The 144179-nt window shown below is 43.3% G+C and overlaps 3 protein-coding genes across 4 annotated transcripts; 1 reads left to right on the top strand and 2 right to left on the bottom strand.

Moving 5' to 3' along the window:
- The first annotated feature begins 6209 nt into the window (after positions 1–6209).
- Positions 6210–19083, top strand: STMP1 (short transmembrane mitochondrial protein 1). Its single transcript, XM_006114377.3, has 3 exons — positions 6210–6428; positions 13070–13123; positions 18653–19083. The coding sequence occupies exons 1-3, from the start codon at positions 6414–6416 to the stop codon at positions 18731–18733; spliced, it is 150 nt and encodes a 49-aa protein (XP_006114439.1). The 5' UTR covers positions 6210–6413; the 3' UTR covers positions 18734–19083.
- A 12509-nt stretch (positions 19084–31592) lies between these two features.
- SLC13A4 (solute carrier family 13 member 4) lies at positions 31593–77226 on the bottom strand. 2 transcript variants are annotated; one of them, XM_006114375.4, is made up of 16 exons: positions 76371–77226; positions 65522–65650; positions 58059–58195; positions 57269–57450; positions 53328–53382; positions 51630–51669; positions 50693–50770; positions 48708–48898; positions 45061–45180; positions 41483–41584; positions 40334–40435; positions 38477–38574; positions 36789–36919; positions 34931–35092; positions 32886–33023; positions 31593–31730 (listed from the first exon to the last, which is right to left on the bottom strand). In XM_006114375.4, exons 1-16 carry the CDS (start codon positions 76467–76469, stop codon positions 31593–31595), a joined length of 1902 nt encoding a protein of 633 aa, XP_006114437.2. In that variant the 5' UTR covers positions 76470–77226. The 2 variants fall into 2 exon arrangements, with proteins under 2 accessions (XP_006114437.2, XP_006114438.2); XM_006114376.4 differs by lacking the exon at positions 40334–40435.
- A 2265-nt stretch (positions 77227–79491) lies between these two features.
- On the bottom strand, positions 79492–117464 carry FAM180A (family with sequence similarity 180 member A). Its single transcript, XM_006114374.4, has 3 exons — positions 117227–117464; positions 86089–86189; positions 79492–83411 (listed from the first exon to the last, which is right to left on the bottom strand). Exons 1-3 carry the CDS (start codon positions 117300–117302, stop codon positions 83067–83069), a joined length of 522 nt encoding a protein of 173 aa, XP_006114436.1. The 5' UTR covers positions 117303–117464; the 3' UTR covers positions 79492–83066.
- Between the last annotated feature and the right edge of the window lie 26715 nt (positions 117465–144179).

Genomic DNA, 144179 nt, shown 5'->3' with positions numbered 1-144179 from the left:
AGTTGGGTCAATAGCATTGGGGTCTGTACATGGGGCTTAGCAGTATGGAGGTTTCAGTTCAGGGGTAGAGGTCCAGAAACCCCAAGTATGGGTGCAGGGGGACTCTAGGTGCTTGGGATTCACTGGGGTGGGGTGCAGTTATTCAGGGCTAGGAGGGTTCTGGATGTACCAGATGATGCTTGGAAGGGGTGTCTAGGAATGGGAGGTCCAGATGCACAGGGGTTAGGTGGATGGGAGAGCAGCTCCATGTACAGTGACACTTCTTCCACAGCTGAGGAGTGATGGGTGCAGTAAGTAAGAGAGGATGCTGAGCTTCAGGCAGCTGCAGGAGATTTCTGGGGATGAGTCTGATACAGCCCTAGCCACTTTTTTCAGGGGAAGAGAAAGTCCAGTCCTCTCCTGCCTCCAGCCAGCTGGGACTAGCAGCTGATCCCAGCTCAGGAGAGGAGTCACTGGCAGGGGTACTCCCAACGTTGCAGTGATTTACGCCCCTGCCAACTGCTCTGGTTGGCTGAAATGCTGTACCTACACTGCTAGGCCATGGTGTGTAACTGCTCTTGCAGCTTCCTTTGTTTCCTTGTCAAAAAGCCTTTTTTATTTGGGGAAACAAAGAAATCTGCAGGGGGATTAAGTTCTGTGCATGTGCAATGGTGCAGAATGGAGAGGGGTGGTGTCCCCCATGGGTCAGTCCTGGGAACAATCCTTTTTAACTTATTCATAAATGATCTGGAGAAAGGGGTAAGCAGTGAGGTAGTAAAGTTTGCAGATGATACCAAACTGTTTAGGATAGTCAAGACAGAAGCAGACTGTGAGGGACTCCAAGAAGATCTCACCAAACTGAGTGATTGGGCAACAAAATGGCAAATGAAATTTAATGTGGATAAGTGTAAAGTAATGCACATCGGGAAAAATAACCCCAACTATACGTACAGTATGAAGGGGGCTAATTTGGCTACGACAAATCAGGAAAGAGATCTTGGAATTATTGTGGACAGTTCTCTGAAAACTTCCACACACTGTGCAGCGGCGGTCAAAAAGGCAAATAGGATGCTAGGAATTATTAGGAAAGGGATAGAAAATAAGACACAGAATATCTTACTGCCCCTGTATAAAACTATGGTACGCCCACATCTTGAATACTGTGTACAGATGTGGTTTCCTCACCTCAAAAAAGATATTTTGGCCTTGGAAAGGGTTCAGAAAAGGGCAACTAAAATGATTAGGGGTTTGGAACAGGTCCCATATGAAGAGAGATTAAAGTGACTGGGACTTTTCAGTTTAGAAAAGAGGAGACTGAGGGGGGATATGATAGAGGTATATAAAATCATGAGTGGTGTGGAGAGGGCCGATAATGAAAAGTTATTTATTAATTCCCTAAATAGAAGAACTAGAGGACACCAAATGAAATTAATGGGAGGTAGGTTTAAAACTAACAAAAGAAAGTTCTTCTTTACACGGCGTGTAGTCAACCTGTGGAACTCCTTGCCAGAGGAGGCTGTGAAGGCTAGGACTATAACAGAGTTTAAAGAGAAGCAAGATAATTTCATGGAGGTTAGGTCCATAAAAGGCTATAGCCAGGGGATAAAATGGTGTCCTTGGCCTTTGTTTGTCAGAGGCTGGAGAGGGATGGCAGGAGACAAATCGCTTGATCATTGTCTTCGGTCCACCCTCTCTGGGGCACCTGGTACTGGCCATTATTGGCAGACAGGATACTGGGCTAGATGGACCTTTGGTCTGACCCAGCACAGCCGTTCTTATGTTCTTATGCAGAAATCCCCCAGGAGTAATTGACTAGAGCTGGAAAACTGGTTAAAGTAGATAGAACTCAATAAATACTTTGCACTTAAATATTTTAAAAATAATTCAGCCACTTCCCTGGTCATAATTTACCCACAAATAATTTAGAGCATGTTTTAGTCAACCCTACTCTCACTGCATAGCCCTTTACTTCTCAGGTATTCTAGTAAAAATCACAGGACTGTTCACACAGCAAGGTACTACTCACTGTGAGCAAGAGCAGCAGAATCTGACTACTGTGATTTATACATTAAAGCAAATTAGTGCATTTGATATTCAATATTTAACTTACATGGAGTTTTGATTGAATACATACAGGCTACGTCTACACTGGCTCCTTTTCCGAAAGGGGCATGCTAATTTTAAACTTCAGAATAGGGAAATCCGCGGGGGATTTAAATATCCCCCGCGGGATTTAAATAAAGACGTCCACCGCTTTTTTCCGGCTTGTAGATAAGCCGGAAAAAAGCGTCTAGACTGGCCCGATCCTCCGGAATAAAGCCCTATTTAAGTAGGAATAAGAGATCCTCCGGAATAGGGCTTTATTCCGGAGGATCGGGCCAGTCTAGACGCTTTTTTCCGGCTTATCTACAAGCCGGAAAAAAGCGGTGGACATCTTTATTTAAATCCCGCGGGGGATATTTAAATGCCCCGCGGATTTCCCTATTCTGAAGTTTAAAATTAGCATGCCCCTTTCGGAAAAGGGGCCAGTGTAGACGTAGCCATACAGTAATAGGTTACATATTTGTTTGTTCCCTAACTCTAAGGCTACATCTACATTGCACCTCCCTGCGCAAAAGCCTATGCAAATGAAGTGCAGATTAGAATATTGCGGCACTTCATTTGCATAATTAATTAGGGTCCATTTTTGCGCAAGAGGCTTTTGTGCAAAAAGGAGCTGTTTAGACGGCTCCTTTTTGCGCAAAAACCCCCTCTTGCACAAGAGCCGTTCTTCCTCAAGGAAGCCTCTAGCACAAAAATAGCCCCTAATTAATTATGCAAATGAAGCGCAGCAATATGCTAATTCATTTTAAGGAGAGATCACTCCCATGCAAACCTCCATTCCCTTCTTTTCAGAGACCTGCTACTCAACCCTTTTTTTCTTCCTAGCACTGCAGCCAGTCTCTATGGTAACAGCTGGCAGCTACAGAAGAGGAAACCAGCTGCCTTACAGGAAGAGAAAGTAGTATGTCTGGCAGTGAGAGGAATTACAACTTGTGCCACATAACCAGAGAAGAGAAACTGGGCTGTAGGGCCTGGTTTACACTAGATTGGGAAGGTCATCTTAAAGCATGCAACTCCAGCTATGTAAAACATGTACAGTAAACTTCCGATAATCCAGCACCTTTAGGACCCAGGGGGTGCCGGATTATCAGATATGCCGGACTATCAGAAGGGGGGGCAATGAGGGGTCTGGACTGGGATGGGAGGGGATGCCACCCCAGACATCTCATAGCCCCCCCTTATGATAGTCTCGCTCTGCCCCAGGCGTCCCTGATTCAGCCGCTGCTGGTCAGTTTCACCAGCAGCTGAATTGGGGATGCCTGCAATAGAGCAGCTGGGGTGCTGCCGGGTTGGTCCCATAGCGCTGCCCCTCGGGGCTGCGGGACCAACCCGGCAGCACCCCAGCTGCTCTTGGGGACGCCTGGGGCAGAGCAGCTGGAGTGCTGCAGGGTTGGTACTGCAGCGCCAAAGAACGGTGCTGCGGGACCAACCAGGCAGGACCCCAGCTTCTCTGCCCCAGAGGTCCCCGATTCAGCCGCTGCTGAAACAGATCAGCGGCTGATTCCAGGAAGCCTGGGGCAGAGCTTCCTGGAATCAGGCGCTGATCTGTTTCAGCAGCGGCTGACTTGGGGACTCCTGGGGCAGAGCAGCTGGGGTCCTGCCTGGTTGGTCCCGCAGCGCCGAGGGGCGGCGCTACGAGACCAACCCCGCAGCACCCCAGCTGCTCTGCCCCAGGCTTCTGGATTCAGCCTGATGGTGAAACTGACACTGCTGGTCAGTTTCAGCAGCAGCTGAATCCTGTGGCCTGGAGCAAAGCAGCTGGGGTGCTGCCGGGTTGGTCCCGTAGTGCCGCCCCTCGGTGCTGCGGGACCAACCTGGCAGCACCCCAGCTGCTCTGCCCGAGGGGTCCCCAAGTCAGCCGCTGCTGAAACAGATCAGCGGCTGACTCCAGGAAGCCCGGGGCAGAGCAGCTCTGCCCGGGGCTTCCTGGAATCAGCCACTGATCTGTTTCAGCAGCGGCTGAATCGGGGACCCCTCGGGCAGAGCAGCTGGGGTGCTGCCGGGTTGGTCCCGCAGCCCTGAGGGGCAGCGCTACGAGACCAACCCAGCAGCACCCCAGCTGCTCTGCTCCCGGCTTCCCTGATTCAGCTGCTGGTCAGTTTCAGCAGCAGCTGAATGGGGGAAGCCTGTCCGGCTGCCCCAGCACTTCCGGGTTCCTGATGGCGCCGGACCATCAGGAGTCCCGGAGCATTGGATGCCAGACTAATGGAGTTTTACTGTAGTTGGAGTTGGCTTACCTTAAGCTGAGCTATGGCTGTGTCCACACTGCAGGAGGCTGATGGGAGCACTTTCCTTACTCCTCCTTAAAGGAGAGGTATCAGATGCTAGCAGGAGCTGCTCTCTGTGTTCAATTTAGGAATCTATATTAGATCAGCTAAATCAAATGCCAGACAATTTACCTCCAGAGCATCGATCTTCCAGTAAGTATAAACATGCCCTCAGTGTAAATCAGGTAATGTAGCTGTTGCTACCTGGTATAATGGTCTTTCTACCTCCCTTTCTACTCTGAATGGGAGCTAGAGTAGCAGTTGTTGAATCTGAGGTGGGGTTGAAACTTCACTTTCTGATTCCTAGGCAGTTGTGGTGATAGAATAAGTGAACAGAGGGTAAGTTACAATCAGTGCTCCATGCAGCTTCCATGTAAGCCAGCCCCGTAGAATTCTACAACTTTAAGGAGTCATATAGTGGGAAGGACTTAAAGGGCCTGAAATTTTGCACTGAACATTTAGCTTTGTGGCAGCCTTCATAGCTGCCCAAGAGAGTGCACACTGCGACTTCCAAAATGCGCCGACTGTCACGCCTGCTCCCCAAGGAAAATAGCTAAGCAGATTCAGCATTGGTAAATGAAGTGAATATATAAAAGGAGGGAAAGTAATTTTTGGTTTTCCATTGTCACAATAACTTGAGTAGGAATATAATGCATGTAGGAACACATAGTGCAGCAGGCCCACCAATCGGGGGAGGGGGGGAAATGAGGCAACTGCCCAAGGGCCCAGGCTATTTAAAAAGACCCAGGGACCTCAGCCACTGATGGCAGTGCAGCACGGCTAAGGCAGGCTTTCTGTCTGTCCTTGCTCCATGTCATTCCTGGAAGCAGCTGACATGTCCCTGTGGCCCCTAGGTGTGTGTGTGGGGGGGAAATCACCGCAAAATATCCACATCCCAAATGCCAACTCTGCAACTCCCATTGGCAGGAAACGTGATCAATTGGAGCTGCAGGGACACTGCCTGTGGGCAGCAGCGACTGGAGACACCCTGGCCCTCCTGTGCTTAGGAGCCACTGCCAGAGGGGTGTGCCAGTCCCTTTTGGGAGCTGCTCAAGGTAAGCGCCAACCCACTGATTCACTCCTGCACCCCAACTTGCTGCCCCAGCCCAGAGCCCACCCCCTGCAGCCCATCCTGCATCCAAACTTCCTTCCAGAGCACACCCCCTGCATCCAACCCCCCTCCCAGCGCCTATCCCTTTCTCCTCCTCTCCCCTGTACCAAACCTCCTAGGAGCTGAGAAATGTCACCCCTTCCAGAGATCCACCTGAGCTGTGTCATCCAGAGACTGCACCCCAAACCACATCCCATGTTCCAACCCACTGTCCCGGGCCTGAGCCCCCTTCCACACCCAACTTCCTTCCCAGAGCCCACACCACCTCCCATGCCCCAAGCTCCTTTCCCAGCCCAGAGCCCCATCCTGAACTCCTAATTTCTGGCTTCACCTCAAAGCCCCCCCCCCCCAGCTACAGCTCTCACCCCCTTCCGCTCTCCAACCCCTACCTCTCCCCAGAGCCCTCTCCCACTCTCTCCTGCATCGTCAATGCCCCGACCCCTGCCCCACACCAGAGCCTGCACCCCCAGCCAGAGTCCTTACCCAGTGCCTGTGAAAACCAGCGAGAATGGATGGAGTGAATGGCGGGGGCGCTAGGGATGGGGCAAGGGTGTTTGGTTTTGTGCGGTTCGAAAGCCGGGAACCCTACAGAGATGTAAATAGATGGGGGGGGGGGGGGATGTTATGTGTAAACACACAGAGACAGAGAGAACCGGGCAGGTTTGGGGCATTGATAACAGCGGGGGCCAGGCTGGCTCGGCGGGGAGCAGCTCTCGCCCAAGGGAGGGCGTGTGGCTTGTCAGAGAGCAATTCACCCAGGCGGGCCGGGTCTGCGGCCGCCAGAGGCGGGGCAGGCGGGCAAGGCAAGGAAGGATAGGCCCGCTCGGAAACCCAGCGGCCCCAGCGCTAGGGAGACGGCCGCGGGGAGGCTGGGACCCGGAAGGGAAGCTGCTGCTGCTGCTGGCTCGGTGACTCAGTATTTCCCCTGCTGCAGGAGAGAACCCGCCCGCACGATGCTGCAGTTTCTGGTAAGTGCCTGCAAAGCCCCTCCACGTGGCGTGTCCGACCCGCGCCCCGGCTGTGCGGGAGGAGGGGATTATGCACCGTGTGGAGTGGTTGCTCAGAGCCGGGAGAGGCCTGGAAGAGCAGCTCCCTTTCTCCCAGCCCCCTGGCGAGGGAGAGGCTGTCGCTGAGTCTGGCAGGCGAGCAGCTGAGACACACGCTCTGGCCATCCAGCCATGGATACTTTGTGGCTGGCTTGGGGCCCTGGAGCTGGTTACATGCTTTCAGCTGAAAAGCACACGCCTGACTTGAGACGGAACCGTCAGTCCCCTTGCTGAGGGGATGGATCCTTGCCAAATTTCGTGCATTGATAGGCCTGGGACCTTGTTTGCAGCTGCGGCCCACTGACTACATTTATGGGTTCCTCTGGACTAGCATAAAAGCCTTTAAGGGTTATTTAGCACGTTTTAAAAACTTCAGTGCTGGCTGGGAAGATTGTATTTTGTTAACAGGCTAGCTAGGTGAGATGAAGCCTACTCTAAAATGGAGCCAGCCAACCTTAAAATACACATAGCCCTGAAATGCTCTAGGGTTATTGTAGGGCTTTTTCCTCTAAAATTGTTCATTAAGTAACCCTTTAAAAAAAAATTTAAGTACCCCCGGTACCTACAGTTTTCAGACAGTTTTTTTTCTACCGTTGCAACACATTTGTTTAAACAACTTAATCGTAGCCAGGCAGGCGATGAAATTTGAGTGTAAAAAATACAAAAATAATAAAGCGCTGTAAAACTTAAAACAAAAATTCATTTTTCTCCAAATTTCAGTTGTTGACCCACTCCCCTCCCCAGACTTCTCTTGAGTACTGTACTCCTAAGGGTACTTGTATCACTGGTTGAGAAACACTGCTCTAGAACTTCATCTGTATGGTTATGATTTGCGATATGTCCTCACTGTATAGTTAATTCAAGTTATCTGCACTCAGGTTATTCCTCTTGAGTGACAGTAGTCAAACTGCAGTGCGGGGTGCCCCCAATAGACATCTATTCCACACTAAAGTAACTGTCACTTGCAGGACCTAATGTGTGACAAGTCCTCCCATTCCCCACTCTTAAGTAGTGCAAAAAAAATTGTGCAAATGGAAGTCAGCTGCAGGGGGAAAAAACTTTCCACTTTAAGTTGTTTTGCAATAATTCCAAGTTTTTTGGAGTGAATACAGCCTGTATAACCCTTGGGTTGCTGTGTCCCCTCCGTACCAGTGCTGCATTCATTTGTCTATGATGCTAAGACATCCGGTGGCACATCCAAGGGTATTTAACCCCGCCTTAAGCTGAGCTGAGCCTGTCTAGTTTTCTGCCAGTTCATCTGTCTGACTCTCAGCAATCTGTCAGGTAGATTACCTCAGAAGAATTGGATATGCCAGTACTTCCAGGGTCCACAGCTCCATTCTTTGACATCTGTTAAATATTATTCACTGCACCAAAGGGTTTTTTTCTTTCAATAAAAATTATGCACACATGCAAAAAGAGATTATTTTAGGGACAGACTGTGATGCCTTTTCACCTCAAGAAGTGCCCTTCAAATCCATGAGTGTACGGTACTATTTAGTATGAAAAAATTATTACAGTCTAACAGTTAATCAGGTTGCTAATGATTTCCAACACATACAAGTGACTTAGCCTGAAATTCCCATGTGTAAAGTTGACTCACTGCATGTTTAATTACAGTGATACAGCTACAGTGCTCTAGTGTCATAATATAGACACTTCATATTTTTTCCATCCATGTAATGTTTAATACTGCTCTCCCAGAGGCAGTAGCTAGGTCAGTGGAAGGATTCTTCTGTCAACATATCTGCATATACAGTGGCATTTTGATCAGCCTACCTATGTTGTTCAGAGTGCGGACATTTTTCATGGCCCTGAGTTAATGCATCTATGTTGATCTGCTGGGGTATCTGACCTCTAGTCCCCAGTATTATGTTCATATAGTAAAAACAAAAGGAGCCCTACATTTTAGTAGAAATTCTCTTTTTGAAATTGGGTACATCTTCTTTATAACAGCTGTAGTCCTTGTAGGTGGGAGGGATGGGATCAGAGAAACTGGCACTTACTGGCACTGTAAATAAACAGTGTTTCACAAAAAAAGGGAAAAAAAGTAAATCCATTAAAGTAATGGAAAATTTTCTCAATTCTTCCACCTACAGTTTTAGTTATAACATGACGGTGAGGCTACATCGACACTGGCCAGTCTTGCGCAAGAACATATGCAACTGAGGTGCGGCAATATTGCCTTATTTACATACTTAATGAGCTGCCATTTTGGGGCAAGGGGCTTTTGCGCAAGAAGGAGCAGTCTGCACTCCTGTAGAAGTGTAGCAGTTTACACTTCCGGAAAAAGGCCTTTTTTTCTGATGCTGTATTGTAAGCTTACTTGCACAAGAACACGCGTGCAGTGTAGGTACCCGGCAAGTTTTTGTACAAGAACAGTCATTCTTGCACAAAAAGCCTGCAGTGTAGACATAGCCTCATTGAGTTGCTATTCTAGTAAAACACATCACTCTGATGGCAAAGGATTTATGTTAATTTGTATTTCATGACAATTTTGCTCCAAAAGAATCAGTAGTCTCAAAGCTGTTTTAAGCATATTTTTAATCTTACTGCTTCTCCAGTTTGCTATGTTCTCTCTCTTTTTTTTTCTCCTTCTCTCCCACCTCTTTGTTTTGACAACACATTACCTACTCTGTTGTAGTGACTGCAGTTACTTAGGTATTTGAGAGGCTTCTGGCTTATCCCAGCTCTACTCTGACCATCTGCAAATACTAAGCTGTTCCTGAGGTCAAAGTTAAACTCCTTGCCCAGGGTTACTTCCCCCCCTCATTCCCAGATCTAAAGTGTGTTTTAATTAATGAAGCTGTTTGTCTCATTGATAGCTGAACATTCTTTAAACTTTTGTTGTTTTTTCTTTCAGTGTGTGTCTGCAAACTCTGGCAGATATCTAAAGCCAGATGCTCAACTATATGATTTATTTACAATTCTAATTAAATCCTTAATTAATCCTAATACCTGGCACTTATTAAAAGTAAATAACAGAGACAACAACATAGCCCATGCTAGAAACCAAACTACACCAGCAGTTTCTCATTTTTCACTATAGGTGCTGCTAACCTAATTTGGGGATATTCTGGATTTTTTGCTATGTTCAGACATGGTGCTAGTATGTCCTGATAATGCATTGCATATTTATTAGAAAATCAAGACTCTGGTCTCTCTCTTTTAAATCTTTTTTAGTTAGCTGGCTATTTTCAGTTCTGGTGTGTGTTGATAATGCCATCAGAGGGCCACTTTTGAATCACTTTAGCTCTTGGGTGTTTATTAAAAAAAATAAGCTTCCATAGCCTACCCCTGCTCCAATACAAGATTAAAAAAGTAATCCAGTGAAAACAGTGGGTAATAGGACTAATACATTCAGCAGACTTTGGAATCATAATGTTTCTGAACTCAGCTGCCTCTTGAAGCCCCTGTATTGCAAACACCTGATAATAATCAGTTTTAATTAAGACTTTCTGATTAGTGTATGCAAGCTGGTGAAGGGGAAGGAGGAAGGGCACATTGATTCTGGGTTCCTTCCTCTTCTTTCCTGTGAATGGAAATAGTGTAGTGTCTGTCGCTTCTTCAGCCTAGCTAGAGCTGTAGCAGGGAGATAAAGGGATAATCTGACAAATTTTATATTTTTGCATTTTAGAGTCAAGTAATTGCTTGTTTTACATTTAACATGTATTTTAGCATATTGGGTGGTTGTTAGAAGCCCCTTTAACTCTAATTAGTTCTTTACTGTCCTTAACTGTCACATAACCTTTAATTGGCAGCATTTTTATTGTCAAAAGTGAAAGATTAAATTGTGCAACTGCCCCTCTTCATCTTCTTTAAACCTCAGTAATGGATGAAATAACACATCAAAGTCTGGACTGAACTTGCATGGTGTGTTTTGAGCTCTGACCTCAACTAATGGGATATGAGTTGTTTATGGTGTTGGGTTTGACATGGGTGTTAAGATAATTGCAATACAAAATAAGGCTCACTTCATGGTAAAGTATTGGTCTCAGCTTTGGATTCAGAATGTATTTTAGGCTAAGAGCAATAGAATTAAGGCATTAATCCTTTTTTAGGAGAAGAAATCGAGAGAACTTTCTTAGTAAAACTATTTTGTAAGGGATAGACTGAAAGGTTTCCCCAGTGACTAGCACTATAAGCCAGTCTTTGCAAAGAGTCTCTGAAATTCTCAACTGAGAGTCTCTGCTTGCCTTTTCGGTGAGTTCATGGACACTACCAAGATATAGGAAAGGCCCTTCTGCTGTATTGACTTTCAGCAGTAAGCAGGATTTAAGATTCTTTTTCTCTCAACGTAGCATGCATTAATAATATTGCATGTAAAAAGCTTCATTAATTTACAGTTGTTTGGTATAAAACTACTTTATTATTGCAAACACACACAAAGAACGCTAAATTTGTTGGGGGTGGGGGAGCCCTAAAGTTTAAAAATGGAGTAAACAGATAATTTAAATAAATGTTCTGTTTCCCTTACAGTTCAGACATTTAGTTAAAGATAGCATCACCATGTGAAAATGTGCAACCAGCTCTATAAATGGCCAAAGCTTCCTAACAAGAACACATTCAGATTTTGGTTTTGGTTGTCTGGTTTGTTTGTTTTTAACCAATGACAGATACTGTGTTTATGCTGCTGAACTAGATAGTTGCATTCGTAGCACAAAGCAGAACAGAATATAATTTCTAGTTAGGCTTTCATTGCAAAATCATTACTGTTGCTGATTTTAAAAAAAAGCAGCACATGGATTTTCAGAGATGAGTCTATACTTGCAATATTGGTAGTCAACAAAATCTTGTTAGGATTTGTACATCAAGCAAGCTTAATGTGAAATGTAATGATCATAAGGGCCAGAGTTTTACTTGGCACGGCTGTGTGCGAAGAATCTGGATGTATATTTCTGAGGAAACAAAGGATTTTGTTCTTCTTTTCTCCTCTGATTAAGACCTGAATTTCTCCTAAGTCTGCAAGTGACAGGAGCTATGCATTCTATTTCCTTTATTCTTTCTTCAAACCTCATGGACTGAAGTGACCTGTTTCCTTAGCACCCAGCAACTGCTATTCCAAACCTTAGACCTAAATTTATATTCTCTGCTAAGTATTATAACTAGGCCAACCCAGGAATCCATCAATGCATTGTTTCTGTACAAGCTCCTGAGCTTAGTAAAACTAAGCTAGGTGTTCATATTGTACCAGACAGTCCGGTATTTGCGCGCTCTGTCCGGTAAAAAAATCAGCCAATACCGGACGTGTGCAATGTCCGGTATTGTCTAATTTTTTTCGGCTGCGCACCGGACGGAAGCCTGGTTGGGGCGGGAGGAGTGGCTGGGAGTCCAAGCTGGGAGGCGGGGCCGCGATTGCCGCTAGGAGCCCTCAGTTGGTTGAGTGTGAGGAGGAGGGGAAGCCTCTTCCTCGCTCATGCGTTGCCGGGAGCCTGCGCGGTACAGGCAGCGCCTCGGGATCTGCAAGTGCCCGGGTCAGTCCCGCTCTGTGCCGGCCGATTTGCTCACCCTCCCCATCTCCCTTCCCGGCCAGCCGGTTCTCCTCCACTTCCCCTCCTGATCTTCCCTGGCCAGCCCCTCTGCACCGCCCCCCAGCTCTGCTTCCCGCTGACCGGTTCCTCTTCCTAATCTCCCCTGGCCAGCACTGCTGTATTCTCGCCCCCCCTTCCTCCCGGCCAGCCGGTCCCCCTCCTCTCCCCTCCCTCCCTGCCCACAATCAAGTGTGTCTGGGTTTTTTTTGGGGGGGGGGGGGGATCTACCTGCTAACCCTATCCTCAGCCCATCTGTTTTGTAGCTCATTTCATTTGCTTGTGACTTGTGACATCCCTCAACCCCCACCCAGTGCCTGTTGTTCTTAGTATGTGTGTTATGGTAGTTCCTGTGAGCCTCAATCATAGAGCAAGACACTTCTTGTGCTAGGAGCTGTATTAATATTGAACAAAAAGACTTTTCCTGTTCTATTATGTTCCCTTGGTTTTAATGGGCTTACTATTATTTTTAGAAAATAGTAGATAATCAAGAAACTTCATAGAACAAAAGACCAAGCTCTGCCCCGAAGATTTCTTGGAACTGTAAGAACAGTGATGAAGAAAAACCTCATATTCTGGTGTTGGTGGTCTTACAGAAAGAGTGGGGGTGTAGATGAGTACATAGTGGAAGGAAGAGAGAGCGCTTCAGGGAGCGAAGTATAAAAAACATCTATGGGTTGAGCTGGTAGAAGTTTTGTGCATGAAAAAAAACCTTGAATTTTAAATTTTTAAATTTTTTTGCAGTGTTTTTTAACCAATGTTTTTATCAACATCTTTTTGAAATATTTTTTTCCCACCAAAACCACCTGCATTCTCTTAATGAAAACAATAATTCAGAAAGTGACTTGGAAAAATATCTCCCTTCTGAAGCCTGGGAAATTAAAACAATTTTACAAGTTTTCATGATTTCCCTGCCACCAACACCATTTTTCAGTCTCTTTGACTGACCAATGTTTATACATTCTGAGCTAGTGAAGGATGAAATGTTAAACTCCTTGTCATTCATTTTCTTTCTTTTTTTCCTCCCCCCTCAAGCTTGGTTTTGCTTTCGGCAATGTGGTTGGGATGTATCTGGCTCAGAATTATGATGTAAGTATTATTATTTATGAAAGTAGTAATATTTTGTATAAATGGCCCTACCTGTCTTACCACCCAGGGTGGTAATATTTTCATTGTCCCTTTCCCAAGTAGTTGAGCTAACACAAAAAACTTGGCCAATCGGAGGAAAGAAAAATGCTGGCCAATAATTAGAGAAAAAATGACCAGCCAGTCAGAGTAAAGCCAAAAAAAATTCACATGGTCCAATGTATGGCACCGTATGTAATTGAGCAACCAGCTTGCCTGTGCATTGAACTGTCTCTCATTTATGTGTATTACAGTAATACTTAGAGATCCCAGCTGAGATCAGAACCCTGTTATGCAGCTGTTGTACAGACCTATATTACGATACAGTCTCTGTCTTGAAGAGCAGCTTGTAGTCTAAATAGATGAAACAGGAGCCCAGAAAAGTGAAGAGACTTGACCTGGAGTTAACTGGCTTACCTGCTCAAACTGTCTCTTGAGGGAATCAGTGAGGTGCAGTCTTCATTCCACAGAAAGTGGCCAGAGGAGGAGGAGATGGTTGTGATAAGTAAGTAATTCAGCAGTCATATATTAAGATTAATTAGCTGAGTGGAAGGGATTCAACAGGAGAGAAGGAGATATGCAGATGTGGGGCTATTCCATAAGCCAGTGGTTAGGGCACTCTTTTGAGAGGTGGGAAACCTCTGTTAAAATCCTTTCCAGAGAAGGAAAACAAACCTGGGTCTCTCACATCTCAGGTGAGAGCTACTACCACCACCTCCTCTTTCAACTGATTTTTGAATGACTCAAGCAGATAGACAACCTCTGAGCACTGTTAAGAGATCTGACTACTCTGGCAAGTTAGTTGTCTGAACTCCTATTGCATTTTGGTTTGCAAATCACTCTGGGGCTTAGGTATCTAAACTCAGAAGGACTCGCTAGTGAACTTGTTCAGAGGCAGAAATGTAAGCTCCTGAGTTTTTGCAGTAAAGTGTTCCTTAGGCAGAGTATGAGTTTAAGACTATAGACTTCAGAGGAAGTTTTGTGCATTGTAATAAAGCCAAAACTAGGACTTAGGTATCTGAGTCTGGGCTTTAAGAACCTACAAAACTTTGTGGATATTATACTTAGTCTTTTTAATTTTAAGGTAGCATTTGTGGCACACGTAAGAAATATTTAAAATATGATTATTAATTGTATAGTAGGTGTTTAATTTTAGATCTGCTAAATCCTGAAAACTACAAGCACGTGATTAGCCAAGGTCACACAGCTGGTCACTAATGGGTACGTCTACACTGCACTCTTTTTTCGAAATAAGCTATTTCAGAATAGTTATCCAAAATAGCACGTCTATACTGCAGGGAAGCCTCAAAATTAGTCCGAGGCAGGCTTCCCTAATGTAAACGTGCTAGCTTGATTTTAGAGCCCTAGGAGGCACTGGGGAGGAATATTTCGACATAACAGCGGTGGAGCGGCTATACACGCCTGATTTCAAAATTGTTATTTCGGAATAGGCATTAATCCTCGTAAAATGAGGTTTACAGATTTCAGAATGAACCATTTGTTATTTCAAAATAATTTTGAAATAACAGAATGGCTGAGAGACACTCACATTGTTATTTTGAAATAACGCTAGTTATCTTGAAATAATTGTGCAGTGTAGATGCACCCTGTCAGAGCAAGGCTTAGAACCAGTTCTCCTAACACCCTGTTCAGGGCCTTGCCCTGTAGGCCAGTGTTTCTCAACCAGTGCTACAAGTATCCTTAGGGGTACTCGAGGAGTCTGGAGGGTGAGTCAACTGAAATTTGGAGAAAAACCTGAATTTTTGTTTTAAGTTTTATAGCGCTTTATTATTTTTTGTACTTTTTACACCCAAAAATTTAATTGCCTGTCCAGCTATGATTGAGTTGTTTAAACAAATGTGTTGCAATGGTAGAAGAAAAAATGGTGTGTCTGAAAACTGTAGGTACTGAGGGTATATCTATATTAGAAATGTTACAGCAGTGAGTATATCTGAAGGGCACTGAGAATACATATTTACTACAGCAATGTAAGACCCCTCCTATTGCTGAGGTAAAAATTCATCTTTTCCAAGAGGTGGCTGCTAGGTTGACAGAAAAGTTCTTCCATGTAACTTGGGGTTATGTCAGCCTAACTGGGTCTCTCAGGCATGTTACACTTTCACATCCCTATTAGGGGTATGAAAAATTAACAAGGTACACAGTTAACCAATGGCTCATCGCTTAACTTTCACAGTTACACACAGGTTCCCAGTGTGTACTGCTGAAATTTTCAGTGGTTACATGTACCTCAGTTTAAGCAAGCGTCACTGATGTCAACAGAACTACTCAGAGGGTTGAAGGCATATGCATAAGCAGTTGTATGATTTTGGCCAACACGTGAAAAAGCGAAATGTTGAAGCTTTTGAATTTTATTAGAAAAAGATATAGTTATAGAATTTTAAGAGCCTGGTGGCTTTTAATACAATTAAAAAGCAGAGACGCAGCTTCTGGGACTGGGCTTTTAAATAGTCTCCTGCCAGCACTGGCTCCTGCTCCCCTTCTCCTCTACCTCTCTGATAGAGGCAGCAAGGAAGAGGGCAGGAAAGCAACTAGTAAAGTCACTACTTGAGTACCGGATAAACTTATTGGGTAGAATCAGAGCTTATTGGGTAGTCAACTAGTCATTTACATCCCTAGTGAATGGTGCATATAGGATTGCCAGGTGTTTGGCATTAATTGGACAGTCTGGTATTTTTGCTTTCTGTCTGGTTTAAATTTTTTTTTTTTTTCAGAAAATACTGGACGCCTAAAATGTCTGGTACTTTCTGATTTTTTTTTTTTTTTCCTGGCCAGGAGGCAAAAATCCCAGATTGTCCAACTCAATACGGAGGCAGCCTGGCAACCCTAGTGCTTACCAGGTTCTGCAGGGGAGCTGTCCAGCCCCGCACAGGAAGGCAAGATGGCGAGCAGCTGCCAGCAGCCTGTTAAGGCCAAAAAGCCTCATCAGGTGTTTCTTAAAGGGGTCACATAGGCACTTTTTTTTTTTGGTTCGGTATTTTTCTGAAACCATTTGGCAACCCTAGGTGCATATGTAATTAATGAAACCATGATATAATCATTTTCCAGCGGCACAACTGAAGTGTCACCAGAAGAGGGAAACTTCTGCTTTTAATTCATAGAAAGTTCTCCCTTGGTGATATAAAACTAATTTGTTAGCACAAACCAACTATTTGATATGGTATCTCAGATGATTTTCTACATGGTTGATCATAAGAGCCCTAATTATAGAAATGGGTGATAGAATTAAAATATAGGGTTTTCTTTTCTCTTCAAGAGTAAAATTTGAGACAAGAAGCTCTTTTAGGGATATGCTCAAGAGTAAATTAAACAAGGAGTTTAAGACGCACTATCATTCCTGCAGATGCTGCAAAACAGTATAAAGGTAATTCAGCATAGAACTCCTTATAACAAAATTCAGAAGCTTCAACATTCTGCTTTTTCACATGTTGGCCCCAATCGTACAACTGCTTATACATGTCCCTTCAAGCCTGTGAGTAGTTCTGTTGACATCAGTGATGCCTGCTTAAACTGAGATACATTATAAACAGGGCTCGACAAACTATGTAATCTACTCACCCGTGGCGAGTAGATTACAACCTGAAAGAGCTGGGTTCGGGCAATCTGTGCATGCACAGATCGCCGTACAGCGCAGCTGGTGAGCGGGGCTCGCCACGGCTTGGTGAGCCCTGATAAGTGTGTGCAGCTTTGGGCTCTTAGTTCCTATTTTTCAAGATTGGCCCAGTTCTCCCCCCAAACCTAGGGTTGTCAGATGGTTTCAACAAAAATACTGGACACACTTGACATTACATCACAATCTACATTACATCTTCTTTAGAAAATACCGGACATTTATATTTTCTCATTTATATTTTCTCAATTTGTTTCCCGAACAGGAAGCTCAAATATTGGTCTGTTCGGTTCAAAACTGGACACCTGGCAACCCTACCCAAACCCTGCTATACAGAAACACCACTACCTTACACACGAAAGCCCACCTGACATTTTTCATATGTCTAACCTGAGCACTCAAGTCATGATTTAAGTCCCCCAATCATTAAATTTGGCTTTAAAAATCATGACTAAAAAAAATGCATTTTGGGGATATTTTTTCTTTGCCTTTGGTGGTTTCCTCCACTTTCAGTCTCCACTTTCATTCTAGTTGTGTCTCATCTTCAAGCAGTTTTCTGCAAGCATGAGGGCTAGAAGCTGTGGCTTTGAAGGAAAGCTAATATATCTTGCTGGATTGCTATTACAATAAAGCATTGGCAGCCTGGCATCTCTCATTGGTTCATTTTCAGTCTTAAATGCTTCTATTTTTAAGGGGTGTTTTGCAAATCTGCTTGATCTTTAAAACAAATGCTTATTTTTTCCCCTTTAAAGTGTGAAATTTCAAAAAATTGCAGAGTTCAGTGCAAAAATTATAGACATTTTGGAGGCTACAAAACAGCAAAATAAATACTTTTGATATCGCTCAAAAATACTTTCCTCCTTTTGCACAACACTCTTTGTAAGTTAACTAAGACTAAAAGGAACCAATATGTTCATGTGCTCTGACTTTGTACATTTTACAGACCACAGAAATTCTCTTTATACTTTGACATTCCTGGAAGAATGTGTTAATATTATTGAGTTTGTTTTCTGTGGCCTTCTCTTAGGCCATTCATTTTTCTTCCATTGAGATAGAACATTTGGAGGACCAGCTTTCCTATTTCAGCTTTTTATAAACACTTCTTTGCCCCTACTCATGGTACTGAGCATGTCTCTTGATTATGGCAGTATTTCCCAAATAGTGCTCCGCGGAACCCTGGGGTTCCGTGAAGTAGGGTTGCCAGGTGTCTGGTTTTCACCTGGACAGTCTAGTATTTGTGGCCCCTGTCCAGTTTATTTAAAAAAAAAACCCACAGAAAATACTAGATATGTAAAACGTCCAGTGTTTTCTGTTTCTCGGACAGAAGGCTGGCGGGGACATTGTTCCCCTAGTGTGTGGGGGGAGGGGAGCGGGAAGCATGTGGATTTAAAGACACAGTGCCCCCCCCTTTTTTTTGCTCAACAACTTTGGTCCCCTGGTTTTCCCGGCTTCTCCCCCCCCAATCAATTTTTTTTTCCCCTGCCATGTTTGGGATTTTTTGTGAAAGTATCTGGCAACCTACCGCGAAGTGAAAGTAAGGGTTTCACAAGAACCCGATCACCCCTCCTCCCCCAATCCCTCAGAGCTGGTCTTAGGGGCGGGTGAGCTGGGTGGTTGCCTGGGGTAGCCATTTTCAAGGGGTTGTTGGGGGCCCCCCCAGCGTGATTTTTTTTTTTAAGAGGGTTCCGTGGCCAAATAAAATTAGGAAACACTGGTGTATGGTAATACTGTGGATTGGGTCTAAGGACCAAGCTTTTTATTTTTCGTGTAAACTTTACATGAAGTATTCTTTCTGCATTCCCTCATTAGTCAACTAAACACTACTGCTAATGTCTAACTCTTTTTTTTCCTAAAAAATATAAAAGATTCCTGACCTTGCAAAGAAACTTGAAGGTATTAAAAGAGATGTGGAAGCTAAGAAGAAACCTCCCAGTGACAAATCATAAACCACTGATGTTGCCTGGATTATCTCCACACAAACTTTAAGGATGGAATTCCCCTTCAAGCTGCAACATCAGAGTAGAAGTGTGGCTTTTGAGGATTTCCTTCACTTTCAGTCTTCCAGAATCTAGCAGTCCGGAGCTGAAGCACAGTCATGAATGTGTGGTGAGACCGAACATCCAGAGTTTCAGGACATCTGATTCTGAGCTGAAGAGTTTGGATTTCATGCTGTTACCTAATATTTTATTATGAATTTTTATATGGCTCAGATGGAGACCACTGCATATCCTGCCTGATGCTTTATAGTGTTAATACTTAAAATGCCTCAAAAGAAATTAAAACAAATGTATCTGGAGGTCACTTATGAAGACTGTTTTTATTCTGATCTATATTACTTCATTGTCCTTTCTTTGAAACCTCCTGTTTGGAACAGGATCATGCATAACTTTAGTTCTGTGCTGGAGATGGAGCAAGAGCTTTTTGAGTGTCCACTGAATTTACATGTAAAGTCTATTTCTATTGTAGTTCTTACCTTCTTTGTGGACCTGTTATTTTTTGCACAAAGTGAATGAAAACATGCCTGACTCAAAAGGCTGTAAAAGGTTACCATTTTCAAACTATAGGTATGTCCACACTACAGAGTTTTGTCAGAAAAATGGCCATTTTTCCAACAAAACTTGTGGAACGTCCACAGTGCAATTGCATTCTTCCACAAGAAAATCAAAAGAAAAGAGGGGGTTTTCCAGCATTGGTAATCCTCATTCTATGAGGAAGAAGCCTTTCTGTGAAAGAGCTCTTTCGCAAAAAGGCATGTTTGGACGGGGAAGAGGGAGTTCCTTTGGAATAAGAGGAAAAAGCACAGGTGCAGTGGTAGCCACTCCATTCATAGCAATTACAGCTTACATGCGAAAGAGCATCCATTCAGTCTGGATGCTCTTTCAAAAAAGCAGATCACTTTTTTGATGCACTTTTGCAGTGTGCACACTCTTCCAAAAAAAAAAAAAAAAGCTTCTTCCGAAAGAAGCCTGTAGTTTAGACGTAGCCTACATTTTTACCTTCATTTTTTCCCCTTTCTCTGCTCTGTTCCATTCCGTTCCAATATTTCCCCGTCATTGCCTTACTCATTTCACGTTCGCTCCTTTCCCGTCTCTGGGACACCTTCAGCAAGCCCAGCAATTGACAAAGTAAATTTGACTCACCTTTTAAAGATAGTTAAGTGCATAGCCCTTCTGCACCCTTCTCTCTGCTGTCCCTAACAGCTCTCTCTCTCTCTCTCTTTGTTTATACCCATACTTAAATAAAAAAACCAACACCTATCAGGTACCTCTGCTCAGGTCTGCTGCAACAACTGTAATAAAGATTAAATTCTTCACATCTGTATAATGTGAGGTGGAGGAATTACCCCCATTTTACAGATGGCAAATAGAGGCACAGAGAGATAAAAGCTCATTTTTGAGAGGTGTCCCCTAAGTTTGGGCACCCAGCTTGAAACACACAAAGCTTTATTTTTTCAGAGTATTGAGCATTTTTATAGCACGGTATATGTTCAGAATACAACTCCATGTGATGCTTGTTGGAATGCTCAGTAATTCTGTAAATTGAGCCTGTGTGTTTCAGGTTGGGCACTCAGTCTATGTGGAACAGCCAATCAGTGACCCTTAGTGAAAAGTTTGGTTCAGGTGATTTGCTCAGCCTGGCACAGGCAAGATTAGACTCCAGTTTTCTAGGGCAGTGTTCACCTAAAATCATTCTTTCTTTTCCTGCAATTCTCTGTCACTATGCACCTTCTAACTATTGAAACAAAGGAAGTAGGGTTTCTATGAATAATAGCCTCCGTCACTACAGAGCCCTTGTTCCTTAGCATCCACATATCCTCCAGACCCCTCCCATTGTTATCTGCTTCAATTTCTCTTGTTTCCCTCAGCTTTCCACCACCATTTTCAGCTTCTGCAACTGCCTTTTCTCCACCTGTCCCATTTCCCTGCCTCTGCATTCAGCTCAGGGTGTCTCTCCTATTCCCAGGTGCCAGCAGGGGGAGCACTGAGAACTAGAGAAATGATTGCAGGGAAATTTCTGCTCAGCCTTGAACTCGGGGGCTGGAGCATGCTCAGAAGTCAGCACCTTATGAGCATGTAATTGCCAAAATAGCAAGTTTCATCTAAGATTTTACAGCAGGTTATAACTTAGCCAAATTTGTGCACATTTTCTCAGGAATGGCAAATGTTATATCTCTGACCCAAAGGCTACCTCCCTGTCCAGTTTCAAGTCCAAGATCCTAAAATTAGAGGTTATGTAGTTTCTCATCTAAATAGTTGTATGTTTGTTTTTATAACATGGGCAGGACAACATATTTCCTTCTGATGTCATTCTTTGAAATGGCCAAGTTGTTATTGACGAAACTTTCCAGAAAAGTTGACTCTGAATTAAACATCTGGCATGAAAAATTTCTGAGTGAAGAACTGAAGTTTGGCAAGGTTATAAATGACTGAAAACAGGACATTTTACATAAAATTTTTATAGATAGCACCAACCCCATCAATAAAAATAAAGTAGATACTAGACATTCCAACAAGCCATTTACCATGCTAATGCTATTTGCTGGTGATTACCCATAGATATTCTGGTAGAAGTGGATCTGGAGGAGAAAAAGTGTCACTTATTATGGGAATTCCCTAAAAAACACAGCTATGCTTAATCACTTGTGAACTGCCAGTAGGAGGCACACATGTAATTGTTTGAGAGAGACTCACAGGGGGTGATCTAAAATCTGTTCAAGTCAATCTTGCACTCTATGTTCATGCACTTTCCCTTCAGTAAGGCATACAGAACTGGACTGATGCTGCCTAATTTTTTTTAAAACCCCCTTTTGCAAATGTGATGGATCAGGTAATGAAGAATAATGTCAGGAAGATTATTTTTCTTCCTTTCTTTGGAACTTTAGAGACAAAATTTAGACATTCTTAAAACCACTCACACTTCTTCTTCAGCTACCACTTACAGTTGTTTGAACACAAAATGTGAATTTAGGTTTCTTTCCCTATATTATGTTCTTCCTGCTTATCACATAGAGAAGGGAATGACCATTTTGGGTTTTGTCTAATTAGTGACCACAGAAGCTGCACATTTATAGGTACAATTTGTATTCAGTTGTTCAATTTACAGCAGATGTCAGTACATTTTCTATCAGCCTGTGAAGTTTTTCTAGTAAAGAGAATCAGGCACATCTGTGTTGCTATTTAAACTATATAGAATTATTAATAATAATGTTTAAGTGCTCCATAAGGTTCCAAAATTTAGCCCGTTTTACCCCAAAATAAGTTTTTACACCTGGAAAAATTGAGAGCTTGATTCCATTTTAAAACTGAATTCTTGCAATTTACTACGTAGGGCTTGCAACATTTTCATGAAACATAAGTCAGCCATGGACTACACCATATTATACTGACTTCTAACCCACAGCTATACATCCAACTGGCAGAAAATATCTGGCATAAAGACTGTATGATACATAGTGCCTGTAATGCCTTCTAAAGTAGGGTTTGGAATTGTTTTGGCCATAGTGGGGTTAGGGATGTAAGCGACTAGTTGCTCTCTTCCCCCTGCCCCCGTTGCATTTATCATGAAAAGACAGCAAGGAGTTGGGGGGAAGAAAGAGGTGCTGGGAGCAGCCAGCTCAATGGCAGGCTCCACTCAACTCCAGCTCTGGGGGACGGGCAGGGGCAAAGCAGCAGCGCAGCAGCAGCGCTTCCTCTTTGAAATGTACATTTCAAAGAGGAAGTGCCACATGGGTCCTGGAGCCAACGGGGGACCGCTCAAGCCAGGCTCCACACAGCATTTCAATCTTTGAAGTGAACGCCATGCTAGTCCTGATCGGCTAATAGAATAGTCAATGGAAATCCCATCGACTATTGGTTAATTGAAATTTAACATTCCTAAAAGGGATTATAGGATAGACTGATTTAGAGCATCCTTGAGACTTCAGCTGGAAGCAGGTTCCTCATTGCACTCAGGGACCATGGCAATGAGCATATGAAAGATAGTGAAGTAGGCAGCTGAATCACCAGCCAAACTCTAAAACCTCCCTTCTCTTGCAAAAAAAACATCTAGGATGAATGGGACACAAGTACCAGCTCCACTCGCTAGGCTTCACTCCATTATGGGGGCACAGCAATGGGAGCGAACAGAGTATAGCCTGTGTCAGTGCTTGGGGCAGGCCTAACAGCAAAGGACCTCTTCTCTGTCTATTAAATGACATCATGTAAAATTCTGGCCCAAATGAAGTTAATGTCTTCTATGGGGACTTCAACGTCCCTCTCTTACTGAATTGTCTGTCATATCTCCCATCAGGTTCATGTTAATCTTGCCACATATTTTCTTACTATATATGTTAGAAATATGCATCTGTCTGTGAGAGTGTCTGTTCAAGAACTCCTCTGAAATGGTAAGAGCTAGGAGCACCAAATTTGGCCTGCAGCTTCCTCTTATAACTTAAAGCAAGGCAAGGTTCAGTGGTGCTCAGGCAACGGGATCTCTCTGGAATCTGATTGTTTCTCATAACATGGAAAAGGGAAGGATCTGATAGGAGGGAGTTATACTGCAGAATGACCACAAGGGAGCAGTAAGAAGAGATGGTGACCAGAACAGCTATAACTCCATTGGGCCAGCAGGGAGCAGAAGTGGAGAAAGGGACAGCTATTCTATTATATATTTCAGAGAGTTTGTCTGTGTATCTGCCTGTCCCACAGCATGAGAGCAGGCACACCTCCCCCAGGCTGCTGTGTTGAGAGAGGGCTGGGATTATCCTTTTCCATGGGGCAGACTGAATACTGAACCTGCATCCCCAACCTCACCCCAGAACAATGATGTACATGAAAAACAAAATTTACTTGACAGATAATATCTTCTTGCCTCTATATAACTCCATGGTTCCCCCCCCCATCTTGAATACTGTGTACAGATGTGGTCACCTCATCTAAAAAAAAAAAAAAGTTATATTGGCATTGGAAAAGGCTCAGAGAAGGGCAACAAAAAGATTAGGGGTGTGGAACAGGTGCCATATGAAGAGAGATTAAAAAGATTAGGACTTCAGCTTAGAAAAGAGGAGAATAGGGGGGATATGATAGAGGCCTATACAATCATTACAGGCATGGAGAAACTGAATAAGGAACAGTTATTTACTTTTTCCTATAACATAAGAACTAGGGGATACCAAATGACATTAATATGTAGCAGGTTTAAAACAAAAGGAAGTTTTTCTTCATGCAGCACAGTCAACCTGTGGAACTCCTTGCCAGAGGATGTTGTGAAGACCAAAAGTTTAACAGGGTTTAAAAAAAGAGCTAAATAAATTCATGGGGCTTGGGTCCATCAATACTGATTAGCCAGAACGGGTAGGAATGGTGTCCCTAGCCTCTGATTATCAGAGGCTGAAAATGGATGACAGGAGAGAAATCACATGATGATTACCTGTTCTGTTCACTCCCTGTGGGGTATCTGGCATTGGCCAGTGTTGGCAGACAGGATACTGGGCTAGATGAACCTTTGGTCTGACCCAGTATGGCTATTCTTATGAGTTAAGGATCTGAACAGCTCTGGGTAAATCATCCAGGCTGGGTCTAGACTGGCAAGTTTTTCTGCAAAAGCAGCTGCTTTTGTGGAAAAACTTGCCAGCTGTCTACACTGGCTGCTTGAATTTCCACAAGACCACTGACTATCTCATGTAAGATTGTCAGTGTTCTTGCGGAAATACTATGCTGCTCCCGTTTCGGGCAAAAGCCCTCTTGCGCAAATGCTTTTGCGAAAATGGCAATCAGGGCTTTCTTGCACAAAACCGCGTCTAGATTGGCACAGATGCTTTTCCACAAAAAGCGCTTTTGCGGAAAAGCGTCCGTACCAATCTAGACGCTCTTTTCCGCAAATGCTTTTAACGGAAAAACTTTTCCATTAAAAGCATTTGCAGAAAATCATGCCAGTCTAGATGTAGCCCCAGTGTTTTATTAAAAGGAGTAGTGTGATGTATTCTGTTCTGGCCCAGGCCTCTTGTGTTGGTTGTGCTAAGTTGGTTTCACTGTGGCCAAGATCCATGAAAGGTACTTAGGCTCCTACCTCCCTTTGTGTCACTCAGCCTATACCTTTCAACCAACCACGGTACACACACAGGACAAAGACTCATATCAGTGCAGTAAGTTCAAGTGATGTGGAATTTATATGTTACATTTTGTAGAAATATGTTTATGCCTTGTTAGTTCTGTATAAGTTATCGCCACTAAGTGATGGTGTTGTTACTTTTGTGTCTTAGAAATTGGGGGTTCATGCAGTGAGGTAGGAGTTAAACCATGCAGAGACAAATTCCCCCCTACTTCTCTTTTTACTTTCTTGGGGAGGGGAAGAGAGGAGCGTATATAGAAAAAAATTGATATTTCATTAAGTTTGTCAGGGTTGTCTACTAATTTTATGTATTCCCAAGAGGTGTGTCCTATTTATTGAATATGTATGAATATAAGATAACAGATGTTATTCACTACTTCTCTTGAAATATTCATTAAAATTTAAATGATCCTCACAAATTGTCATGCTTGCTGCTTCTAAGAATAGAGAAAGTTGCAGAACTTATCCTCAGAACAGATGTTGCATGAAAACAGAGCTGTGGGGTTTTTTTCTCTGTTGCAGGGTAGTTGGGACCATAGAAAGTAGTGACTATATCACTGATTGAAACAAGCCCCTTTTCCCTTGTTTCATATTTCATCTTGTAATAGCCTTATCTTCTTTTACTGTGTTTTAAAGTTCTGGATGTGAGTCGATGTCAGAGGTCAACTTCAGCTATCAGTTCACATTGCTGCATGTCCAATCACATCCTCACAGACATGCTTCAAAGCTCACCTGTGCAGACTGCCCCTAGAGCTCTGGCAAGTTTTCATTGAGACTTTTTCAATAAGTATTCTTTCAACTGTCTAAAACTGTAAACTAGCACTGAACATACTCCTGCCCCCAAAACAAGCAATTACATTTATATGTAGTGTGGCAATGCTCTGGCCATGCCCCAAGGGTCCTGCAATTCTGGAGGATAGTGTTTGTCTCAGAGGCTCACTGTGACCCTCCACACAGCCTCTTTCCCTTTACTAGAGGCAAGGGTCACAGCCTACTGAGACAGCCTCGTCATATACTAGTCTACACCTTGGAGTGAAAACCCTTCTGTAGTCCTAGTCTCCCCTGTTAGGGGGAGACTCTGTTGTGGCATGGGGAGAGTTGGGGAAAACCCAGGCCTACCTGCTACTTCCAGTTTCAACCCAGGGACTCTAAGGCAGCAGCAACAGACAGGGTTTCCTCTACTTCCAGTCTGGAAGCTTTTCCCATGGGCCACTTCCCCAAATGATTCCTCCCAGTATCTTTCCTCTGGTACCTGAGTAAGTCAGTCCTGCTCCTCCATGGCACTTTGCCTTGCTCACAGTCCTCAGCTCTCACTCAGGGTACCTCTTCACTCTCAAACCTTGGGCTTCTGTCCTCCCTGCAGGGGGACATTTTAAACAAGCTCCAGCAGGTCTTAATGGGCTGCAGGTGATCTGATTAGGTTGCTGCTTCTGGCAAGCTCTTATTGCCTGAAGCAGTTTGTGCTACACTAGGCTTGTCCCTGGTTACTCAGGAAAAAGAAACCTTTTACCCAGAGCCCAGCATATCTGTTTTCCATTAGACTGCAGCATTCAACTAGTCTGGATCTGTCACAGTAACAAACACTGCATCAGCTTCCTGTATACCTCTGTATTATACATGGTCACCTATAAACTTGTAAATATTCCCATACAATTATTTTTAAATAGATCATTTGTAAATTAGTCTACTCAACTTTTATCTCATCCCTTCTCTAAAAAGACAGAGAAGCTAGCTAATTTAAAACTATGGTATATTCTGAAAGATTAGCACAATGTGAAAAAGCACTGTTGCCACAAGTATTGCTGTTGCAATAAATACCTTGAAACCTCATTTGGTTTTATTTTTGGTTGGGGCGTGTTCTCCTTTTCTCTCAATATATATACAAAAGTTTCTTCCTGCCTGGTGACAGAATGACATCATCATGCTCTCTGGCCATGAAAGCCACCAAAGAGAGGGGGGTTCACGAGTGTAGCAAGCAATGGGCACAGTCCCGTAGTTCAATAAAAGTATTCACTTAAAGATGAAGTTTTTATTTTCATGGTTATTGGAGGGTACAATCTATTAACGTAGAATGACAGTTTCCTTCTACATTTTTATGGTGTGTCATGCTACAAATTTCTTCTTGCCATTCACATTTACAGACCAGCATTTATCTTCTACTTAGAAAACTCAAAAAAGTCTCCCTTTAAATCATCATTACAATTTCATCATAAGCAAGACCACCTGTTTCTTTCAGTGCAAGAGTCCCTACTTTCTTTACCTTTCCTTAAACATTATACTTATAAATACAATTCTCATACATTGCTTAGTGGCCCATCTCTGTGAAAAGCTCCTGCTCTTTCCTTTATGTAATCTGTTATGCTCTAAAAGAATCTTGAAACCTCAAACATTTCCTATCTGTAGGAAATGTTCAGCAGTCTCCTAGGAACAGGACTAACGCGCAGATCCTCAAAGGTATTTAGGCTCTTAACATCGGTTGATTTCAGTTAAAAACTCGGAGACTACATACCTTTGAGAATTTAGGAGGCTGAATGCCAAATTCTGCTATGTTTACTCCCACTGAGTCATGCCTTATTCTGCAAATCACAATTTAAAGATCTGTGGAATGTCTTGCTGAGTTAGGTCCATTGTGCAAAAGGATGGAAAAAACTGACTCTTTGAAATCCATCCTTAAATGTTATGATTTGTAGTTTGCATGCCAGAGGGAGACAAACAACTGTTGTATAAATGTTGGCACAACTACTGCTTGCACAAAAGGATCTCTGCCTCAGGAAAGAAAATATGACTCCACTATAAGAGTGAAAATTTGCTCAGTGTAAATCCAGAGTAATTCAGTTGGCTTTAAAAGCATTATTCAGGATTTACATCAGTGTAACAGTATTAAATATTTGTTCTTAAAATGGAATCTACTTTTTAACCTTTTATTTGCATGTAGGATTATAATATAGTTTAGTAGACAGTACAGTAGCACTACTAGTTAAAATGGAAAAGCAATTTTGGATAGAAAAACCTGGCATTTTCTTGTGTGTCAGCCTGAGAGAGAACTTTTAGTAGGCTTGATTGTATTTGTGTGTGAAATGTTCAAAGTATATGGCGATGACTTGATTTCCTTTCTGAAGAAAAATATATTTGGTAATTGGAAAAGAGAAATCTGAAGTTGATATGACTATGTTATAAAGGTAAATAAGTGTTTTAAAAGGTTCTTCTTACCCTTGTTCATTTATCATTTTTAGTACTACTTCACTTAGACACTTGCAGCTGGCCTGTCCCAGCTGATGTGGAGTGTGGTGTTTGGGCTAAGGGGCAGTTTAATTATCATGTAGACATTCAGGCTCAAGCTGGAGCCTGAACTTTGGGACTCCCCATTAGCCCTGTCAGAAATGACCCTTGAAAATACTTCTCAATAATTAAATATTTGCTTTTGGGATGCATCAAGTTTCCAAACACATGTAATCTTGTTCATGGATGTTGGTGGCTGCCAGCAAAGATGTCTGGTCTATGGGCAATCACAGACCTTGTTCAAACTGATGGACTTGCTAGTCACCTTTCATTTGGGCTAAATGAAGGGGCAATTAAAAGTCCTTTTGTTTAATGATAGCTGAACTAATAAAAGCCAGTGGCCAAGACATGGCAAGGCCTAAATAGAAGTCAAATGATGTAGCCCAAGTGGTTTTCTTGGAGACAGATTGCAAATGCTAGGACTGATGTGGGTATAGCTTAGTGAGTGTGACAAAAAGGAACAAGAAAGTTATCAGACAGTGAGAGAAGCAGTATGAATGTGGCCCTGGGAAGAATCTGAGAGTGGGCTTTTTGGGCACAGTACCAGCTAGAAAGGCAGATTTGGATATCTGAGCAAGGAAACTGTTTCTACTGCATTCAAGGAAATGGCCTTATACAACCTTTTAAAATAGTATTTCACCAAAGACCAGATGAAGTCAGCAGTCTCTCCCTCTTAACAGTAATAACCTGCCAAGGAACAATAATATCCTGGACTCCTTTAAAAAGTTTATGCATCCACTCACCCACATTTAAATGCAGGCAGCTGGGACATTATGCTATTGTAGTCCCTGCATGCATCATGATCTGGACTGAACTCAAGATCTCCAGCCCAAAACTAGAGCTAAAGGACTAAGATCATCTTTGGGAGAAGAACTTGGCAGTTATTGTCTATGGAACAGCTAAAGAGAGGGGATACATAGCATGTATTAAACAGTGCGTTACATTATACTATCGATATACAGGACTCACAGTATTTTTCAGGAACAAATTTCCACCAAGTACATTCAATATAAATTGTTTTGCTAAGTGGTGTTGCCTTTTTCTTTTGTTATGATTATAATGGAGTGTTTCTGTTAAATGAAAGGGGCAATGGAGAGATTCCCCCATCCTTCATCACCCCTATCTGCAAATACATACACCCTTAATTATATAGAGTATATTACAGGAAACTGCTTGTTAAAATGTAATCACTACACCATTACTAACATCCACCTGGAAAATTGCCTTAGCAGCAGTTGAGAAAAGTAAGCATGAGTCTCATTTGTAGGCTTATAGAGCACTAGACCATGACACATTGAATATTTTATTGACATCTCATTGATGTATTACAGACAATTCATACTACCTGTGAGAGATGCTAGTTTCATAGTGGGAAGTCTACTGAATGAACTCTATAAAAACAGATTAAAGAACATAGATAGTGATTATATAGGAGCCAATTTTCCTAATAGATCAAAGACTGACATTAAATCACTGATTAAAAATATGTTACATAATGAAAACCTGCCATGGATCATTGGGATCCAGTCCATAATGCAGCTCACACACTTTTATAAAGGTAAGAGAGACTGGCTCCTTGGGGTAGCATTGCACTGCAGTGTAAGCCCAAGGAGACAGAACTCTATTTGGCTTGAGTGTCTACACTCATTTGTAACCCCAGTTACGATCACTGAATCCTATGTCCCAAGTCTACACTGCATTATGCGGCCCCGACTCCAAACACCCATATCCCACACTGCCTAGCACCCTCCCAAAATGTGGCTGCTCTAGCCCTCTGTGGTACAATGTTGGAAAACGAATGTCCATCAACTTCACTGTCCAGAGGACAAAGAAAGCCAACTCATCGAATTGAGTAATACCTGTGGCTGTGTCCCAGTGCACAAGTCCTGTGGGGCTGGGGCTACTCTGCAAAGAAGTAAGGCTTGGAACCTTGACCCTTATGGAGTCCTGGGCCTCTGGGTCAGAGCAATTAGTGCGTCCATGGAATGTGGGATTAGTCTTGAGCCTGAGTTCAAACCCTGGCCTTACATTACAATGAAGGCAAACTCTTGGTGTGTCTCTTAGCTACAGTATCTTGAAGCTAGCTTAGTTTGGGGGTCCTGTTCTCTGGGCTGCTAGAAAGCAGGTAAGTGAATGTGGTGATGGTGAGATATACCAGTGTTACGCCTTTTCAGCCTGCTCCCTACTCATGGAGCAGCATTTGGATGAGACTGTCTCTTCTCCATTTAGAGCAGGGGGTCTCCAGCCTTTCTAAGCACAAGATCACTTTGAATTTAAGTGTAATCCAGGATCTGCTTCAGACCCAAATACCCTGCACTGTCTCCTTTGTGCCCCTTTGAGGACCTACCCCTGCTCACTCTGTCCTCCCTCTTTCCTCCACTCTCCCTCCCTTTCATCAGACAGGAGCAGAGGGTTGGAGTGCAGGCCCCGATCTTGGGCTAAAGGATTTGGAGTGTGAGAGGGGCTCTGCACAGCAAACAGGAGGCTTCTGGGGCTGGGGGGGGGGGCGCAGCTCCAAGGCAAAGGGCAGGAGATGAGCAGCGCTGGGTGGAGGGGCAGCTGAAGTGGAGGCATTTGACAAGACTCCTGGTCAAACCAGTCAGGATCACCTGTCAGAGGCTCCAGGATCTACCAGTAGATCCCGATTTACTGTTTGGTGACCACTGATTTAGAGAATGTGTGGCCAGGCCGCATAAGAGTTTTCAGGGAGTGATGCCCCCTAAACAGCTTCTAAAGGGAGCTCTCACATAAGTGGACTAAAAAAGAATGTTAGGCCTGCCAAATACTTTCCAACTGGCATCTGCAGGAGGTTCTGAACTTGCCTTTTCCAGAAGAGAGACCATGAGTACTGCAGCACATGAGTTTTCATGCTAGCATGGTGGAAAACTTTCGGTTGCCCTCTCCTACAGCCGCACCCAGGCCTTTTGTCTGTAGTTGTTTCTTCCCTCCCATTGTTGTGGGTGTTACATATTTACTAATCAGATTTTTCTCCACCTTCTATGTTTCTGACAAATCGGTCCTTCGGAAACAACAATAACTCAAAAAAACTTAAAAAGCATCAGCTGTGGAAATCTGTAGGGTATCCATTATGTTCTTGAGTTCTCTCACTGGAATCATAGATCCTGTATTTTCAAGGGAAGGGTCTATGTAATTGTATTTTCGCAAGGGAAAAGCTGTAAGCAGGCTTTTCTTTTGGAATTATGGTATCTCAGGGTAAGCAGCAATAAATCAAAGCAAATCTGACTTTTGTTCTCACTGTTGATTTTGAACATGAAAACGATAAAGGGCAAGGGATCTTTCACAGGAGACCTCCCTTTGGTTGTGCCAAAGGTGCTGAATCTATATGCACTCAAGTTTCTTCTTTTTTTATTTATTTGTGCAATTTAAACTAAATATTTTGCCTATCAGCTTTGGTTCTGCAAATTTTGTCATTGCTGATTATGATTGACCAGTTACATTGCTGACCATTGCCCAATCTGGAAATGTATCCAACTGGAAGAGACTAATCCCCCAAGTGTTGATCGCCACCATGACAACCACTAGACCAATGAGATTTACACCCAAGCCAGCTTTCACCTAAAGGGAAAAAATAAACAAACATAGTACAATGAATGTCAAGCAGATTAGAAAGCATTAATTAATAAACACAGAAGGTGGTAGGGTGCACAGTGGAGAACAGTCAATTCCCTCATGCTCCCAGTTGCATAAAGAACAAAGTAAATGTGCTTACTACCATGGCAGAAAAAGCCTAATGAATAGTTGTATGTGAGAGTGTGTATATAAGTGGGAAAAGTTCAGAAGATGTGGTCAAAGGTGTATAATCAATGCAATTCATCACATGACTATAATTTCTCGCACGGACATCTCTACCATATATTTATACCACATGTGCAAGGTGATAGCTATAGATTAATTGTAAATATATGATAAATCTCTTTTATCATACCCCTCTAGCTTCCTCACTTGCACTCTGCTCACACAAGTTATGTGTACAAAGGTTCCCAAGGGTGTAAATTCCAGATTAGAAACACATGGCAGCATGCTGAAGATAGACGGTGGCCATTGCAGTGTGAGTGGCAGAAGGGGCTAACTACATCAAAGACATAACTAAGGTTTCAGAGAGGTACAAACTCGAGGCAGCTAGCCCCTGCCTCCCCTTGTGCCATTGACGTCATAGCCTAGTTTTAGTACATTAGCTGAATCAGAGCTATCTTAGGTATAACTCTTGGACTTGGAATGTACCTCTCCATCTCCAACCATAGACATAACCTCATCTCTCTCATCCAGGATTGCTACTGTATTCCAGGAGAACTGGATGGGGGAATTTTGTACTGTCATCCTCTCAGACATTACACAGGAGTTATATTCATTTTAAAAAACAGAGCACACCTCCAGCAGCTAAAGTTCTTAAAATGACAGTTACTGTGAAATGGTTACAGTGCTGAACAATATTCCCTCTATTCTTTTCCATCAGTGTGCAGAATAAATTTTATTATGTGTGCCACCAGTAGACACACATGCTGCTGGCTGTGGGTGCTCTGCTAATCAGCTGGGTGGCATTTGTATTTCTCATGGGTGGCCACCCAAGTGCTCAGCATACAGAGAACACTGGCTGCTGGTCATTGTCACATTACATTAACGTGACTCCTGTGATTATTTCCAGATCCCATATACGATGATGAGTTCAGTTCACTTTAAGCTTGGGAAAATGTGACAGTTCTCAGGACTTACCATGTCTTTGATCTGGCAGTGCCCATAACTGAAGACAATGGCATTTGGGGGATTGCCCACTGGCAGCATCACCGCAAAGGAAATACACATTGTTACAGGAATCAGGGTGTATAAAGGGTTGATATGCAAGGTTTCTGACTGCAGAGAGAAGAGGTGGGGGTGGGAAAGAGAAGTTTCACATTGCCTTTAAGTTGTTTGCTGTAATTACAGATAAAAGACACCTGTCTGTTTCTCTCTCCCTCCCCCCAAGATCTAGAATTGTTAACGTACCCTCTATTCCCTACATTTTAAGACCTAATTGTAAACTCATTATCCTTTTCCCATAGTTGAAAAGAGAGTGTAGTGCTTAAATTTCAAGATATTCTTTATCTAGGAACTTTTGTTTAGTCGTTAACATATTTGTAAAGAAGAGAAGAAGTCACTCTAACTCTATTTTCTTTCTCCCATTTACTTCCCTCCTCCATTATCCTGGGGCAGCTGTATTCTGCATTGCTCCTTGTAGTCCAGGGGTGGGCAAATACTGGCTCATGGGCCAGATTCCATCTGCCAGGGTTAGCCCCGGTGGGTCCCCACATTTCTGTATTTACGCCTCCAGAGGTACAGAAGAGCAAAGCTTCTGGCCAATGGGATTTGTGATTGCCCATACCAGCGGAGGTGCAGGTAAATATAGTGGCAGTGGCCCACCAGGGACTAACCCTGGTGAACCACAGCTATTTTATTGCCCACCCCTGTTCTAGTTCTAACAAGTGCTGTTCCCAACTTCATCCAGCAGAGGTCACTATAGGCTGACAGGATGAATTCCCTTCCCCCAAGTAGAATAGTGATAGAAATGTAGCCGTGTTAGTCTGGTGTAGCTGAAACAAAATACAGGACTATGTAGCACTTTAAAGACTAACAAGATGGTTTATTAGGTGATGAGCTTTCGTGGGCCAGACCCACTTCCTCAGATCAAAGGGACCAACCGGCAGCACCCCAGCTGCTCTGCCACAGGCGTCTGGAGAAAAGCCTAGTCTGCTGGGGGGGGGGGGGGGGGGGCGTACTAGCTGCGCCCCCCCCCACCCCAGCAGACCAGGAAGACGCGGGCGGCGACGGGGAGACGGGGAGCAAAGCCTCTGAGGACGCCAGCAGCGGGACAGCCGCGGGGCGTCTGGGCTGTCCCGCTGCCGGCTTCCCCGAGGCTTTGCAAAGCCTCGGGGAAGCCGGCAGCGAGGCACCCCAGGCGCGCCTGGGCTGCCTCGCTGCCTGAGCCCCCCCGCGGCTTTGCTCCGTGTCTTCCTGGTCTGCAGACCAGGGAGACGCGGAGAAAGCCCCGGAGTACACGGGCGGCAGGACCGCAAGGTTCCGCAGTCCGTGTCCTCCCGGGGCAGCCCCGTTTGTAACTGCGGATCCGACATAAGTCGGATCCGCGTAAGTCGGGGACTGCCTGTACTAAAATAGGGTATAATTATTGTTTGCCCTCCCCCCACACACACATATTCTGCTAGTGAAACAAGCCTACAATGTCTTCCTCTCTCACAAGTGTCTCTGTTCATTCTTCCATACTGTCCTTGTTCTTGTCCTGCCATATTGTTTACCAACTCACTTCCCACCCCTCAAATAAATCTTCTATGTTTCTGCCAGAAAAAAAATGAGGACTCTTAACTAATGAACTGTAAATACAAAACAGAATTTAGAAAGATTCAAGACATGTACATGCTTTGCTGAGTAATTATATGATCTTATTACTGTCTGACTTGTCCTTCCTTTTCTCATTTCCCTTTCCTCCTTTCTGACACACGTAAAGTGTATGCCCCTCAGGGCAGGGAATATGCTTTTATTTGTTTTGAGAAGTGCTGAGTGCATTTCTGGGAGTTCAAAAAATACTGCATGTAGGCCTGATGGCTGACTATGCTTATTAATGCTTCTGTAAAAGAAAGAGCAAAGCAGTGGCACCCAAAATGAAGCAGTTTTATCTTGGCTCACAGAACCAATAGCCTAAAGTCTTAAGATATTCCATGAAGCCTAAAAGAAAAAAAAACAGCATAAAATCCATTGTTTTTACTCACCATACTGCATAAAATAGGCAGAAAGATAGTTATGGTTGCTGGGTTACTAACAAACTCTGTTACCATGGACACCAACATGCAAGCCAGCAGAGTGACAGCCCAGTAGGGAAGACTGCTCAAGGACAACATCTGACGCCCAATCCATGTTGAAAGGCCAGAGGTCTGGAAGAAACAAATGAGAATGAGATAATGGCCGATATAAGTTAAGTTTCAAATCCAAATCCTTGTATCTGAGAGTTTGCAATGGATTAACCCACTGCTAAGAACTTTTGTTCATTAAATTGGACAGCTCCTATTTAGTAGCCCACGTTCATTAAATTAGTGCTTTCAATCCTATTCCTAGTGCACGGTAGAATCTCAGAATTACTAACACCTTGGGAATGGAGGTTGTTTGTAACTATGAAGTGTTTGTAACTGTGCATATAAGGTGACGGTTGGTCTTCCAAAATTTTATAACTGAACACTGACTTAATACAGCTTTGAAACTTTGCTAAAGAAAAATGCTTCTTTTAACCCTCTTAATTAATTTAAACTAGCACGCAGTTGCCTTACCATGTCATACGAACATAAGAATGGCAATACTGGGTCAGACCAAATGTCCATCCAGCCCAGTTCCCTGTCTGCCAACAGTGGCCAATGCCAGGTGTCCCAGAGGGAGTGAATCGGACAGGTAATGATCAAGTGATCTCTCTCTTGCCATCCATCTCCACCCTCTGACAAACAGAGGTTAGGGACACCATTTAAAAAAAGAAACACTTTCCCTTTATTTTTAGTAGTTTACATTTAACACAGTGTTTGTACTCTGCTTCCTCCTCTCTCCCCGTCCCCCACCTCTGTTTTTTGTCTCTGCTATGGCCTGATTGTATACTCCAGTTTTCAAATGAGGTGTGTGGTTGACCAGTCAGTTCACACCTGAGGTTCTATTGTAGCTAAATGTCCAAAACTCATTTGGTACCAGAGCTCCTGATGGTGGGGGAGGAGGACAAAAGGGGCAGTTGTTGCATGGCTCAGCAATTTTAAAAGAACCAGGGCTCTTGACTATGGCTGTTACCATGGCAGTGGCCAGAGCCCTGGGAGGTATGGGGCAGGCAGTGCTGAAGGGCTGGCTCAGGAAGGCTAGCCTCCAGCCTCACCCGAGGTCCTTCCCAGGGTCCCAGAGCTGGCTTCCCACCCCCTTGCCAAGGGGAATGGCAGTTCTGTTGGCAGTCCTGTTTGGCACTAAATGGCACTACTAGCCAGTTAGAAGAGAGACCAAAACTGAATGGACAGAAGGACTGTACTTCCCCCTCACTTGTGAAGGTTGTCCTTCCCGGTCAGAACTGAGGCTCACTGTGTGGGGAAAGTTTACAGGGACCATGTCTACATATATGTTTTATAGCACTTAGTATAATGGGACCCAAACTCAGACTGGGGGCTGTCTGGGGTGCTACTATAAAAATAACGGTGCTGACATTTCCTGTGCTGTAGTTCTGCAAATCCGGGTTCCAAGGATTGTTAATCTAATTCGATTCATTTGTACTTATTTTGTTTTAGTCCCTACCATCACCAAAACCAGTAGATACTTGTATGTGGGCATGAAGGCTGAAGCAGTGTTTTCAATGGTAACACTGTATCAAAGTAGATGACTGGGTTTTTTTGTAACTCTTGTTTGCTACTTCCCAGTCATCAAGAAAGAGAACGCATAGCAAGTTGCTTTACTGTGTTAGGTGAACAACTTTCAGAAGAACATCTCACAGATTTAGGTGGTGTATTTTTTTGAAAGTGTCATAGTAATTTTGTTACCAGAATTGCCAGAACATCACAGGTTAAAATAACAGTTCAAGCTTGTAAGTATTTTAGATATTCTCTAACTCAATACCTTACATCCAGCCGCTAGAGCATAACCTCCTCCAACCAGCACAACAATCTCCCAGGGCATAGTCTTCTGGAAGTCCTTCCATGTAATTATTGGCTCCATTGAATTAATGTCTGTAGAATTTTCACCATCTTCTATGTTAAAGCAAAACAAAGGTACATAGCTAATGCTAAACCAGCCATTTCTGTAAGATATGGAGCATTTAACACTGACCTCTAACTTTGTGATCTCTAGGTAGAATTACTCAAATGCACTCTCTGTAGGGTTACCTTTTGAAGAACATCTTTAGGATAAAGCAGGTGCAGAATGCAGCTGCCAACCTCCATGGTGTGTCAGCCTCAGGAAGCATAGTGCCTAAATTCTCTGACGGCTGGACTGGATTCCCATAGGTGTCTGGAGTTGACATTGATGGTTATATAGTCCTATGGTTTAGGGAATGGCTATTTGAGAAGTGTGTGTGTATGCACATGTATTTGAAAAATGTCTCTGTGTGTGTAAAAACAGTCAGGGTTTTGACAGTTGGACAGTCTCAGAAAAGGGGCTTCATTTGTAGAAAGAATCCATTTCTCCTGGCCAAACTGAGTCCAACTGTGTTTCATTTTAGGACAATATACAAGGCCCATCTATTTTCTCAGGCTTTTCCTGGTGGCAGTATTAGTTTTTAGAAGTCTGAGTCTTTTGTTAAATTAGACTTGTTAATTGGTTTTCCCCTAAATGCTGTATATACCTATATGGAGATTTGCAATGTAAAATACATACATGTAATTTCTAAGTAAAATATGGAAACAAATGTCAAAGGACCATGTCTTCATATGATTGTACAATGCATAGCACAGAGAGGCCCCAATCCTGATTGAGACCTATAAATAATAACCACTCTCAAGAAGACTCTGTCATCAGTAATGTTAACTTAAAATGGATTGGTGTCTATCCACATTATCATTAGTAGTACATTAGACTTTTGTTTGTTTGTTTGTACCAAGCAGTTCTCCAGTTCTTGTAACCCTGAAATTTGGCAAGGATTGAGTTCTTTGCCTGTTCTAATATACATCCACTATTGCTACATACTCAACAGCAATATTTAAGACTGAGGTTCTCAACCGTTCCCACACTAAGATCCTATATTATAACAGAAAAGTTTTGGGACCTTAATGTAGCCATAAAACAAGAGGATGGGGATTACATCCTCTTATTAAAAAGTTGTGGCAAGTCTAATTCTAGATCAGGTTTACTGAACACGTGGCCACGGCCCATTTGTTTGCGGCCTGCAGTGCAGTTTGGGTTTACACGGGGCTCAACACACGGCCCACAGGTGGGATCCTTTGAACATGGCCTCCGCTGGGAACATGCTTCACAACGGTGAGTCAATATAATGGTTTTCTGTTGATATACATTTTAGGAGTTAAATTTCTGGACTCTCATTGCTCATTAAAGGTGCTGTCATATGGGTGGAAATTGGGTGAATATTGCATTTTATTAATATCAGCAGAACTGACTTAAATGAGGCCTGCATGTTGTATAGTCTTGCCCTAATCTTTGTATTCATGCACATCAGTATGAAAGAAATTATTTGCATATATTTGCATATATATTTGCATGTATATGCAACCACACTTAAGTTGCAGCCCTCCACATGTGCTGTATCACTGTGGCCCCCAGGTTGAGTAACCCTGTTCTAGATGAATCCTTACCTTTAACTTTCTTTCCAAAGCATGGTCTCTTTGCTGGAATCAGGAACAGAAGAAAACCAAGGAAGACAGAGACAGTAGCATCAGTCCGGTAGCCTTTCCTAGGAAAGAAACATTGTGATTATGGCTATATAATAACATTATATACTAAAAGTTACTGTAGTGAAGTATGTATACAAAACCTCATGGTTTCAACAGCAGGCATGGGGGAATAAGTGTGCCACTCAAGTTTATTTTTTGTTGTTGGGCTTGGTGTACCTTTCCTTCACTTATCAGGCTATATATTTATCCTATATATTATAGAGGGAAATACTTTAACCATAATTTCAGCTCATTCCCGCACCAACACAAATACAAGAATGTGATGTGCATAAAAAAATTCTAACACTTGCACAAATGTAAGTATAAATCCATGGAAAGTTGTTAGAGATTTACAGTCACAAGTCCTTGTGTTTGCACTTTGAGTGTGTGGAAAGATATCAGTGCACATACATAGGGCATGTCTAGACTACATCCCTCTGTCACCAGAGGGATGTAAATTAGACATACCAAAATTGCTAATGAAGTGGGGATTTAAATATCCCGTGCTTCATTAGAATAAAAATGGCCGCCGCTTTTTGCTGACGCTGCACTTTGCTGGCAAAAAGCGGCAGTAGATGGAGATCGGTCAACAAGGAAAGCCTTTTCTGACCAATCCCTTATGCCTCATCCAACAAGGTTTACAGGATTGGTCAGAAAAGGCTTTCCTTGTTGACTGATCCCCGTCTACTGCCGCTTTTTGCCAGCATAGTGCTGCGTCAGCAAAAAACGGTGGCCATTTTTATTCTACTGACGTGCAGTATATTTAAATTCCCGCTTCATTAGCAATTTCGGGATGTCTAATTTACATCCCTCTGGCGACAGAGGGATGTAGTCTAGACATACCCATAGAGCCTGGAAATCCATGGATATCTGCTTTATAACCAGTGATAATCAGCCCCACAGATGAGTCAATTTTGAAGATCACAGATTGGATGTAGATACTAATTTTGTATTCATGCAGGGCTCAATGCATGCAATTTTGCAAATACTGAAAACCTAGCAGATGTCCTTTAGAAAATGTGCCCCAAAATCTGAAGGGAATAAACTGGTGTTTTCCCTTGATTTGAGCCTGTGTACTCTAGCTAGCTTCACTCATTCTTCAATAATTATTTAGCATTCTAATGACTAATAACGGTTCTTCTTCAGGTCTCAAAGTCCATGAATCTACCCAATAGATCTGTTCAGGATTTAAATACTGAACCATCTGTAGTATTCCTGGTAGAACAGAGAGTGACAGAAGGAGTTATGTTTACAAAAACCAAACAAATTTTGGGAGAAAATCTGACTGTTTGTCTGCATGGATGAACTGGAAAATGACAATGACTTTAAAAACAATCTGCAGGTTCTCTGATGCAACCTGTGCTAAAGTATGAAACCAAGCCCCATGCCTCAGAACTGTGAATTATAACAACAAACAGACCTAGCAGCAAACATGTTTTTTGGAACTTATTTTTTTTAAACTTGTGCTTCTGATTTCAGAATTACCCTTCTCTTGATTCTACCAGGAACAATTTTCTCATGTTGTTTCTCATACGCTAATGGAATCACCCTGCCACCTGGAGACAGAGGGACATGATTTTGCTTGTGTCAACAGGTATAGTTAAAATAGTGAATACCCCTCAGTTTAAGATTAAGATTCAATTTGGTCCAGCCTTGACCAAAATTGCTGCTGGCATCCTGAGATTCTATGGCCAAAAACCAATCAACCAAGTTGCTTTAGAAACCCAGGAAAATCAGAACCTCATTCTTCTCAGCTGATTAGGAGGTGACCTTACTCACTTCTCAAAGAAAGATGACCAGCCTGGAACAAAGCCAGGCTCCCGAGTAAACCAAAGCAAGGTCATCAGGATGAAGAAAAACCCAGTCACCATCTCGGGATAGCTAGGGAAGTGAGGTGGGAAGAAAAAGCAAGAATATAACCTGAGATTAATGTCAAAATCCAGGAGAAAATTCAACAGAGAGAAAGAAATTAGAGATTGGCTTCAATACACAAGGAAAAACTCCACAAAGAGAATAAAATGGGAGATCAGTTTGAACTAGAGTTTTATGTTTGAGTCCCAGCTGTTACCTCAGAAAATAATAAAGCTGAGTATCTCTATTGGTGTTTATACTTTCATTTGTCATGAGACATTTATGAGCCCAAGCAAATACAAAATCTTGTCTTCTCATGGAATTTCTATGATTCTGGACCTGAAATATGGCAGTGAGATAGACTTTCCATCATTTCTGCACTGTAAATAGCTTTCTATGTGATTTTTAAAACCATATGAAAAATATAATTACAAATACTAAAATAAACAAACATTACTACTTGAACCGCAAACATGAATACTCGTCAGTATTCTGATCTGGTATTTGGTTTTAAAGTTCAATTTTCAGAAGCTGAATAAGCGCTGGGTTTTAGATTGAAGTTTGATTGTGCAAAAATCCTGCAAATTGATCTCATGAACTTTCAACTGAACACTAAGAAATCTGAAGAAGAGCAGATCTCAGGAGAGAAGTCCCATCTTGAGAGGTAGACACCTTGCAAAATTAGCTTTTCTTTGCCACATCTGATATGGAATTGGAAAACAGATCCCTTTCTAATTTCTAGGGTTTCTAGTTTGGAATCCTAATTGTAGGGGCAAGTCCAGATGTATTGGTCCGAGTCTGTATCTAATGCCCTTTTCTTACCTTCCCCTCTGCCTGCCCTTAACAAATAGCTGTTTTTATTCAAGTCACTTGATTTGACTTATTATTTTAGAGAACTTAATACCTACCCTGAAAAAAAGAGAAACAATTTTTATAACATCGGGACTGATTCAATAGGGAGAAAGAACTGAGAGATCAAGTCCAATGTACGTAAGACAAATTCAGCTTGGAGGAGAAAACAAAGATCAGTTCCAATGCATTCAAGGCAAATTCCACAGGAAAATATGCTCTTTTTACCTAATATCCCCCAGTTTCTCATATTCCTCTTGTATTCTCCTCTCTGACATCTCTTCTCGTTTGGTCTTCTTCTTCTTGCTCAGAGAACATGTTTCTTTAAAACTGAGAAGGATAATTTGGCACAGCCAAATGAGAGACAGGAATCAGATTTCAGAATGAAGGTGACATAGCAAATTATGCAGTAGACGAGACAGCTGAGATGGATGGTTGAGATGCGCTTGGTGCAGGACATGACATTAAAAGTGGGGAAGATTGCTGTGTATCACCTTTGCACTCATCCAATTCCCAGGGATGCTGGGATTCAGTTCAACCCCCAGCATGAGCAGTCTCAGAGTTGTTCTAATACATACCACCTGGTAAGAACCCACAAGAGGTCAATATGCCAGACCATAATCACTGGAGCACATTAGTGTTCCAGCCATGCTACCCCCTTTCCACCATGCCCCATCACACCCAGCTTCACCAGACCTGCAACATCCAGCTGGTGTCAATGCCAGGCAGTCCTTAGGAACACCAGAATGCCCAAACAGCTTAAGCGGCGAGGAATCCTGTGGCACCTTATAGACTAACTGAAGTGTAGGAGCATAAGCTTTCGTGGGCAAAGACCCACTTCGTCAGATGCACCTTGCATCTGTCCTAACACTTGCATCTGACGAAGTGGGTCTTTGCCCACGAAAGCTTCTGCTCCTACACTTCAGTTAGTCTATAAGGTGCCACAGGACTCCTCGCCACTTTTGCAGATTCAGACTAACACGGCTACCTCTCTGATACCAAACAGCTTACAATCACTTTACGGCAAATAGTGGATATATTAAGGCCCAGCACATATAGGGATTTTGTTCTAGACTGGGACTAGTTTTTCTATATAGTGTGTTGTTCCCTTAAAGGATAGAATTCAGTACAGCCCACTTAAGATGCATTCTGGTGGCTGCCCCATCCCATTTGACTTCTTGAAAGCTCTGGGTGAAATCTTCTTTACTTTAAGTGATCTGGTAAATGCATGCTGGGAATCCCCAGAACTACAAGGTCTGTTGTCCATAAGACTGCCTTTGATAATTCTATTTAAACCAGGATTATTCTTGTAAGGTTTCACTCTTTCTGTAACTGAAGGGTAAAGTCAAAGCTGATGATCTTACTATTCTGCCAGCAAACAATTTCTATACTTCTATCAAGGAGATACAAAAGCAAGCACATTTTATGGCTGAATGCATTTAAACTGCCTACAAATTTATATGCAAATCAGGTGCAGCCCTCAGGCTCAGGGAAAATTGCCTTTGTGTGTCACAAAGTCTGGACTCATTCGTTTACTGAGATGCTGGTAAGCTTCTTTTTTGTTTTTTAACCCCATTCTCTGTGTTGCTTCTAGTAGTATTACCTGACTATACCTCAAATGCTGTAGCAACATTCTACTATTCTAGTCCATTGAGAGATAATTTGCTTAGGGGCTTTTGTAAATTGCACTAGGAGTCTATCTGCAACTTTCCTCTGTTCCAAGGAGTCACAGTATTATTTTTCTGGATTTTTCAGGTAGGAAGAACTTTATAGCACTATTTCCCTCCCTTTTTGACCTTCCTAGACTTTGCTTTCTAGGGTGACCAGATGTCCTAATTTTGTAAGAATAGTCCTGATATTTGGGACTTTGTCTTATATAAGCACTTATTACACTCTACCCCTGTCCAGATTTTTTACACTTCCTGTCTGGTCACCCTACTACATTCTGACTTAAGAACTTGAGTTTCTAGGCTAGAAAGAAAAACTGGAGAGCTTCTCCAGTCACAGTACTAGGGGCAGAAGATTGGTAGTGGGAGCCCTATTAGAAAGGCATACACATTACCAAGAATCCCATAGATCAGGGGTAGGGAACCGAAGGCCCAGGGATTGGATGTGGCGCCCAGCTTGCCTGGATCTGGCCCCCGAAGCTCAGGACCCCTCCCAGCATTGTAGTGCCCACACTGGTGCTCTAGACCTTCAACGCCCCACCATGAGGCTGAATAGCACAAAATCTAGTAGGTTGGGCTCCTCTAGGCTCTGATGTGCAAGGGGAATGTGGTGAATGTCTTTCTCCTTCTTAGTTGGGGGCCATGTCAGTGAGGATTTGAAGTTTTCTTTTTGGGGAGGGATCATTTTTTTTGTTTGTTTTTCACTTGTGTGCTGCTCCTGACTGATTTTTCTGTGGGTCAGCAGCCCCTGACCCAAAAAAGGTTCTCCATCCCTGCCATAGATGTCTGTCAGCAAGCACTGAATTAGACATTGCTTCGATGTGTTATCAAGATCACTTGCCAAGGCTTAGAAGGAAACTCAGCCAGAGCTCTGAAGCCAAACTCCTAACCTGACATATTCTCTTATGAACTACAGAGAACAAGAGTTGGAGATTAAAGAGGCTTGGAACCAACCAACACTTTACAAAAGGTCGATAATGCTCCAGTTCCTTGGTGTTCTTTAGAACAGCATTAATCAGGGGGAGTTCTTGGCTGCAATGTGGAATGTCAGTTCTGTTTATTAAAAACTAAGGGTCATGTTAGGGCCTGTTTCCTCTCAGGATTAAAAAAAAAATTAATTTATTACAGCCTTTTAAGTGGAAACTAGAAGACTCAGGGGACTGATTGGGAAAAGAACACAGAGCTATTTACAGAGCTATTTACCTCTTCAATGCTCTCAAGAACAGTAGCCACCAGAAGTCATTATCATTTAAGAGCTATTCATTGTCCTGTGTGAAATATGTTAGGGATTGTAACAAAGCTCCCTCTTGTCCTCACAATTCACTTTGTCCCTCAGAGAGGCCACTGTCTTGTGGTCATGGTGACTGAATGCCTCCACATCCCTTCAGCCTGGGTGCGAGGAAAAGCTTTCACTCTCCCTGCCACCTCTTCTGTTGATAAACATAGCACCTTTGTCTCTGTGGCTGTGAGTATGGCACTTTGTATTGGTACAGCTAGGATCCCACGGAGCCTGATTCCCCTCTTATTTGCATTGGTCTGATACCAAAGTAAGCTTCCTTGCCTTAGTGGCATCCCTCCTGATTTACAGCAGTGGGAGAGGAGAATTGGGCATGTTTTAACCAACTGGCTTTTTTTCCCCCTTCTAATTGCCCCTTCTGATCAGAAGGCTCCCTGATGGCCTTGATCAAGGCACAGCCATATTAAAAACTTTTCCCGTCAAAAACAAAGACAGTGCGGAGCATAGATTTTCATCAGCCCTTTTCAGCCACTGGACTCAAGCATCAGTAAAGACCATTGTTGTGCATCTAGTGCTACTAGGAAAGGAGACTTTCTCTAAGGAGTGGATGGGACCCATATCCATGGAAAAGGGGACCCAACATTTGTGTGATTGTTAATGCTTTTGTGAATTCTCAAATGGTGGCCCCCAGCAGAGCAGGCGCTAGGCATAAGCAGAATAAACAATTACGTAGGACCCTAAACAGCTCAAGGGAATCCTTATTAATGGGGAGTGTGTGGGGGTGGTAAAATATTTCTGTTTACGGTGCCCAGGGAACTCACACCAGCACTGGGAGGAAGCTGCCATACCTCCTGCTGTTTTAGCCCTGGGATTCCCACACAGCTCTAGAAACCTGCACTCACTTGCAGCCCAGGAACAGCCAATGCATCCAGAACCCGGTCAGGACCAGCATGAGGAGGCAGATGGGGAAGCTGAACAAGAACCAAGTCCCAAAATTTACCACCTCAGCATTTGGATAGTGGCTGTAAAGGAAAAAATAAAACTGTATAAGACTCCTTCAACATGCAGCTATGCACACATTTGTGGCCATGTGGTATGGTAAAAGGGTTGTACTAGCATGGGTTTGTGATAACCATGGTCTGCATTACACATGGCAAAGGCACTCCCAAATGAATGCCAAATCAGCCCTTATATCAACACTATACCATATACCAATATGTTCCGTTTACTGCATATACAGGTTGAACCTCTCTAGTCCAACATCCTCGGGACCTGACCTACTGAACCAGAGAATGTGCCAGATCATGGGAGGTCAATATTGTCTAGCAGCATTACCAACACTTCCACTGCTTACTGGGCTCTTAGAAGACCTTTTGGTGTAAATTACAGCTAAAGAACAGCACTGAACACTGAGAGCCAGGACTAGTGGCTGTAAACAAACTTTATGGGACTACTGGAAATTTGGCCACACCCATGAGGGATGGACACATGGCTAACTAAAACCATGTTAGATCACGGATATTTCCAAAACAGACAATGCCGGACACAGAGATGTTCAACATGTATTGTAGAAATGTTTTGATGGTACAAAATGTTTTTATTGCTACTACAGGAGGGATTCATTAGACCTAGCATAACAGAGATTCAAAATGCATGTCACAATATATGTATTAATTTCATTTTTTCCGTGAAAAACAAATTCTTTATCCAAAGAGATTAATATTGACCTAGATTAACCTCAGTCAAGAAGCTCAGAGCTCCATATATCCTGCTTTCCACCTCAATAGAAATCAGCATCTCCATAACATACATCTTTTCTCCAAGGATTTTGTGATGGAAACAAATTCATTCATACTTGGGGTAGTCTGGGTAATATGCAAAAGTTACCATGGCTATGGAAATTATAGGTTAGTTTGAGGATGGAAATTAAATGTACCTGTGAATGGACATTATAATACAATACAGCTGTTTTGCATAGTGTCCTGAATCCCAAACTGCTTCAACAGTTAATTGCTTTTTAATAAAATGATAACAAGGGTAGAGATAATTTCAGAGGGACAGGCAAGCACAAGGAATGAAATCCTCGCCTTACTGAAACTCTTGTTAATTTCACATGTGGTTTCTGTACACTTCTGGTCTTGGGCCACAAAATATAAAATGACTAATACAGCAGGATGGAGTCTGGCAAAATTGTTTATCAGTGCACCTCAGGGCAACCAAAAAGTGCTGGAAGTGTGATAATAACAAGGGGCACTAATACATCTTCTTTCAGGATACTTGAAAATCAAAATCTTCCAATAAGAGCTCACCCCCAGAATCAGTTTTACAAGAACCATTCAAAAGTTACTCTGGGAAATTATCTCTGAGCCTCAGAATAGTATAGGTTGAACCTCTTACATCTGGAGCTCTCTGGTCCAGCAACATCTATGCTCTGGCAGGATCACGAATGTTGCTGAACCAGAGAGCCCCGGTTCCTGGGAATGTGAGCCAGTCAGGGAGTCCAGTGGAGGGGATCCCCCCATTGGACTGGTGAGCCCTGTACCTGCAGAGCCCTGGCAGGGCAGGGCAGCAATGGAACCAGCAAGCCCCATCTCCCTGGAGCCCCGTCCCGGTGCAGCAGCAGTGGAGCAGCCGCAGAGCCACATCCTGGTGGGGCACAGCAGCAGTGGGGCTTCCAGCAACTAGTGAGCCTCATCCCCAGGAAGCTGCAGGGCAGCCGTGAAGCCTAGTCCCTGGAAAGCCCTGGCTGGGACAGAAGCAGGACAGCCACAGAGCCCCAGCCCTGCGAAGACTCAGCCAGGTGGGACAGAAGCAGGGCTGCAGCGGCTGGGGAGCTCCAACCCCGGAGAACCCCAGCTGGCTGGCGTCAGTGTGCTAGAGCCCAATCACTGGAGCAGCAGGGCTGGAGCCCAGTGACAGTGGGACTGGAGAGGAGCCAGCCAGAGGGAGAGGCAGTATCTTGGGAGGTCGGTGGCAGGGGCCTACTCTGTAGCCAAGAAATTCCCTCATTTGGGACAGTTCAGGTCCCATGGGTACCAGACCAGGGAGGCCCAACCTGTATTGCATTTTTTTAAAATAAAAGAAGCAGACAAACATTCCGTCTGTGTATCTATATGTATACACTATACTAATATAGGGCTAGATCATTTCAAAAGGGGTCAGCTCCCATTTAGACATGGACACATAAGAAATACAAATCCTGCTTTCAGTCAAATATCCTTAGTAATAAACCCCACAGACAGAGACAAACACCTACATGATCTATAGGGAGCATTCATAAAATTGAAATACCCACCTGGAGAAGTGAAAAAAACAGATTGACAGAGCCAAAAAAGTACCCAGACATGAACTACTTCAAGACAGGCCAAAAAGAGAAAACAACGGGATTCCACTTGTCATCACCTACAGTCCACAACTTAAACCCCTCCAATGCATTATCAGCAATCTATAACCTATCCTGGAAAATTAACCCTCACTCCCAGAAGCCTTGGGGGAAAGGCCAATCCTTACTTACAGACAACCCCCAATCTCAAACAAATTCTTTCCAATAACCACACAACACACCTCCATCATAATCATCCAGGAATCCACCCCTGCTATCAGCTCTGGTGCCAATTCTGTTCACATATCTACACAAGCAATTTCATCACTGGCCCCAACCACATCAGCCACTGCATCAGAAGCTTATTTAACTGTACATCCACTGATGTGATCTATGCCGTCAAATGCCAGCAATGCCCCACTGCCATGTATATTGGCCAAATTGGACCGTCTCTTCAGGAAAGAATTAATGGACTCATATCAGATATCCGAAAAGGCAACACATAAAAACCTGTTGAAGAACACTTTAATCTACCTGGACACTCATTAATGGATCTCCAAGTAACTGTTTTGTTTCAGGCCAGTTCCACAAGCCAAATACACAGAGAAGGATTGGAACTTAACTTCATTTACATGTTTAATTCTTATGCAAATGGTATGAACAAGGACATTGGCTGGCTCACACACTACCTTCCACATCCTAGGACTTAAACTACCAACCAAACAATGGCGGTGCTAGTTGTTCTTATCAGCCTGTTGTAATTGTTGGAACCACATACTCACTGTCTCGCTCTCTTTTTTCTCCTTTCCCCCTCCTTTTTCTCTCTTTTTTTCTCTCCCCCTCCTCCTCTTTCCTTATTTATTCTTGGATCTGGGCTTCTAATACTCCTGTAATTTGAAGAAGTGGGTTGCGCCCACAAAAGCTCATGATACCATCTGCATGTTTTGTTGGTCTTTAAGGTGCTACTGATCTATTTGTTGTTTTTTTAAGTTTTTCCTGTTACAGACTAACTTGGCTACCCCTCTGAAGCTTAGTAATAAAGACTTAGGGGAGAAAGCATATATAAAAAGAAAGTATCTGAGATAAAAGCAAAATTATCTCTACAGCAAACGTCTTGCAGGGTTTCCACTAGACATGAGTAACTCTTTGATAGGATCATGAAGGTGATGATAGCCACTTCAGCACAAGTCCCTACTGTAATATCAGAGACTCTGCAGTATCACTTACTTATTGAAGTACTCTAAGAAGATGAGACTCGTGGAGGTCCCTATGATGGTGGTCAGTCCCCCAATGGTTGCAGCATATGAGATGCTCAATGAGAGGCACTTGCAGATCATATGGTCGTGCCTGGACTGGTACTGATATTTAGTGCTCAAGTCCAGGTCTTTGGGTTTAGGAGGCAGGACAAGTATCTGAGTCTGTAAAAAAGAAACACATGCCATAAAGCGTATTAGACACTACCAACAGTCTTGCCTGGGCCAGCGAGGGAAACTTTGAGTGCCAAGATGTCTATGGGTTTTAAAGAAATAACCTGCCTGGGTAAGAGGAGGCAGCTTATGCTCCATGGGAATTAACTGGGATCAGAACTAGAGACCTGGCCAGTAACCCCAAACTGCTTGATCTAAAGCCAAAATGCAGGGTAAACTATAATCAGACTTCTGATTAGAGTTTGGCCCTATTCCAATCCAATCCGATCTTAACTGGATACCAGGAAACCGTTATGAGCTGGGAGGAGTAGATTCTATAATTTCAGTTTTAAGAACATATAATCTTTGAGGCATGTTAGAAGCCTCCAGGCAATGCCTGGCAGACTTTTTACCCTCACACTGGGCAATCTAATATTAGGAGGGGGGAAAGGTGCAAGATAGCTGTAATACCTACTGCACAGCAGTTAGCATATGTCTCAGAAAAGAGGTAGATGAAAATGTGGCCACAAGAAACAGTATGACACAAAGACGTTTCATGTGGTGGCTGGCAGTGAATAGTTCTTGAAATCAAGTTGTTATATTGAAAATAATAAGGTACCACACCTAGGGTGTTTCTAGACTACATGGCTCCGTCAACGGAGCCATATAGATGAGGCAGGACGACAAAGGCAAATGAAGTGGCAATTTAAATAATCGCCTCTTCATTTCCCTTTTTCGAGTAAACTAATCTACATGGCTCCATCAATGGAGCCATGTAGTTTAGACGTACCCCTAGAGTCCTGTCACTTGTAGCACAGGGAAGGGAGAAAATAAAAAGCCTGTACTGTAGGATCAGGAAAAAAGCACGAGCACCAGAGAAGCCGGATTCATTTGCAACAGTATAATTCTATTGGCTTCTCATGGGCTTATTTTCCCCTGAGGAGTCTGGTGGTGCTATTGGTTTGATCATCCCTTCTGTAGTCTCTCTCATGAAAGCCTTAGTTCAAATTTGTATTAGGTCAAAACTGGAAAGAGTTTGGTTGTGACCATAGAATATGGGTATGAGAGATGCTGAATGGCACAGGCAATGCAGTAGCTTTTCTAAAGATATGTGTATAGATCCCTTTTGAGCCATATATGCAAATAAATGTGTTGATTGGCGTCTAACCTGTGTTGGGATCTGTTTGTGCATGAAAGCAGTATATACACATAGCCAAAGTTCAACCTCAGGCATTGGAAGTAGGAAATGCAGATCAGGATTGGGGTATATTGGTGGAAGTGTCTGTATGCATGCGTGTGTGGGGAGGGCATGTGTGTGGTGGGTTGTCAAAGGAGAGGAAGTGCAGGGATATTGGAAATAGGGACTGATAGAGCTGTCTGTAAGATGCTAAAACAGTTTCTGCTGCCTTATGTTTGGCTTTAGCTAGAAATCTATGAGAAAAATTAATGTTTGTGTAGAGCTACCTCCAGAGGGACCTTTGGGGAAACAAAGTGGAACAGTGAAACAGAAATGGAAACTATCCAGCCACAGCATGGGATATATGGCACTAAATGCCTATGGGAACAGCCTTTGAGGAACACCTTCTCTTACCATTTAGCTACACTAAAGAAGCCCAAAAGATGTAATAGGGTTGTAAAGGCAGAAACTAAAAGTGGAAACCATCTCAGGAACCAGCATAGGTCTAACTGTCATATGTTCTGAACTTGCAGGGGTAAAGATTGCATGGGAAGCTACTGACAAGTAAGCATCGGAAAGCAGCAAGAATGTGCTGCATTTCTCTCCTCCAGAAAATTACCACCTCTTACCTGAGGTAGATGCTGCCCCTTGTTTTTGGGAGTCACAGTTCCAGTTGGGTTGGCTATCATGTGCACACCATTCATATTCTATAAGAAGGTAAATGCCCCTTGATTAACCAATACTCTCTATCTAATTCCAGAAGACACCTTCAAGGTGCTTTGTGAATAGTTCAGTCAGAGAACCATCCAATAAATCCCCTACAATTTATCTGAAACCTTATTCTATGGAATAAAACATTAAATCAAAATTTAAAAAAATCATAAAGTTTAAATGGTCGGTTTAGCTTTCCTCCCTCTGTCCATGGCAACGTTGTGATGGTAGAATCCAACATAAACCTTACAAGAGCCTAGAGGCACCTGAGCCTTGTTTTTATAAAGGCTAGAATGGTCAGCCAGTAGAGTGCCCTAGTTGACTGAACATCCCATGCTGCAGGAGTGCCCAAATCTTGTATAACAAAAGGCCACATTTGCTACTTGCTGGGAGTACATGGGCCACATTTACTCACGAATCAATTGAACTGATCACAACCTCTCATGTAAGATGGCAGCATGGAATACAGAAACTACAGACCCGGTGTTCCATCTTGATCTCAGGAGCCAGGCTGTTAGGATCAAGCTAAAGCATGGTATGCTGTAAAGTATGGACTCTACAAGAACTACCTCCCATTAAGGATAAAGGAATTTACCATGCACAATATAGAATTCTGTGAGCCACATTTTTGTCATTCCTGTTTGTACTGCTTTATAATGCAGAGCTGCAGGGGCGGATATAGGGCAGGGCAAGCGGGGCAGCCGCCTTGGGCCCCACGCTTCAAGAAGCCCCGTGCATGCACCGTAGCAAAGGGGGGCCCCGCGAAATTGTGCTGCCTGGGCCCCGCAAAATGGTCATCTGCCCCTGCAGAGCTGAGTGTAGGTCACGTGGCATAGGGGCTATCTATCACAATACCTTAGTATGCACCAGGGAGCTGGAGTCAGTGGTTGTGGCACTAAAAACAAAGAAAGAAAAATATATTTTTAAACACATTTTTTTCCCAGCTATTCCAGAGGGCACATGTTCAGGGCAGGTAGTGGAGCACCTGAACAAGAACTAGATTCTGCTGAATTGTGAAAAGTTCAATTTATTCCAACAGCTCAAGTGACATCTTAGCTAGATACATGGGAGAGTCGCTTTGTTCCAAAGGTCTGTTTCTGGCACTATGACAATGGGATTCCACCTCCATGAAACCAACAGTGTTTACTGACAAACTTTTAATGTCATTATCCCAGTGGAGTGAATCACTGAAAAACTGAACACTTCTATTCTATTCTATATTCTTATTCCTCCCTCATTACCACAGCATCTGAGCATCTTCCAGTAACTCATTAAAGCAATGTCACAAACATCTATCTCATGTGACTTGTGGATCTTGGAGTAATGGTCTTGGTCACTTCCACCACTGTATTGGACTTAACTTTTATACAGTGGAATAATCTTTTACTTCTGATTGGTTCAGTAGCTTTACCTTCCCAATATATTTCAAGCTCATCTACTTTTCTAGTTTTTTTCTATTGACATACACTACTAGTATGCCACTTTTCAGTATGGGTATGTCTACACCGCATTCCTCTTTCAAGAGAGGAATACAAATGCAGCTGAGTGAAATTGCAAATGAAGTGTGGATTTGAATTTCCTGCCCTTCATTTGCATAATCACATCCGGGCGCTATTTCAAAATACCCTATTTTGAAAAAAGAAACACTGTCCAACCCTAGACACGGTTATTTCGAAAGAAAACCCTTCTTTTGAAATTACCCTTAAACCTCATTTTATAAGGAGTAAGGGTAATTTCGAAAGAAGGGTTTTCTTTTGAAATAACCGCGTTTAGACAGCATTTCTTTTTTTGAAATAGGGTATTTCGATATAGCGCCCAGATGCGATTATGCAAATAAAGCACAGGAAATTCAAATCTGCGCTTCATTTGCAATTTCGCTCAGCTGCATTTTCATTCCTCTCTCAAAAGAGGAATGCAGTGTAGACATACCCTATGGCATAAAAGGTGGTTAATTGAATAATGCTCCATTTGGAGCCTGATGCTTTATAGCACAGGTGCATGGCAGATAACAATAAGGTAAAAGGAGAGATGCCGGAGAGGGAATTTAGGGAAAATCAGTCCCATGATAATGAGAGTGATAATGCAAAGCTTCCAAGCTACTTCACTCTAGTATCAGGATCAGTTCTAGGAGGAGAACGTAGAGCAGAGGATATCATTACTCATATCCCTCTTATTAACAAACTAGGGAAATTCAACCTACATGGAGCTACCATAAGGTAGATGAATAACTGGCTGGATAACCATTCTCAGAGAGTAGTTATCAATGGTTCACCATCATGCTTGAAGAGCATAATGGGCGGGGTTCTGTGGGCATCGGTTTTGAGACAGGTTCTGTTCAACATCAATGACTTAGATAATGACATAGAACATTTCTAAAATAGGAACATCTGTCAGCCTAAGCCCCACTTCTCACATAATCTTTTCCTGTCAAACATCTCAAATGCTCATTTGTGAGCTTCTGTTTGCCCTTTCTTTTTGCCACTCCTGTGCTCATTTCATTGCAACCTGCGTCGGTTCAAATCTCCAGTAGTGATGCCCAGGATTCATTCTTACTCCTCATTGGTGAAAATGAGTTCCACTGAGGCTTGGCCATGTTTTTCGCTGAGACCTAAAGTAATGGGTGGAGGGAAGAAAGAAAGAGAGAGAGAGAGAAGAGAGAGAGAGAGACTGTCAGAGTTGGAAGCTGAGCAGTTTTCCTTTGCTTCAATTCAGAATTATTTCCATGAACACTTTTTTCTACTCTGGGACGTAATGCAGCAAATTATTAGTAAAGGGTGGTGAAGCACTGGAGTTGCCTAGGGAGACAGTGGAATCTTCATCCTTACAGGTTTTTAAGGCCAGACTTGACAAAGCGCTGGCTAGGGTGATTTAGTTGGGGTTGGTTCTGCGTTGAGCAAGGGGTTGGACTGGATGTCCCCTTGAGGTCTCTTCCAACCCTAGTCTTCTGTGATTCCTCCCTATTTTCTTATTTATTTAACTTTGGCTAATAAAGACCTGTCAGTAACATACCGTATGTGACTACAGCTGTAGACCTTTAGTCTTAGATATGAGAGGCTATCAAGGTTGGATCTGGTCAGTACTAAGATGGAAGACCACAAATCCAAAAACAAAAGAGGGATTTTAGCTCCCAACACAGGCTCTGCAGTAGAATAGGGAGTGAAAGAGTTCCTTAGCTGGCAGATGGAGAATATCACAAGGGCCATGCCAGGGTGGAGCGGGGGCTGTAACACAGCACCATGGAGGTATTGTGTAGCTGCCCATAGGCCACAGGAACTTTGTTGTTGTGCCTTGGATCAGCTCCTTTGGCAGGCTACTTATAGTGGTGGCAGTGTAAGAGAAGGGTGGTTGTTTCAGACCCCGAGCCTCTTAAGTACACCTTTGTTTCCTTGCCTCTGGGCTGTGCCTCTGTGTGCTGGAAGCATTTCATTGCTGGATGAGGATGTTCCATTATTAATTGCCAGACAAAATATTACATCAAGATGGAATTAAGGTTGAAAGTATGTTACAGTAACTTAGGAGGTTTTTTTTTAAACCACTATTGCTATGATGTTGTAAATTAACTAAGAACCAAATATTACCAACCCTGGAAATTCAGAGTTAGAGTTATATTTAAAAGAAATCCAAACATTTCAAGGTTTGGAAATGCAGTTAAGAGATCTAATAGCCTTCCATATGCCCTGTAATGAGAGTGCTATACCTAGTCTAGTATTCCCTCCTCCACTCCCATGGATGAGACAAGTGTAACATAATCAGTTATCTTCCATAATCAGGTATGCAGATGGTCCAGAACTTTAAGTAATATGTTATGGAGGCATGGATAGTGTTTGGCCCATAATTAATATTGACTCTTGCACTTAAAGCCCCCCCCCCAAAAATCATTTTTGCTCCTTATTTAAAATATATTGTTTCCTTCCCCCGGTTCTAAGAATTTACAAGTAAATGTCTTAGTCTAGGGATTAAAATTAATTAAAAGTAGGACCTTTAAAAAGTTAGCAACCAATCTTAGACTTTTTATTATTCCTAATTATTTTGGTATCAGAATAACCCACTCTTTGAACTTCACGTGTAGTTAAAACTCACACATTTTCTGCATGAGCTGCACTTGATTATTATTTTTAATTATTTCATTTTATTATTTAATGTTTTTAAGATTAGTAGTCATTTCCCTTTTTATTCTTTATAACTGAAAGTTTCTCCTTCAGCAGAGGTTGAAAGACACAATGTTCAGCTAGGAAATTCCACAAAAACATCTTTCAAAACATCTTCCATCGCCCATTGTTCTAGGCAGAACTGAAGAGGCAGCTGTCTTCGGTGGGTGGCCATTTTGAAAAAGCAATCTTCTCTCACTTTCACTGTTCTCAATTGTATCAAGTGCCTCTGACTCCTCAAACATGGGTAGGTGTTGCTGTGCCTTCCCAAACAGCCTAGTGTGGCCCCAACCATGCTCTGCCACTAGGGTAGGCCCCCTCCTGCTGTTCCCTGCTCTCTGCCTTGGTGGGCCTGGGCTGGCTGGCCTCCCTGCTGGAGGTAGACAGGGTGATAGGGCTAGCTGCACTATCTATCCACCTGGAGCACCAGATCCAAAGTGCTGGAGTTTGTGGCCACAGTGGGTGTGCTTGGGGCTCTTTTGGAGGGACAGGCTGATGGAAAGGAGCAGGGCCTTGCACAGAATGGGAAGGTCCAGGGGTAGCCTCCCCCAACAACTTGGTTGCCAGCTGCTCATGCCCGCAAAGCATATGTGGCCACTATCTTCTCTGAGAGCAGTTGTGGTTTGCGGCCAACTCTGTCCACATATTTATACAAGTGACATCATCACAGGACCCAATTACATAAGCCACCACATCAGAGGCTCATACAACTGCACATCCACTAATGTGAGCTATGCCATTAAGTGCCAGCAATGCCCCTCTGCCATTTATATTGGCCAAACTGGACAGTCTCTATGAGAAAGGATTAATGGACACAAATCAGATATTCGAAATGGTAACATACACAAACCTATTGGGGAACATTTTAAATTGCCCGGGCACTCACTAATAGATCTATATGTGACTATACTCTTACAAAGCAATTTAAAAAACCAGCTGGAGAGCGAAGCTGCAGAACTTGTCTTTATTTGCAAATTTGACACTTTTAAGCAAGGTTTGGACAAAGACATGAACTGGATGGGCTGCTATATTCAACACCCTATTGACATCAAAAGCTAGGTATTGGGCACTTACAGACCACTCTATTAGCCTTATTTAGCACAGACACTCTAATTGACAAGCTTTTCTTCCCCTTCTCTTTCCCTCCCCATCCACTCTTTTTCTGCTGTTTATTTGTACCTCTGGATTCCTTGCTCCATTCATCTGAAGAAGTGGGTTGTGCCCACAAAATCTACATTTTTTGTTAGTCTTTAAGGTGCTGTAGGATCATTCATTGTTTTTTAAGTTGTTCCAATGACAGCGATAGAGATGGTGGCTATTTTGGGGAGTTCTTTGTCACAGATAAACTTTCAGTTATGAGAACTAATGGCACAAAATGTGTCCATTGCACCAGGTCAACTAAACAAGTACACTAGGAAGGTGAAAAAACTAGATGTACATGTGTGTGCATGCAGGGAATGTAGAGAAGTAAAGGAAACTGGTGTGTGCGCAGAGGAACATGGAAAAGGCAGTGATCATCTGAAAGCTAAAAGGGCAGGGAAAACTGAAGCTGTTTTGTTCAGCTCCAATGAAACAAAGCAGCTGTACAGGCAGGTTAAATGACCCGTATTCTCTGGCTGTTTTGTACTATTTCCAAGTCAGGTAAAGCAGCCAGAGAGTAGCAAAGAATCTGATCTTCCAAAAGTTAGAACTAAATAATATATCTAAGCTGGATACTATATATATTTAAATCACCCGGATACATTCTCTTTGAATTTCTTGCTTAGTGTGGTTCATATATGAAAATGTTCATCAAAAAACTTGAGGAAATTCCTAGACAAAAACTATGCTGAGAGTAAATCTAGGGTAAATGTTTATACCATAGATTAATGCTAAATTATAGGGAGGTTATAAACATTTCAAAACTAAGCATTATAAACCCAGGAAATTAACAGTTTAAATGCAAAAGAAATCCAGACGTGAAGATATAGAAATGCACATGTAGAACACCTGAACAACCTTACCTGTGTCCTGCCACAGAGCCTTCAAACTTTCCATCTAGTTAGAACTCCCTGAAAGCTTGTGCATAAGCTATAATTTAAATCTGCCCTGAAGTGATGCCCTCAACTCAGCTTCCCTTCAGCCTACACAGATTCCTAATTCCACTTCTCCTGCCAGATATCCCTGAGGCTATAAAATAAATATAGCTGTACACAATATACAAAAAATCGATAACAGGGCCAAATCCTCATGTCGTATAATTCACATTGCTCCACTGGTTTCCATGGATCTATGAAGATTAACAGGAGCTGGATTTGGCCTCCAATATGTAAAAATGAAAGAAGAATTACTGAGATCTTCATATACCTATTGGCTCCCGCTCTTTAGACATGGTGTTGCCTGCAGTACCGATGACCTCATGCTCCTCATCAGCGTACACTAATTCCTGTAGCACTGCCTCCACAATTGGCATCACCATGGCTGTGGTGGAGGTATTGGAAAGCCACATGGATAAAACGGTTGTACAGCACATAAAGCAGAGAAGTAACCTAGAATACAAGATAGAACAGCCCTCTGGGGGCACTTTTACAACTTTTTCATGCCCCCCCTTGTCCAATATTTTAATTAATTAATTCGTATTTATTTATTATTTCTCCTCTTTACTTGCAAATATATTATATTGCCTCAAGTTGAAATTCACCCCAATACAGTGGACCAGCACAATACATCATTTCAGCCCCATCTATGCCCTGATTACAAATTCATAACAAGGTGAAGACAGGAAATTCTGCATTTCATCATGAGTACTTTGTACACATCAAATAACAGTCAAGGAGGGAACAAACAGAAGAGCCCAAGGAAATGTGAGAGCACAATGAACAGAGAGAATTGGATGAAGGGATAAAAGACAAAAAAAAAAAAAAAAAGAGTCAGATAGACGGGGGGCAGAAAAATTCATAAATTTTATGGACATGAAAAGATCATCAAAGATTGACTTAAGACACCAGATTGGAAAAGTACAATGCATTACAGGAACTGACACCATATGTTTTTGAAAAGCATACTGGGCTAGATTTAATTAATATTTGCTCATTTATTTTTAAACATGATGCTAGTATCTTTTAATGTTCTAAACTATTATAAAGGATTCACTCACATGCCTGGCTTTGCTCCAGCCATCATGACCATACGCAAAGCAATCCGCTTGTGTAGGTTCCACTTTTCAACAGAAGCTGCCACACAAATCACCCCCATGAGGAGCAAAGTTGTGTTCTTGAAATACTCTGCAGCCACCTGCAGGAAAGCAAGTTGGAGATAAGCAATCACAGAATGAAGTCACTTGCAGACAGCATGTAGGGAAAGTGGAAGAAATGGAAACCCTCTGATTCAAAATACCACAACTTAATTCCTTTTCCTCTGGTGTTGATAAATTAAAATGTATCATGCAACCTGTCAGCTAGGTTTCTCAGTTTTGGAGAGGCAAAGAGAAGTTGAGAGAGGTCATGTGATTTTCTGTTAGTTTATAAAAGTTTTACTTTGTAATGTGTTAAATGTTTAGATTAAGCCCAAACTGACACATCTTCTGTGGATTCCCACCTGCCAAAACTTCCGAAGTGCTCTTTCAACCTGGGATTCTACACCTACCCACTTATTCTTAAGTCTTTATATCTTGTTTAATCATAAGGAAAGCAAGGCTAAAATACACCCACAGAAAGCTCCCAGAGACTGATCATGTGTGTGTGTGCACGTGTTTTTGTGTAAGAGAGAGAGCAAGAGAGCACAAAAATCCACAGCTATTTTATACAAATAATTACACAGAAAATGCCACTGTGCTTTTGAAGAGTTTTCTGGAAATCTTGGGACAAATTTCCATCCCCTTGTGAAACAGAACAGGTTTGAATCACGATCTAATAGCAAATCTCTAGGCAAATTTAACTACGGAGTCACCACCAATGCCTGTATAATAAACCTCAACCCTCTACCGTGACACAAACTCTCTCAGTCACTTTAGGTAAGATATTTAGAGTCAAATTGTGGCCGCATTTCTCCATGAAAGGTCACAAAGGAAGCTTGTGTCAGAGTAGGAAACTGATTCTAAGTCTCCAGAGCTCCAAACTAGCACCCTAACCATTGGACCATCCTGGACCTCCCCATGATTAAAAAAAGAAAGTAAGGACACCTAAATGCTATTCCTAACTTAACCACAGATTTCTGGTGTAAAGTCCCTAAAGTCTAAATTTTCAAAATTAGTTATCTGAAGTTAGGCATCCAAATTCATATTTCAGCATGTAAATAGGTAGACTGGGTTTCAGATATGCTATGCAACTGCAGCTTCCACTGCTAGTTCACCACTATCAAAATAATTTTCCATGCAAGGACATAGGTTGTATTTAAAAAATATGACAATAATGTAGCAGAGAAAGTTGTAGTTTTAACACATTCACTAGTTGAGGTGAACGAGTCACAGGAAATGGTTCACAACGACCAACTAACAGTTAATTTTACAACTTCTCATGTTTATACTGCGGGTATGTCTAGACTACATGATTTCATCGATGGAGCCATGTAGATTATTTTACTAGACATAGGAAAATGAAGGGGCGATTTAAATAATCGCCTCTTCATTTACATCAAAATGGCTGCTGCATTGTGCCGATCAGCTGTTTCGCAGCACAGCGCGGTAGTCTGGATGCTTCGCGGTTGACAAGGCAAGCCCTTGTCGACCGCCCCAGTAAACCTCATTCCACAAGGCATAATGGGGCGGTCGACAAGGGCTTCCCTTGTTGATTGTGGAGCATCCAGACTACCATGCTGTGCCACCAAACAGCTGATCGGCACAGCGCGGCAGCCATTTTGATATAAATGAAGAGGTGATTATTTAAATCGCCCCTTCATTTTCCTATGTCTAGTAAACTAATCTACATGGCTCCGTCGACGGAGCCATGTAGTCTAGACATACCCTGCGATTTTAAAATGCTTTAGCAATCATGTGTCAGTTAATATACTTTAAAATCATTCTCTCTCTTTTTTTTTTTTTTTTTGGTGGGGATGATCCCAAACAAGTAACATTTAAAAGAGTAGGCCAACATTTAAACCGAAGCCCAATTATAGAACCAGCAAAATGTCGGGCTAGGGTTTGAAAACACAGGGTTAAATCCTGGCCCCATTGAAATCCTTGGGAGCTGGCCATTGACTTCAAAAGAGTCAATATTTCTCTTACTGTCCTTAGCCTTGCCACACCTCATTGGTGATTATTTCATGATAATGATCCTTGCTCTCTTTTCTAAAGCATTGCTCATGAAAAGTGCTATCTTAAGTTGTAAAAAATCTTTATTTTTATTTATGTAACAAATTCCCATGATGACATAAAGAGACTTGGCCGTCACAGTTCAATGTTTGCCAAAAACTTTTAAATATCACATTTTCATCTCTCTTTCCCTACTTTCTAGCTCATTAATTCCTCCCGCCACTCCCCCCTCCACACACACACCTAGTCCAGCATTTTTCTAATAAAAAAATTCTTAGACTGAATGAAAGGGATCTATTGAGCTAGCAACACAAGGACTCAATTGTTTCCCTTTATCCCTTTAAAAGTATTTTGGTGAAACAAAAGAATATACCACACACGCCCACATGCACACACACACACACACACATGGCCATGTGAGTGATATTTCGTATAAACCATGTGGCAAGACCCTGAGTTCCCTGGCAGTTCAGCAGGCCCGCCAACAGGAGTGGGGCAAAGAGGGGAATTGCTCTGAGGCCTGAAGATTCTAAAGAGCCCAGGGCTCTGGCTGTTGCTTTTGCTACTGCGGTAGCAGCAGCTGCTGGAGCTGCCCACAGGCCTGTTAGAATCCCTATGGGAGCGCTGCTCCAGCCCCGCCTCTTCCTCCCGAGACTCTGCCCCTTCCAGGTGCATGGAGCTGTCCCCCGCAGCCACATTGCCCATGGGCTTAGCAATTTTGAAGGCTCCCCTGCACATCAGACTGGAAATTTTGCAACAGCATCAGCGAATACAGGGATTTTTTTTAATTTAAGCATTTGTTTTATTTTTGGGAAATGAATAAAGCAGACTGTAGAGTATTCCTGTTATTATTTAATTTAAATTAAATATTAAATTCAATTTGTAGTATGCGGCACATACATTTTTAAATAGTCAGCTGTTTTCAGTTTTTGTATTGAAAAGATGCAGCCGTTTACAAGGGGAGGGAGGAGAACTGAAGGGCCTTGTTATTGCATAGGGCACAACTGGGGTTTTTGGCAGTGGGGAAGGAGTATGAGGCAGGCTGGGTTTGTGTAATGAGTGCAAAAAGGAGGCTCAGTGTGTGTAACAAGCACAAAGCATAACCTCACAGTCTAATAAAGTAATTTTCCATGTCAACCCTTTCACCACTGATTGCAAGTTCATTATGCCACTGAGCCTACCAGGGCAGTTTACACCCTGAAGAGCAGTTTCAGACTAACTGTACACTTCACTGTAGCAGTTTACATTCAGGCCCGGTACTGCACTTAGATCATGCCTGTACTATGAGTGAGGGATATGACTCTCTGGCTTCTGTTCACATTATTTGTGCAGACAATCCCTGTGCTTCCTGTTCTAATAAGCTAACACTGATCTTCATGCTGAGAACAAGAGTAAAAGAAAAATCCTATAAAGAATGTAGATAGCATTAATGGAAATCCCCGGTCTCATAATACAAGAACAAGATGACTAATGAAAATTTAAAAAAACAAATTCGAACAGATCCAAGAGAATATTTTTTTCCTTACAACTCACAATTAACTTGTGGAACTAATGGGTATTTTTCTCCACTCTAGCTCATTTCATCTGAGGAAGTGGGTTGTGCCTCTGAAAGCTCATGATTCATTCTCTCTCTCTCTCTCTCTCTCTATATATATATATTTGTTAGTCTTTAAGGTGCTGTTTTTAAAGTTACAGACTAACACAGCTACCCCTCTGAGTCATTGACACGAGACATCACTGAAGTTAAGTTTAGATGGATTTGTCAAACAAATTAGACATTTATATAGGTAACAATAATTAGTTATAATAGTAAATATTACTAGCAGTTTTGGAAGACATAGATATCCTCCTGCTTCAGGGATCAGAGGGTACGTCTAGCCTACAGGCTTTTGTTGACAGAGGCTTTGTCGACAGATACTGTCAACAAAGAGCGTCTAGACTACATCCAGTTCTGTCGACAAAGCAAGCTGCTTTGTTGACATGAGAGGATGTGTCTAAACTACATGGCTTCGTCGATGAAGCCATGTAGATTAGGCTGATCTGCAAAGGGAAATGAAGCCGTGATTTAAATAATCGCGGCTTCATTTAAATGTAAATGGCTGCCGCGCTGAGCCGACAAACAGCTGATCAGCTGTTTGTCGGCTCAGTGCGCTAGTCTGGACGCTCCTGTGCTGATCTGAAAGCCCTTTATCGACCTCCCTGTTATGCCTCGTAAGATGAGGTTTACCGGGGAGGTCGATAAAGGGCTTTCATGTCGGCAGGGGAGCGTCCAGACTGTCCCGATCTGCTGACAAACAGCTGATCGGCAGAGCGGGCAGCCATTTAAATTTAAATGAAGCCGCGATTATTTAAATCGCGGCTTCATTTCCCTTTGCTGAACAAACAAATCTACATGGCTCCGTCGACGGAGCCATGTAGTTTAGACATACCCAGAGTGTAGACACAAATGACAGTGTAGATGCAATAATGCCTTCTGTTGACAAAAGGCATTATTCCTCGTAGAATGAGGTTTACCACCATCGACAAAACTGTTGACGTTATGTTGACAGAACTCAGCGGTAGCGTGGACTCAGGTATAGTTTTGTTGACAAAAGTCCACTTTTGTCGACAAAACCCTGTAGTCTAGACACACCCAGACTGAGGTTTAGGAGGAGGTTTCCTTGGGAGTTATCCATAGTTACCTACTACGAAGCTTCTCCCACATTTCTCTAAAGCAGTTGGTACCAAGAATTGTTGGTGATAGAAAACTGCACTAGCTGGACCAATCATCTGTGGCCATTCCTATGTTTCCGTGTATGATGGAATGCACCCCTGTATTCGCACAATAATAATATTTATACAAAATATGCCTTGTAAGGAATAATTTGAAAAGTAATAAATTGCCAGTCAATAATATAATGATCAAATATATGTAACAACATTATGTACACAGTAATGAACATAAACTGAAATCATAACTGAAGTGTGTTTACCAGACAGGTCTGGCAAGTGTCTTTGTTTCTCAAAGACAAAGGACAAATTGAAACCCAGCCAAGGTATTATCAAAGCTGATGGGACAGAGCCTATCAAGTGGCCATTCTTTGGTAAGCAGAGAGGACAGGAACATAAGTCTTCATCTTAGCAAAGAGCAGCAAAAAACCTTCGCCCTACCATCAGTGTTCTCTCTCATTTTTTCCACCCCTCAATGGAATGATTTTTTCTTACTGTGAAGGTGATGTGCAACATGTCACCTTCATATTGGTGCACATGACAAAATTCATGTGGTGGGAGTGGGGCCAAGAGGTTCTAAGTGTGGGAGGGGAATCAGGTTTGGGGCAGACGGTTGGCGTGCAGGAATATGAGGGCTCCAGCTGAGGATGCAGGCTCTAGGATGAGGGTGGGTTTGAGGGACTCAGGGCTGGGACTTTTACCTTACCATTGGAAAAGTTGCAGCTGCCAGAATTTTGTGTCTGAAGCTGATTCCAAGTCAGGAATTCTTATGGTTTTTATTTTAAGTTTTAAAATTAGTATTGTTAATTAAGTAAAAGGGTGTGATGATTGTTTTGTTTAAATTGTAATTTGATGTTCCTGCTTAAATATTCATATTGTGTCTGTGCAACAATGAGATCAATTCTGTTTTGTGTGTGTGAATGAGGAACGTGTGTTAGAAGCTAAATGTGAAGGCCATCAACAGACCAGATGTTTCAAAGAAAAGATGAGGTTAGATGTAAAAGCGGCAGGAGATGCTGTGTACCTCTATTGAGATGTGGATGAAGGGCAGATTGATGACTCTAAAAGATAAGGCGAGCACCTATCGGTTGGGACAAGATAGCTGGACATGAGAAGAACAACTTAAGAAAACAAGCACTCATCAAATGGCGATTGATTACAGCATGACAGTGCAAAATGTGCTGATCCCAGTAAAGGAAAACTGCTATAAAAAGGAGCTGCTTCCCCATAATTTTTGGGTACATCCTGCCAACATAGGAGCACTGGTCCAGAGCGATAGAGCTCTGCTCCTATCAGCGATCAATCTGGATGGCCACTGGAAAGACATGGACTGTGAACTGGTAAATATAACATCAATTGGTGGGACTGTATGTGTGTGTGTCTATATAAGCATATGTTAACTGCTTTACTATTGTATTCTTAATAAACATGGCATATTGCATTTTCCCCTATAAAGATCCTGTGTTCTTCTTACAAGCATAACAGAGGTGGTTCCAAGTTTGGTGAAGGGCTCAGAGTGGGGCAGGAGGTTGGGATTTGGGATTATCCAGATGGTTCCATGATGGGGATGGCAACGAGGCGCTCCTTTCCCCTGGCCATGGCAGCTCAGTGCTGGGGTTGGCAAGAAGGGGCTTTCCTCCATTGGCCACTGCAGCTTCAGGGCTGGGAGAGAGATCTGGGCACCTGCATGGGGCTTAATGGGAATCTGCGTGGCTGCATAGTTTAGGGGAAACTTAGCCTACTAGACTCCATGGCTCTTTGCTCTCAGCTGGAAAGAAGTTAACCTAGAGGTCACTCTCAGGAAGATGCATGTCAAAGGGTGACTGAACTATAAAAGTGGGGGAAAAGCACCCCAAGTTCTTGTTCCCTTTCCAGCTCTCTTTGCCACCTAAGATGACAAAAGAAACCTAGCCTATGGGCTTTGGGTCCTAGCCTATGAGGTTAGTCAGCAGTGTCCTAAAAACGTGCAAGAACTTTGCCTTGGACCAAGTCTAGTGTTTTTAATTCTAGACAGCATTTTAGTTTTGTTTTTCTTGTAACTGTTTCTGACTGCAATGCCTCATCCATTGCACTCACTAATATTTTATTTTTTATTGTAAAATAAACTTATTTTATTCTTTAATGAAATCTAATCCAGTGTTGTGAATTGTTTGGGTAACTTCATTTAGGGTAGCAAATTGTTCTGTATTGATCCCCTTCAAGGGGCCACAGGCCTAATATATCTGGATTGTCCATATTTTGGGGGGAAATTCAGGACTGGGAGTATGTAGAGGGTCACCCTGCAAATAGCAACCAAGGCTGGTGGAAGCCAGTGTGTGATTGGTATTTGCTGAGAGGCTGCTGGCTTCAAAGCAGATGGTCCAGGGCTATGGGAATACAGACACTTTGGGTGTAGCCTACATGCTGGTAGGCTAATTGTGAGTAATCCAGGATGGAAGCTACAGCAGCATTGTGAGACATCCAAGGTTGCAGGGCAGGGGTGATACAGCGCCACGTGGGTCCGGATTGTATTTGGGAATGTCAGACTATGTTCCTTCTATAGACAGCTGGTTAGCCTACTTTTTACAGGTTTAGGCGCTTAGCTGCCATGTTAGCCCCGTTGCTCTCCAGTTTGCTGCAAACAGTCAACAGAGTCAGAAGTGATAGAATACACTTTGGGTTACCTCACTGGACTTCATGACTCCAAAGAGTGGGTAGAGGAAAGCAGGAACTAGGGCTGCAGCTCCGAGCGGTACCGCTTCTGAGACCCAGTACACAGCTGTCACGATCAGCACATAAGCACATGAGCATTCCTGAGGAGAGAAATCACTGAGGTTAGCCATCACTCAAACCACCTCTGCTGTATCAGCCTTTGAAAATATGTCCAGAGAATGGGCCCAGCCCACAGGTGATTAGATCACAATGTTGTCTATGGGGACTGCATTAAGGGGACTTCCCAAATGGCCAGCTGGCTGGGACTAAATTGAGTGCTACCCCTAGGGGATTAGAGAAATTCCAAAAGACAGCAGGATGCTCATAAGAGTTTAAGAACGATAGCAATGGCAACGGATGAGGAAAACACCTGGGATGAAAAAGAAGCACATATTGAAGAGGTTACACAGTTTCTTAAATCACTTCAATTTTAAATATATAATTTTGATCATTTGCTTTTACTGAATGGTCACTTCGCATTGCTACCAATTAAACAACTCCCTCCGTCTCCAGACTGTATTCCCAGTTCTCAAATGCATGTGCCATGATCTGTAAATATTAAAATGAATCTTTGATTTCTTCCACTCTAATCCGGTCTAGTCTGGGCACACAAATTGGTGTATTCTGCCAGTCGTGACAGATTGTAACTATGATGAACTCTGTACAGGGCTTTGAGAAAACATCTCTGTTTCTTAATTCAGCCAGATCCCAGACTGTGGAATAGTGAAATCTTAGGATCGAGAGTTTAGCATTTGAACAAGCGTTATACTAAGGTTAAGAAAAAAATAAAATATATATGGGTATGTCTACACTACAAAGTTAATTCGAACTAACGGACGTTAGTTCGAATTAACTTTGATAGGCGCAACACTAGCGCTCCGCTAGTTCGAACTTAATTCGAACTAGCAGAGCGCTTAGTTCGAACTAGGTAAACCTCATTCTACGAGGACTAAGCCTAGTTCGAACTTACTAGTTCGAATGAAGGGGTGTGTAGCCCCTTAATTCGAACTAGTGGGAGGCTAGCCCTCCCCAGCTTTCCCTGGTGGCCACTCTGGCCACCACCAGGGAAACTCTATTGCCCCCCACCCGGCCCCGGACCCCTTAAAGGGGCACGGGCTGGCTACGGTGCCCGTGCCAGGTGCAAGCCTGCCAGCACCCAGCTAGCAGACCCTGCACCAGGCATGGCTTGAGCCAGCCACCCAATGCCCCCCAGCCCTCCCCCTCTTCCCGGGACCAGGCTGGTGGCTCCCGGGAGCTTGCCCGGGACCGCAAGAGGCGAGAACCCACCTGGTCTAGTGCGGACATCGTGGACCTCATCCACGACCTCCGCACTAGGCACAGGAAAGTGGCCGTCTAGGGCAGGAGAGCTGCCAGCCTGGCCACCCAGGAGCAGGTGTGCATGAAAATCAAGGTGGTCCAGTGAGACCCCCGACCCTGAGCTCTGAGCTCACAATGGCCATCCTGGGTCAGACCAAAGGTCCATCTAGCCCAGTAGCCTGTCTGCCTACAGCGGCCAACCCTAGGGACCCTGGAGGGGATGGACCGAAGACAGTGACCAAGCCATTTGTCTCATGCCATCCCTCTCCAGCCTTCCACAAACTTTGGGCAGGGACACCACTCCTACCCCCTGGCTAATACCACTCCATGGACCCAACCTCCATCACTTTATCTCACTTCTCTTTAAACTCTGTTCTAGTTCTAGCCTTCACAGCCTCCTGCAGCAAGGAGTTCCACAGGTTGACTCTTTGCTTTGTGAAGAACAACTTTCTGTTTCTAGTTTGAAGCCTGCTACCCATTCCTTTCCTTTGGTGTCCTCTAGTCCTTCTATTATGGGAACTAATGAAGAACTTTTCTTTATGCACCCTCTCCACCCCACTCATGCTTTTATAGACCTCTATCCCATTCCCCCTCAGTCTCCTCTTTTCTAAACTGAAAAGTCCCAGTCTCTTTAGCCTCTCTTCATATGGGACCTGTTCCAAACCTCTGATCATTTTAGTTGCCCTCCCCTCTCCCACCCTCTCTCTTCCCCTCTCCCACCTCCTTTTCCCAGTCTCCCCGAGTTTTGTTCAATAAAGAGAGATTCTATTTTTGACCACACGTTTTCTTTATTTTGTATATCAGGAAGGGGGGCTAGGGAAGGGTAAGTGGAAGGAGGTGAGGGAGGAATGGGGTACGAGCCCCTGATGGGGAGGACTGGGCTGGCTCTGTGGGCTTCTGGGGGTGGAAGTTCTCCTGCAGCCCCCCAATTGACCCCTCTCCCCAGATGGCAGCCTGCGGCAAGTGCAGCCGGTCTGATGGCCGAGTGCAGTGATGTGCCCAGTGTGGGCACTCAGGACACTCCAAGCCAGGACTGCTTTGCAAGCGGGGCACCCCTTAGAACTGTGTGTCCGGGGTGGGGGTCGGGACCCTTTAAGCGCAGCCCTCGGCTAGCCTGAGGCAGCAGCTCCACGCTCTAAGTCCTCCTCTGATGCCCTGCCGGCACTGCTTCCGGCCATCCTTAAGCCCGGTTTAGGGTCCACTTAATGTGGACATGCTAGTTCGAATTAGCAAAACGCTAATTCGAACTAGTTTTTTAGTCTGGATGCGTTAGTTTGAATTAGCTTAGTTCGAATTAACTAATTTGAACTAAGTTAGTTCGAATTAGTGCTGTCGTGTAGACATACCCAGAGTGTGTTATGCAATCATAGCAGTACTCCTGTGACCCAGACTTTCCAATGAAATTATAAAGCTATAGCAGAGCAATCTGGATCTGTATTTGTCTAATGGCATCTTGGGTACTATTATTCAACTCAATTGTTGGTTTTACTATTTATATTTCAGTTACTTTAATATTCTTTGTTATCTTAATTGTGAATGTCTAATGCCACGTTTCAGAAATAAGGGTTAAAACCAGGTCAATGATAGCCAATTTAAACCTAAGGAACTGAAGAAGATCTGGCAGAAGATTTTAAATAAATAGAAGCAATGACAGATAATAATCTATGTAAACATTTTCTTTGGGCTGTGTTCTGGATGGTATGATATGCTGAACTACAGAAAAAAAACACTTGAGAATGGATCATAAGTAGAGTACAGGGAGTACTGACAACAGATATTCACATTAATTAGAATAAAAACTGCTAGTCCGTTTAAAGGCTATTCGAGTCTCCTTTTATTTGTTTTCCGTTACCTTTTTCACCAAAGGATTTATTGTGTACAAAAATTATTGTAGAAAAGAAAGTGTTAGAAATGCTCATCAATTAACACAATAATTCATGCTGGAAGAGTTTATGCAACTTCTGAAAACTCTTTGTTGTTTTGGGAGTCATCGAATCCAGGAACAGTAACAATGCAATAAAATGTAAGTGACAAATCACACAGGAAATTATGAGTCGTGAACACTACAAGCAATAGTCCGTGATTATTATATAAGAAATACAAAGAGTGAAATATTTTCATACAAACTTTCCAATGAATAATTTTTAATAATGAACATGGCAAGATTCATAGCTGATGCAAATGATCAGAGCACCTTTAATTTCCATAGAGCTATCAGTTTAGACCAGCTAAGGATCTGGCTCCCAATTTGTGAAAATTGACATCTGTTTGAAAATAATTCATGAACAGAGAAAGGGGCTAAATTTGTTCAGCTGTGGGCAGGAAATATTCCCAGAACTTCAAGCATAACTCACTGAGACTAAGGTAAGCTCTGCTGAATGTCACAGAGAGTAAAGACAGAGACATCTATTCATAGGCGACAAGTTATATGGGCCTTTGGTGTCTGTGCTCCACCAATATTCAGAGCACAGAGATCTGGCTCTACCAATGTTTGGGAATCTCCCCTGGTCCCACCCACCATCCCACCCACCTCCCCCGGACCATCTCTGTGCCCTGGGTAGGGGCTGGCTGCCAACCCCTCCTTCCCCATTCTCCTCCTTTAGCAGGGACCATAAGTCCCTCCACCTAGAGAAGCCCTGAACGACTCCCTCCCCTGCTCCTCCTGCTGTTCAGAAGAGCCCCAGGGCAGATGTAACCTTGCTGACCCAGCATTTTCTGGGTAAAAGCTACAGCATCTCTTGATTCAAAGGCCAGGTCTACGCTAAGGGGCAAAGTTTAACTAAGGTACACAACTCCAGCCATGTGAATAGCATAGCTGGGGTTGACATATTTTAGTTTGTCTTATCATGGCCTCCCCACTGTGAGAGGTCGATGGGAGAAACTCTTCTATCAATGCCCCTTACTCCTCATGAGCCAGTGGAGTACCAGAGTTGATGGAGGCACCATCAGCAGTCAATTTAGTGCATCCTTTCTAGACCTGCTAAATTGACCCCCTGGGAGGTCGACTTCTGCAGCATCAATCTCTCGGTAAGCGTAGACAAAGCCAAAGATACTTCTGATATGCCCCTACTCTGTGCAGCATCTACTCTGCCGCCTCAGCCATCTTTGCACCTGCATGGGGCACATCAAAAGCATCTTAGAATCAAGAAACGCTTTTCCCCAGAGCAGGCAGAGCTACTATGACAGTGGCTAGGGCCCCGGTCCCTTTTAAATCACCTGGGCCCCTGGGTAATTGCCCCCCTTTACTCCTCAGTCTGTGGGCCTGGCTGCTGAGGAGGCTGCTGCATGGGGGGGCCCTCCGTCAGAGCTCATTGCTGCCTGTGGTCCCAGCCCTGAGGCAGCCTGCCTGCACCCCAAACTCCTCATCTCTGGCCCCATCTCAGACCCCCACACACCGACCCTCTGCTCCAGCCCTAAGCACACTCCTGCTCCCTGAACCCCTCATCCCCTCTCCAACCTTCCTCACCTCTGCACCCCAGCCCTGAGGCCCCTTCCCCATCCATCAGCCCATCCCCCAAACCTGCACACCCAGCCAGATCTCTCACTCTTCAACCCTCTGCTACACCCCGGACTCCTCCTGTACCATGAACCCCTCATCCCTGACTTCATCCCAGAGTCCATACCCCCAGCTAGAGCCCCCACCCCTATTCCCATCCCCTGCCCAACTCCTGAGTAGCCTCCTTCACCATGAACCCCTCATCCTTGGGTCCACCCCACAGCCCCCATCCTTTCATCAATTTACAAGGGAAGTGTGGGTGTAGGGTGCAGGACTTGGACCCATTCTGGGCACAACCAAAAATTATATAACCCTGCTACCCATGCATCTGTTTGAACAATAAGATGGAAGGCTGTGGTAAATTTTCTGGGTAGCCTAGAAAAAGTAATTACAGGGTGTTACACCAGCTATCGCCAATGCTACAACTGCACATATCAAATTGTTGCCAATTCTATCTATCCTAGACCCTTAAACAGCAATGAGTTCTGTAAGATTAAGGGTTGGTGTGTTTTTTTCTTTTCCTTGGTAGCGCTACTCCATAATTAAAACTGAAATTTGTGAGGAGTCATGAGTTTGCGACTCATGAGTGCGATAGTTTCGGCTAGAGCTAGCCATCATGCAGGTTCCCAAACATGGATAAGAGCATCCCCCTCTTGCCACATACTCACTGATCTCTCATTCTCTCTCTGAAAACACATACACACACACATACACACAGGTTTGAATTTCAGAAAAACACTGCCTTCCCACCCATTGATCTCAAACGGTTGGCACCGGGCCAGAAAGTAAGCTATAGATCAGGGGTAAGGAACCTTTTCTGGGTTTGGAATCGCTGACCCATAGAAAAATCAGTTGGGGGCCGCACACAAGTGAGAACCAAAAACATTTTAAAAAACCCCCAACAACCTATTGATGTGGTCCCCGACTGAGAAGGAGAAAGACACTCTCCACATTCCCCTTTCACACCAGTTCTTCAGGGGGCCTGTGCTAGTAGATTTTTTTTCAGCCTCCTCCTCCTCCACCCCCCCCCCCGCCAAGGTTCTGCGGTGGAGCCAAAACTGAGGGGTTCAGAGTGTGGGAGACAGCTGCTGAAAAGCAAGCTTGAGGTGTGAGGTCTGGGTAGGAGAGATGATGCAGGGAGAATGGGAGGGTGGAGGAGTGGAGTGGAGGTGCAGGTTCTGGGAAGGAAGGAGGATGCAGGAGAGGCCTGGGGATAAAGCATCTGCTTGGGAGGTAAGGTTCAGGAGTGAAGTGCAGGTGGGAGAGTTTGGGCAGGATGGATGGGTGGGGTGCAGAGCTGGAGCACCAATACTGACTCCCTCATGCGGGGGGACGGGGATCCTGAGCTTTGTGGGCTGGATCCAGGCAAGCTGGGGGCGCTATCTGGCCCCCAGGCCTTAAGTTCCCTACCCCTGTATAGATAGTGACATCCTTAATGGTACATTTCCCAGTGATAGCAGGTTTAGGAAGGGTCATTTGTCACTTTTGCTTGTTAAAATATTGTCAGGCAGGATAGTAGCAGGAAACCTAGGATTAAGTCTAGAAAAAGAGAGCGGCGGTCCCGAGGAAGGATATCTGGGAGTGAAGAAAGACCAACATACAGTTTGTGGTATTCATAACCCATGTTATATAGAATAATGTCCTGAAAAGGCTCAGTCTGTAGCTAACCTGAAATGTTCTTTTTTAAATTGTGCCAAAGTCAGACAAAATTCCATGGGTGTTAACAAAATGTTCACGCTGGGATATGGCTCACTGCAAATATTAGCTATGTAGACAGATGCAAGATATCCTTTGTTCAGGTGGCAATCCTCTTGTTTGTCTCTTTTTTCGAAACGAAAGCATGAATAATGAGATACAAATCTTATGGAAACATACATCTGACTTATTTGATGTGCAAGTGTCTGAATTTGAAATTCTTGATTAGCTTCAGAGTGTTCCCATTAGAAAGTGGTGTAGCCGCTTCATCCTACACAAAATGAAGAGCAGACTGACAGAGCACAGACTGTGTGAAACAGAGACTCGGCCCACTTTCTGTAAGTCATGGAGACAAGCTAAATATAAGTGTAAGCCAGAGTTACATGCACAATCCATTTAATGACATTAACCTAGAAGGCAATGATTTGTCAGCCACAACACCACATACTTGTAGACTTTATAGTCAATCTTTGAGAGACACCCAGGAGTAGGATCCCATTTGCAGTCGGTGTAGAGTTTGCTTCAATCCCTGCAGCATGCCCCTTCGTGGCACAATGTGGTGCTGCAGGCATGCTACCTAGATTACCACCATCGGTGCTGCAACTAGATGATGTGGGGACACTGAAGTGGTTCCCACCATACACAGAGTTTACAGTTTGGTTTGACGGCTCTCAGCACCCCCATTACACAAATTGTTCTAGAACCCCATTGTCACTCTCAGCTCCCCCTTGCTTCTCTCAACTAGTTTGTTCACACCTTGAAGTCACTTTCCCTTTCCTGGCATCCAATTTCTCGAGTTTTTATAAATACGCGGTTTCCTTTGGTCTTTCAGGGTCAAATACTTCTCCCTGGTTCAAGGAATGGACAGACCTCCTATGAAGGCTATGCAGTGCTTCTCCCTTGTTAAGGGACTTCACAGCCACGCTGAAATGGCTCAAATCAGCTTCGCCAGCCCACCAGCAGGCAGGTTCTAGTGTTCCTGCTCTAGCACCTCAACTCCTATGGCTCTTCAGAGGCTTCTGTTTTTATCACCACCTCACAAAGCCTGATATTAGCCACACAATCTGCCTGTCATCTGCTGATTTTCTTCACCTAGGGAGGTGATCTAAGTGTGCCACAGCTGGGGTTAGACCTAGCACCGATTGAAAGATCAGTCACCCTTTGACACAGTCTCATTGAAAAGCTCACATAAGCCCTGATCCAAAGACTTTCAGGGACTTCAGCATGCTTTGGCTCAGGCCTATAGATTAAGTGGGGGTAGAACTGCAGCCTTGGAAATACTGGAATTGCTTACAAGTCAAAAGTCTGGTGACCAGGTTGATCTGCATGTTGATATTGATTCACACCTGTGATGTGGCAGTGACAGGAGTCAAAATGTGGAGCAACGATAAGAACATAAGAACGGCCATATTGGGTCAGACCAAAGGTCCATCTAGCCCATGGTATGTCCGGACTGCAAAGAAAAGTTGGAAAAAGCTAGACAAATTGTGACCCACACTTTACATATCTTTTTCAGCTTTTCTTTCAGAAGAGGCTTTTCCGAAATTTGGCCCATCTACACGGGGCCAAATTTGAGAAAAAACATCCTCTTTTGGCACATCCCTTATGCCTCGTAGAATAAGATTTACAGGAATGGTAAAAGAACGTGTCCACTTTTCTGAATTTTTTTTCTGGAAAAGCGGACACGTTCCTTGGACCCAACATAGCTTTTCCGGGATACCAGAGGTATCCCGGAAAAGCTCTGCAGTCTAGACATAGCCCCAGTATCCTGTCTTCTGACACTGGCCAATGCCAGGTGCCCCCAGAAGGAATGAACAGGACAGGGAATCAGCAAGTTAACCCGTTCCTGTTGCCCATTCCCAGCTTCTGACAAACAGAGGCTAGGGACACACCATTCCTACCCATCCTGACTAACAGCCATTGATGGACCTAACCTACATGAATTCATCTAGTTCTTTTTTGAACCCTGTTAAAGTCCTGGTTTTCACAACATCAGGATCTTTTGTATCTCTTGTATCTATAAGGAAAAAATATTGTAAGATACTTAATTTATACACTAAGCACATTTTTATAATTTTCTTTATTTTTCCTCTCCATTGCTTATAAGTACATTTAGGAGCTTAAAAAAATCTGCTGACAACTTTCTCTCTTTCCCTTTAACAGTTATTGACTTTTTCATTTTGTTTGTCATAGAACATAAAATTAACACAACTCTATTTGTTTACTCCCTAGTTTGTGCAGCCCCAGCATTGACTACAAGAGCAATATAGAATCATAGAATCATAGAATAATAGGACTGGAAGGGACCTCGAGAGGTCATCGAGTCCAGCCCCCCGCCCTCAAGGCAGGATCAAGCTCCGTCTACACCATCCCTGACAGATGTCTATCTAACCTGTTCTTAAATATCTCCAGATATATAGACTTATATGATATGGGGAATGAAGCTGCATAAACCCAGGGAGCCATTTAATGTAGTTCTGAAATGTTTATTATTCTTCAGAACAAAGGCATTGTGTTTGTGTAAGTCCTATGTGAGAAACAGTGACCATCTTGGTGGAAGAGTGCTATACTTTGCTTACGGTAAATGTGTAAAATCGTAAGGATTTTCTTTGCCAGAAATAATTTTATTCTGATATGTTGATTCTAAACTATTTCCACTTTCAAAATATGTGATATAATTTTGACACATAAATAAAGAAGACCTTTGTATGGCTTCAAAAAAGTTGAATCTATAACAGCGTGGGGGAAGGATAAGTGCTGATGTTTTTTGCTGTTTTGATGTGTATCCTCAATTTCCAAACAAAAACAAAAGAAAGCCCATTTTCGCAGAAAACAGAGTAGTAGGTGCATGGGGAGAAAAGTGTCCACAATAACTGCTGTGTGATAATCTCTGTTGAAGGCTTAATCAGCTTCTGTAGCAGCTTGAGCTATTTATTCTGCAACTGCTGTAACACGGCTGGTTTCTCTGAGAACCATGCTAATCTTCTCCATTTAACTTGCATTTATTGATTTATTTATTGGTAACCAGAGTGACTAATACTAAAGTGGGGTTGTGTCAATAGGGTGTTAAGTGTTTTTGCCCCTTCCTTTCTCCTCATGCAACCCAAGGGGGCTGCTACATCCATAGCCTCAGAGGAGAGGCCTGGAACAGAGAATTGGGAAGCAGAATGCAAGTGGAATGGGAGAGAAATGAAATGACTCTGGTTCCACTGATACTATCTCAGTTATCCCGCGGGGCAGAAGAAAGGCCAGACTGCAGGCAGCCATACTACAAGCCCTAGCTAAAGATAATAATTAAGTTTTTCACCTTTAAGACTCTTCCCTTTTAGGACCTCAAAGCATTTTACAAACATGAATGAAATAGCCTCCCACCAACCCTACAAGGTAGGAAGGCATTTCCCTATTGTGTGGATGGGGAAAATGAGGCAAGAGTTTTAAAAGTTACAGGGGCCAGATTTTTTGAGTGTCCAGTTTGAGAGAGCTTGAAAAGGCTTGTTTGTCAGAGCACGAGTGCTCAGAGCCAGGTCCCTCTCAGGTCAGATACCCAAACTCAAGAGACTTGAAAATCTTGGGCTTGCGCTAGATCATACTGATCAGTGGCAGGAATTTAAACCACCTCAGGAAGTCCAAGGCAGAGTCAAGAATAAAAAGCAGATTCCTCATTGCCCAACCACAATTCCTTCCTTTTGTTCTGTTGTGCCTTTCTCCGAGCCTTCGGCTATTGGCTTCTGCCAGAAGTGTAATTGCTAGACTAGAGAAACAAAGGTTTGATGTGTAAAGGCAAATGCTGTGCATGTTCCTATATATCTATCACTGAATCCTGGTTCTGTTCTTTACAAAATATTTACAGATGTCCTATATAAACTCAGTCTAAGTTGAAAGTCCCCAGACAACCACTTGCCATTTTGAGCCTCATGACTCCTGATAATTATTTTAAAGAATTCTTGTTCAAGATAATTCCATGTACTGAAATACAAAGTCTGTATTTTTGTCATGTTCTTAAAAAAGCATTTGATACATTTGTCTTAAAACAGGATCTTTTTCAGCTTCAGCACTGATTTCCCACCTTGGCTTGTGACATCATAGTTGGCTGCTGTGGGGACTACTACTCTTGCTTCTAAATAAATCATATTTCTAAATTCTACAAAGGAGCATCAGCTCATTGCCCAGGAAGAATAATTTGCTCTTTCACCCCCCTCTCCTCATTTTCCTGCAGTACACCTGTCCAGCCTGGTGACCCTGCATCTCACCATCACTCTCTTTGCCCATCTGCTTTGTAAGCTTCAATAAAAAGGAAACAGTAATGTACTTACACTACTGGGGTATAAGAGTGGTAGAGGAAGCAGCAGAAGTGGAATGAGGACAACCAGCAGCAGGTTTCTGGCCCTGAGGAGCTCCTTTATCAGTGCCATAATGCTTCTCTTCCTGGTTGCTCTGCTTCTTGGATGTGTCTTTGTTTTTCCCAGATGCTCTACTTCAGCTCCAGGTCCTTCTTCAGCTTTGCACTGTCAACTTCTTTCCCTCCCCTCCCACCACCACTCCTGAAATGTCTTTGTTAATAGATTTATTCTTTTCCTTTGATCTGTTTTAAAGAAATGCTATCAATGTTGCTAACCTTTTTCCGGTTTATGTAGGGCTTACTAGTATATCCTTAGGATTGTCACACCATAATCCAAAGAGGTTTGCAAGCTGGAGCATAGTGGTCTTTTTGGTGTTGATGTTTTATTCAGAATCAGGGAAGTTTCTGCATTGCCTTCTGATCCCTGTTTTATAAAGCCTCTGCCCCTTCCATCATCTGGTTTTCAGTGATGTAAGTCTTGCTTTTGGTAAACCAGTTTTTATACCTCCATAGCCACTCACGGTTATACTCTAAAGTCTCTCTTTTCTCTGCTCATTAATACTATTGCCCAAGTTTTCCAACACTGGATTTATTTTCTTCCTTGGAAATTATTAGAAGCGACACTTTAGAGTTTAAATCCCCAAAGAAAACATGCAGTATTTTTAAAAGTTTTCCTCTTTTGATGGTGTGCTCTGTTCAGATTTCTTCCTTCTAATTTTCTTTTCAACTTTGAGTTTACCTTTCCCCTACTTTTTCTTCAGCCTGGAATTCGCAGGGCAGCACTTCTTGGAAAGATTATCCTCACTCTCAAGATAAAAAACTTGTTAAAAAGTCTCCTCCAACTAGAATTCACCATAAAGGAGGATGGAAAATGGTAGAGCCACCACCCACCATCCAAAGGCCAATCAGGATGCTTGAGACACAACCAGCCTCCTCTCACAAAGAAAGGCCTTTTCTTAGTTGCTGAACAGTGAGATTATTTCAAGGCCCAGGAGCTGCTGATAAGTAAACAAACATTGTTTTCCAGAGAGCATGCTTTCTTTTTCATGATCATTGTTGTTTCAGTCATGGGGGCTATTAATTCATAAGGGATGTGTTGCAATCTGTGCCTATATACACACGCACATCAGCCAGGGTCCATGGAAATCAGACACAAATTCAGAACCTAATGTTCCCCAACCACAGGGTTCTAATGGCTTAGCTATAGGAGCACCTTCATGAGCTCAGCCTTTTAGCATTAAGCTTGATATCATTAATGAGGAATGGGCTGACAATAGTTGAGATATAAGAGGCATGTTGAATCCATAGGCCTGATGTATCCATAGGCTATGGGGGGTCCATGGGGAGGTGCGCATCTCAAGCATCCAGGATTTCCTGGGGAACCACACAGTTTTGGAGGGTCAGGTTCCAAACAGGTTCAAATTATCCAACATCAGTTCCATCCACCTGGACGCCAGTCAGGCCTGCTGGCAGCCTGTGCACAAACTTTGCAGCTTAGGCTGAGCCCAGGCAGCTGCATGTGCAGCCCTGCTGGTGGGAGGCTGAGTGTGGGCTCCTGCGGGCAGGTCAAAGGACTGGCTCAGCCCAATGAACAGTGAAGACAAATTATTCATCCTCATGTGCACTCCCATTACCACCCGTAAGCTTGGATTTGCTGAGTTCTCCACAGCTGCAGCCCCCTACTATGGATGTCTGAAGAAGCTAATGAGCAAGGGAATATAGCTGAAGGACTCCGGGATGGGTAAAGCAGCAGCCATGAAAAGAAATGGACTTATGAAGGGAGACTGGTGGCAAAGAGAAGATATTTGAGCAGAACAGGGTGAAAAGGAACTCTTCCCTCCTTGCACCTCTTTGAGGTCATGATTATCCCTTGTTTCCCTGCACACTGTAGAAATGGGAATCTGAGAGCCATGCACAATCTGGTCACGAACTAAAGCCACAGGGTCATGTGCTCCCTTACTTTACACCTGTGTGGCCAACCACATCCACGCAAAGGGGATGCAAAAAGCCACCATTCTCACGTCAGGACTTTTACGGTCACTTTTCCCAGAGGTAAATGATTGCACAAGAGCCTAAGACCTAGAGCAGCAGCATCCTGAGGTAAATCCAGAAGGAGACGAAATGCTGCAGTGCAATAGTCACTTCTTCCTGCCATGCCCCACATGTTAAGGAGAAGACATCTGAAGATGCCATAAGTGTATTTAATGCCACCGGAACACGGCACTCCCACAAGGGGGCAGTGTTTCAATCCACTGTATTACTGAGGGTATGGCATAGAAATCTCTGAAGGACACTAGATCTTTGTCATACTAGAGAAGAGCAATGAGTTTGTTCATATGCCATAGTCAGTAGGTGTGACACCAAGGTAAGGAGAGGCAAAAAATTCCAGGCTTTAACCAAGTTATGCTAGAAAGAGCTATGGGAATAAAGTTGACAATAGTGCTTATTTTCTCCCCTAAAAGATGAGACAATCTGTGCACATGTCTGAGCAAGTCTAGGAGAGGTATTATGGAGGGAAGGCTCTCCAGAATCCGGGTACTCCACCACACTGAACTCCAGGCCCCTCACTCGCTCCGGGCTGAAGGAAAAGTAGGGAAACTCTCTCCCCGTCTCTGTTTTACCCTTGCTCCTATGCATCCTCTGTTATCAACCTGGGGGAGGATAGATACCCCATAGGGCTATTGATCCATTTGCTCAGTACTTTCCACTCCTTCTCAGAGGGAAGTGCCTCTGTTTAGCCAGATCACTGTGAGTACCAAATGTCTTGCACTGAATAGTGAGGTCTTTTACGTGAACATATATTTTTGGTGTAACCTTGTGAGCTGCTGAAAACTTGTGTGGCCAATCACGTGGCTGTTCCTACTGTGAGGGGAAAGAGATCCAGCCAGCAGAATTTTCCAGTGTGGTTATCAACATTGATTGAAGCATTTTCCACAGACTAATTTTCCCTCAGCAAATGCAGTGTGATCAAAATAAAAAACATTTGGTTGAAATGTGTCGATTTCAACAACACTTCTGAAGGAAGAACATTCAGGTGACTCATTTCATTTTGATAATGTTGAAATGTTTAGTTCCAATAAGGCAAACACCTTCTTGTTTTATTTTTGGCTATTATATTAATTTTAATACTGTTTTACATCTATTATATTTAACATTTTTATATTACAACATTGCATCATAAAATGACATTTTAATGCTTTTTGAAACAATTAAAAATGGAAATGAATTTCAAAGCGTCGGAATAGCCTGTTGAAAAAAAATCCCATTTCCTGCCCATCTCTAATGGTTATGCTTTGTGTGAATGAAGCTCCACAGACTGAAAGATATCCAAGGATTGGGGACATGCTGCAGGGTAGTTAAATAGCAAATCAGCTCCTGAAATAAGGGCATGTTACACTTGCAAGTTGCCACACATCCACAGTGGAGTTACTTCCTTTAGCAAATGCACCAGACAGTCAAATAGTTCTCAGTCAGGGTTTTATTACTTCATTAATGATTCTGTATTAAATACACTTGGGCAAGACAAGTGACAACAATATTATTTCTCCTTTGAAACATTATCTACAGCAACTGGGGCAGGTATAGGGGATAAACTCAAGAAAACTTAATTTAACAGTAAAGAAATAAAAGGTCATTTGTAAGGCGCAGTTATCCATAGAGAATGGAAGGATGTTCTGAGTAACATTTGTACGGATAATTTTCCAAGATGCTTACTATGTTCCCTAGCAGATGAATTTGGTGTGCAGTATAATGCCACCTGGTGGGGGAGACTTCTCTGTGTAGATAATTCTACTTAAAACCTGCTTGCCCCAATCCTGGTTGTTGTTACCGGAGGAAAGAGGATAGGACAAGGAGCTGTGGTGGGAGCTCCTGAATGCTCTAGTTCCAGACTCTCCCAGCAGATGTCACTCTAGGGAATGGAATAGTCGCACAGAATAAAAACAAGGTGAACACTCATGACAATTGGCCTCCATGAGTAAATTAATTATACAGCAGGGTAATTTTATAAAGGAAAAAAACATAGATAGTTTGTATTTGCTTTTAAGAAGGGATATATCTGGCGCTCCCATTCCAGTCCCACTGGGGGAAAAAAAAAGAGTAATCCACAAGTCTATGCAGTATGTGAGTATGATTTCCCAGAGAGGTGCAGAAAAGGCATTACATGTGAGACATCTACTGGCCTGCTTGTGGTGGTGATGTGGCCTCCAACTGAGGGGACGCTCCCCACATTCTCCTCCCACACCAGAGCCTAGGAGGGCCAGCATAGTAGATTTTCTGTTCACCAGCCCTGCAGTATGGCAGTGCTGGGGCTGGAGCGCCTGTGCAGCCTCCACAATACTGGGGTGATCCCTGAACTGTGGGGGCCAGATTCAGGCAAGCTGGGGGCCGCATCTAGCTCCAAGGCCTGAGGTTCCCCACCCCTGTTTTAAAGGATGCTCTGCATGCTGGTTTTGCGTGTGAATATTCTTTCACACACAAATGGAATTAGTTACACCTCTTGTTAAAGATGCCTCCCACTAACCAATAGAAAACCCTATTTTCAGCTGTTAATAACTTTGGCAGACCCTAAACAGCACCAGCAGGTAATGATCCCGCAGTGGCCATTCACCAGCCATGGACTGCCAGAGTACATTGTGCTCTGCTAGCTTCCCCTGCTTAGAATAATAGAATCCTAGGGCTGGAAGAGACCTCAGGAGGTCATCGAGTCCAGCCCCTTGCCCAAGACAGGACCAATCTCAACTAACTCAACCCAGCCAGGGCTTTGTCAAACTGAGACTTAATTGTCTTAACTGCTCAAACTGCTTGCCCTTAACTGTCCCCCAAACCCTGCTTGCAATGAAAGCTGCAGAGAAGGAAGTGTCTGTATCAGCTGCACATTTACTGAGGAATCACCCTCCCAGTGGAATAGCACCACAGTAGGGGACATGCAGGAGACTTCTTCTCTTTGCGCATGGCCTGAGTGATGGAAAAGGAGCAGCGTGGGACTTGGCACTTGGTCCTTAAAATCCAACCACCACTGTTTCTCTTGCTGGGTTTGGTTTGGGCCTGTCTCTGTTTAGAAAGTTTAGAATATTAAGCAAAGTGCAGAAACTCTACTCCTTATTTCTTACCACCTCCCTTCCAAAATGAAGAACCCTGCCCCCTTCTCTGTTTACCATTGCTCCTATGCAACTTCTGCCTGGGGGAATTAAAGGGAGAAAGACTGAGTGGAGTGTGTGAGAGACCACAGGTGCATATATTAAAGGGGTAACAGCATGTCAGAAGTGCTCAGATACCATAGTGAAACATGCCAAAATTAGCTAGCATAGGTAGATAAACAGCATTAGCGCACAGCTTTCAAACCTTAGGCTACTGCCGTTAGAACAGGTTGAACTGCCTATTGTAAATAATTTAGCTGACGAATATAGTCCTTTCCTCTCTCCATGAAGTGTCCACAGAAGGCCTTTGTTCATAATTTGCAATTGCTTGTTAAATCATTTGTACAAATTTTAGCCTATGATTTGTTCACAATCAAGTCAGCATGAATGTTTTTCATTCTGCATTCACAGTTCTCACCACATGACCGATCACTTAAATCGTATGGCATGCCACGGTTGCTCCCTGATTGAATGACCTAAGATAGACACACTCTCTCCCTCATACGCGCAGAGATACAAGCAAAGATGATCCAAACGGGCAAAGGTGAGCCAAGCTGCAAAGTAATGCACAAAATATGGGGGGTTTCCACTGTTTAGGAAGTTCAGGGATATTCTGAAGCAGGAGATTGGTTCAGCAACTGAGTTACAGGGATACGCTGAAAAAATTGTATTTGTTAAATTAATTTAGGTTCTGATCCTGCAGTTGATAACACATGGGAGGCTCAGAACCATGTGCAAATAATGGCAGGACCTTTATAGACTGACTGTGAAAGCTCGTGTGGGGAGACTGCACACGTTAATAGCTATGTGATCTTTCTAGTGAATAAAAACTGGCTCAACTGTGAACAAGAGATTAAGATAGGTTGTCAGTACTTGGGAAACAAGTCAACCGGTTTTACTTGCAAGAACATTGATTATTTTATTCTTGCCATAGTCTCCAAGCTCTACTTTCCATGATTCTTCTTCATTTTCTGGGGGCCTGTGTCTCTCTTTCTGTCTCTTTAGACCCCATTAGATGGCAGCAAAGCTAGTATATTTTTTCTAGCCTGAATTCCCCAGTACACTGTCCTTCTGAGCTTCCTTGGCAGACTAGTTACCAGAGCACGCTCCCTTCACCCCCAGGGTATTTCAGGTCACAATCATCCTAGACAAAGCCATTAACTTCACTGATATTACACCAGGTATAGACTTGTTTAATGAGACTTCCAAATATCTATTACTTTCCAAACAGGAGAGGGGTTCCAAACTTTCCAGATGAACATTCCCTTCCTCCATCTTTTGGGAATAACAACACACACACACACACACACACACACACACACACACACACACCCCTACCTCATTCATTGGGGGGTATGGACTCCCCTGAAGATGTTTTTCCTGCTTATCATGGTTCTGTAACAGGATACCACTAGGGGGCGGAAGAGAATAAAAAATCTTTGCACATAGACAAATTGTTTACAGAGGAAAAAGACACATAGCAGAACCACTTTATCAGCAGAGCTTGTTGCATTCTTGGTGTATAAACTCCTTTAGTGCAATGGCTTTTTGCTGTGTGAGAACATCAAGTCATGCTTGAGGGCCTTGTAGAGACTGATGAAGGATTCGGCCCAAACAGCCTTCTGGTGTTTCCGAGACTGAGCGGCCCTGTAGGCAGTATAGACCATGGTCAACACTGTTCTTTCAAAATCTTCCTTCTTTAGGACCGTTGGGTAATTAGACAGCCTGACACTCAACCGTCGAATCTCTGTGATGCTCTTGGGGATAATGTCATTGCAGATAGTGTCAAATTCTTTGGCTTTCCTCAGTGAAGCCAGCTCCTCGTCTTTGATGGAGATCTTCAGGCCTTTGTCAATTTCAAGCTCAGCTAAAAGAAACTGGCACAAAATCAGAACATAGGAAGTTATTTATCCTCTGGGAGTCTATAGACAGAATAAACATGAATTTAGAGCATATTCTTATTTCTTTTCTTTGGTAAAATCCAAGCAAAGAGAACTAATAAAACTTGTCTAGAAAAGAAAGACATTTTGGAAGCTGCCCTCAACAAATCCACCACTGCACCTTAACTCCTGCCTTTCCAGTTCTGGACCACTACACCACCTTCCCAAGACATCTTACTACTGGCCTACGATGTCCTTGCTTTTCTAAGTTAGGATCTTTTCCAGTTATGCTGAACTGTGGCAGATCTTGTGGTAGTTTTGTAATCTACACTAGGGTCAAAGCACCAGAATCATATTCAAATGTGACCTGAACAGAGTATTTGAACCTGCTTTGTACAGGGGAAATAGTCACGCTATCCTGGGAGGTCTGTTTTTCATTTTGATTCCTTAGCACTGGCAGATATGGTGCTGTGCTGCTAAGCATTGATTCATTTGGCAGTGCTGCTGTGAAGCAAGGAATCAAAATGTCACTATATAGTTACTAGTTGGAAGCACAGGATGGGGGTATGTTTGGGAGTGTGTGCACTGGCTCTGGATCTTACCCCCCCTGGTGGTTCAAAAGAACTCATGTTTATTAACCTCCAAGAGCCAATGTCAGGCTTATCCAAAGGCCGAGTGGACTTAATTTTGGGGGGGAAGATTTGTTTGTTTTAAATCAGGAGTCCACTTTGAATTGAGTGTTTCTCAAAGTGAAATATATTTTAATGTGGGTTGTACATGTTCCTAGAATCTGAAATTGGGATGTTTTGTACTTCTGAAAGTATTCATCACTCCAATCCCTCCCTGTTTGGTACCAGGCAGTGATGGTATGTCTACACTACCACCCTAGTTCGAACTATGGTGGTAATGTAGGCAACCGGAGTTGCAAATGAAGCCCTGGATTTGAATTTCCCGGGCTTCATTTGCATATAGCCGGGCGTCACCATTTTTAAATGTCCGCTAGTGCGGACTCCGTGCCGCGCGGCTACACGTGGCATGGACTAGGTAATTCGGACTGGGCTTCCTATTCTGAACTACCGTTACTCCTCATCCGTGCCGCGTGTAGCCGCGCGGCACGGAGTCCGCACTAGCGGACATTTAAAAATGGCGGTGCCCGGCTATATGCAAATGAAGCCCGGGAAATTCAAATCCCGGGCTTCATTTGCAACTCCGGTTGCCTACATTACCACCCTAGTTCGAACTAGGTTGTGTCAGCTGACGGTTAGGGCAGTGTGTGTGGGTATGTCTCTTAAGTCTTTGACTGCTAAGACACGAAGTCTCGTCGCAACGGGCAGCCCAGAAGGCTGAAAGGAGCCCTGAAAGTTTTTAACGTCCGTGACTTTACTGATAGGACCACAGTCCTTTCGCAGATGGTAGCCAAACAGGCTAACAGACGCCCTAGTGTGTAGGAAGAGCTTATTACACTTTAGGTTTTAACTGCTAGAACACAAAGTTTTTTTGCAGCGGGCAGCCTGGGAAAGGCTGGAAAGGTGCCTCAACGGATCTTGTCACCTGGGAGTGACACAGATCCAAACGCCCAAGCTTTCTTTATGTTTGTTCCTTTATGACCGGCTGAAGTTCTTTTAAATTGTGCTTGGTTCTATTACAGCAACTGAAGGAGTCAGGTTAAAACTTAAACAGTTACAGGTTTATTAAAGGAACTTATAAATTATATGGTTACAATGGCTATTGCTCTATTTTATAATTATTAGCAAAATACAGATCTTAAAATGGTTACAGGAAAAAGGTAAAGATAGAAAACAGAAATAATGGTACTAAATGACAGCTTAATCTTTAAAGAGCTCTAACACTATGTATATATACTTAAACAAAGGACCACATTCAGGTACAATTTTTACCCCCTTTTGTGCCTCTCGACTCCAGCGTGTCAGGCCAGGGCCAGTCTCTCAATTCCTCGGAAAGACGAATATGAGGTGGGCATCCCCTCTGGAACCTCGGGAGGTCAAACACCAAACCCAACTAGCAGATAGATGGTAGATTGACACACAAAGCAAGTGTGCTGCTGGACTTATCTTTATACCCCTGGGGGCCCGTATTCTCTTTCTTATCTTAAGAGGCTAAATTTTACTGGTCCGTTTTGTGGCGCCAGTTCTTACAAGCAAGTTTCAAGTTAATTTACACTTGTAAGAGAGGAAGATAGCTAAATTAGGACTGCCGGATGTTCTTGTTGGGCGGGAGATTCCTCCCCCCGCGGACGGTTATGTGTTCGTATCAATATGGGTTAAGTCAAGGGCACGATGTACAGCCTCTTGGTCAACAATAGTTTGACCACCCTCCTATCTCTGCTTACAGTTGGTCACGGTCACTGAGCCAGCATATCTAAACCTCCTGCTCTAAGGTTTTCAAAGAATATGCTGTTTTCCTGCTCTTATGTGCCCTGCATGGTTTCAAGCAGACAAAGATGGATGTTAAAATGGGGGTTCACGTCTGGCTACAGGGTGGTAGTGTAGACATACCCTGAGCTACTAACGAGAAGAAATGGCACTTTGCTCAGTAACTTAGGTTTGAGGCTGGGAGCAGAGCTCAGAGATAGGATGAAATGGGGAGGATGTGATGAATGAGAAACAATGACATTATATGGACTGAAGGGAGTTCTGGCCCCCACATACTGAACCTCGAAAAGCATGTCCACATCATCCAGTGAGTTCTGCAGCACCGGGCTCACGAGGGCAGATAACGATCTCTTATACCGCTGAGCAGCTGGGAAAAGCATGGCTGGGGAAAAAGAGAGATTTGAGTCAGTTGCACGCACTAAGGCTATGTCTACACTACCAGGTTATTTCGAAATAACTCTCAAAATAAGCTTATTCCTCTTCACAAGCAGGAGTTATTATTTCAAAATAACAAGCCCGTTATTTTGAAATAACAGGCTTGGTAGTATGGACGCTCGCCTTGTCATTTCAAAATAAAGGAAGTTATTTCAAAATAACCCCCCACTGTAGACATGTCCTAGGAGAACCAAGGACATCTTGGTATCAGCTTTAGTCAAAGTTCAGTGTGTTGCAGAAAATATGCTGCAGGGAAGAACTTTGCACTTGGCAAGGAAGTTCACTGTATGGATTGTAAACATTTATTTAGATAAGTTTTATGAGGTAGGGGACATTTTGTTGCTCTTTGTCTGTTTGGTGCCTACCACAATGGGGTGCACGATCCAGGAGCCTAAACACTACCAAAGTACAAATATAAATAATAGGACCTAGATGTTTTCTCTATAATTCAGGACCAGAAAGGAGCCTCTGTTTGGGAAGTGAATACTGTCACAGGGAAAGGATATGTCACTCTGTTCTGGAGCTGCCATGTATAGTTAGGAAGTCACTAAACCCTTGTTTTGTTGCTCACATTCCACCTAAAACAGTATAGGCAACACTTACTCCTCTGCAAACCAGTAAGCCACAGCTGTACTAAATCCAGGCTTGGAAGAATTGCTATCAGTTAGGTGCTGATTTCACCACATGCTCACAAACTGACAAAAAATATTTCCATCTACAGCAATCAGAATGTATAGGCAGGCAAAAGTAGAAAAATGATGTTTTGAGGCTTTATTCCAGTTTGATTTCTGGATATTAACATATATGTTTACGTATAATGTTAACAATTTGTGTTTTAACATTACAGACCTTGAACTTTTGAATTTCAATTTATGTCATGTATTATTTTCTGACTCCTCATGTTGTCTGATACTCCCCCATAAAGCCACACAAATTTGAACATTTAAAATCAAGAAAAAATTAAAATGCTTAACATCCATAATTTTGTACAATTTTGAACATTTAAATCAATATTTTACCCTTTAAAAATGTTTAAAAATTAGCAGTAATATTATCTGTCAACATTATAAAACCATTGAATTCTTCCAAGTTTGGACATATGTAGCATGAACTTATCCATGAAATGGGACACTTAAGTGTCATTCCTTCTGAAGGCAGAACTCAAGTGAGGCAGTAAGAAGACCTCTTCCACCTCCAAAGCCAATATGGGTAAACAGCACAGTAAAAGGGCAAAAGAGGCAAAAAGGTATCCTTTAAAAATAGAAGTCAAATCATAGACGAAAAAGGGAAATGAGAAGAAACTCTAGCAAGTCATGTAAAAGTATAATTAGACACGCCAAAGGAAGAATATGAACAACCTGTTAAAAATGCAAAAACTAACAGCAATTTTTTGAAGTGAATCAGAAGCAGGAAGCCTGCCAAACACTTGGTGGACCCTTGGAAAAATCAAAGTGCTCAAGGAGCACTTAGGGAAGGTTATTGCAGAGAAGCTAACTGAATTACTTACATCTGTCTTCATTACAGAGACAGTGGTGGAGATACCCGGACCTAAGCCATTCTTTTTGGGTGACACATTTGGGGAACTGTCCCAGACTGAGAGGTTTTTTAAAAAATGATAAATTAAACAGTAGTAAGTCACCAGGGCCAGATAGTATTCACCCAAGTGTTCTAAAGGAACTCAAATATGAAAGTACAGAACTATTAACTGTGATGTGTAAGCTATCATGCAGTCAGCCTTTATACCAGATGATGGGAAGATAATTAACATAACACCCATTTTTATAAAAGGCTCCAGAGGCAATCCTGACAATTATAGGACAGAAAGTGTAACATTTGTAGCAGGAAAATTGGTTGAAAGAATAGAATTAACAGACATACAGATAAATTGAATATGTTGGGGAAGACTCAACACAGTGCGACTCCCTTTTGTACTCCCTTTTGTAAAGGGAAATCATGTTTCACCAGTTTATTAGAATTCTTTGAAGGTATCAACAAGAATATGGACAAAGGTGATCTAGCTGACACAGTGTACGTGGATAGTCAGAAAGCTTTTGACAAGGTCCTTCATCAAAGACTCTTACGCAAAGTAAGCAGTAACAGGATAAGAAGGCTGGTCCTCTCATGAATCAGTAACTAGTTAAAAATGGGAAACTAAGGGCAGAAATAAATGGTCAATTTTCACAGTAGAGAGAGGTAAATAAGAGGGTGCCCCAAGAATCTGTACAAATGCAGTTAAACACGTTCATAAATCTGGAAAAACAGGGTAAACCCTGAGGTAGCAAACTTTGCAGATGATACAAAATTATTCAAGAGATTTAAGTCCAAAGCAAAAAGCTACAAAGGGATCTTACTAAACTAACCAAGTGACAAATGAAATTCAGTGCTGATAAGTGTAAATTAATGCAGGTAGGAAAAAATAATCCCAGCTATACATTTTCTCCTAGTCTACTATAACTATATATATTTTCAGTCTAATCACTATCTGCAATTCAATGCTAGAGAGAGCTAGAAAATAGATTAAAATTCTGGACAGATGGATAATTCTAGAATCACAGTCATATCTCCATAATAGTGCTTTACGTCTATAACTATCTCCCAGGCACTGTAAAAATTATGTATACAGCCTTTATCCCCCACAGAAATGCAACAGCTATTTAATAGTGACACTGTACAACAGCTTTTGAGAAAGGAAGTGAAGGATGATATTGCCAGCTGAAAGTCCACAGGGAGAATTTAGGTAGGTAGAATATGGATTATTACATTAGAATTTAGCTAAGAGTGATCAATGCCCTTATTTTACAACTCTCCAGAAGACATCACTTCCATAAGCACAAGGCTCCCTGAATGTTAGGAAATTGGCACCGTACTGACTTAAGGTGCATCTACACTTTGAATTGGGAGTGTAATTCTGAGCTGGGGGAAGATATACACATGCTAGCTGTGATCCAGCAAGCACACTGAAAATAGAGTGTAGCTGTGGCGGTTAGTACAGCAGGACAGGCAGGCTACCCTGAGGGCATGTTGTTACATGGGGTGGTTAGCCCAGAGGCATAACAAGGGTGTTACCTGCCCGGAGGCAAAGGAAAAATTTGCCCTGCAGCCACTGTGCGGCAGGGCCCCGAACCTGGTGCACAGCTGAGCCTGACTATGGGAGGAGGGGTGGAGCTAGTACAGTGTTTTCCCTCACCCCCTCCAGTTTGGCGCCAGGCCCCTGAATGCACTAACCCACCGGTGGAAGTGGAGAAGGGTTGGGCTGGGGGTAGAGGAGGCTGGGGAGGAGGCTCCAGCTGATGGCGACAGGCAGAGGAGGAGCAGACGAGCTGAGGGATAACAGGGGGAGGAGAGAGGGACTAAATTGGCACTCCCCACCCAGTGTGGTGCCCGGGGGCAACTACCCTCCCCCCCGTCTCCCCTCACTATGCCACTGGATTAGCCTCTCCATCTCTTGTGCCTCAGTGGCTACATTCTATCTTTAAGCATGCAGGCTTGTTTGATGGGTACATTTCCTCAAGCTGGAATTCTCACCCCCACTTTGAAGAGTAGACACACCTTTAGAAAAATACCTCTTACTAAATCAGTGATAGAAATGTAGCCGTGTTAGTCTGGGGGTACGTCTACACTACAGCGCTAGTTCGAACTAACTTAGTTCGAATTAGTTAATTCGAACTAAGCTAGTTCGAACTAACGCATCTAGAACTAAAAACTAGTTCGAACTAGCGTTTTGCTAGTTCGAACTAGTAAGTCCACATTGAGTGGACTCTGAACAGGGCTTAATGATGGCTGGAAGCAGTGCCGGCAGGGCATAAAAGGAGGACTTAGAGCATGGAGATACTGTCTCAGGCTAGCCGAGGGCTGCGCTTAAAGGGTCCCGACCCCCACCCCGGACACACAGTTCTAAGGGGTGCCCCGCTTGCAAAGAAGTTCTGGCTTGGAGTGCCCTGAGTGCCCACACTGGGCACATCACACCACTCGGCCATCAGCCCGGCTGCACTTGCCGCAGGCTGCCATCTGGGGAGAGGGAGTAATTGGGGGGCTGCAGGAGAGCTTCCACCCCCAGAAGCCCGCAGAGCCAGCCCAGTCCTCCCCATCGGGGGCTCGTACCCCATTCCTCCCTCACCTCCTTCCACTTGCCCTTCCCTAGCCCCCCTTCTTATTGATGTACAAAATAAAGATAACGTTTCTTCCAACATTGACTCTGTCTTTATTGAAAAAAACTGGGGGAGACTGGGAAAAGGAGGTGGGAGAGGGGAAGAGAAAGGCTGGGAGAGGGGAGGGCAATTAACATGATCAGGGGTTGGGAACAGGTCCCAGATGAAGAGAGGCTACAGAGACTGGGACTGTTCAGCTTAGAAAAGAGGAGACGGAGGGGGGACAGGATAGAGGTCTCTAAAAGCAGGGGTTGGGTGGAGAGGGTGCATTCAGAAAAGTTCTTCATGAGTTCCCATAAAGAAGGACTAGAGGACACCAAAGGAAAGGAATGGGTAGCAGGCTTCAAAGTAGTAACAGAAAGTTGTTGTTGTTGACAAAGCAAATAGTTAACCTGTGGAACTCCTTGCTGCAGGAGGCTGTGAAGGCTACAACTAGAACAGAGTTTAAAGGGAAGTGAGATCAAGTGATGGAGGTTGGGTCCATGGAGTCCTATTAGCCAGAGGGTAGGAGTGGTATCCCTGCCCAAAGTTTGTGGAAGGCTGGAGAGGGATGGCACGAGACAAATGGCTTGGTCATTGTCTTCGGTCCATCCCCTCCAGGGTCCCTAGGGTTGGCCGCTGTTGGCAGACAGGCTACTGGGCTAGATGGACCTTTGGTCTGACCCAGGACGGCCATTGTAAGCTCAGGGCTCAGTGTCGGGGGTCTCAGTGGACCCCCTTGATTTTCATGCACACCTGGTCCTGGGTGGCCAGGCTGGCAGCTCTCCTGCCCTAGACGGCCACTTTCCTGTGCCTAGTGCGGAGATCGTGGACGAGGTCCACGATGTCCGCACTAGCCCAGGAAGGTGCCCGCCTCTTGCAGTCCAGGGGAAGCTCCCGGGAGCCGCCAGCCTGGTCCCGGCAAGAGGGGGTGGGCTGGGGGGCATCGGGTGGGTGGCTCTGTGCCGTGCCAGGTGCAGGGTCTGCTAGCTGGGTGCTGGCAGGCTTGCACCTGGCACGGGCACCGTAGCCAGCCCGTGCCCCTTGAAGGGGTCCGGGGCCGGGAGGGGGGCATAGAGTTTCCCTGGTGTTGGCCAGAGTGGCCACCAGGGAAACCTGGGGAGGGCTAGCCTCCCACTAGTTCGAACTAAAGGGCTACACAGCCCTTAGTTCGAACTAGCTAGTTCGAACTAGGCGTTAGTCCTCGTAAAATGAGGTTTACCTAGTTCGAACTAAGCGCTCCGCTAGTTCGATTCAAATTCGAACTAGCGGAGCGCTAGTGTAGCGCATAGGAAAGTTAGTTCGAACTAACGTCCGTTAGTTCGAACTAACTTTCTAGTGTAGACATACCCTGGGGTAGTTGAAGCAAAATGCAGGACAATGTAGCACTTTAAAGACTAACAAGATGGTTTATTAGATGATGAGCTTTCGTGGGCCAGACCCACTTCCTCAGATCAAATAGTGGAAGAAAACAGTCACAACCATATATACCAAAGTATACAATTTAAAAAAATGAACAAATCTTACTAAATCACTAACTCCACTTTTGATGGCTCCTATCCACAACTGACTAGGATGACATTCCTTTGTAGGGTGCGAGCTTTGATTGGGCCAGGACCTGAACGTGTTAAATTTGCAAACAAGAGGCTTGTGTGTATTTTGTGTAAAAAGCCCTTTATATGGGTCAGTTTTGCGTTAACTCTCTGAACTGTTTGCTTGGCCCCGTATGCAGATATTAAACCTTAGCGACAGTTCTTAGGAACTTCTTCTGTCTGTCTTCATAGATGTTGTGTTCTTTTTTATTTTTATTTTCTCTTGTTCAGCATTTTAATTCAATCCCTCCCCCCCTCTCAATTATTCTAACCCCAGTGATTAACATTTCCCTCAGGATTTGTATAGGCATTTACAGAAAGCAATTTCAGGTTTTATTTACTAAGTCTTTACAAGCTTGTAAATTTAGCACAAAAACCAAGATGGAGAATTATTTGCTGCCAATCTTAAGGAAGTCTGAATTTAATTATTATAAATTCATCTAGAAACTTTTCTGCTGATTTGACTTCCTTCCACGCTTACAGCTCTCACATGAGTTAGTGGTACACTATCAAAGAATAGCACAGGACCATCTGTATGGCTTACCATCTCTTTTCTAGTTTGGGCCCCAAAGGAATTTCCTGTAGCATTACTAGATATTTTGTTCATAGCAATTTATATCATATTGATGATGATGATGAGGAAATGTCTGGTTCACATCATTCACAGAAACTGTGACTATCAGAAAGAAGTACAGGCAGTCCCCGGGTTACGTACAAGATAGGGACTGTAGGTTTGTTCTTAAGTTGAATCTGTATGTAAGTCGGAACTGGCACATATTGTAGGGGAAACTCTAGCCAAACATTTCTCCAGAGCTCAGTTTTATTCTCCCACACCTCACTTCCCTCAGTCCTTTATTCTCAAGCTGAGGTGTCTGCTGAGAAAAGCCGCTCCGCGTCTCCCTGGTCTGCTGGGAGGGTGTGGGGGGGCGCTAGCTTCACGTCTCCCTGGTCTGCAGGGGGGGGAAGCAGCTAGTGCGGGGTTGCCTCACCCCATTTGTAAGTAGGAATCCGATGTAAGTCGGATCCATGTAACCCGGGGACTGCCTGTATCAGAGGGGCAACCGTGTTAGTCTGAGTCTGCATAAAACAACAAGAAGTCCTGTGGCACCTTACAGACTAACAGATTTATTGGAGCATAAGCTTTCGTGGGCAAAGATCCATTTCGTCAGATGCATCTGTAATCTATAAGATGCCATCTATAGTCTATAAGGACTTCTCGTTGTTTACCAGAAAGAAGATTTCTGATCAATTCTGCCATACAGAGCCTGACCCAACAACCATTTAAATCAATGGAGACAAACTTGACTTTTTTCTCATTTACATTATTGTGCCTCTGGGCTCCATTGTGCTAGACCCTATGCAAAACATAGTAGAGATTGTTCCTGTGTTTAATTAGACAAGACAGACAAAAGTTCATGGGGAATAATAGACCAACATAAGAGATTCCCAGATCACTTAATGTGTCTTGGCTAACTCTCCCCTTCTCACTAACTCATGCATGTGTGGGTGTAGGTACAGTGAGTACATAGTCCTAATAATTAGAGGTGGAAGTGCCTTCTTTGATCACCTAGTTTTTCCATTACAAGAATGTTCCACACCAAACATTTCCTAATTCTTTAACTCATCTGCTTCTAAAATGACGCACATGATGGAATTGTCACTGCCAAGAGCTATCCCACAAACTTTTATAAAGGCCACGAACTCTTTAGCGAATTGGGAACTGCACTGCAAGCTTCTAACTCATCACTGTATGTTGGGTCATTGTTAGTTAGATATTTAAATATAACACCAAGAGATACAGTTACAAGAAATTGTCTTTTAGTCGTAGACTTTTGTGTTGAAAGTTTTCTTAAAGTCTGTTTTATTCTTTCTAAAGTAACCACATTGGACTTTCCTGCATTTCACTGGTACTGTGGTAAGTATGGGTTTTTCTCCCTTTTCCAAAATTCCATTTTGGTTCACTTAAGAACTGGCACAAACTCACAGATATTTTGTTTGTCTTTCAAGCCCAGACTGTTGCTCACCCTGTTTGCATCCCAGTAGTAACTTGAACAAAAAATAACTAAAGAGAAAAGAAGACAGTCACAAATACAAAAATCATTTGCTTACTACATTGTGAATCTTATTTATTTACCTTTCATTCAGAAAAGAAATCATACAAAATATCATGACTGACATCAGCGAGCATTATGCCTAGATATGTTTATTGTAGTGAAACCATAACATAGTTTCCAGTCTTCAGGGCTGCAGAATAAGCACCAAATCCAAACGGGAAGATGATTCAGTGGCACATTTTCCCATTCGCTTCAATAGGTTGGATTATAGGACCCCACAAACACTAACGTCAATGGGAGTCATTCTTTTGATCTCAGTGTGTTGTAGATCAGACATTACTTCTGTGTTATGGTGGAAATTTATGGCCATGCAAGGTTATTACAAGCTTACTCTCTGAGGGGCTATGCCATGCTAGTGAGCACCTTGACAACCTCAACAGCCGGGGGCACCTAATAGGAAAAGAATTGTTGTCCCAGTCGCAAACCCAAGTGAAGCCAGGAGAAACACCACATGGTCTCCTTGAAGGTGAGCCTCTATTAGAGCTCAGTAGTTTTTGCTGTTATGGGGGGGGGACTGGACAAGGGGGGATTTCTGCAATACCATACTCCATCTTGAGAAGAACTGGCCCTTACATGCCTCCCTGTTCTCCTCCATAACTCAGAGGAACAGTAATGGTTCTGCTGCTATACTCGTTGGAGTGCTCCTAGGAGATAAAATTCCAGGCAATGCTTTAGAATTAGAGTTTGGTTAGATAAGGCAGCTCTCCTGTTGCCTTTGTCCTATAGCTGAAATTTTCTACATGTCTCTCAAAGAGGTTTCTTTAGTGCTAATAACTGAAGATAAATCAAGACTACTTCTAAAGTCACTCCAGACTTCGGGGTGGCTTAGCCTTATCCAGCACCACATGTACACACCTGAGCCAGAGTATTATCTCTGATTGTCCCTCCGTGTTCTCATCTGGTCTCAGTGGCAATGACTGACTACTCGAGTTTCCCGCCTATAGTCCCACGATGAAAATTGTACTTTGGTTCGCTCTCCTAGCCCCCTTGTACCAGTAGCATGGATTGCCAGGACCTGAACAAAACAGATGTGGCCACGAGAGAGTACAAAGAGGTGGGTGGAGCTGCTCCAGGTTTGGGTTGGAGCTGGGTAGAGTCACTCAGGAGTTACTTTAAAGTCCTTCAAACTCCATGGCCAGCCCTTGTAATGGGAAAGGTCATGACTTGTCACAGGTGTATGATGGGCTCTTCCAAGTCACACAGAGCGTAGCTCTCTCTACACCAACCTTCCCCCATCCCCAGTGCAAGGGGATGCCAGGGCATGGCTTTAGCACTGCTGTAGCTGTTGCTCCTGGGTGCATATTCTGGCAGGTCTGAGGGCTGTTTTAACTTGCAATGAGGACTGTCAGTGCTAAGATCTGGTGAAAAGGGGGCATAAAAGGTATTAGAGGCACCTTTGCCTCCTCTCCCGGGTGTCTGTCTGAGTAGAGCTCTGCCAGTCCTGAGGACTGGGCTGGGGGAAGTTACTTTATTTCCCAGGACAGAGTTTTAAATCAGCGCCTCTTTTTATTTGAAAGAATCTCAAGCATTTGACAAAGCAAATGAGTTTGATAGTAGCAGTGCAGTGACTTGTGTCAGCAAATACAGCAGCCATCACATGCCCAGTGATAGTTCACATACAGCCCCAGAGACTAGAACCTATTTGGTTGAGAAGAGTGCAGGGAAGTTCCCTGAAGATATTCCCTAGCTTCTTCAGAAATGCCATTGAGAATGTGTTTTAGCAGCTTATCATTTATCTTCCACTTCTCCCCTAAGTGGTTCCTTGGACTATTGACATGAGAGTTTTGCTGTGAGATTCAAACCCCAGACATCCTGCCTCAAGTTATTATTTCACTGTCATCTTTGAATTTGACTGTCTGTGGGGGTGTGAGTGAAACCCAGAATATTTAATGTTTGAAAGTATTGTTTTTGTTAGAGGAATAGCCATTATAGTCCTCTTGTTGAGTTACTGCATTAATAGAACAACACCTGATTGGCCAGACCTGCCTCCAAAGGTTGCTGCCACCTCAAGCTGACTGTGGCATATCTACTCCTCAGCATCCTGCAATTGATCAGCCAAGAATCTCTAGATGTTTTGCAGCCCTGCATCTATGGCTGAGCTTGCCGCACACTTGGTAGCAGAAGGGCTGACTCTTGCTGAGTAGGGTAGTGTTAACCCATGCGGGAGGTACAGCAGGCGGTGAAGGAAGTAATGCCATCCACCTAACTCATGACGACTGGACCTGTATTAATAAAAGATGAGCAAAACGGTTTATAATATTTCCACCTTTCTGTACTTTGTGGTCAGCACTTGCATTGACCCCAGAAGGATGCATGTTCCACAGTCCCACAGGGTGTTTGGAAAGTGAACGCAGAACACGTGCAATTGATTATCAGGCCAGGACCTGAACTTTGCCTGACTGGCGCTGCAGTGAACATAAGAACATAAGAACATAAGAACGGCCGTACTGGGTCAGACCAAAGGTCCTTCTATCCCAGTATCCTGTCTGCCGACAGTAGCCAGCACCAGGTGCCCCAGAGAGGGTGGTCCGAAGACAATGATCAAGCGATTTATCTCCTGCCATCCCTCTCCAGCCTCTGACAGACAGAGGCCAAGGACACCATTTTATCCCCTGGCTAATAGCCTTTTATGGACCTAACCTCCATGAAATTATCTAGCTTCTCTAGATAATTGATTGTGGTTAGGCATATCTTTGTTTTATTTTTTGACATTTTGCTTTCTCTATCTAAAATCCAAGGTTAAAACGACTTAATACTGACCCTTAATCAAGAGAAATATAGAAACTGCTAGAGGAGGAACAGCAGGGATAGAAATAAGGGAAAGAGAAAAGATCATTTGACTTGATTCAGAAAGATGAGAAAACACAGCATATTGCTAAGACCTGTTTCTACAGCCCTTACATAGAGTTACTCACACAGGTAACTTCTTGGTGACAAACGCTACACAAAGGCCTGTAGAAACTTGCCTTTATGCAGTAAAGCCCCCATTATTGGATTTGAAGTCTCTATTCCCTGTGAAGGAAAACAATAACTGTAAAACCAAAAATTCCTACATCAATGAATTAAAAAAATAGAATATGTTGATCGAGCTTCTTATATCAGTGCCCACCATCTTATATTCTGAGCTCCCAAGAATTGAAAACACAATTATCTTTTTCTGCTCTGTTGGCTAGAGCCAGGCTTACACATTTATTTTTCTTTTTATTTATTATGTTTAATAAGACTCAAAGGTCAAGCTGCCATCTTGAAATGGCATTCAAGAAAACCTTGAATCCAAAACACTATGATTCAAAGAGAAATTTACTGCAAATGTAAATATTGGTGATATATTTAAACATCTAACTAACGGTGACACAGGAAATGCAACTGCCATGGGAATGCATGAGGAGAATCAGGCAACTTTTGATGCTGTTTTAAGATACATTCTATTTTAAAAGTTGTTCCATTATAATTGTTTCCGTTTACCTTTAATTTGTGAATCATGCATCAAAGAAGAGCCCGTTTCCTATAAGCAGTCTCCCAACCTGAGAAAGGGGTCCTGGCTCTGCACTCCTAGAAGGGGTGGAGCTAATGGTAGCAGGCCCTCAGCATTGCCCAGGGCATAGGTCATTCTCCCCCACAGCTCTTACTACTGGACAGAATGCATAGTATGGCAGCGGTGGTGAGCAGATCTCAGGGCCCCCTTGGATTGCCAGGTGCTGGGTCAATTGCCTTTCCTCCTTATTGGTGGGTTTGGCCAACACGAACAAAACAAGGAGGAGGAATCTTCAAACTAAGAAGGGAATGGGGACAATGGAAATCAAGAAAACATACCGTAGAAGCCACTCATCCATAGAAGCTGTGACAAGCAGCTTCATTCTGTCCTTGAAAAGGCAGTCCTTACAAAAAGTTTCTTCTAAACCTACACCCTTTCACCTTGCCACTTGCAAAGGGGAAATTTCTGGGCCAGAGAGCAGTGAGTTCCCTATGCCAGCAACATTTGGGTTCATATGTACTGCAACACTGGAGTGCTGCGGCAGATTGTTCAGAGGTGACACATAAGATAGCATAAGTTAGATCCTCCCTTACACTGTCATTCATGCAGACTTCCTCATTCTGCTGGTGCAGAAGGGAGACAGTAGCTATGCTACCATCTCTGAGTCACTGACACAGCTGGTGCACTACTCGAGTTCCTCTGGAGGAAGGACTCCCGGGGCCAGGTATAGTGTACTAGGATGCCATTTTGTGGTGATTCCAGGACACAGGACACAATGGAGTTGGGGGGGGAGTGCCCAGCCTGAAAAAGTGACAGACTGGTACCCGCATGGTTCCATGACTGTTGATCTAACCAATACTGCATAGACTCTATTGTCTATTGCACCACTGCAAAGGGCTCACCCTCTCTCAAGTGCCCCCTTCTGGCTGAGGACATGTATCTGCAAGCTGCCACTCCGCTCCTGGCTCTGAGCATGGAGGATATTCCAGATGCCATTTCTGTGGGGTTGCCTAGATCCAGACTTCTTCCTGCTCCCCTTAATAGCTACTGTGGGATGGGAGGGAGACCCAGGCCCACACACTCTTCTGGGTCACATCCCAGGGACCCTGTAATAGCAATTGTTTGCTAAGTGTCAGTCTTTGCTGTTTCACTGCTACTCGCTCCCTGGGCCAATTCCCTCTTTGCCCTCTCAGGGTGTGTCTACACTACCACCCTAGTTCCAACTAGGGTGGTAATGTAGGCAACCGGAGTTGCAAATGAAGCCCGGGATTTGAATTTCCCGGGCTTCATTTGCATAAAGCCGGGCGCCGCCATTTTTTAATGTCCGCTAGTGTGGCTACATGCGGCACGGACTAGGTAGTTCGGACTAGGCTTCCTAGTTTCACAAGGAGTAATGGTAGTTCGGAATAGGAAGCCTAGCCCGAACTACCTAGTCCGTGCCGCGTGTAGCCGCGGGGCACGGAGTCCGCACTAGCGGACATTTAAAAATGGTGGCGCCCGGCTTTATGCAAATGAAGCCCGGGAAATTCAAATCCCGGGCTTCATTTGCAACTCCGGTTGCCTACATTACCACCCAAGTTCGAACTAGGGGGGTAGTGTAGACATACCCTCAGGGATTTGCCTCCAAGTCCCAACAGCACGCTGTCCAGGGTTCTGCAATTCTTCCTACCCACCATCTCTGGTCTTCAGCCAGGTCTGCAATTCACTCTATGCACCGATGTATCCAAGGTACTGCTGCTTTCTCAGTCAGTCCATCTGTCTGTCCATCCATGGGTCTGCCTGGCTTGAGCTCCAAAGAGCAACTGGCAGGCCCTGGCCCAGCAGCTTCTTTATCCTGGCTTGTTAGGCCTTAATTGGCTGTCGTGGAAGCAGCCACGGTAGCTTGCCTGGAGGACTTCTCCTCCGCTTTTTTCCTGGAGTGGGGTGTGGCAAGGCCACAAGCTTACAGCAGGGGCTTCTGGGCCTAGTCCACCCTATCACAGCCCCATAAAGCTATTATTGCTCCTTCTGCACTCTGTATTGCAGGGCAAAGGCTGAAAACAGCTCCATGAAAAGATATTTGAATTTTCAGTGAATTAACTTCAGCTATGTTTCTCTCTTTTTGTTATTTCCCTTAAATATTCAAATGGGCATGCTCTGTTCATGCACACATGCACACCTGACCCCAGTTCATTTCAATTGTGAATGCTCAAAAATTAATTCAAAAGGTCAATTCTGAATTGTACAACTGTAAGGCCCCAATAGGGATTTTGAGTCACAAACTTCAGCATTGAGTCTCATGAGACATCCAATCAGGGGACAGAAACAATACCACAGGCATTCGGTAACTAACTCTCATAAAATTGTTTTCAACATTTTGCTGTGAAATCCAGCACAATTTTTGTGAACAACAAGGATGATTTACCATTTGAACAAATTGCCAAGCAAAGTAGCCAATTCTCCATCTCTTGATTTTTTCAGGCCAAGACTGAATGCCTTTCTGGATGAGATGCTTTAGCCAAATAGAAGTACTGTACTGTGCTCAGTAAAGGAATAGCTGGGTGAAATTCTATGGCTATGATACACAGAAGGTCAGATTGGGTGATCTAACCATCCCTTCTGGCCTTTAAATCTATGAATTTACACTCTGCAGGCTAACAGCCAGATGCTATCACTCCTACTGAGCAGTACCTTAGTCTGTGAGATGTCCCATTGAGCTCCCCAAACTATTATTTAAAGTAAGGAAGACCTGAATCTAAAAATTATTTGCCAAACAAAAGAGTGAATAATCTCATGAATAAATTAAGGAATTTAATAATTTATCCGCAAACTATTTGTGAACAGAAATAGAGGCAAAATTAATTTAACATATGAAGTACTCAGACATCACCAGATCCACAGATGGGGGAAGCTGATCTCCAGTAACACCTGAAATCAATACACACAGCTCAAAGCAAGTTAGGGATTTCCTTTACATGGTTGATTTTTTTCTTTGATTAGGAAGACCACAACTGTTCTCCCCACTCTTCCACAGCTCTCTACTAATTCAATAGAATCTGTAGAATGAAAAAACATCAATCCCTCTTTTCTCTCTCCTGTTTTAGGATTTTACTTGTGCTCCAGAAATAGAAAGCGTACAGGTGCCTTGCCAGATGTTAGCTGATCTCCATATGTCTGCACATCTGCTGTTAGTTTTCATAATGACATAAAGATGTGCTAGACAAAGAAAGTATAGAAATCAGCCTCATCCATTAAGCAGGTTACCGAGGTCTATCGGATCATTTAATGGAGGAAATGAATTGTCCTGGAAACAGAGCCTTTCCAAACCATTGTGTATTTCTCAAGAGTGGGAGCAAAAGACTGATGTTTTCTGAACTGGAATTGCACAGCTATTTTGCTGCCTCAGAAAAATCTGAAGAGTAAGGCCCTCCCTGCAAGTCCTTAACTCGGGGTCAGAGGTGTGAGTGTGGCCTGTTTGAAAGAAAAATCAAAATAAGAAAGTCCAGTCTCTCAGATTTTCATCACAGCTTTGTGAATGCCTGGCACAAAAGTGCAATTGGTGGGAAAAGAGAAGATTATGGCAAAGATATGTAAAATCTCAAACATATTTCAAAATTTATGATTATTACGGCACAGCTGGGGAATGTCACCAGCATTTGGGGTATTGCCAAAAAAGGGCTAAAAGCTTGAAAGATTAATTTGAAATTTATTATTTATATTACAGAATCTGCAGCCCAGATCAGCGACCCATGTGCCAAGTGCTGTGCATGCAAATAGGAACAGTCCCTGTCCCGAACAGCCTACGACCTAAACAGACCTGATGGGGAGGAAGTGATAAAATATCTGAGCAGAAGAAGAGGTATTGAAACACAGAGATTAAGTCAGTGGTTCCTAAAGGGTTTTTTTTTTCCTTTTTCTGAGGTGCCACCAGCAACTGCATTTCTCTTTTTGGCAATCCACCCAAAGTCCAAATTCATGGGAATTGTTGGTCCAGAATCATCAGGCAGCATTCTTCCCTTCCACCCCTGCCTGCTCCTCATCCCACTGAGAGGGCGCTGACCCCACCCCACAATCAGCCATGCTCTCCTGCTGCATTTCTAATATCTGGCCCTTGAAGAAGGAGCCTGCCTCTGCTCACTTCCTGCCCCTGAGGGCTGGGCCCGACTCTCTGCCAAGGGCAGCTGGGCAGATTTGAATGAGCAGTGCTGAGATCTGGCACATGGCACCACAGTGTCGGGAGCGTAGGGGCTGCACCTAACCAGAGCAGTTCTGTGAACCTGTGGGCTTGGTTGCAATGTCTGGAGCTGGTAGGGTGACCAGACATGACAGTAACATTGGGACTGTCCCTGTATTTAGTTGCTTGTTCCATGTCTCAACAGATGTTATTTGTCCTGATATTTTAGCGTGGGGCTGGAGCACACTGATCAGCACTTACCCAGGGTCCCAGCGGTGCTTACGTGAGGCAACTCCTGGGAAGCAGCCAGCAGCAGGACCTTGTGGCCTCTAGACACAGGGGTAACCAGGGAAGTCTCTGCTTGCTGCACTTGCCATGAGTTCTGGCTCCATCACGGCCAAAGTGAGATCCAGGGGCAGATTCTGTGGGTGCATAAAATGCACAGAACCCCCTGACTGCCCCAACCCTGGGACTCTGCACGCCACTTGCACCCTCAAGTAAGTCCTGCCCACACAGTTCCCAGCCAGCAGCAGCTGGAGCCAGCATTTGTGACAGACACAGTACATAGAGACCCACCTGGCTGCTGGTGATCTAGGAACCAGAGGGACCTGCCAGGTGCTTCCCAGTGGGAGATACCTCAGGTAACTGCTACCAGGACCCCACTTTTTCCCCACCAGGTCCCTCTGGCTCGAGGTCAAGGGTGGCCTCAGGACTCTGCGCACTGCCTGTGCCCACAAGCCCCAACTCTGCAGATCTCATTGGCTGGCAGCCATTCACCTGTCCCTGACAGCTTGCAGAGATGGGGCCATGCACCTTCAACTTACAGTGGCACAGTAGCTGGGGGCTGCTGGTGACTGGCACAAACCTATTTTGCAGCTTGTTGCAGCTGGGGCCAGAGCTGTGTGTCCCAACCTGCAGCTTCCTCAGGCTGTGCTCCAGTGGGGTGGGGGCTGTGAGCCTATGCTTGTGTCCTTCTATTTTATTCTTGCCATCTGGTTGTCCTAGGAGTTGGGAGCCAGCCCCACAGAACGGAAGCTACCACTGTGGGCTGAGTACTGGATAGATTGGCTTTTCAATCCTCCTGAACCCAGGTCCTCCCCTTTGCTCTGGGCCTGCAATCCATCTAGAACCCTTCCTCGACCCACTGTTTGGGAAACCCTGGACTAAGTGACATGCTTAAGGTCACATAGGAAGCTTGTGGGAGAGACAGAAGCTGAATCCCTGTCTATTGAGTTTCAGAGCAGTGTCTTAGTCATAAGGCTGCCCTTTCTCCACAATAAATATTGAGATAGTTTTGTTTTATAGCCCAGGGATTGAACGCTGAGGTTTGAAGTAGGACTGGAATTGCTATTAGGATTTCAAGAGCGTAAAGCCAAGCCAAGTCAAACACCATGCACTGCAGTCTGCTGAAGCCAGCTAGATATTCTGGGGTAGATCCTCAAATGAACTAAACGGGCCTGGCTCCACTCAAGTAACCATTGGAGAAGTTTACCTGAAGACATTGCTCTACAAATCTCTTCGTAATGTGCCATATGTGGAGTAAAGTCACAAAAACCCCTGGCATGCAAGGACCTGTCTCTGCAGCTCAGAAAAGAGGAGGCGTTCAGGTTTATGTTCACTAGATGATGTGATCAACAATAGACCAGGGGAGGGGTAGCTCAGTGGTTTGAGCATTGGCCTGCTAAACCTATGGTTGTGAGCTCGATCCTTGAGGTGGCTATTTAGGGATCTGGGGCAAAATCTGTCAGAGATGGTACTTGGTCCTGCTGTGAAGGCAGGGGACTGGACTCAATGACCTTTCAAGGTCCCTTCCAGCTCTAGGAGGTAGGCATCTCCATTCAGATTGTATCATAGAACCAGAAATCTTGCTTGTCCATGGATGGGGCCAAACTGCTGGGAGCCTGCTGCTCCCATTGAAACAAATGAACAGTGTAGGGCAGGGCTACTCAACACACAGCTCATTTGTTTGCAGCCCACAGGTGGGAGCCAAAACAAAAAAGTAGTCAATACAATGGTCTTCTGTTGATATGTGTTTTAGTAGTTACATTCCTGGACTGTCATTGTTCATTAAAAGTGCTGCCATATGGGTGACAATTGGGTGAATATTGCATTTTATTGATATCAGCAAAACTGACTTAAGTGGGGCCTGCGTGTTGTGTAGTCTTGTCTTAATCTTTGTATTCATGCCCATCAGTGGGAAACACAATTTCCATATATTTGCATATCTATTTGCATGCATTTGCAACCACACTTAAATTGTAGCTCTCAGCATGTGTTGTGACTATCATTGTGGTCCCCAGAGCTTCCAGCGTTGACTAGCCCTGATGTAGCGCCTCATCACGTCACAATGTGACCTAAATTCATCTGTCTCCCATCCCTAAGTTCACTCTGCAAGTCTCAGCCTTAGTGAGTTTTATCACATTTGTTGGTGTGTATTTGATTCAGCAATCGGCACTCGATTCACCACTCACTCCTCCCTGCGAGTGTGTTGGTCTGAGCTTGTAAAATGGATTTTGGCTTCCAGGAAAACAACCCAAGTAAATATTTAGGATAATGGCATGATATCAGAAAATTAGGAAGACACAATTCAGGCGACTGCTCCTTCCACGTGAGGCAGATTGTGGGGTATTATGGATTGAATGCAGCCTGATATAACCCCTAGTGGGTGGGTGGGTTTGAGCTGTGGAAGTTGTAAGATGCCTGTAAAAAGCCTGAATAAATTTGCCTGGATAAATTTGCCTGGATTTAAAAGAACTGTCAACTTATTGTTCATCTTCTAAAATGTTACTTGATTAATGTTATTTACCCTTTTGTTAATAACTGCCTAGAGCCTTCCAACTGAAATATGCTTCTTTGGAGGATTGTTTTTCCATCATCTCATATGCTCACTGGATTGTTTTCATATGGCTGCTCATGAACACTGGATCATCACTTACATTGTAAACCCTTTGGACCAGGGACCAGGCCTGCTGACAGGGGCCCGGTGATCGCAAAAATTTCAAAAGGGAGCAACTAATCCAGGGCATGATGATTTGAAAGGGTTAGCGCTCAGAGCTGTCTGTTCTGGCCCCACCCCTTCAGCCCTGCCCCTTTTCCAGGAACAAAGAGCTGTCCTTCCTCCCACGCTTTACCCAGGGCTCAGCATGGCTGTCGGTTCCCCTGGAGGGACCAACTTCTTGTTCTGTATTTGCACAGTGCCTAGCATAAGAGGGTCTATGACTAGGGTTTCCAGGAACTACCACAATACAAATAAAGAATAATAAGGCACACTTCTTAGTTATTGTTGAGCTGCTGACGAGCACCAGACTATGCACACTACCGTTAGTGTTTAATATGGTGCGTCTACATGAGAAGGCTGAGCAGTTCATGCCAGTTTGTCAGTGAGAGATTGCTCAGATGCTATTTTCTGGATTATTTATATCCTTTGTAGTTAGAAAATGATCCTCTGACATACACGTGTTTTGCAACTTGTTAAAAAAAATGTGAACAGCTCCTTCCAACCAAGATGAGGTTAGATGAACTAACACGAGGCTTTTCTAAGTCACCGGAAAGGCTGCTTCTTAGGAGCTGCAAAAGTGCAATCAGCTGCATTGATTTGCAGCTATGTCACTGGAGAGGTACTTGCTGGTGTGACAAACTCCATCTTGGCTAATGCACCAACCCCCCACTTGCAGCACCCTATGGCCTAACAAAGACAAACAGCCTAGTGAACTTGCCCTACTAACAACCAACACACTTTTCTATCTAACATCCTAATGCTGCATACATCACCAGCTTCTTCCTACAACTATATTACTTGGGCTATTTAAGACAGCCTCACTCCACACACGTCATACTTTGCTCAGGATTCTGCAAAACCCAGCCTGGCCATGTGCAGCTGAGATGGTTTTGAGTTGAGACAGATTAATGTGTGAGTAAGAGTGGAGACAAAGAGATGAGAGAGAATGGAAACAGTTTTTCTTTTAGGGTATGTCTAACACTACAGAGTTTTGTCAGAAAAACGGCCGTTTTTCCGACAAATCCTGAGTTACGTCCATCCTGCAATCATGTTCTTCCAAAAATAAATTGAAAGAACAGAGTTTTTTTTCCCTGACATTGGTAATCCTCTTTCTACAAGGAAGAAGCCTTTTTGTGAAAGAGCTCTTTCAGAAAAAGGCATATGTGGACAGGGAAGAGGGAGTTCTTTCAAAAGAAGAGGAAAGAAGAAAAAGCACAGGTGCCCTAGTGGCCACTCCGTCCATACTAATCACAGCTTACATGCGAGATAGCATCCACACTGAATGGATGCTATCTTTCGAAAAAACAGATTGCTTTGGCAGTGTGGACACTCTTTCGGAAGAATTTTTCTTCTGAAAAAAGGTTCTTCCGAAAGAAGCCTGCAGTTTAGACATCGCTTTAGATTGTGCAGAAGTGAGTTTCAACCACTTCCAGGAAGTAGGTTTCTGTTGTTCACTAATCTTAGTGGGTTTGATGGAGCTGACACTTCTGCAGTTCACTCATTAAAACCAGGAGCAAGGTCACTTAGCTTTCCTTTGACAAGGTGCGGCATGCCTTTTGTCTAACATTGGGCTATTTTCACTGATCTGGATAGAAGCAGGCTCATATAGGTACTGCCTGTTGGAAAAGACAGTAACTCCAAAACACTGGAGAAACCAGAACAGGGGCTCCATGCTATGCTAAAACTCACAAAATAGATTACGCTGAGCTAACCCTTGACTCTTCCATGCAGGCAGATTTCCAGGTCAAAATTAGTTTTACAAGTTCCTAGTTATGCTATTCATTTGTGTTATCATGTAATCCCAGCATTCTACTCTCCAAGTACAATGTGGGTGAAGGCATTGGTAATAAATGTGCCACAGTGCAGCTTTGGGTAGCTGGCCTGGAAATGCATCTTCCTTGTCTTGAAATCCTCAGGAAACCCGATCTGAGTCTCCAGCCTAGCAACACAAAGCATGCCCTGCATCTTCAGGAACTTTCTTTTTCCTCTTCCTGATTTTTTTTGGGGGAGGGGGGGAAGTGCGAGGGTAAGGGGTGGAGATAAAGAAGGGCAGCCCACTGGGCTCCTCCAATCACAGATGCTTATGAAATGTTTAGTCACTTTGGCTGGTGACCTAATTTGCTGTGGCTGGTGAGGAATTTCAAAACAATGAAAGGAACGAGTGCTGATCTCAAAGGAGTTGGGAATTGCCAACTGTAGCCAGCAAATTGGGACAAGAAATGCCTCAGCAAAGGCTTTAATGAAAAGAAAGAAATCTCTGTGAGAACAAAAGGGAGCAATGGTTCTTATTTTAGTCTTTTCTTTCACACATACATCTTCTGGGTGCCAATTACAGTATTGAACTCCGGCCATCATCACCATACTAATGATGAAATAACAACAACAAGGTTATTGCTACAACACTAACCCTCATCGGAACCTCTGAGGGGACCACAGCTGCTCCTTGTTAAGAGGCTAAGCCACTTGATGAGTTAGTAAACCTATGTTACGTAACAGACTGAGGCTGGTTCAAGGGACCATTTCTCAGATCCAGCACTCTAACCAGAAAGGCAAAATACCCAAGGGGAAGGGTGTCTCCAAGGAAAAACGGTCGTACGACTATGTAAGTACAAAGTATGCTTAGCCATTATTACCTCAGAGTGATGGGAAGGCGAAATGAATGAAAAAGGAGGGTGGACTAGTGCTCCAACCTTTTTTTTTTTGTAATGGGAAGAGGAAGTCTATACAATAGTTTACCATTTTGGACTTTGTCCTGTGCCCCTCACAAAGCAGATCTGCAGGTACTACTAGTCTGTGCGTAGACCCATTGAACACTAGAACTGGAAGGGACCTCAAGAGATCACCAAGTCCAGAGCCCTGCTCACGGCAGGACCAAGCACCACCTGATCATCTCTGGCAGGAGTCTGTCTAACCTGCTCTTAAACATCTCCAATGATAGAGATTCCACAACCTCCCTAGGCAATTTATTCCAGTGTTTAACCAACCTGACAGTTAGGAAGATTTTCCTAATGTCCAACCTAAACCTCCTTTGCTCATCATTTCTTGTCCTATTGTCAGGGAAACGTTTCTTCCTTCATTCTGAGATATCATGGAACAGTTCCTCCTTTCCCTGCTGCCTTCTGATACCCATATATCCTGTGACGTTCAAAAGTGCCTAAGCCACTGCTAATGAAATTTCCAGCAATTTCTCATGAATGTGCTGCAGGTCTTTGATCATTCTTGATTCTTATAGGAAATGGAGCAATGGGTTACATCTTGGCTTTACTGAAACCCCATTCACTTCACGGAGACATTTGAACTTTAAACAAGAAATTAGGCTGACCCATACATTTCAGACTCAGTCCAAAACACTCCTAAAGTTTGTGTGTGCAGCTGTAGGGTTTTAGTGCAGGCCTATCTCTAGCAGTGATGTGCCATCTACGAATACCAGGCTTGCACTGAATGCTTGGATCATTGTCTGTTGCCCACCTAGCATCCTGGAGATCAGATCCAGCCTATGGGACAATTCCAGACAGTCCCGATAGAAGATGCCATTTGTAGTCATCAAAATTGTGTCCTCTGCTCAGTGAGACCTCATACATGTAGAGCCTGCAAGGTCATGCAGCTTGGAGGACATAATTTTGGACCACCCAGGGCATGTGAATTATCACAGGACATCAGTGATGTCTAGGTTCAACTTGTTGAGTAGGATGTTTAGCTTCTGTTTATCAAACTAACTCCATTGACTTCAATGGATCTATTCCAGTTTATAAGACCGAAAGATCAGGCCTATTATAGTCTGAATAAACAAACCTTTGCAATGTAATTACTTTTGTTAAGGCCCCCAATGAACAAATCATCACTAATCCCATGGCTCTCTCTACACTGGGAAGGTTTGCTGACAAAAGTGTTGTTGATATGCAGAAGTTGCCAAAAGTGAAAACCGGTCAAACCAGGTTTTTTTGCCTTCCGTTGTCAACATTTTATGGCCACAATGGCAATAGCTAGAGCAAAGCAATGTGGGTGAGCATCCCACAGTGCAGTTAGTGGGAAAGCAGAGCTGATTCCTGTGAGTTCTCCACTCTAAAGAATATCAAAGCAGCACAGCATTCTCTCCAGCCCTCCAGCTGCAGCGGCAGAACAGAAGCATTCCAATGATTTGTTTTTTGATTGTTTCCAAAATGGAGCAGCTCACTCAGCTGTCAGATACTTCCTGGAGCTTTGAAAGGGGAGGGGGACCCATGCCTGCAGGATAGCGGAGATCACTTAACACTAAGTACAGCCATCAGGGCAGGCATTGTGGGATACTGGAGAAAGCCAGTTCTTTCAACAAAACAAACAGCAGAGTCCATACTGGCTCTTTGTCAACTATAAAGGGAGGGGAAAAGGCAAAAGTCTCTCACAGGAGTGGAAGTTTTTTGTTGCCAAAACTGAGTGTTTTTCCTGCCAAAAGTCGCATTGTAGTATAAATACTCTTGCTGTTTTGTCAACAAACGGCAGGTTTTGGCAACAAAACATGCCAGTGTAGACCAGGGCTAATATACAGTATTACACATCCACAGGCTTTCTAGAAGACCTTGGATAGGTCACTTAGTCACTGTGTGCCTCAGTTTTCCATCTGTGAAAAGGGGATGTAAACATTTCCCTTCTTCCAGCCGTTGCCTGTCTTGTCTAATTACATTGTAAGCTTTTTGGAGAAGGGACTGTTTGCTGGGTGTGTTTACATGATGCCTAGCACAAATGGCACAAGAGAAAAATACTATTTCAGACAAACTGCAGTGGAATTTTGGTGGCAAATGTCAGTGTGTAGTTTCCAAGATCTAATTTGGTCAGGCTATCGGGGTAAAAAAAAAAAATCAACATTTTTGTGTAAAATGTTCTGGAACTCTGTTTTACATCTCACCTGAAAGTCTAATGGATGTAATGATCATTCTAAATCTGAGATTACAGTAATTATAGAGGAGATAAGGGAATTCAGGAATGTCAAGGCTGGTCAGATAGAGATCCTTTATTCACTGTAGTCCCCTTACATTTTATTCTAATATTCTGGGAATTAGATTCCAGTATATAATTCTATATACATGTTCTTTCAATGTAAAATTCATTGAGAAGGCCACTCTCGCTCATGTACTTCCCTGTTGTTCCATCATTAGTGTTTACCCTGGCTTTTCTTCCAAGTTATCTCATTCTTGTCAGATTTTGTTTTATTCCAGCTACAGTTTATGACCATACAGGCTGTGAACTTTAGTCACTTGGGGCTGCTTTTTGTGGTGAAGAGAGTTTCAGAATCATTTAGATTCTTGTTCAATAAGGGCATGACTATTTTCTCTGTACTACAATATTTTACTCAGATAGCCCAAAACAGGGTAATTTCGGATATCATCTTCCCTCTGATCTCATCTCTGTTTAGCCAAATTGCCTTAAAAACATGACATCTTGCTTTTCATATCTCCTCTTGCCATACTACCGAGCTGCCTGACACCTACCACTAGCAGCTTGTTTATTTAACAATCCAATACAAAACTACCTACCTTGGCCCCTCACCTAGCCCGTGTCAGACCTGGTCAGGGTAGGGCAGAAACTGCAGATTATAGCCCTGCAGCAGGACTCGGCTCCCACAGGACCTGCTGCCAGAATACTGGGAGTATGTAAAATGTACTTGTTGAGAGCAGGATTGGATGGGTGTGAGGGGAGAAAGACTGGTAATTTGTGAAAACACAAACTCTATTTAGTTTGTCATAAATAGAATTTCAGCAAGGTAAAGCAAGTTCTTTTTAAAAATAAAGGAACTTTTCATCCTTAAATTTAAGCTTGGGATAGAAAGAGATTTGATGACTATTGTAACAGGACTTTTACATACTTTTATACAGTTTAAGCCAGGTTCGTTTTATTTTTAGTGGTAAAAATGGTGTCTGAATTCAATTAATAGCTATAGTAGCCGACTTTATCTGGGTCTTTCAGGGTAGGGCTTTGGAGATGTGGGGAAGGGGGGTCAGAGAATGAGGGGTGGGGTGAGGAAGGGCTCAGGGTGGGGAGTCCTCCCCCCTCCACCAAGGGCAGATCCTCCCCCACCCCAGTCACCTCTCCCCACCAGGGACCTGTTCTCTCCTACTAGCCCACCCAATGCCTTTTCTCCCCCCGCCCCCCAGCCTGCCATGGGTCTGTTCACTCTCCCCAGGACTCCTCAGCCAGTCAGGGCCTGTTGTCTCCCCTCCACCCCCCCAGGGGCCTGTTCTCTTCCCCAGGTCCACCCAGCTCATCAGGTACCTGTTCTCTCCCCACTCCCCAGAACCTCCAGCCTTCCTGGGACCTGTTCTCTCCCTCCCAGGTCTCCCGCCAGCCACCAAGGGCCTTTTTTTCCACACACCCCTCCAGTGCTGGGGCCAAGGGCCAGGAGGCAGGGAAAGGGTTTGGGGGAGAGGCGCTGCTTACACAGTGTATTGGCAGGCAAGATGGTGGAGCCGCAGCCTTACTGGCCACTCCCATTGTGGTGTGGTTGCCCTCAGTGGACACTCTGCAGGATAGCTCTCCTCTGTGGGCCTGCTGCCCCCAGCGATCACTCTCTTGTCATATCCATCCAAACAGCAGCCCCTCCCTTCACATGTTATGGAAAATAGTCCTTTTCCTGGGGTTTCTGGTTGTCCTGGCACAACCGACCCTGACCTTGCTTTAAGTTAGGAGAAAAGGAAGCTGCATGCCAGATTGGGTGGCCCTAGCTCTTACTGTTTAGTTCTTGAGCAAACACACTCACGGACACACAGAAAGACATACTCTAAAATATATAGAGAGATTAGCCAACCTACTCCAGGGTTGGGTTTTTTAGTGCATGGAAAAATCTCTCTCTCTCTCTCTCTCTCTCTCTCTCTCTTTCCCTGGTGAGATTTTTTGGGATATAAAGATTTGCAGGTGGGAAGAGGATAAAAATGCAAGAAATGATGTGGGAGCAGGTGGATGTGGGAGTGAGTATTATGGGTGGGACAGAAGTAGGAATTTTTAAAAATAGTCCCACTCAGGGCTCTGCTATAGATGGTTTTAGCAGCCGTTACTACTGGTCTAGTCCCTGGTATAAATGAGAGTAACTAATGCTTCTTTGACTTAAATCTGGCCACCCATGGCCCTGCAGTTTTGGGAGCCAGGGCCCAGAGGTGCTGTTTGTATGACATCAAGTTTTAAAAACTCGCTCTTGTACAGCCCTTTTTATCAGTATGTTTTCAAGCACTTTGCAAAGGAGAAAAAGAATCATTATCCTCGTTTTACACGTGGGAAAACCGAGCCATAGAAGGTGACAGGACTTGTCCAAGGTGACTCAGCATTCCAGTGGCAGAACTGGGAGTAGAATGCAGGTTGCCTGATTTGCAGTCAAATACTCTAACCAGTAGCCTACACAGCTGCCTTTAAACCAGAGGTGGAGAACCTAAGGCCTTGGAGCCAGAAGCAGTCCCCGGCTTGTCAGGATCCGTCCTCAAAGGTTTGGGGCTCCCCACCCCAGCATTGGTCCCCTATGGAGCACACAGAATCTACTAGCCTGTCCCCTCCCCGTCCCCCCAGGCTCTGGTGTACGAGGGGAATGTGAGCAGGGTCTTTCTCCTCCAGGGTCACATCAGTGAGGGGTTTTGTTTTTGGTTTTAAATGATATTGTCACTATTAATGAATTAACTGTAAATGAGATTTCAGATATTTATTACAAGCATAGACCTCTGAGAAATGGTATAGACCCATGAAATTCAAAATAGGTGGGAACCACAAATATAACTGGCCAAACATTCTGCTGGCATAACTCCACAGAGCTCAGTGGGGTTACACTAGAGAAAAATGTAGCCTAACAGTGTCAAACAAGCAAAATAATATGGGTTCCAGGGACTCTTTAAAGCAATCAGGGAAACCAGATAAAAGGAAAATCTTTCCTTTCAAGTGAAAGATGGAGCAAACTTTGCACACGAGCATAGAGAACAGGCCAAGTTGCATAATATTTCAAATCCTCATAGTTTTATGTACATTTTTCATGAATCGGATAATAACTACTCTATGGAAATCACAGCAAGTGAAAAGGACACTACATTTTAAAAGCTCTTGTTCCAAAGCCAGCTGGTGTAATTTGTTTTTTATTCATGAGCCAGACCGTTATGCTCCTCATCATGTTCTACACAAGCCAAAGTGATGACCCAGTACACAAGGGGCTGCTGGGTGTGTATGTCCATTTGTGTGGTAATTACATGCTGCAGTCAAGCCAAATTCTTGACACTTGCACCATGCAAGCCAGAAGAGATAAGGTAGTGATACTGTTAGCACTAGAACCCTAGAGGCTGCTGCAGAACTGTGGTGAGGAAGGTTTAGTTTGCAAGATGGGGCAGGGCAGGAAAGAGGAAAGTGAAATAAAAAGTTTTGGTGATTCACCTTGTTCCCTTGCCAGGATTACTTGGAAAGTGCATGTGGCAGGATCATCATGTGCCTGGCACGGGCTTCTTGTCACGCATCAGACAAAGAATTAAACTGTACCTCCAGTGTGAAATGACTGGCTGGGCATGGACATGCTTCCCTCTCTCACTTGGCTAAAGAAAGCTACCAGCTTTCTGAAGCTGAGGCAGCATGTATCGCAGCATGCTAGTGACTTGAGCAATGACTATTCACTCAGGTTCAATACCGTTATTGCCAGAACAATAGATGAAACACAAAGAATTAGGCCTGCTCTGGGGAAATCCAGGCAGATGGGCATTCTTTCTCCCCAGGGACAAACATAAGGAATGTATCAAGAGAATGAATACATCTGTAGCTTTATGAAATTACAGAAGATCCATTTTTGCAACAACTGGGAGTAGAGATGTGTAGCAGTGTGTGGGGAACAAGTGAGAAAACCTTGACCTTCCTCCAACCTTACACTTCCCATTCCTTCTTCCCCAGCCTTCAATGGTGGATGAAATTACAGACATAATTGCTTCCTCACTGCCCAAGGAAGCTCACCTTGGAGGAATCAAATTGCATCTTCCCCACCCAAAGAACCACCCTATCAACCCACCTCACTGGCTGATCAGGAAGCTCTTAAAATATATCCAGCTGAACTGAGACATGCTAACTAGACTGGCTTTAGAGTTTCTACTATAAAACCAAGCAATTTCAAGAATTCAGATATTGGGCTAAATTCAGTAATATTGAAGTCAGTGGAGTTTGTCCAGATTTATAATGGTTTATAGTATATTAAATTTAAATCTAAACCCAAAAGAACAGTCTGGTCTGTCCGTGGTTTCAAAGTTACCTGAAGTTGGACACTTCACACATCTATGCAGATCTAGAGTTCTGGTTCAAGCTCTTCTGTAATAATCATACCTCTCATTTGTACCTTGGGGGGAGGGAAAGGGGGTAGAGGCATTCTATATGGATTACATTTGCTCCACAAGACCTGTTGCTATCTTGCTGTTTCTCCAAAGTGAAATCAGAAATTCCAAGCAGTGGAACTGAGTCTGTAGAAAACTTCAGATGTGGAAAAGCAACGTGCCTCAGCTACAACTATTCTATCTTTGTCCTCTGTTGTAATGCTCCCCACTTCACATTTGGCTTTGGGCAGGCAGATGAGACAGAATGCTTCTGACATTCCACATGGCACTCCAAATATTGCTGTAGAATATGAATGAGCAAGAATCATAGAATACCAGAACTGGAAGGGACCTCGAGAGGTCATCAAGCCCAGTTCTCTGCATTCACGGCAGGACCAAGCACCATCTAAGTCATCTCTGATAGAAATCTATCCAACCTGCTCTTAAATATCTCCAGTGCTGGAGATTGCACAACCACCCTAGGCAATTTATTCCAGTGTTTAACCACCCTGACAGTTAGGAAGTTTTTCCTAATGTCAACCCTAAGAAGAGAGAAAGCTCCTTGTCTTCTTTTTTTGGGGGGGGGGGGAGGGGGGCGCAAAGCCCCGACTACGAATGGTGCACACAAACCAGTAATCAAACTTACCAGGAGAAGGAAGTAGAATAAAAGCCCCCAACCACCACTCAGACCAAGAGCCTTTCCTCAGCAGGTCTGGCTTTATTTGACAACAAGAGCTCCGAAACAAGAGCAAATACATTCAAGATTCTGAGTACTAGCCTCCCAGGTCTTACCCAGCTGAGAAGGGAGACCAGATGCTATCTCCCTTTGGCAGCCATTCCTGACAACTATGGAGAAACCCACCCTAAGGCTTCCCTGAGTCTCTCCTAGCTTTTGACCTGTTCCAGGGGCAGAAGGATTGATATCTGGGAACCTGCAGGCCCTGTGCTCACTCCTAGTCAAATGCTTGTGACTATAGCACCCTATTTTAAAGAAGTTAGAGGTTGTACCAAGTTCATTTGGATGTATATATGCACCAAAGGCCCAGTCCTCCATGACAGTGTCTTTCAGACCCTAGCCTCCATGCTACAATTTCTCAAAGTTCAGAGATTTAACTCAATGTCTCTAATTTTAGCCCATCTCTATCTCAGAACAGAGAAGGGACAAATCCTTGACAGTGGAATTTTGATGCAGGTCCCGTTTTACCCAAACCTCCAATGTTAATCTTTACCATGGATATCAACTATTAATGAATGAAGGATGTTTTGCTTTGCAAGGGAATCTTTGCTTTAAACAATTTGTGCTACTGGTCAGTATGTAGATGACATGCAGCTTTCCATTTTCATGAGCTCCAGATGCTGTGCTGCCTTTGCATTCTCAGTGCCAAGCTTCGTCCAGGACTTGGATGAGAGTTAGCTGGCTGTGGCTTAAGCTAGACAAGACAGGGGAGAAGGTGGATTGAGGGAAGTATAAGGCTATGTCCTCTCTTCATTACTGATACAAATTTCCCTTTGCATTTTCAAGAGATTACTTTAGGGCAGCCTTTGGATTCTGAGATGCTCTTAGACACACACAGAGAAGTTGGTAGCCAAAGGGGCTTTTCCTTCCCCTGTCTACATCGGGTTGCAACTATTTCATTCTCATCTCAAGATCTTGCCACTGTCAGTCAAAGTTTTGTCACTTTGAGGCTGGACTGTGTAGTAGGCTCCAACATGGGGCACCCTGGAAGACTGCTAGAAAGCTATAGGAGATGCTGGAAAGTGCTTGCTTCTCTGTGAAGAGGTATTAACCCCAACGAGAATGCTCCATCCTTTTGTTCACTTCCAGCTGCCATGCAGGTTGCTGGCTTTGCCAAATGGTTCGGGTCCTGGCCATCTGAGATAGCTTCTCCTCTCATCCCCATTCACAGTCATGGAAGTTGAGATTAACAGCCAGTGATGCTCAAACGAGCAGTCTCCAGGTTTAACCATCTAGGACTGAGGTCAGGATGTACTCACTGGAAGGCCCCTGACTGAAACTGGCCTCCCCCACTGGTCTGAGAGAACCCAAATCTGTTGGCCTTTAGGGCAAGCTGTAAGGCCCAACACTCTATTCTTATCTACATCTACACAGTGCCAAATTTCAAAAGAACATGCTATTTCGAGCCCTCCCTTAACCTTGCAATGATGTTTACCAGGATGGCAAAATACCGGGCCTGTTATTTCAAAAAATAAGGCGGCTTGTGTAGATTAGGGGTACAGTAGTTATTTCAGAATACCTCCGGTATCCCGAAATAGCCATGCAGTGCAGATGTACCTTTTAGTCTTAGCCAGTGACAGAGCTGGGAATAGAGCCCTCATCTTTGGGTCTCAGCCCAATGCACTAGGCATCATTGCCTCCTAGAGAAGAGTTAAAATCTCATTCAACTTCACTCCCTGATGCCCCTTTAAAAATTTCAACCCTTATTACAAAACACAGACTCAGTTAGAAAGGAATCAAGCCCACAGAGGGAGGAAGTGGGGGCTGAATAATAAATTTAACTTGCACTTCATTGATGCCAAAGTTCCCTTAAGAAGTCTGTGGATTTAGGTTCAATCCCAGAAAATTCTGCTGGGAGGTGTTTCCTTTTCTCCTTCCAGACAGTGCTACTAAAGCAGCCACTGAACCACAGCCAAATTCCAGTGGAGAGAATAAAGAAAAGGAGAAAGTTAAAAAATAAAATAATTAATAAAGATATTGGATGGGGGCCACTTGGGGTAAATCCTGAATTGGCTGGATACACATTTACTTTGTAAGTCACTGGGGGAAAAAGTGATAAATATGCATAGGCAATAATGAAATGTATCTTCATACAGACAGCTTTCCATATATAAAACATGCTAGTCCCCCAGATTTAGAATTCCTTTTACTTCGGCTCCCTCTGTCCTGCGGGTATTTTAATTTTTGCCTCATGTAGCGTCTTATTTTTAAACCCCAAACACCTGCCCAGGAGAAAAGAGAAAATCATGGCCCTTGTGGCTGGAAAGGTTTTTCTTCTGGATTTTATGCTCTGAAAAAAAACTGCTGCTAATTTTATTTTACTAGAAAGGTGGGAAAGAAAGTGATGAGATTCTTTTTTTTTTTAAGAAAAATTAACCTTCTGAGAATGGGAAAAAAATCAAGAGCTGGGGGTGGCAAATGAAAAAAAAAGTGTTGTAATGTCAGAACTATTCGGCAATTTCAGTGTTTTTCCATAATTTCTTTTATATATTTAAATCTTACCTCTGCTCCACCTTGGGCTCACAGTCGCATAAGCATTGTAACAGAAAAGCAGCAGTAGCAAAGTCTTCTGGCACATCCTTTATTATAAAAATCCTTTCTATAGCTGTATATTAGCTATTTGTTTTTTCAACTACCTTCCCACTCCAAAGGAAGAACCTGTCTGTTTTCCTGAATGCAATTGAAGTCAGTGTAGTAGCGCCTCTTCTAAATCAACTCTCCTTGGGATCAGGAATCTTGCTTTCAGAGGCACACTTTGTTTTTATCCGCATCTGGAATGACTCATGGTGCATGTGAGTTTGCTGGCAGCTGTGAGAATAAATGTCATTACATTTTTGTAGTCAAGTTCCATTTGTTAGAAGGGCCAGGTTTTTTTTAAGTCAAATAAACAGACAGGAGCAACTTTATGACAGAACACTATTAAATGGTTGTTCTGTACTTTTTTTCCCCTCTGCTGCGTGCATGGGCATATGCTAGCAAGTAGCTCAGCTAAGCATCAGCCCTGTGGGGATGTGTGCTGCATTCCTCAGATGCATAAAACAGGGAATGGGCATATTCACTGAAGGAACATTTTACTACTTTAATTCATGGGCATCACTCATTTACAGCACAATGAACTAAAACACTGAGAGCGTGAGCTCTTTGAGATAGAGACCATCTTTTTTGCTCTGTTTGTTCAGCACCCTGGGGCCCTAGTCTATGATTGAGGTTCCTAGGCACTCCCACAATACAAATAAATAATAAGACACATCAGTCAGGGTGCATGTGGGTAGAAAATGTCTTAGAGCAGCGTTTCTCAAACTGTGGGTCCCGACCCCCTAGGGGGTCGCGAGCAACTGAGAGGCTGGTTGCAGCAATGGAGAGGGGGGGTCCCAAGAAACTGAGAGGGGGGTCGCAGTATCACAAGCTTGAGAACCCCTGTCTTAGAGAGTACCCATTCGTGAAGCAAATGGTATTTGATAGTTGCTCAGCGTAACTAAATATACTCAGGCTGCCATCCGTGGAAGTATCTACTTCAAAAATACCCTGATTGGAAACACCCTGGGGCATACAGCTAAAGAAAAATGAGATATATTGTCAGAGCTTCAGGAAGGTCCAACACCACCCTTCCGGTCAAGGCTGAGGGGCACTGAGCGCATACAGGATTGACATATCAGGTGGTTGCTATGTATCAGGACAGAGAAAAGAAATAGTGGGGTGTGGATTCTAACATGATCAAGAAGTGATGCAAAAATGTGTCTGCTTCTCAGTTTTCTATTTGGTGCCTAGAAACCAGTGAGGGAACCATTAGAGATAGACCCTGGCTCTAATTCAGCTCTCATTTACACATTTAGAAGAGAGGGGTAACTTCAGTGAAGCAAGTGGATTCACACTGGGGTAAAATTGGCATAAATGAGACAAGAAGCCCACTCAGATATACATAGAGTAGCAGAATTACAAGGAAGGACCCAAAAATAGCAGAGGATACAGCAACAATCAGGATTGTTGTCCATTGGCAAGACTGCATGGAGGAAACCTGCACCGCTCTAGTCTACCTCATGCCATACTCTAGCTAAGGCTACAATGCCTTCACTATCCCAAGTACTAAATTCAAGCAAAAACTATTCTAATGGTTAGTAAAGGAAAAGGGGTGGAGGAAATGACAATGGGACAAAATCAGTTTTGTTGCTTAAGGTGATGTCAACTCCATTCCCATAGCCTCTCATTTTCCTAGATGCAGAATCTCTCAGATATAATTTACATCCACATAATGGAATGTGATTGTAAGGGAGTAACTTACATGCCAAAGAGATGGGGGATATAAATTAAAGCAGAGAACGGCTGACTGTAATGCATGCATTCTTACACTCTCTTGTCACTTGCTTGTCTTGTTACATGCCTTTCTTCTGGAACTGTGTTGTGTGAGGGATGCCAATAAACATGATCTTGGATTCTGAGGGCCCAATTTATAATTATGCTATTCCAGTTTTATATCAGTGTAATGCCATTGAAATCAACAGTGTCACAGATGTAAAATTGGAACAATGAAGTAATGGATCAGGCTCTTAGTGACCCCAATTCAGAGATAGCTACATTGGGGCAAACCCTATTTTAGGCCTGCTTGATAACAATGGAATTTAAGAGTTTGCATTAATTCAGCTGCACTATTTCAACTGTTTCAATGCAGCTATGCTGGCATAAAGTTCTTTAGTGTGAATAGGACCAGAAAGTTAGATTGTTTAATGTGCATTTGGAGTAGGAGGGTGGAAAAAAAAGGTGAGGAGGCAGGAATTGCAGCATCTGAGATTTCTACTAGACAATTTAGATTTACTTAAAGTTAGATAAAATTCCAGAGTGAGCCTAACGACTCATTTACTTGACTCCTTTTGGACATGCTTTTTCAGGGCTCACACACTCTCCCCAATACTACTGTAAAACTCACTTTCCCAAAGCAGTTGTTTGATCAGTCTTCCAAGCCTCTCTGAGCAAATGAGCACCTTCACATCGGATTCAGCTGTAGGTTTATAAATGATGCATGTGTCATGTTTTATAATGAAGAAAATGCAGCTGTAGTTATAAAGTGCCAGCCAAGGGAGCCATTCTCATTTGAATGCTACCAGTGTATATTACTCCATACAAATGTGTAAAATGGCCCCCAACAATCAATAGGGTACTAGGTTTGGCTCTACCATATATTATCTCACACACAGAGTGTTCAAACAAGTACAGGAAAGTTAGCCACACATCTTCTATTAATTTTTACCACTGGACTGGAGTGGACATTTGCCTCACTGAGGGCAAATATTGAATCACTGATGTCACACCAGAGTAGGTCTGGTTTAAAATAGTTTTGAAACAAAGAGGCTACCTCTACACTGCAGGCTTTTTGGAATTTAAGAGTTTAAAAAAAACTTGTGGAGCATCTACACTGCACGCATTTTCTTGAGCAAGTAAATTTATAGTAAAGCATCAGAAGAAAGGGCTTCTTCCGCAAGAGTTATTCCTCTCCCCTCTTGTGCAAGAGCTCTTGCGTAAGAAGGCAGTGTGGATGGACAACAGGGGTTTCTTGAGCAAGAACCCCCTATGGCTAAAATGGCCATCAGAGCTCTCTTGCACAAGAAAGTGTCCACACTGCCATGAAAACTTTTGCGCGAAAGTACAAGACCTTGCACAAGACCTTGTAACAATGCTTGGGATTCTTCCGCCCCAAGTGCAGGACTCTGCACTTGTCCTTGTTTAACCTCATCATATTTCTTTTGGCCCAATCCTCCAATTTGTCTAAGTTACTCTGGACCCTATCTCTGCCTTCGAGCGAATCTACCTCGATGTTATGAACGTGCAGGAAATTTGACATTTCTAGGGCTCCCACCAATAGGGGCCCAAGAGAATCCATTTTCCATTTGAGATAAACATTCCTGTATACCATCACCAGTGCTGCCAGTGACTGTCAATATACTGTGCTCCAACACAGTCTTTATTCTAGACCTGAAAGCAATAGAATTTTAGGTGAACCAGGGGCATCCAAGAAGCTGCCAGCTGTTTTTTTCCCTACACCGTAGCAGCAGCAGAAGTTTCCTATTGTGAAGGAGGAAATTTGGCAGCTCTCCCCACAACCCAATGTTCCTCTGGTCTCCAAGCCACCCAGTGCAAACAATCTGATGGGAGAGGGGCAGCCCTCGAAGCTTGATTATTCTCACTGGACAGGACCCCTAGGACATCCCTTTGTTTTTGGAGGGATCCAAATTCTACAGGAAGTACTAGGTAGGGATTTACAGTGAAGATGCTATCCTCTATTATTGCCCATACATGCTAAGGCCCCATTGTACTAGGTGCTGTATGTACACATTGTGGGATACAGCCTCTGTTCTGAGGAGCTTACAGTCTATAAAAGCCGAGATAGATAATGGATAGAAGGGCAAACAGAGGTGAAGTGACTTGCCCATGGTCAGAGATCTCCGGAGTCCTAATCCAGGTCCCTGTTCATGAGACCATGATGCCTCCTCACATGCTAGAAATCTGCCATTGTCTATATTGTGCCACTAATAATCATAATACTTGGTATTTTTTTATAAGCTCCTTTTACTTGATTAGTTTAAATATGGGCGTTGGGTATGTAAGGCATCGCCCTGCCCACCCTCCGCCCCCAGAACATCTGCTATAGGCATTTTGGGGGCAGAGTGTTGCTGCTCCCATTGCCTACCTTCCCTGTGCTTCAAGGGCTGGGGAGGCCAGGCCTGGCTGTATGGCACGCTCTTCTCCCTTCCTCAGTGCTCCAGAGCTGGCCATGTGGCACAGCAGGCCCTGCCTCCTCCATCCCCTGGTGCTTGAGAGGCTAGGATGAAGGCCCAGTGCTTGGAAGAGGGGAACACATGCAAGGTGCATTACCTTGCCTCCCAGGGTGGGGAAGGGGTGGGGCCTATTTGAAAGGGTGGGGATGGAGGTGGGGATGGGGGCTTGCCTCCTGCAGCCCTGCCTTCACTGACCACCCATGAGTTTAAAGCACTTAAATATTAAACACAACCCTACATATCCTTGTGAGGAAGGCTCTTATCATCCCCAACCCCATCATACAGATGGAGAAACTGAGGCAGAGAAAGGTTAAGTAACTTGCCTAAGGCCTCTCAATCAATCAGTGCTAGAGCTGAGAATAGCACTCAAGAGTTGTGATCATCACGGCCACAGTCAACTGCCCTTCGGGTACACCAAGAATGTACTGGAACTGGAATACCACCACCTATGCCAAACCCTAATAGCCACACGTGGCTCACTTGAAATACTATGGACTTTTCTAGTTAGGAGCCACAACAAACTCATCTTCCCCCCACCCTTCAAATAACGGGATCACTGACTTTCAAGAAAAAAATGTTATTTCAGAAGTAGACTACTGTTAATTGAGCAATTTTTAGCTTTTTATTATCTGTAAAAGCGCATGTTAGCCTGTCAAATATTTTTGTTATAGTTTACAGCTGCTTGCACGAACAGTTCACTTACAGGCAAAATTCTCACAGACTCACAAGAACTTCTGGGAAGCCAGCTGATTCTGTCCTGGAATTAACTTTATGATTCAATGCTGTTATGCATTGGACAAGGGGGCATTAGATCTGAGAACTAATAGCCTCCGAAAGGGAGGAAAAAGGTACCTTGCTAGCATTCACCAATTTTTGTAGAGTTGTTAAGAGCAAGATATTGTGTTCCGCTTCCACTTTGCATAGGCTGTGAGTCCCATCTGCACAGTCTAAAGCTATAGAAACCCATGCTTTCAGCCTTACGGGTCCCTGTAGTTTCCAGGGTGGCAGCCATTATCACACGGGGGCTACGACTATACTGCACCTCTCTTCCACAAAAGCTTATGCAAATGAAGCAAGGATTAGCATATTGCTGTGCTTCATTGGCATAATTAATCAGGGGCTTTTTTTGCACAGAAGGCTTTTGCACAAAAAAGAGCTGCGTAGATGGCTACTTTTTGCGCAAAAACGGCCCCTAATTAATTATGCAAATGAAGCGTGGCAATATGCTAATCTGGGCATCATTTTCATAAGTTTTTGTGAAAGAGAGGTGCAGCATAGACGTAGCTTAGCACAAACAGGAAGCCAAGACGGGGTATAGGAGCAAGAGATACTCACCATGGCAAGTGCCTGTCGATGAAGGAAAAAAAGATGACTGACTGATCTCCCTTTTCCCTGCTACATACAATATATACACACCTAACTCTCATTTGCGACCTCTGGGTCAGGTCAGACCTTCAGGTAGAATAAACAGTTGTATCTCCATAGGAGTCAGTGTACAAGGCAGCATTACCTTTGTCTGTTAAATTTAAAGTTCGAAACTTTCCAAAATCTTACTTCCTTTTCTGCATTCTTTACAGGGGGCTAATGAGTTATAAGGGCAAGGAGCCAACATAAACATCAAGGCCATGACTTGCCGTTAAGTGAAAAAAACCCACTATCGGCAGCGCTATTGTAAGATGAAGGCTGAACTGAGGCAGACAAATGCTCCATGCCACAAATCACTGCTAAAATCATAAAGGAAGGTCAGCTATTCAGAGAATTTCCTGTCTCCTAGCCCATGAAGTCAATAACCGCACACATTCACAGAAGAGGGATTTAGGATTAATTCCTCAGAACAACAGCAAAGTCTCCTTTCAGTAAATAGCCCCATACCATTTTAACTCCAACCCCAAAGAAAGCAGGGCTTGAGAACACAAAAGAAGACAAACTGGTGCCTTTTCTGGAGCTAAGCGAAATACAGAATGGCCAACACTGTCTCATTACCAGAAACAATTGGATGGAAGCTTTATTTATGCTCTCTCGGCAGCAATCATGGTGCTAGATTCATGACAGCCCGTTGAACTGACAGCAGGGGCACACAGGAGATGAGGAAGGAAAGTGCTATGGGTACAGCATGAGGCTGCCAGTTTAATGACACTGTGGGAGCAGATTATACCACGAGAAAGACAGCATGGACTGGCAGCCAGGGCTCAAATCCTGATTCTGCCATGAACTTTCCTGTGTCACCTTGACTAACTCACTGGCTCTGTCTGCCCCATTTCCCCATCTGTAAAACAAGGAGGATAATGGTCTTTGTTCCCCATCATTTGTCTGGCTTGTCTAAATAGACTGTAAGCTCTATCAGCCAGACACTGTTTCTTACTTGGTGTACAGTGCCAGGCACAATGAAGCCTAGGTCTCGATTGAAGTCTTACTGCTACAGTAGTGCAATTAATTGTAAGAACCCCAGGCCTTTGGATTTAAAGACCCTGAAGGTTCCCAGAGGCAGATAAGAATTTTTTTAAAAGGTAACTATTCTAATTCAGGGCCAATTGACTGATACTCCACCTATAAATCCATTCACCGGTGTATGATCTAAGTGACCAGCTCTTCCAAGTGAAAAACCAGGACCATCTATCTCAGGAGCAGGTATGCCAGGAAGGATTTGAGGGAAGCAGGTGGCAATTCCTTCCTTTCCCTCCTCAGCATTTCAGTTTTCCAGGGTTTCCAGCCCTCCCCTCCCCCCCCCCCCCCGAGAGAGGGCAATTTGACTATCATGATCATTACATCAGTGATACCGTACCCCATATTGTTCATAGCAATACTGTGGTATTATAACATAGTTATGGTGTGTTTTATGGTAGATAAGTCATGTGAGGTGTCATTGGAAAAATATTATTTGCTGAATACGATTATCCTATTTGGAAGCATGCATCACTGTTGTGTTTAAAGTTATGAATATTGACTTTATGTCTGTATGTCAAATAGTTACAACTGAGTAATGCCTACTAGATAAGATGCTCTCAGTCTAGATAGTGGTCAGGGAAGGACCTATTCAAGGCAATAGGCCATTAAGGAAAAAAACAATAGTCCTTAGGAGAAAATTATCTCCCACCTGGTGAGCCTTCCTGTGAATGTTCAAATCAGCCTGTGAGTGATGACCACTATGACTCTACATGCATATGTGGCCAGATCATGTGATGCTATACGCCATTTTAAGATGTCAGTAATTTTCCATCAACTGGTATGGGATCTGAACTTTGGAATAAAGGGTTTCCTCCATATTCGAAAGCTATATAACTGAGGGGGTGACATCATCTGGGATTCTTTACTAGCCACACAAGATGACTCCTAGAAACACCTGAGGAACAATGACTAAATTAGGGGAAGTGCTGGACTCAGGCTAATGGGATTTCTAGCCTGTGAAGGAAACACCCAGTGATTCCAAGCTGTGAAGTAAGTGCAGTTTGTCCCTTAAAAATCTACAGCCTGCCTATATAATCTCTTAGGGTGAGAATCTACCATATCTGCTTTAGCGGCAAGGAGTCCTGTGGCACCTTATAGACTAACTGAAGTGTTGGAGCATAAGCTTTCGTGGGCAAAGACCCACTTCATCAGATGCATGTCATGTCATGCATCTGACGAAGTGTGTCTTTGCTCACGAAAGCTTATGCTCCAACACTTCAGTTAGTCTATAAGGTGCCACAGGACTCCTCGCCGCTTTTGCAGATTCAGACTAACACGGCTACCCCTCTGATACATATCTGCTTTGTATCCAATCTATTTAGTGTATTGATCTTAGTTTGGTTTTTTTGTTTATTTGCTGGGTAATCTGTTTTGATCTGTTTGCGATCACCTATAAGCACTTAACAGCTATCTTTTGTAGTTAATAAACTTGTTTTTGCTTTATCTAAACCAGTGAGTTGGAGTGAAGCATGTGAAACTCTTTGCTCAGGGGCAAAAAAGCTGTTGCATGTTCCTCGCCACACTGAGGGACAGGGTGAATTTTATGAGCTTGCACTGTTCAGTTTCTTGTGCAGTGCAAAACTGTATAATTTTGGGTTCACACTACAGAGGGAATGCATGCCTGAGGATCTGGGAATTGTCCTAGCTGTAGCCTTCCTATGCAGGGGCTGGTCAGAGAGGCTGCATGTAACTGCAGCTGGATATATCCCTGCCTATGTGTATGCTGGTGAAAGGCTGGAGGCCTTTGCAGCTTGTCATAGCAGGACAGTGTGAAAGGGAGCCCAGGCTGGTGGGTCACAGGAACTCAGGGATACTCCAGTTCCAGGTGATACCATGGGGTGGGGGCCATCCCAACAGAAAAATCTCATGCTCCTACTGACAGCAATAAACAAAGGGAACACACGGGCAGCTTAGAAATGGAAAGGTGGTCAGCAGCAATTAGATACCCTGGGATGTGCAGACTAAACTATAAATGAATGCCCTATGCACACAAAGTGATAGTTCAAGACAATTTACATGCCACCCCACCCCAAGGCACACTACGATTATCTTTGATTAAAAAAAATGAAATGCATAGTAGCTCATAGACTTGAGCTGCATGGCTGACATGAGAGCCTAGTCGTATAGACACTGTGTACTAGCTTTGCAGTTGTGGCTGAAAGCCAGTTCGCATGGCACAGAACTGAAGTGAGGAAAAGCAAACACCAATTTAAGCCATTTTTGAGTGACTGGGTTTCTTTGTCTGGCACAGTGTTGAGCAGTTTGAAGGCTTCTCTAAACTACACTCTACCACAGCAGCCTTCAAGAGACCATCTGGTAGCTGGAGTTTTGCAGCCTCTGCCTGTCCAGGGCCTTTGCCTAAAGATTGTAAGAGGGTGCAGTGTAGGACCATTTTGGCTGCTTAACACAGCCCAAGGATTCCCCTCACCTGAGGATCACTCTGCATACCCCATAATGGGAGAATCTTGGGCTGACTAGAGCTATACCTGGTTCAAGGCCCCTTTGTGGCATCAGGCTAGCCCCAGGGGCCAAAGTCTTGTGGAGAATCTGGCATAGAATGTTTATAGAAACATTTTTAAATACATTTTTTGTCATAAAAATCTACATTCCTCAGTGGCTAATATACATGGAAATGAAGGCTACATGCCTCTAAAAATATTAGATATGAAAATTAGCACAGTTCTAACCCAGAATATTTCAAGTTCACAGACATTCTAGTTGTGGTCACTTGCACCAAGGCCAAATTTGGTGCAGTGTAGTCTCTAGCACAGCAGAGGTATTTAGAGGTAGAGAGCTCTGCATTTACAAGCCTAGTTCCTAAAGCATGAATACACTGCTTATAGCCATAATGAATGTCCCCTCAGGGGAAGTTCAAAGCTATATGCCATGTCACACAACATTCACAATGCTTTGAAGAACTGGCTGTTTTTATTGTGCATGCAAGCCAAGTGCCCAGTTTAGTAGCAAATGAGTCTCTCTGCTGCCACACACCCAAATCACCTTTCATATTGCTGAGAAGGGTATGGCCTGATTTCTTTTTGATGCAGATGTTCGCTGCCTCCCAGCTGCCCTCAGTTTGGCACATGAGCTTGAAAGCAGGTGTAATGGAAAAAACAGCAAATCCCGTTGCCTTTTTTCCGGTGGAATTATTATATGTGTATATAATATATTGCTTATAGCAACACCCTTAGAAGCAAAGAAAGGCGTTATATGTGGAAAGTACAGCCGTATGGGACATCTCGTACTGCAGCAGCTACTCTGCTCTCCTTGAGGCTTGCATCCTCTTTCACTACTCTCTTCAAACTGCCTCAAAGCAGCTCTTTGCAATGTGAGTGATTTTTCAAGCACCAAGACACCGACACAGTTTGATTAGCACCTGTAATTAGGCTCATGTAAAAACGGTTAGTAGACTAAAGGCACTGGTCAATGCAAGATAATTGCAGCATCCCTTGTATTTTCAAGCTGGACTAATCACAGCTGTTGTACAATGGGGCACTGATATATTACCAGGGTTCTGAACATGAACATAATAAAAATGCATAGCTAATAATAATAAAAGACTGACACTGCTTTATAGTAAGCGAAATACAGAAAAGAGTCACTATCAGGAAGCACACTATAAAAGTATATTTAAATAAGAAGACACCCATTTTCTTTCTTTCTTTCCTTTTTAACATATACTTCTAAACAGGACAAATCCCAAGGAAATTACTGGAGCATATTATGTCCTTGTAACTGGAGATAAAATGAGCAAAATTAGGTTTGAAAAACCTCCTCAGGTGGGATTTTATGCTCTAAAATCCAAAGCAGAGATGGTTTCAATCTGATTTTCATTTTATCTGAACCTACAAATGTCTGAGGAATTAAGCAAAGGGTTGGAGGAATGGTTCTAATTTTGGCCTTTCTTTAAGCTAATAGTGCTATGAACCATCTACAGTAGCGACAATTTTATATCTATATAGAAATACAGGTGGTCCCCAAGGTACGAATGCATCGACTTACGACCGTTCGTCCATACGACCAACCTCCCATTAAAGCTGGTCCCCAAGTTACGACTGTGATCCACACTTAAGAACAGCGTGGTAATATTTCAATGAATGGGGTTCGACTTATGAACAGATCAAGTTACGATCAAGTGTTTCGTACGTAACTCATTTGTAAGTCGGGGACTATCTGTATAAGATTTATCTATCTGGCATTAAACTCCACCACTTTTGAGAATTTAACAAAAGCTGGCTTTACCTACATACATTAAATGCTTAGCAAACTGCCAGTCTGTCTTCCATAACTTACATTTATATGTTGGTTTTGTCCTCTTTAAATCTCAGTAGTGTTATATCAAGATTTATGTAAGTGCAAACCTGAGATAAGGAGAGCAGAAGACAAAATGATGAAGTAGTGGGGGAATTCCCATAAGGTTGGAGTGCAGACTCTAAGCCAGGGACCCAGGCACAGCAAAAGAGATGGGACAAACAGAGTTGCAAATTCCTAAAGAGAAGTGAAAGTTAGAATTCCTATAAAGCCGCAAAAGTCTGAGCCACAAAGAAGAGTACAATTGGAAGTGGGAAACAAATGAAAATAACTGTGACGTTGCCTTTGCACAGGGAGCAGTGCAAGCCGCAGATGAAAGTAAAATTTCCAGAAAGCCTTTGACAAGGTCCCTCACCAAGGTCCTTCTTACGCCAAGTAAACTGTCATGAGATAAGAAGAAAAATTCTCACATAGATTGATAAGTGGTGAAAAGAAAGGAAACAAAGAGTAGGAAAAAATGGCTAGTTTTCAGAATGAAGATGGGTAAATAGTGGTATCCCACAGGAGTCCATACTAGGATCAGTCCTATTCAACATATTCATAAATAATCTGGAGAAAGAGGTGGCACAATCTGTAGATGATACTAAACTGCTCAAGATAGTTAAGTCCAAAGCAGACTGTGAAGAGCTTCAGAAGCTTCACAAATCTAAGTGACTGGGCAACAAAATGGCAGATGAAATTTAATGCTGATAAATGCAAAATAAAGCACATTGGAAAACATAATCCCAACTATATATATATATAAAATGAAACAGTTAATTTAGTTCACATCAAGAGACAGATCTTGGAGTCATTGTGGATAGTTCTCTGAAAAAAATCCACTCATTGTGCAGCAGCAGTCAAAAACACAAATAGAATATTAGGAACAGGGCTGGCCTTACCATGAGGTGAACTGAGGCAGCCTCCTCAGATGCCAGACTGTGGGGGGATGCCACTAGGACCCAGAGTGTAGAAAATTGTGTCTACTGTTGGTGCATATGTATTCTCTCTGCTCTAGATGCACAGAGATGGTGGTAAAGTAGAACAGGAAGAAGGCAGAATTGAGACCTTTCAAAGTTTTGTCCCAAGCGAGGGAGCATTTGAGCTCCTCGCCTCGGGTGCCAAAATGTTGTGGGCTGGCCCTGATTAAGAATCATTGGAAACAGGGATAGAAAATAAGACAGAGAATATTTTATTGCCTGTGTATAAATCCATGGTATCCTACATCTTGAATACTGTGTGCAGTATTTTTGAGACCTTATCTCAAAAAAGATATCTTGGCACTGGAAAAAGTTCTGAAAAGGGCAACTAAATTGTTATTATTAGAACAGCTGCCATGTGAGAAAAGATTAATGAGACTGGGACTTTTCAGCTTGGAGAAAAGATGACTAAGGGGTGATATGACAAAGAGCTATAAAATCATGACTGGTGTGGAGAAATAAATAAAGAAAAGTTATTATTGCTTATTGTTCCCATAACACAAGAACTAGGGGTCACCAAATGCAATTAATAGGTAGCAAATTTAAACAAAAGGAAGTTTTTCTTCTCACAGTGCAAAATCAACCTGTGGAACTCCTTGCCAGAAGGTGTTGTGAAGACCAGGACTTTAACATGGTTCAGAAAAGAACTAAATAATTTCATGGAGGATAATTCCATCCATACTTATTAATCAGGATGGGTAGGAATGGTGTCCCTAGCCTCTATTTGTTATAAGCTGGGAATGGATGACGGGGGTGGATCACTTGATGATTACTTGTTTTGTTCACTCCCCGTGGGGCACCTAGCATTGGCCACTGTCAGAAGATAGGCCACTGGGCTAAATGGACTTTGTTCTGACCCAGTATGAGTATTCTTATGCTATAACGTCCCAGTGGGCTGCTCCAGCAAGAAGGAGCTATCTGGCTGAGATGTGCTCAGCTGCAGGAGGTGTGGCATGCTTCTAGCTCGACTCCTGAGGCATTGCTGCAGGCTGACACACTAAACAGCAGGAATGTGAAAGGGGTGTCTGGGGGCACTTCCCCCCACCTATCTGGGACTATCCCAGCCCAGAGCTCCCTTTGGCACTCTTTGGGGGAGGGGAGGCTGATGCCTCCCATCCCAGGAGATTTATACCAGGAGGCTGCTTGCTGTTCCTCTTCCCATCACTGTCAAGGAGTGAGGGGAAAGTGCAGTTTGCTTCATTCCTCTCACTCTGGCTGGGAAGCATAGGGAGCAGATGAGCTATGTACTTTTCTCTCACTCCCTGACAGTGACAGGAAGGGGAAGAGCAAGCAGTGTCCTGATACAAATCTTGCAGGTGAAGGGGCTTCAGTCTCCCTGCATTCCCTACATATACCCAAACCCCTGCCCTGAGACCCCCACACCTCCAACTCCCTCTGCTGACTCCTTAACCCCTTCGTGCCCCAACCCCATGCCAAGAGTCCCTCCTCACCTGCCAAACCTGACTCTTGCACCTCCCCACATACCCCAACTCTCTGTCCAGAACTACTCATCACACCCCCTAAACCTGACTCCTGCACCTGTCACACATCCCCAATCCCCTGCCTTGAGCCCTTCATCCCAACACTCCCCAATCCCCTGCCTTCAGGCCGCTGCACTCCACCCCACACTTACATTTCTTACAGGTATGATCATATCACAACCCTCTGCCCCAAATTCCTGTGGGGGAGGGAGGGGCTGCAATATGACAGTACCTATAAAAAAATTACTTTCACCCCTGAAAACTGCCTTCCCCATCTTCATGCTTCAGCCCCACCAGTGCTGCAACCACTTTCTGCAGCTAGACAAATGAGTACTTGCCAGTTTGCCAAAAATGGAGATTTCTTCTATGCCCAGATACTCCAAAACAGATAATAATATCAGGTAGAGTATGTGTCTGGTGCCTACTGCTTATTCCAACAGGAGTGAATGGAATTACACCTGTTATAATCTAGAGCAGTGCAGTGTTGAATTAGACCCTTAAAATGAGTGCATGGACTTTATACTTCAGACAGCATTTCTATGCCCACGATTTGTGTCCTCCAATAGCAAATCCCACTACCGATTACCCCTTCTCAGCCTCTGACTTGTCCGAAATCCCTCAGCCACTGACATGCAGCACTTTTCCATAGTGGCAGCATGGCTGTCCTTGTAGCACTCTCTCTTTGAGCCAGAATGATGTGGCATCACTCCCATTCCAGGACTTGGCCTCATACCCAGTGCTAAGCATGGCGTGCAGTGCTAAATTGCTGCTACACTGTTGTCATCCTGTGGTCCAGTCTCTGGTGGGTTTCAAGTAGGACACGAAATATCCAGAGCAAGATTTTATGCTGGTGTCAATCAGTGCAGCTCCATTGAAATCAATGAAGCTGCGATATAGTTGACACTAGCACAATATTTGGTGACTTATCACAGGCCCAACAATGGGAGGAACAATGGGGAAAGGGGGCAGATGCCTCAGGGCCTGGCGATTCAAAAGGGACTCAGGGCTCCTGGCTGCTGCCACTAACCTTTAACAGCAAGAAGTTTCCTGGTATATATCTCCTGGGATGTGGGGCGTCAGCCTCCCCTTCCCAAAGATTGTCAAGGGGAGCTCTGGGCTGGGACAGTTCCAGACATTTTCTTCTGAAACCAAGGCACTGCAGGAGCAGCAACCGAATGCACAGTCTCTGTGCCAGCCTCTAACTCATGGCTTCCTAAAACACTTGGGGGAAATAATGTGCGAAAGAAGCAACGTAAAACCAATTTGAATCTGTTCTAGTTCATATTTTGATCACTAGAATAAACATGAACACCAAAAATCTGGACTGTACTATAAATGTAGTATGACCTTTTAGTAATTTTCCTTCCATCTGTCCAGCAAATCTGGGAGAAAAAATGAAGTGATGTTCTGCTTTTAAGGGATGAATCTAATGTCCGTGCCTTATTTCAGTCAAAATAAGCAAGAGAGAGGGAGAGAGAAAGAGAGACAGAAGGAGATTATCCTAAAAGAGATGCTGGCCAGTTTCAAAGCGAGATTAAATGTAAACATTAGCAACTTGAGAAGCAAAAATTTAACATAATCCTTTCTGAAATTATAACAAAGATGGTTGATCCTCTCTCCTTTTTCACCCACTATCTTGCCTTTTTATTTTGACAGTAAATCTAATGGAAAACACCAACCATCAAGTTGGGTTATTTAAACATAAGACAATAAAGGGAAAGGAAGAAGGCAGCTTTTGCAGGTTAGTGCTTCTGTAACAATAAACTCTTTCATGCTCTCTATTCCTCCTCCCACCCCTTTCTCCCTCTCTATCTATCTGCATGTTCTGTGATCTAATAATTGGAAACCAGAAAGTCACTTGGAAGATAAATGGGTCCCAGGGAGATAACAGCTCTGAAGTTATGCACATTTTCTTCTAGAAAAATGGAGCCTGATCCTTCATTCCTTGTTCATGCCAGGAGCCCCTGCTCCTCAGAGGAGTCCCATTTTAGTCAATGGGATTCCTCTCCCCATAAGAGCTATCCTATAGGATTAGAACCATAATTTGCTGAATTTCTAAAAATTCTTGGATGGGTAATGACTTAATTTAATCTGTGCTTGAATGCAGGGATGGAGGGATAGCAATGAGATGCTAAAGCAGAGGTTATGGTCCATTAGTCTGCCTGCTGGCTAGCAGCCATGAAGCAAAATGGATTGAAACTCTCTTCACTGGCCAAGTTGCTCTGCATGTCACTGCTCCTCCTACCAGAACTATAAGGTTCAAATCAAGGTTTCTGTGGTACACAGGCCGATGCTTTACCAGCTATGTAAAAAAGCTTGCCAGTGGCCATGCCAGCAAGAGCTGTGCTGCACTTCTCTGACTTTAAAGTCACTCTTTGCATATCTGGTGGCAGTTACCTGCTCTTGTGTTTCCCCCAGTATTGACATTTAGCTGCTAATGATGTTTCAGACTGAAAAAAATCATGTTTTTTATAGAAATAGAGGAATTGCCACACTGGATCAGACCTGTATCCATCTAGTTCAGTGTCCTATTTCCACCAGCAGAAGGGGGCATCAGAGGAAGGTGCAAGAAGGTCTGTAATAAGTAATTCTGGGGTCACTGACTCCAGGGAAAGATTGTGCCTAACCCCCCCCCTTCGTATGAGGTTGACTTGCACCTTGAAATATGACATTATTTTCCTTCTAACACTTTCTTTGAAAATATTATACTATTATAGCTAGGAAAATTCCTATTATCCACTTAAATGTCTAACAGGATTCCTACTAAACTCTTGGTCTCAATGGCATTGAGTTTCACTGACTAATTGTGTACTGAGCCAGTATTTTCTTTTGTCAACATTAATTTTGCTGCCATTGAGGGTACGTCTAGACTACCGTGTTTTGTCGACGGAAGTTTTGTCGACAGATACTGTCGACAAAACTTCCGTTGACAATTTGCGTCCAGACACATGGAGTTCTGTCGACAAAGCAAGCCGCTTTGTCGACAGAACTCCGTAGTCTGGACGCAGTGTTACAGGCAATAACACCTTCTGTCGACAGAAAGTGTTATGCCTCGTAAAATGAGGTATACCAGTGTCGACAAAGCCGCGGAGTTCTGTCGACGTTATGTCGACAGAACTCCATGGTAGTGTAGACGCTGGAATAGTTTTGTCGACAAAAGTCCACTTTTGTCGACAAAACTAGGTAGTCTAGACACACCCTCAGATTCACTGAATGGTCTCTGGAAAAATAAATTAAGAAATCCCTATTTTACTTTTTCTAAAGGTGTCCTTTCACACCACTCCAAATCTGAAAGTTCTCTTCCACCTTAGGCTCCTACTGAGATCCAGCTCAATACACGACAGTTTCTTTACATACTAACATTTCAAGAAGATTCATGGGCTGCATTCCAAGTCTGAGGTGTTGGATTGTCTATTTTCAGTGCCTCTCTCCCTGCTTAGATATTCTAATTAGTTTGTTCACTTTGATAAGATTTGATGTGCAAGAGTCTGCTATTGTTCTGCGGCTTTCTAAATAGTTTCCAATATGTACATCAAACCATTACTGAATTCCAGGACTGACAATATATACATATGAGAGACCCACGGGCAGATGAAGAGGAAGAGAGGTTGTCTGTGATGGCAGAAGAAGACAGTCAGTCCAAAATATAGGACCTCATCCAATGTTTACTGAAGTCAATAGAAAGACCCTAATTGATTTTACTGGCCTATCAATCAGGTTCATGATTAATACATGCAAATTTAAGTAGCTTTTGTTCTGCCCTTAGCACTATGACAGGGAAAGACAAAACATTTTTATTGTAATAGTAAGTTTTTCAGAGAAGCAGCTGTCTTATTGTGTCTCTGAACACTGCCTAACACAATGGGAGCCCTTCTCATCTGGGGCATGTAGGACACACTACTTGTAAAATAGTAGAAAATTCTACTTCCCAACAGCAAAACCATTCAAAATATTCAAAGGAGGTGGTTGATAAATACAATTGTGTGTTCATGTCTCTCTCTCTCACACACACACACCCCTGCCTATTTCTTTCCATCTCCATTCCACCTCAGTGTTGTGGATTATTACAGCAAGCATATTTCCATCAGATAAGAGGTGAAAGTGTATGACTTTCCAAATCTCCGCTCAGCAGCTATCTGTTCATCAACAAACTATAGCATCAGGAAACCCCGGAAAAACAGTTTGTGTGACATGCCTCTACCTGGCCCTGGGATTATGATGTGGTTTGTTCTTCACCAGGCAAGCTGTCTAGGAATCCACAGTGAACCAAAACTTTGAAGCCTCACACTCGCTCAGACTTATTTTTTTTAAATGGACAAAATGAATTAGAGTATTTGGGCAGAGAGAAAAGCATGACAAACAAATGCAAATGAACCCTTCAAAACCTCAGTTTTGGCATGTAGCTTGGGAATACCTTTTAAGTGTATCCTTTTATTCTTAAAGGGAGAGCTTTATATTTTGTTTTAAGCTGGCAGTTTGTGGTAAGGAAATAAAACCTTTCATATTTAGTATCCATGACTACGGCAGTTGTGGAGGACAATAAAATGCTCAGATGAGTTGCATTTTTTTATAATAATCTTGGGGAATTTAATATGATATTCTCTATATTATGCCTAATGACGATTAACCTGGGTCCTTGGACAGTAGCTAGTTACATGATAATGGAGCATTCTTTCACAGAGGTTCTTAGAAAGTCAACATACTAATAAATTTGGGAGTTTCATTTTAAACTGGTTGTCCATTAAGTAACATAACCACAATAAATAGCAGCACTGACATTTGAGGCCCCAAAAAAAGACTGAATGAGGCATGGGTGCAAAATTTTGCACACAAATTTGTGTAGAAGATACAATTTACATATTTTGTCCTTTAATCTTTCTTCCTTGTAGTGGGCTTCCTTTTTTCTTGGGCTGTCAAGTGATCAAAAAAATTAATCACGATTAATCGCATGCACTGCCCCTTTGAACACTGCGGCAGCATTTCAAAGGAGCAGCATTGCGGAAGCCCGGGATCAGCTGGAGACCTCAGCTGACCCCAGGCTCTGTGCAGCTGCCTCTTTGAAATGCAGCAGTGGTGTTTCCAAGGGACAGCACCCCAGGAGCCCAGGATAAGCTGGAGTGCCCAGCTGACCTCGGGCTCTGTTCAGTGCTGCCTCTTTGAAGCGCTGGTCCGACGCTTCAAAGCGGTAGTGCAAGGCAGATCCTGGGATCAGCTGGACACTCCAGCTGATCCCCAGCTTCTGTTGTGGTGCTTCAAAGGGGCAGTGCAACATTAACACCTGTGATTAATGCGTTAAAAAAATTAACGCGTTAATCCTTCCCTGTGTTAATTGCAGACGTTAATGCACATCAATTGAAAGTACTACTTCCCCCCCTCATCATGTCAGACTAATATGCATTTGGATGTGCATGTTTTGTGATTTTTCTGTTTATGTTCTGTTTTGGAGTTTTATAGGTCTTTTCCACTTGCCCATTACTTTCAATTGTCAAATGGCATTTTAACGCACTGTAGAGACAGCATCTGAATGAAGAGAGAGCTTGACTCACTTTAAGCTCCACTGTCAAGCATCCCCAAGTACTGTGTTTGCACTAGACTGAACACATCATCAGTGCTCCCAAACAAACAGCATTATTTATATTGCAGTGGCCATGTGAGGAGCAAGCCATGCCATAACATCAGGGGCTGTGTGCTAGGTGCTGTATAAACTCACACCAAAATATAGTCCCTGTCCCTAGTACTTTCCAAACGAAGCATAAGATGAGAGAGAACAAGTACATACAATTGATAGGTGTGTGAGTAGTGCAAGGTAAAAGTAAGGCAATTGTGATGCCTCAATGGAAAAACTAAAATAAATGCATGTCTGATGATGGTAAATTCAACCAAAATATTACATAGGACATTACCAATTAACTTTGATTTTCAGAAGCTTCAGGGGGAAGACTAGCCGAGTTAGTCTGTACAGGATTAACATAAAAAACAACAAATAGTCTGGTAGCACTTTATGGACTAACAAAACAGGTATCATGAGCTTTCGTGGGCACAGCTCACTTCTTCAGGTTACCTCTATTAGCACATTGCAAAGTGGTATTAAATGTAACAGGCAGCTTTATGGAAAACACTAACAGAGTTGAGTGATACACCCTCCTGCCATTTTCACTGAACTTTCAAGTATTTCGATTCAGCATCGCTGATCATTGGCAGAAGACTACCTACTTATAAAAGCAATCTTTGACTATGAGCTCAGAGCTTTGCTACAGGCACATTAAAACAGTCATGCTAACAACTTGCCATCTTCACAGCATCGGTTTCCTGCCAGCTAAAAGCAGTGAAATTATTTCCACCTCCTCCCTTCAAAGAGGAATCAGAGTACAGGAAAGATGCTATAAACAGGAACAAAACCAGTGAGGTGGAATAAGTTGTTCCCCTTACACTGTAAAACAACGAGAATTATTAATAAAAAACAATCTCTTCAATTCTTTCATTGGCATGTTTTAAAATTCAGTAGAATTGCAAAAATGCTAAGAGCATGAACACCCGAAGGAATGCAATGAGCCAACAGAATACACATTTGTTATTTGCTTTGGCTCTGTAAGCAGCCTGTAGACCATAATTAGAGGGTCTTGTGAGGGGAGCAGACATAAAGATCTCAGCTCTGGGGAAATATCCAGCCACTAGACTGTTCTATGCTCTCCGTATCTGCTTCCTTCCCCAGCCAAGAATCTGTGAAGCCAAGTGGCTGCATGGAACTTTTACATTAGCTTATCTCAGGGAAGGAAACATCCCATTCCCTGCTAGTGTTATGACTATACAGGCATCAACCAGAAACTAGAAGAGGAAAATATATCTATATATTTTAATTGAATATATCAGAGATGTGAGGGGAGGAGTCTGTGCCAGAAGCCTGAGGGATGCCCCTTTTTTGCATAGCATGATGCAGACTACAGACATCTTCACTTTTCACTCACATGAAATTATGTTTCATCTGTATTCGAGTAGCCTCATGTCAAGCTCTCATCACTTCAGCCTCTCTTCCTCAGGTCAGGTAGTGTCCTGTTACCTCAGGGAACCTGAGTAAAGTCAATGGGCTTATTTCTGATCACCTGGCCATTAATGTCAGCATTCCATTTAACTTAAGCAGAGCAAGGAAGATGCAGGGAAGATTATGATACAGATTCCAGCTTGTGTTATTGTGACTTTATCCCCCCTATTCTTCATAGAGCTACTGTATGAATATGGCATAACTAAGATGTATTTTATGCAAGATGGATCATGTGATTTATCACTGGGAAGGTCATGATTTACTAAATGTGATTATTCTATTTGTAAGCATGTATCATGTCTTTATCTGAAGTCAGGAACATCAAGTATGTGTTAATTACAAACGTGTTTGCACCTGGGGAATGCTCACAAGGTAAAATGTAGTCAGTCTGGCCGGTTAGTCAATGAACCCTCAGGAAGAACAATAGTACTTGAAACATTCTGATCTCGCACTTTCCTGCAATGCTGCAAATAAACTATTTCTGCTGGTTTTGACACAGCAAGGTCATGTGATCCTGTCATGTGACCATGTCCATCTTGGACTACTAGTACTTTTCCACTAGTAAGGGTGGGAAAAAAATGATTCCCACCATATGTAAATCCTTTTTAAGGCTGGGGAGTGAGATAAACAGGGTAGATTCTTTACTGCATTCCCACCCAAGAGGACTGCTGAAAACACCTAAGACTGATCTGGGGAAGAAAGGACTGGACCCAGGCTAGAATGTGTCTGCCTTGAAAGGAATACCTGGAGTTTTAAGCTATGTATATCTTCCTCCACATTGAGGGAGGAGGTGAATGTCAATGAGCTTACACTACACAGAAAACTGCACAGTGTCAGACAATACAATTTGGGAGTTTATAATTCAGAGTGGATGTGCGCTTGGGCACTGGGCAGTTCTACAACTGAAACCCTTCCCATGCTATACTGATTTCAGTATCTGTATCTGCAGCTGCCTGTGTACTGTAGGAAGCTTGATTGTCTGCCTGAGCAGGATAAGTAAGGAAGCCCAGGCTGTCAAAACATGCAGGCTTACAGGAACCCCAGTATATCAGGCGAGGAGGGGCAACCTGTCACAATTATATTCTAGACTATACTAGCTGTCAAATATTTCATCATGCTAAAAGACCAGATTTTCCACCCACTTACATAGCTGTAAGTCAGTAATTTTGAAAACCGAAGTAATTCAGTTTGAAGTCAATGGACTTACACCAGATTTACTCTAGTGTAAGAGGGAAAGGAGGCCTAAATTTCAAATGAAGCAGACAGGGGCAGGGTTAAGGCTGAGATGTCAATCTTGACAGTGCATTTCCTGGCTATTAAATGATTTGGAACTTTAACGTTGGATGATGACTGATTTGTTATTTCTTATCTTTACAAACTAAATACATCTTATATTCCTATTAGTTCTAAAATAATACACTTTTCTGCTGTCAGTTCAATGTCAGCTTGAGAAAAATAGCTTTGTTACATAAAAGGTTATTTGAATTCCCAGTCAAGCACTGGTCAAAAGACATATTTTGCACATTCTTTAAAACTTAACAGTCCAATTCCTGAGAATCACTGCAATGATAATTAAAACATCAAAATGCCCTGGTTTGGAATATTTTATTAGTCACCAAACTTGATCTGTGCTCTCCGGTTGGGCTGTAGAAAGTTATTGTATTTAGATTTGCAAATTGTTATGATCCCTTTCATCTAGAGTTGACAGAGACAAAAAGTCACCCTAAGTGCAATGTGGAAGACAAACAAGTGAGACTTTTGTATCAGCTGGAACTTATTAATCTTCTAAAGTTGAAACATGTACCAAAATAAGAGTCGAAACCACATAGGCAGTGTTGTTGTAGTTGTGCCAGTCCCAGGATAATAGACAGATAAGGTAGGCTTTATTGGAACAAATTGTTTTTGTCTCTTTCACCTACTGAAGTTGATCTGCTGAAGCTACCTCACTCACCTCGTCTCTCTGAAAACAATTTATACTTTCAAAAGCTAATTAAAAAACTGGTGTAATGTCCACAATGTGAACTAAACTTAAATGTGAACTGTACTAATTCTTTTAATTATCTCATTCCTGCTCCAACATGAGCACCACATGCTAGGCATTTCCCACAGTATGCACTTGCTACAGTGCTACATAGTCTATTATATCCCCACGCTTCAATATATTGTGCTTCTCAATGTTCTAGATGCACCCTGAGCTAACACATCCAAGGCTACGTCTACACTGACAGCTTCTTGCACAAGAACTGTTTTGCGGAAGAGTTCTTGTGCAAAAACTCTTCCACAAGAGAGCGTCTACACTGGCATGTGATTTCGCGCAAGAGATGTGCTTTTGCACAAGAGCATCCATGGCAGCGTGGACGCTCTCTTGCGCAAGAAAGCTCTGATGGCCATTTTAACCATAGGGGCTTCTTGCACAAGAAATTCATGTTGCCTGTCTACATTGCCTTCTTGTGGAAGAGCTGTTGTGCAAGAGGGCTTATTCCTTGTGGGGAGAGGAATAACTCTTCCGGAAGAAGCCCTGTTTTACAACACTGTACTGTAAATTTACTTGCACAAGAACGCGTGTGCAGTGTAGACAGCAGGCAAGTTTTTGTGCACGAATGGCTGTTCTTTCACAAGAAGCTGCCAGTGTAGACATAGCCTTGTTCTTTACCATGTGTTCTAGAGACAGCCTCATAATGAATTTGCTTCTTGGGACTGTTACCTGATGTGCTGAGACACCACTGAGCCTGTCTGCCCTGAAATCCTGTTTTGCCGAGCATGGCTCTGCAGCCAGCCCCAGCACAGACACAGGGAAGGGCAGTAATATAATTGTAATATTGAGAGCAGACAATATAGTGAGTGGCAAAAACCCCAGCACACAGATACACAGCCCTTCTGGGAGTGAACCCCAGATAGATCTTACACTGTGTGGAATACAATATAGAATAAGATCATGTAAATTTGCCCTCTTTCTCATGATGAAAAAAAAAGAGTTAAGCACAGACTCTTTACTACCCCCACCCTTTTCCAGTTAAAAATTATTTACACTAGCTTATTGAATATGAATGGTAGGATTTACATTGTCATGAAAGAGAGCACGCAGAACAAAGTACGTTACTAAGCAAAATAAAACAAAACACCTTAATTAAGCTTAATACACTAAAACAACTTACATGTAATATTACACCCTAAAAGTTGTTCTAATAATCATCCCTTGCAACAAATCCCGTTGCCAGCTTTGTCCACATATTCACTCTGCTGATACCATTATTGGACCTAACCAAGTGAGTTATAAGACCAAGAAAACATATTCCTGTGCATCCAGAAATATAACTTATGCTATCATGTGCTGAAAGTGTCCGTCTGCTTTGTACATTGGACAAACGTCTCAGACACTTCGCCAAAGGATTAATGCCCACAAAACAGATATTAGACAGGATCACAAAGAAAAAACAGTTTCTTGCCATTTCAACCAGAAAGGACAGTGTCTCAACTACTTAATTACCTGCATCCTGCTTCAGAAGCCTTTTAAATCTGCACTTGAAAGGGAATCCTCTGACCTGTCATTCATGCTAAAATTCGACATTCTACGCGGGGGGTCTCAACAAAGACTCTAGTTATCTTACCCATTACAAAGATAGCTTCCCCAATTATCACCTCTAATACCATTAGCTCACAGACATTTACATTCCCCCCCACCCCCGCATCCCTCTTCTGTTCTGAAATTTGATTTGTCCTTTTCATATGTGTTCATTTTTTTTAATAGTATCCTTTGGTATATATGGTTGTGACTATTTTCTTCCACTATTTGATCTGAGGAAGTGGGTCTGGCCCACGAAAGCTCATCACCTAATAAACCATCTTGTTAGTCTTTAAAGTGCTACATAGTCCTGTCTTTTGTTTCATCTTCACAGGCCAGACCTCCTTCTAGCCTGGGCCCAGTCCCTTTCTTCACTGCAGTCTTAGTTGTTTCTAGCAGTCATCTTACATGGGGTAGTCAGGAGTACTGACAACTAGGATTACCTCACTCCCCATCCTTAAGTAGATTTGCATAAAACAGGTGTCCCTTGTTTCAGTTTGACCCCTCTCAACTTCTCATGGAAAAGTACAGAGTTTAAGGCAGATTCTGGTATTAGGTGACATGTCTCTGCAAGACCTCTGAAGTATGGAGACAGGATACCCGCATGTCCACAGGAAGGTTAAGCTCCATTGTCTCTTGCTAATGGCCCATCACAGCCTTGAAGTGTAATCAGTGGGAGTGACCAAAAGCAGCGAATATGCAATTACAGAGGCGCAGTTCAATATACCTAACTTGATCTACAAAAAATACATGCCTCCAAATGTGATAATCATATTCAGTAAATCACAACCTTCCCAATGATATATTACAAGAGCCATCTTGCACAAAGCATATCTCAGTTATGATAGTCACTCCACTAACATAGTTTCATAAAGCATATGGAATGCGCACCATCACTATGGGCATTAGACATTCTTGTTAGTGTTTACTTAATAGATTTGCAAGCCAAAAATGGACTATTTAGTCTTCTAGACTGACGACCTGCCTAGCACAGGCCAGTTTCACCCAGTGATTCCTTCATCTGCATCAATGAGATGTGGTTGAATAAGAGCATATCTTTTAGAAGTTTTCATTCTTAATGCTACCGTAAGAAGAGCTCAGAGAAGTTGTCTTTTGCAACAGAAATTGGTCCAATGAAGGCACTACCGTATCCACGTTGTTTCATATCTTTTAGATAGACAGACTTGATTTAAAGACTGCAAGAGATGGAGAGTTTACCATAAATTTGTTAACTTGTTCCTATGGTTTCTTACTCTCATGTTCCATTTGCCCCACATGACCCATGTAAACAGATTCCCTTACTGAAATGGAGGAATACTGAGATCAGTAGAACATGTCCACTACCACAGATTATCTGGCCAAACACAGACTCGTGTTTGGCCCATGCAAATATGTGTCCAGACATTTCAGAAGTCTTCACATCCAGAAGAGATGCTTGACTTTTCTGAATGTGGAGGCCATAACAATTCCCAAGAGAAAGGTTAAGATTCAGAAATAAAGTTCTTAATTTGAAACTAATTTACAAGAGGGACACAACAACATGGAACACAGCAATGTTACCCCACCGCACATCAAAGAGTATGTCTACACTGCCACCCTAGTTTGAACTAGGGTGGCTAATGTAGGCATTTGAACTTGCAAATGAAGCCCGGGATTTAAATATCCCGGGCTTCATTCGTATGTTCCCCGGGCCGGCGCCATTTTTAAATGCCCGTAGTTCAAACTACCTGCCTGCGGCTATACACGGCAAGGACTAGGTAGTTTGAATTAAAGCTCCTAATTCGAACTACTGTTAAACCTCCTTGCATGGTGAATCAGGCCTTAAAAATTTGAATAGTGCTGTCAAATCCCCACAGTGTTAACATAATCAATAAAGTTCTACACTAGAAAATGAGGTCAGTTTAACTTTGTCACTCAGTGGGGTGTGATAAAGCCACACCCCTCAGTGGCATAGTCATGCCATCCTAAGTCTCCATCTTCCATTGACTTAGCTACAGCCTTTCTGAGAGGTGGGCTACCTATGCTAATTGGAAAACCCATCCCATTAGAACAGGTAGCATCTGTACTGCTCCAAGTAAGACACGCACTGAGTCCAAAATGCTTTAATTCAAAGTGAGCTCAATAAACCTGTAAATCAGCCACAGAGATTATTAAAAAAACCAAACAAATAAAAAGCTCCCTTCCTTTTGCCCCTTACTTCATTTGATGGCACCCAAGGTTTTCTAGAATCAATAATTCCTCAACTCACTAGAGAAAAGAGCTCTGTACAGTGACTGAATGACTCCGCGATTGGTAACGCAAAAGCAACTGTTAATTAATAATGGCAATGAACTGAGCAGCAAAGTTCACAGCTGAATTTCAAATTCCCTGGAATCCCAGGTTATTTGGACCTGTGGTTTGGCTTCATACCCCTGCTTCAACAACTGTGCAAAACGGCAAAAATGTATTTCCATTTCCCTGGTAATTTCGCAATCAGGCATAACTATATTTAGCCTGGCCTCTGACTCAAGGAGGTTTTTGTCAGGCAAGAGCAGAAGCATCTCAGTAAAGAAATGGCAGCAGGAAGCAAATACATGCTATGATGCTTGCTTTCTACTTTTTTCCTCAGTTGGGGTGCGTCTACACAGCATCCTAAACTTGAAATAAGATACAATTTGTTGCTAAATCTCATGATATTTGATGTTTTAATTGATTCTGAGGCCCTGGAGTACATGAGACCTTCAGTTTTTATTTAAAAAGAAAACCCACCTGGTTATGGAGAAAAGCCTGAAAATATGAACCCTAAGCCCAGAAGGCAAACAAGAGAACCTATGTGGGCAAACTGATATTTCATGTGTTGACCTTTTCAGATTCTTTACAATATATGGTTTGGCCCCATGTCTCGTCTCCGA

This window comes from Pelodiscus sinensis, chromosome 1 (genome assembly GCF_049634645.1).
Source record: "Pelodiscus sinensis isolate JC-2024 chromosome 1, ASM4963464v1, whole genome shotgun sequence".
NCBI classification, from domain to species: Eukaryota; Metazoa; Chordata; order Testudines; family Trionychidae; genus Pelodiscus; species Pelodiscus sinensis.
Note: the sequence above shows the minus strand (reverse complement) of the source record. Positions and strands in the feature narration are given on the sequence as shown.

Coding starts and splice junctions, on each gene's coding strand:
- STMP1 (XM_006114377.3), top strand. Junction 13,124..18,652: donor ATCTGGCTCAGAATTATGAT/GTAAGTATTATT, acceptor AAAATATAAAAG/ATTCCTGACCTTGCAAAGAA.
- SLC13A4 (XM_006114375.4), bottom strand. CDS start 76,469: ATGGCACTGATAAAGGAGCTCCTCAGGGCCAGAAACCTGCTGCTGGTT. Junction 48,899..50,692: donor AGGGGCAGCATCTACCTCAG/GTAAGAGGTGGT, acceptor TCTTTTTTACAG/ACTCAGATACTTGTCCTGCC. Junction 36,920..38,476: donor CTTTGGAAAGAAAGTTAAAG/GTAAGGATTCAT, acceptor GCTTTAACATAG/AAGATGGTGAAAATTCTACA.
- FAM180A (XM_006114374.4), bottom strand. CDS start 117,302: ATGTGCCAGAAGACTTTGCTACTGCTGCTTTTCTGTTACAATGCTTAT. Junction 86,190..117,226: donor GAGCCCAAGGTGGAGCAGAG/GTAAGATTTAAA, acceptor CTTTTTCCCCAG/CCATGCTTTTCCCAGCTGCT. Junction 83,412..86,088: donor ATGTGGACATGCTTTTCGAG/GTTCAGTATGTG, acceptor ATTTTGTGCCAG/TTTCTTTTAGCTGAGCTTGA.